This window comes from Anoplopoma fimbria, chromosome 14 (genome assembly GCF_027596085.1).
Source record: "Anoplopoma fimbria isolate UVic2021 breed Golden Eagle Sablefish chromosome 14, Afim_UVic_2022, whole genome shotgun sequence".
Taxonomy (NCBI): domain Eukaryota; kingdom Metazoa; phylum Chordata; class Actinopteri; order Perciformes; family Anoplopomatidae; genus Anoplopoma; species Anoplopoma fimbria.
In genome coordinates this window covers 6,158,376-6,293,375 of record NC_072462.1, presented here as the reverse complement: position 1 = coordinate 6,293,375, position 135,000 = coordinate 6,158,376, and the positions used below count along the sequence as shown (strand labels likewise).

At 40.6% G+C, this 135,000-nt stretch overlaps 5 protein-coding genes across 10 annotated transcripts in view; 3 read left to right on the top strand and 2 right to left on the bottom strand.

Moving 5' to 3' along the window:
• Nucleotides 1-26,810: 26,810 nt before the first annotated feature.
• Nucleotides 26,811-83,356, top strand: ntng2b (netrin g2b). Its single transcript, XM_054612296.1, has 7 exons — nucleotides 26,811-27,051; nucleotides 38,837-39,480; nucleotides 59,443-59,615; nucleotides 61,769-61,798; nucleotides 78,804-78,971; nucleotides 81,622-81,756; nucleotides 82,876-83,356. The coding sequence occupies exons 1-7, from the start codon at nucleotides 26,824-26,826 to the stop codon at nucleotides 83,097-83,099; spliced, it is 1,602 nt and encodes a 533-aa protein (XP_054468271.1). The 5' UTR covers nucleotides 26,811-26,823; the 3' UTR covers nucleotides 83,100-83,356.
• A 23,759-nt stretch (nucleotides 83,357-107,115) lies between these two features.
• dolpp1 (dolichyldiphosphatase 1) lies at nucleotides 107,116-113,178 on the bottom strand. The gene is made up of 8 exons (XM_054612788.1): nucleotides 113,080-113,178; nucleotides 112,032-112,132; nucleotides 111,804-111,888; nucleotides 110,839-110,938; nucleotides 110,424-110,522; nucleotides 109,778-109,906; nucleotides 109,556-109,645; nucleotides 107,116-108,513 (listed from the first exon to the last, which is right to left on the bottom strand). The coding sequence occupies exons 1-8, from the start codon at nucleotides 113,153-113,155 to the stop codon at nucleotides 108,477-108,479; spliced, it is 717 nt and encodes a 238-aa protein (XP_054468763.1). The 5' UTR covers nucleotides 113,156-113,178; the 3' UTR covers nucleotides 107,116-108,476.
• Nucleotides 113,179-115,665: 2,487 nt separating this feature from the next.
• Nucleotides 115,666-125,393, bottom strand: miga2 (mitoguardin 2). 2 transcript variants are annotated; one of them, XM_054612416.1, is made up of 16 exons: nucleotides 125,360-125,393; nucleotides 124,321-124,572; nucleotides 123,974-124,184; nucleotides 123,754-123,869; nucleotides 123,520-123,640; nucleotides 122,941-123,068; nucleotides 122,452-122,569; nucleotides 122,071-122,204; nucleotides 121,780-121,892; nucleotides 121,338-121,410; nucleotides 120,473-120,559; nucleotides 120,232-120,330; nucleotides 119,266-119,400; nucleotides 119,075-119,128; nucleotides 118,866-118,982; nucleotides 115,666-118,311 (listed from the first exon to the last, which is right to left on the bottom strand). In XM_054612416.1, exons 2-16 carry the CDS (start codon nucleotides 124,414-124,416, stop codon nucleotides 118,111-118,113), a joined length of 1,803 nt encoding a protein of 600 aa, XP_054468391.1. In that variant the 5' UTR covers nucleotides 124,417-124,572; nucleotides 125,360-125,393; the 3' UTR covers nucleotides 115,666-118,110. The 2 variants fall into 2 exon arrangements, with proteins under 2 accessions (XP_054468391.1, XP_054468392.1); XM_054612417.1 differs by having other exon boundaries at nucleotides 122,071-122,177.
• A 698-nt stretch (nucleotides 125,394-126,091) lies between these two features.
• Nucleotides 126,092-132,455, top strand: st6galnac4 (ST6 (alpha-N-acetyl-neuraminyl-2,3-beta-galactosyl-1,3)-N-acetylgalactosaminide alpha-2,6-sialyltransferase 4). 2 transcript variants are annotated; one of them, XM_054612414.1, is made up of 5 exons: nucleotides 126,092-126,370; nucleotides 128,093-128,254; nucleotides 129,182-129,591; nucleotides 130,100-130,207; nucleotides 130,311-132,455. In XM_054612414.1, exons 1-5 carry the CDS (start codon nucleotides 126,347-126,349, stop codon nucleotides 130,495-130,497), a joined length of 891 nt encoding a protein of 296 aa, XP_054468389.1. In that variant the 5' UTR covers nucleotides 126,092-126,346; the 3' UTR covers nucleotides 130,498-132,455. The 2 variants fall into 2 exon arrangements, with proteins under 2 accessions (XP_054468389.1, XP_054468390.1); XM_054612415.1 differs by lacking the exon at nucleotides 126,092-126,370 and adding an exon at nucleotides 128,793-128,937 and having other exon boundaries at nucleotides 128,177-128,254.
• Nucleotides 132,456-134,107: 1,652 nt separating this feature from the next.
• st6galnac6 (ST6 (alpha-N-acetyl-neuraminyl-2,3-beta-galactosyl-1,3)-N-acetylgalactosaminide alpha-2,6-sialyltransferase 6) overlaps nucleotides 134,108-135,000 on the top strand; it is a 6,824-nt gene continuing 5,931 nt past the window's right edge. The window contains exons 1-2 of one of the 4 annotated variants that reach the window (XM_054612410.1): nucleotides 134,108-134,201; nucleotides 134,484-134,585. The gene's annotated coding sequence lies outside the window, so the exon portion shown is untranslated. Of the gene's footprint in view, nucleotides 134,202-134,458; nucleotides 134,638-135,000 lie in introns of those variants that run through there. The other 3 variants (XM_054612412.1, XM_054612411.1, XM_054612413.1) reach the window with 3 other exon arrangements.

The window sequence follows — 135,000 nt, the reverse complement described above, 5'->3', positions numbered from 1 at the left end:
CTTAAACAGGAATTAGTTAAGTAAGCTGTTAATAAATAGATTTTGGTCCATGATACTCTGCAGCTCCTTTCCACTGAGTAACTGTGGAAACTCAGAATCTGTTTAGTGCTCATGGGGAGTACTACTCCTACCTGTAAAAAAAAAAAACAGCTGCATAATGTCTCCTGTGTCTCTGAAAGAGTTTTGTCAAAGTTGAGAAAAAAACATCACATTGATACTATAATATCAATGTCATTAAGGTCAGATCAGTTTGTGCGTGGAGATGAACTAATTTATATAGATTGCATCACAAGGATTGTAGGATCCTGTGTTTTTGGAGATTGATACATATAAACTCTGATGTTTGGACTCTGATGCTTTGATTTTGACCAATACTTGAAATCTGTCTCTTGTGAGTCCCCCACCTTTATCAAACTGAAATACACTATACATGCAATAAAATAAAAATGCCAGAGGATAAAACTTTCCGAGTGTTTTCACAATTTATCAACTCAAAAGTTGTGCTTAAAAATGGTTAATTACAAAAAACTCATCATCTATAAAGTACTAATAACAATACTTTTGTTACAAGGCATAACCCCTTTATAAAGTATGCCTGATCAGAAGAGTGTTAACTCTATTTTTATATTACTTTAATTACCATTTATTCTGCCTTTTTTTCAGCACTGAGTGAGGGAATCATGGGTTAAGAAATAGGACTTTTACTGTGTAAAAATGCATTCTAAAATTCAGCTGAAGCTAATATGAGTATTAAACAGTCTGAATAATCGAATCAGTTATGTAAATTCCAAAGTTAATTATCAGAGCAACAAATTACTCTTTTACTCAATTACTCAAAAAGGGAATTTCTTTTGAAACTTTGTTAGATATTCACTTGGTTTGATTGACGAGTGAAGCCTTATATAAACTTTTTCATCCATCTTTTCTATTGGAATTGTACCATGATGTGCTCTGTCAATATATGAGCATCTGAGCACTGAATCAAGATAAACCTGTTCTTTAAGTTTGATCGCCACATATAAACAACCTGAATCTGCTACTACCCGTCTGCCCAGCAAGAAACTCCAATCAAATATTAGTGTGAAACTCAATTTTCGGCAAAACCATGTGCTAAAGCTCAACCCGGGGTTTTAAATATGTACTTTGAAGGTTGTTTGGGTCTTAATGTTATTCAACAGAATGACTTGATGAGCAGAGTGTTTGTCGGATCTCTTCCTATTACTTCGGATTACGCCGCATCCAAATGCTCTCATTAGAGGGGGACCTTTGAGTTTTGATCCGAACATGGATTATAGGATATTTACCTCTGTTGGCCTCTAACCTGTGTAACATCCACACCTGCTTTTAAGCTGGAATGAGATCAGCAGATGTCATGGGAGAACACAGGGAGGCCCTCCTCTCAACGAGTATGCAACGGCCATAAAAATCAACCTAAGTCCGCCACTAAACAAGCAGCTTTTTGATTCCCACTAATTATGAAATGGTTAAACATTCTGCGCGTGTTTCTCTCCTGCTCTTGAGTTGAGACGCCCTACACCCGCGGTCTTCCACCGGCCCTCAGATGAGGCTCGTCAATTAGAGCACGGGCCGAAGTGAGGCATGTTAATTCTCGGTAAAATATTCCTCCTCCAGCACTAATTAGGTGCTAGCTGTGGTCGAGGAGCGCCGTTCGCCAAGCGAGAGCAGTCTGTGCTGCATAGCAGTCCCCCGGTATCGTTTGGCTGACCAAAGCAGCCGCGATAACAAGGAATTATTTTAATTAACCGGTGCCGCCTTCTGCAGCTAATGAGCCTAGTTAAAAAGAACCCGGCATCTTGCTGCAGCGTGCATGTTCCCGGCTCCAGAACCGCGGATCGTATACTCAAAAAACTAAATGTGGGGATAAATAAATTACAAGGTGAATAAATAAAAAGAGTACATGCATTGATGAACAAGTAGCCTACTTTGAATACGTGCACAGCGGTCACACTTGGCTCTGTTGCCTACAAGGCATCCGAGTCTCGGGGGGGGAAGTCAAACAGTGCAAGCAAAAGAGGAATAGGGATGATGACCATGACATGCATGGAGTGACACTGTGCTGAACAGTGACAGCAGTTTTTCACTCCTGGAATCTTTTAGTCCACGTTTAGAAAAACAGGATGATGAATTTCCTGTGTGAATGTGGGAGAAAGACACTTTTTTGCCCCCTCTCTTTTCTCTCCTTCCGACTGAGTCAGAGTGAGAAAAGAGGAGGCTTTGAAACTCTGCCCAGTCTCCTGCACAGAGCAGCACAGGAAGAAAAAAATAAAAATGAAACCGAGTTGGCCAACGTCGCGGTTATTACTCTTCAGTTGTGCAACGCCGACATTTGCCCCAGTCTGAAGCACATTCATCTCTCCTTACGAATCACCTGCATCCTCAGACGCAGCTGGCTTTGGATGTCCCTTCACCTTCACCTTCAAAAAATATCTCAGTCACACCCATGTGACCCTCGTTTTATCAGTGGTATGTACTGCATATGGATAGGGGGGGGGGGGTTAGTGTAGTACAGTAGGCAAAGATGTTAACAAAGCTGCTGTGCCGGCAGGACCAGAGATCTGCAGTATCGCACTGTGACAGCGTGTTTTAGTGTCTATGTGTGCATTCAGTGAGGTGACAGCACAAGTGCAAAGCGCCGTCTCCTTGTTATCCCACGTCTTGGGGGGGGGGGATGAGGCCTCTGCGTTCTGGGAGACCAGGCGGTGTCACGCTGGCGAAGTAATCACCATCAGAACGCGAGCGTGGTGAACTGCGCCGTTAAGTAAGAGCTCTGAGACGACCTGCACCGCGCTCATGTGATCTCTAACACACTGCGGATGTCTCGCCTCAAATGAGCAACCCTTGACTGTGGCGCGCCGCTGCTGCAAGTGTACAGCTGCTCTCATTACCTTTACGTGGGAGCTGAACTTTAAATTAGCCAGCATGGCACATTCATTAGCCCGCTTGAATTTACCTCTTTCCAGACCGCTAATGTGCGATACCATACTTCATCTGCACATCACACATCTTACTATCATACTTAGCCTCTCATCAAAAACCAAGCAGTGCCGGCGGCGGCAGCAGTCAAGGTCATCTGATGAGAGCCGGAGGTGTATGTGATGTGAATTCACTCACCGGATTGATTCCTCCCGTACGTCCTAATGATCAAACCCTGGCGGATTTAGAGGATAGTCAGGCCCCTTCATGAGAGTGTGGAGGATACTGATGTAAAAGGGAAATGAGATACTGTAGGTACATACACTGTTACAGTAGAGAGGGCCAAATGAGAGACCGTTTCATGGATTTGAACTTCAGATCATGTTCGCAGTGAGAGAGGAATAAACCAGCACATCTTATTAATATGAATTTGACAAGTTTGCAGTGGAACGTCTACTGTATCTTAAAGCTTTCTGTTTTTTTAAAGATGCTGTGTGTGTTAGACAAGCACTTTCAGTATTAAAGGTATCGTAAGGAATTCTTCGGTGGAGTTTGTGTGCTCTCATGGTACTACTTTTGCACTTCATGTCATGATTTGCTCCAATTTGGATCAGCAAATTTGGTATGGTGTTTTTATCTTTTTATTTTATCTATTACCATTAAGCTACTGTTTAGCAGTTATGTATACATGTATGTACTATTATACGTCTTTGTAGGAAAGGGTGGGGTATTCCTGTGGGGGTGTTCTGTCATGTATGACATGTGGAGTTTGTTCCTTTCTGTTTGCAGGTTCGTTCACAAAAAATGTAGGCATTCCTAGATATTTAAAATGATATGATGGGAGAAACTTCTGTACAACTACCACTGTCTTTTTTATTTTTTACTGCCACACCCCGAGGACAACTGAGGTGAATGTAATTTCATTTGCAGTACTCCAAGCACTGAAAAATTTAGCCAACAACATCTCTTTCCAGACAAAGTGTCCTGGTTACTCTGGATAATGTGCATGTCTCGCTACGAACAGTTGTCATTGGAATAACTGTACTTTCTACCGAAGAGTAACTTAATCAAAACTGCAATCAACCTTTAAATGACAAGATTAGTCGGATTTTCTCATCCAGTTTCTATGTAGATTTTTTGTGCTCCTGATTTCATTCACGATCAATTTAAAGTTTTGTTTTATTTTTTCGTAAAGGTGCAGTTAAATAATGTTCATAGCAGGGGAGGGAAAGAGAAACTGAAAAGGAGAATAACAAGATAATAGAAGGTAATCCAGAAGTTGATAAAATATTAGAGAAATAGTTGGGAATAGAGAGTAAATAATAGAGAGCTTCACACACATCTTCAACCCCGAAGCACAGAAGATCTATACAATCACCACAGATTAATGTCACCAATTCAGTATCTGACTGAATGTAAAATACTGACACAATCTCCCCTTCTGTTCTTGAGTTATGGCGCTGATAATGGAGAGGAATGTGTGCACAGAACATAATGATGTCATGGTGAAGTTGATCTCTGACCTTTCGGATAAAAAATGTCCCCACTTCCTCATTTTATCCTATTAGACTTTTGTGTGAAATTCAGTCATAATTGGCGTACAAATTCTTGAGTTAGCGCCAAAAAATGTGTTTTGTAAGGGTCCCAGTGGACTCACAAAACACATTTCTGGCACAGGAACAGTAAGTCTGAGGGGAGGTTTGTGCCAGATAATAATAATAATAATGAAATCCGCATTTAGAGGATGGAGCAGACGGACGGAACGGACTGACGGACCACGCAAAAACACAGCGCCTTCGGCCACGGCTGTCACCGACGCATAAAAAGCAACCAACAACAATCTCCAAACATAAGAAATGGGGGTGACGGGATGGAGGTCTGTGGTATTTCTCAGGTCGCACCCCCCATAAATCAGACTTGGTAGCCTGAAACTCATTTTGGATTTAAACACGTCTTTGCTGGCTATGATTGAGCAAGTGGACGCGTATGTGTGACAGTACAACACGGCACTAATGAGATCCCAAAAACCAGCACCAAGCGACGCTGGAATTAGTGCCTTTCACACCGCCACCCCCTCCGCCCCCGCCTCCTCCACCCCTCCACCCCAGCAGCCCCTCTAATTCTCCCAACACTTCAACTGGCTTTATTAAAGCCTGGACATGAGGCAGAGTTGAAAAATGAGCTGAACTCAATCTCGGCTTTAGATGGACCCGGTCCAGGGTGTACTGTGCTCTGGAGGAACGGAAGGGATATGACCTATGAAACACAGCCATGTCTTTAAATACAACACAGCCCTTGTTACACACATGTAGAAGCTAGAGTGTGGGCTGCACACACACATACACGCATACAAAGACTTGCACTCTTGCAATCCTACGCAAACACACATGCACATGCCAAGCCTGGGAGCAATTACGTGAACAGTATTTCATGAAATGGATGGAAAAGGACAGGGTGCTGCTTAATAACGAAGGCTTCGCGTGAGACAAAAAGCCCGAGCAGCTCGGAGCGCTCTGATTCACCAGATTAACAACGGAGTTAAACACGCACAAAATAACGGAGGTAAGAAAAAGATACATTTTGAATAAGTTAAAATAAACACATTCTCTCGGTGTCTGAAGCCAACTCACACAGCGGGCCGACCAGATGCCAGCGCTTAGAGAAGTAAAGCAAACACTGGGCTGCGTCTTATCAAAGGGATCCTGCTGCCTGTGACCGGTTTAATGAGGAATTAGCAGTAAAAGACAAACAAACAAATTCAGATTTCACAATTCACTCTAGTCTTGCAGTGCTCTGCCACAATCCTTTTTCCCCCGCCCATCAAAGGCCCGAGCAGATCTGACTGATGGGAGATTTCTTCATCGCTAGAGCTGTGAAACCTTATTGGCTTGTTGCAGCTTTTTTCGGGCTTGTCCTTGATTTCTTTTTTGTTTTTAAAAGAGGTAACAATACTTTCTGTGTTTGACCGACCAAACTTATTAGTTGTGGCTCACAGAACAGCAGGGAGTACGTGTTCCTTGTCATTAAGGTGCTTTGCTGGGTCATTAGCAGTAGAGCAGGACTGCAGCACAAGGGGGTACGATGCATAAAGAGAAAACACACAACACACACACACACACACACACTGAATAAGCGTGGGCGGGTCAACACTGACTTCTACCCATGGCCTCGCTCCACAGATGATTAAAGCCAGTGGTGACAGAAAACGCAGGAAAAGAACATACCAGCGAGCGTACACACACACACACACACACACACACACACACACACACACACACACACACACACACACACACACACACACACACACACACACACACACACACACACACACACACACACACACACACACACACACACACACACACACACACACACAGAGATAAAAATAGAATCTGCACAGCGGTGCCCCAACACACACACACAGGCGAATAAACAGCTTTTGATCAGCTTTCAGGAAAAAGCTAGTCATATAAAAGAAAAAAAAACAGGCAGCAACAGTGGCAGATCATGTTGTGCTGCTCAGAAATATGGGAAAGATCATTGGCGTACAACGCAGAGTTCAACTTTAGACAACAGATTAACATTTTAATTCCAAATGTGAAGCTAATCTGCTTGCTTTTTTTTTTTTTTCCTTTCCTTTACCCTCTTCCCGTTTTTCTCGCTCTCTCATTAGTCAGGCACATTAGCTTTCCCGCAACTCTTAGAGCCAAAGAAAGGAAAAGAGAGCCTGCGGCAAAGTGACCTTCTGGGGATGGAGGGAGGCCAGGGGAATTCTCTGACACCACTGATCTCCACCAAGTTCAGACTCGGCTCAGACAAAAACTCTGATCTGATGCAGCCATCGGTGATTGACAAGAAGAACGGAGTGAATTTTAAGCACCGTTTCTGTGCAAGAGAGAGCATTTGACTAAAGACTGACACGTTTGGTGATGGCTGTTGGCAAATTAACCCCTTGAAGAAATGTCATGAGGGATCTGAGGTGAAGAGATGATTAAAGCGAGGAGATGCACATGGTAGAGGGTTGATCAAAAACTCTGTGTCTAGTTCCTCGTAGAGTTGACCCGATGAATGAGCTCCTGGAAGTCTGGTGTACAACATGATGAGATTGACTGACCTCGAGACTCCACTCTTTGAGAAGTAGCCGGGGCAGCATAATTAAAGGTTGCAGTTATTTATTTATTTTTGTCCTCATTCTAACCACTGCAGCTATATCAAATTTTGTGGCCATAGCTCCAAGTGACACTTGAGAGACCTCCAGTGCCCGAGTATCACCGCTAGACCCTGTCACTGTCAGCGCTTCTGCACAGAGCTCTGCTCAGCATGACACATAACCTGCAGTTCACCAATTTGGTTTGTGCAGTCTCACACATCTGGGCACCAAAACTAAATAGACACGGACGGATGGATGGATGAATAGATGAATAGATAGAAGTCTACAAAAAGGTTAAGCAGTATTGTTTATTAAAATGGGATATGATAGTCAGTATTTTCTCCTGCACATATGGTGTTTTTTTTTTTTTTTCACTGGCCTTGTAAGACCTTAGTTATAGCACCATTAACAGCATAAAGGAAAGTAAAACTCTACCCAGAACAGAGCTACAGCAGTACTATTGTAGTTAAGGTACAGATATGAGCAAGAAATAACAATAAGCATATTTTCCAAAATGCTGAAATATTCCATTTAGCACCATCATTAAAATTGTTAGCTCATGTTCTCGTAGCAGTTACAGTATTAAAGGGCTTTTGAAATCTTTGACTTCCTTATCTGTATATACACAGTAATCATACTATACATAATGATAGATTCATGATTCAAATATTTTGTCTCCATATCCAGGTAAAGCCACAGTACAAGATTCCACAATCTATTTTTTGCAGCCCAGGTACCAGATGCTACCAAAGTCGCACTGGCCTAACTGAAGGTCAGAGAGCTTCTGCAGGCAGCCCAGAAGATTATAAACTGACTGAATGGGAGTTGGATATAATTTATAAATGAATAAGTGTCTTGTGGTTCAAACAATCAACTTAATAAACTAATCAATGTAGATACAAGAATATGTAAGAAAGTAACTGCAATTAGAGTGAATGTCAAAAATCAAATATAAGTGTGCACAAAAGTTGCGATTATTGAAATACATTACATTACATTACATTACAGTCATTTAGCAGACGCTTTTATCCAAAGCGACTTACAATCAGTAGTATATTACATATCATTCACCCATTCACACACTGATGACAGGCTACCATGCAAGGTGCCACCATCAGACTCTAACTAACATTCATGCAGTCCACACCGATGGCAAGCCTTCGGGAGCAACTTGGGGTTAAGTGTCTTGCCCAAGGACACATCGACTGCCGAAGCCGGGTATCGAACCACCGACCCTCTGATTGGAGAACTACCTTGCTCTCCACTACGCCACAGCCGCCCCAATATACCATATAACTTTATTTAACAAATAACATCCAAGCAGCCTGCAGATAATAAACTATATTGTGTGTGTCCTGGCTGACTGCTACAATATTTCTGCGCTAGCAGGTATAATGGGTGAGAGGGGAGTGCAGTCTTTACAGTCATCTGTGTTGTCTAATGATCAGGAAAACCAGTCTACGCTGGTCACGGTCTGGACAAACCATTGTGATGTAAACTGGAGACTCTCAATGACACAACGATTAAAGTTTAAGGTTAAATCCAAATTCTATGTCGCAGTTTACCGGCTAACATGTCATTGTCAGTAAATAGGAAGGTGTTCCCAAAAGTTTATGTGCCGATATGGACTTTAGGTTGGTATATGGAAATTAAGCCAAAAAAAGGAAGCATCAATACAAATAGACTTTAGGTAAAAGGAAGGTTGAAATACACCAGAATGTCCCTTTAACTGCAGGTTTTACAGGAAAACTTGGACTAAAATAAACAACTTTAGTCCTTAAACGACAGATGTATTTGGGCTAACTGATCAAAAAAGATACATATATGACTTCAGCAATGATTCTCAATGAGTGATGGTCATTCAAACATAACACTTCAGAAGCTTTGGGCTTGGATGACTTATCTTTCAACACAGTTGGTCTAGTGGCTCCCTTCTCATTGACTTAAACTTTCATATTCCACATTTTTCAGAAAACTCTCCTGGTCAGCTTTAAAGAGAAAAATAAGAACAAGCTGCCAGTCAGCACAAACATCGGTGCTGAATAACCCCCTCCCTATATCTAGCTCCCCCTGCTTCTTACTCCAGCTCTTTCTTTTCACTAGGTATGAGGCATCCCTACAGGATTTCTGTGTTTTCATCTCGGCTTGTTTTGTTTGGTTCAAACTCTCATTCCTTAAAACACACTGCCAGACTCCACAAGACAAGCCAAGGACTCAGGCACTGTGATCTGAAGTCTGCTGGTTGGGTCCAAGGACCGGTGGCACACAGAGCCGGAACAGAGTGGACCATAGATCTGAATGCTGGAGCATTTAAGGTGAAACAACAGTTCCGTTCCAGCACAACTCGGCCAGCAGTGGGGGTCATGTTTGGAAAGATGGTGCAGATTCGGGGTCCAATATGGTGTCTTTGCCGGCCAGAGATTCAGCTTGAATACACAGCGTTCTTACATAGACCTCGGCTTGTGTGTGTGTATTTGTATATATGTGTGAAGGAGAAGGGGGAGAGCGGGCGCATGAGTGTGCTTGATGTCTTTATTCTGTCGTCTCACAGGGGGGGAATAAAGCAGGTGCTTACACGGCTCAGCACTTCCCTATGACTGTGCCAGCGCCGGGAGCAACCACACATCCAGTGTTAATCACCATGTTCCCTGCCATTCAACGCACAAGCACGCCTGTGCACACACACACACACACACACACACACACAATGGAAAACACAGACACACTTGGGGCACCCTAAATGCCTGGAGGGAAATAGGGGGCTAATCCGACAGTGATCTAGTGACTCTGGAGAGAAACCCCGTGCTCAGAGGAATGTCGGCTTACTGAGGGGGGCTTACTGAGTGTGTGGGAGTGTGTGTGTGTGTGTGTGTGTGTGTGTGTGTGTGTGTGTGTGTGTGTGTGTGTGTGTGTGTGTGTGTGTGTGTGTGTGTGTGTGTGTGTTTCTGTCTTAGACTGCAACTGGGGACACATTTTGGACTTGAGACCAGTTGATTGGGGACAGATTTCTTAATTAAGAACAGAGATGGTGTCCCAAATTAAGTTTCACTGCAGTTAAAATGGATCCTTATTGGGGTTATGTTAAGGTATGAGTAGAGGTATGTTTGATGGATAAATTATCCAGAAAATAAATCAAAATATATATTAATTAATGAGACTAAGAATAAACCGCCACACTAGCGCCTATGTGTTAAACTTGGGCACAGCGGTGGTTTTAATAAATGCCATCACTCACAGAGTTACAATGTTAACATGCTGACGTTCAGCAGGTAACAACATTTCGACAAATGAAGTAGATGTCAAGCTACTTCACTGAATAATGAAAAACTTTGACCTGCTGGTGGCGCTACAGTAAAAGTCAGAGGATCATCAAATTCATTAGAATTCATCATCTGTTGACCAAATTTCATGGCAATTAATCCAATAGTTCTTAAGATATTTCAGTCTGCACCAAAGTGGTGGATGGATCAACCATTCGACCAATTCATTTTTCAATTCTATTAAATTCAAACGGGCTTTATTGGCATGGGAAACATACGTTTACTGAGATAAACACAAACAAAATGTATGTCCTATAAGTAAAGATCTACTAGAATACAGAATTGCATCCTCAGGTTCCAGCCTCCAGCATGTTACCTAGGATGGCAGGCACGCTACAACACATATTTCAACACTCCTTCATAAAAGCATCTCTGTGTGAGATGTGCAAGTCTGTCCATGCTCATTACTTTGCTGGTGTGGGTGTGTTCCTGAACGCCCCCCCACTCACATGATTACACACAAACAAAACTGTAATAACAGGAGGTGGAAGGAGCATGAGGGGGAAAAAAAAGCTAAATTAAACAAAATAGAAATAGACAAAGATTAAAGAGATTTGCCAGAAAAAGAAAGAATAAGAAGGTTGGCAAGAGAGTGAAAAAGGATGGCAAGAATGATGAAGCAGAATAGATGGAGAGCGTTGAAGCAAGCAAACAGTTTGGACTCTCCTGGGAAGGATCTGTTCATCCCACACATATCAAGGGATGAAGGAGAACAAATGTTCCCGGGGCCCACAAGTCACATAACAAAGACCGGACCGTGCCACCGCTCCATCAGATTCCTCTGAGCTTCTATTGTTAGAGCACAATCCCCACAAGACGGCACGAGAACGAGCGCGGAAAAGAAGCTCAACCTTTTAGAAAATATGTCTGCTTTTTTTCCCCTGCCAACGTTCAGAGGTTGTGGAGGGACGCTGGGACACTGAGCGAGATCTGACTGAAATTTAAAGGAAGGAGAAATGTTGATTTATTTGCTTTTAGTAAGCCAATGAGCCAGAATGAAGGGCCTTGAAACTGTCAAAACTAAATGGGATGCAACCCTTAATAAAGTCGTTAATAAATGTATTAATTACACTATCAGTGTGCTGTTAAAACAACTTGCTTTGGAATAGCAATCCATCACAGGAAACATAATTAAACACGAAATCTGACTGACTGTTTTGAAAATTGAATTAAACATTTTAACACAAAAAGGCACACAGATGCCAAGCAGAGGCTGTTTCTACAGAATTTAGTGTGCACACCATTCAGCAGATTCATTTTCCTTTGTCACATAAATAATAATAATAATAATACAAATCTTTATTTATATAGCACATTTCACCCAGACTATGTAGCTCAAAGTGCTGCACGTTTAAAAAAATCGAATTAAAAATAAAATAAAATCAATGAAAACAGAAAATCCACATTTTTACTACAATTTTAAAAATTCAACAGATGCATAAAGACTGGAAAGCATTTTACATTTAAAATGACAAATAATTAAATAAATGAATACAAATGTATAGACATAAAAGTGTTATGTGGGAATATGTGGAGCGTATATTAATTGTTGTTAAAAAAGAAAGGCTTGGCGAAATAGATACGTTTTTAAATTATGCTTGAAATTGTCAACAGAGGATGCCTGTCTTGTGTTTTTGGGTAGGTTGTTCCACAGTTTGGTAGCAAAGAAAAAAAAAAAAGAAGCTGCATCTCCTTTATTCTCCTGCTGCCTACTGTTTGCAGACACCAGTGGGCAGCAGGAGGACAACGGGTAGAACGCGTCAGGAAACAGATCTCAGGCAGGGCGGAGGCAACAGGAGCTCTAATTGGAGATGAGGAGCAGCTGTGGGAGGCAGGTGACAGATCACAGCTGATTAGGGAGAGTCAAAGGTGTGAAGGACAGGGGAGCACACCGAGGGCATCTGGTGGACAGGTGAGGAATGACCGAGAAAAGAAAAGTGCAGCCAGGATAACCAGGAGCGGAGGAAACTCATTCAACTCATAATTCTGACTACACTTTGTCTGCAAACATAAAAAGGATTGAACCATTTAAGCTTTATTTAGATGTTGTTACTGTAGAACAAGCCAAAGGTGTACCAAACCAGTGTATTCTTCAAAAAAACATAACTGTTCTCGAAAGCTCGCAGGGGTCACCAAACACTGAAAAGATGAAAAGTTGTCAGCTTCTTTTTTCATTTTAAGAACTGACAGAATATTAATACTCACATACAGAAACTGGCACACTGGATGAATAATAACCAACCTTTTTTCTCTCTGTAAAAAGCCTGTGAACTTGAGCGACGAGCCACCAAAGCGACACACAACAATGAGATGGTTATGAACATGTGAATTGCGTTCTCCCTTGAGGACCAAAAACTTTGCAAATTAAAAAGTATTTCCGGGGTGAGAGGTCATCAGGATGCAGAAAAGAAGAACACAGCAGCTGTCACCTCCTGTCGGGGGGGCCGACGTTGGATCAGACATGTCGGACAGGACGGAGAGGACTAAGGACATTTTTAGAAAGCAGAGATATCTGACAAACTAGAATTAAAAAAAAACAATCAAGTTGCAGTGTACATCCATGTTTGTCCAAAATGTCATCAATTCATCAATGTTTCCTATTAAAATGTGATGATGATGATTTCCATAATTAGCATGGGATTTTATTGTCTTGCCTTTGATGCATTGTCTGTCAAAGCACTTTGTAAACTCTTTTTTTTTTTTTTTAAAAAGTGCTATATAAATAAAGTTGTTATTATTAATATTTGATGAATTCTGGAATTATTGCCAGAAAACTTATTCCTTGTGCTTGACCTTTAAACACCAAAATCTGGTAAGCACAGATGTAATGAAATTCCCTCAAGGTTTTCCTGAGATATTGTGTTCACGAGTATGGCGGACAATCCAAAAACATATCGTCTCCTGTCACGGTCGTCGCCAAAAAGTTGGAAAATAACTTTTGCGAAGGAGGATTTAACCAAACTCAGCGTGGGTTTTCTCTGGGTTCTCTAGTTCCCTCCCTTAGTCTGAAGACGTTGTTATCCTAACCCAAACTACGATCTTTTCCTACACCTAACTTAGTATTTTTTGTTGCATAAATCTGACTAAATATTTCACAATCTATTCCATCTAGACTTTTTACTCTTGATTTAATGCTAAAAAAAAAAGAAGGAAATAAGCATCAAGCAGCCATAAGAGGAACTGGACTTCATGTACTTTGGCATTGCTTCAAAATTCAGCTGTATTGGTTGCTGCTTGGGAACCAGGCAGGCACTTAAAAGGTGTTCTAACTGAATAATTCAGACAAAAATATACAATGAGGTACAGTAAGTTCATTCAAAAGAAAAAGGAACAAGGAAATGTGATGGGTTACAGAGAAGACCAGATTCCCACCTCCCGGTTCTGTGGATTCATTCTCTCCTCTTAGTTGTGCAGGTCTCACGACAAACATATTGATCGTGTTTACATTAATGGGTACGTGAGGAGCTGCAGAGCAGAGGCCCGCCCTGCCTCTGCTGCAGTCCTGAGATCACTCAGACAGAAGAGGGCTAATCTCTTGGCCAGACCTCCACCCACTTCCTGCTTCGTTCCCACCCTGCGTGGACAGGAGAGGCACTCCTACTAACACCCACCATCTTTGCCCCATCACCCCGATTCCTCATGCGGTGGGAAAATACTCCAATAGTGGAAAAGAATAAGCCTCAGACTGATCAGCGTATACAGAGTGTACATATATAAAAAACAGCACAGAAAAGATAAGACATTAAAGGGAGGATGCTGTATGTGTGCTGTGTGAAGGAAGGAAACAAACACAAACACAAACACAAAACAAACACAAACACAAACACACACACACACGCACACAAGCCCTGACCACAGCAGACAGAGTTAAAAAGCATGAAAGAAATCACCCAGTTGTGGTGGAGCAGAAAAAATAATTGCACGAGAATCAATGTTCTTTGTCTGGGTCTAATAAGGAGATATCAGAGAGTGGCAGAAGAAACGCTTTCAAATCCTGCCAACCTTTGGTCGGCACTGAAGGCATACATTGAACCCCAGGGGTGCACGGCCACTGTAGGGTGCTGGCCGGGTGTGATGGTAATTAGCAAGGGTTCCATCACAGACCGTCAGTGGTCGCACTGGGTCCTGATGAGCTGCTGTTGATGTTGGTGTTCACAGGGGTGTTGCAAGGCTTTTTGATGCAAGAGGGAAAAAGAAAAAGGCGCAAGGCCACCAAACACTGCATGGTCAGGCTTGATGTTTGGCAGCATTTGTGTTTAAAACCAAAGAAAAAGTTTAACTGAGTATTTCCTTTTGATGGATGATACACATTTTTAAAGTATAAATACTTTTTATGCTATTTAAAATCTTTATTTTAAGAGTGCATGTATTATTATAACCTATTTTCACCAATTAGGACCTGAATGATTTAAATGGTCGCGTATTAATGAATTGCGGCATCAACTTAAATGAATGTAAAGTCAATTAGATTGCACAAAGACATCATACTTTTTTAAAGCAGTAACTTAACAACATGAAGTGCTTACTTTAAAACAGTTTTTCACATATAGTTTTTAAAAATTTGCCTGAAACAAAGAACATTTAAAAGATGTGATGCCACGGTTTTGTTGATTGCATTATTTAATTTTGGTCATGCAAATAAAGTTCTTTCCCTTCATTTGTTAGTGTTTTTAAAAAAATTTATGAAGTGTTGTTTTGTGCGATCATGACGATAACGACGGGCATGGATACTATTACAGGACGTAATGCAAAAAAACCACACACCGGACACACACAGAAATATAATACAATCTAATATAAATAGATTCCTCCAAATTCATATCCATTTCCCCTGTATCCCCGAAGTTGACCCATGACCTGTTGGATGTAGAGCTTCCAAAGACACAAGCCTCATTACCCAGACTCCTCTCTGGCAGAGCGGGGTCTTATTTACCCCCGAGGAAGGACAGAAATAAATAAAGTCCAAACGCTGATGGAGTGATGGAAACAAAACCCTGCTGCAGTGAAAGGTCAGAGTGTCCGTCTTCTTGTTCAGTGCCCACTGGCTTCCAATCATAAAGAAAATGTAGAGTGATGCTCATTTGTGACATTGTCGCAGTAATGAAAGAAAAGTCACAGCTTTACACGTGTCAATTATATCATACCGAGCTAGTAGCAGTGTGAGATTGGTATAAGTGACAGGCTATAGACAGCGGGGCAAAATTTGAAACCTTGGAACATTTCCATCTATGAATATGTGCCATGTACAACATCGCTAGAGGGTTATATATTAGACAACAAATATTTTAGCTAAATATTCAGCCATGACATTAAAAATATTTTAGATAACGCTATGCTTTCTGTTGTCCCACTCAACAAACTCTGACAACATCAGCACTCCTCTATCCAACTCACTCACGTTTCCACCGTTGACATCCATCATGGAGTCACATGACACGATAACAAACAGACTGGGGCAAGTGAAAGATAAAGAAAAACGTTTAGTTTATCTGTTTCAATTATAACAATAGAATCTGAGCATGTTTAGTGGTCGTTCCCCAACTTTACCCAAATGGTTATTATTGTAGCCATGCCGACAATAGTCCCCTAACCTTAACGCAGTAATAATTATGAATTATTCTTACTCAAAACATTAACTTTCCCTACACCTAACCATGTTGTTTTGTTGCCTAAACCTAACCAAAAGCTAGTGGTGTAAGATCAGAAAACAAATTTGGAAGGAACTGAGAAATTTTTTTGTCTAACCAAAAGGTGCGTCAAAATAGAAAATGCTTATATGTGTGATTCACAAGAGCAAAGACGTATGCAAATTCTGCTGTTTGATGTTAAGGACTTGTTAGGTTTTGTGTCTCCATCTCGTGAGTTAGCGTTTGGCTCTGTGATTTCAAGCTTTGGTTAGGAGCTGGTCACCTTCACAAATATACAAAATATAAAGCAGATGAAACTTCCCACAATCACTTTGACTTATTCCTTCATCCACTTTTTTAAAAACGTGACATCATGAGACCTCTATGAGCTGCTGTCACTGTACAAAGTCACCGCCTCCAGCGGGTGAAATGGATAGGCGCTATATGTAGATAGATGAATGAACGGCGTCCACAGGTGACGGAGAGGGGTCAGCGCAGCGGAAGAACCTCTGGGTGGGGGTGGGACGAGGGCGAGGTTGTGTGAGCAAATCAATGAGATGAAAAGCTGGTATTGATCCTTCTGGATTTATCCCCCCCAATGTCAACATGGAGCGTCAGTCTGAAGAAGAGACTGTGCCCTGTTTGCCCCGAGAGCAGCAGGATAAATCTCATTCTCTCCTCTACAGCTCATTTAATGAAAGATATAATGGTGTGAGTAGGCTGAGCGACTGTTAGCAGCCCATTCTGGTAAACAGACTGTAAATCTTTTATCCTCCTCTAGACCTGACTTTAATTTGCTGCTTAGTCTGAGTTATAAATCTGAAATGGCATGTATAAGTGGCCATGCTGACACATGGCAAATAATGTGTTCATCTTTGGTTACATGATCATCAGATTCAATATTTCCAGCGCAGTGTTGAATAGAAACTACTGTTAGAGCAGAAGCACTTAATTTCATGCTGATGTAATGATTGTTACAATGGATCGATAAACACCACCATAAAAAGGAAAGAGTCAATGAAAGTTGAAAGTGTTAAATAAGGATTTCTCCACCCTCTCTCATCTGAACCCTCTCTCATCTGAACCCTCTCTCATCTGAACCCTCTCTCGTCTGAAATCCTGATTTGAGGTCTTTTAGGTTTTCATATTCTATCCTCAAGAGCATGGACAGAGGAAATAATTTAATGAATATATATAAAACATAAACTTATCGGCTATCTCCCATGGCCTATAGCTTATCAAAAGAGAGGGGTCATTAAAGGAACACTTATTTACTTTGTCAAAGTCGACTTAGTGTTAATGGGAAATACTAACTTTGGAAAATAGTCTCATTCTGTCTGTTGCTGTTCTAGAGAGGCTTTTCAAGTTTAAAAAAAAAAAACTACGATGTGATTGCATACTGGGAAATATAGATTTCCACTGTTTTTAAACATGGTTTCATACAAGGTCAACACATATATTGTCCTCTACCACATAGATGTTTTGACCCTCCTTTTTTGTTCCGTCTACTGACCTTTCCATTTCAATTTTTCTACTCTTGTAGATACTACATACTATTTCTAAGCTTGAGTGTATTCACACAGGAATATGGCAAAAAAAAGTATGCTGAAAGAAGTCAGAACGTCTACAAAAAGAATGGAGTGATGTTGTTTTTTTTTATATATTAGCAAATGCAGGAGCAGCTCACAGCTGGAAACAAAATCAAACAAATTGTGGATTGTAGTATGATCGCTCCAGGAACACAACAAAGGAAACAATAAAACTGTTAAAGGGTCAGTAAGAAAATCTTAGAATATAGATTCTTTTTTGGTACACTAACTGTTATAGAACATAGGAGATTTGATATTATAAAACAAAACTTCTAAAAATGATTTCCAGGTATGAGCAGAGCTTTGTAACCAGGCTTTGTCAATAAAACAAATCACAGCTCCACCATGTTCACACATTCACACACACCTTCACTGTATCCGTACAATTTCAGCCTCATAACACCAGATCCCTTCAGGACATCAATACACAACAATGACACCAACAAATGGTAAAATCCACTTGAATAAATCCTCCCCCTCAGCAGTACAATCGTCAACATATGTACACCAGACCTGAGCGAGTCAGTGAACAACGAGCTCACTCATTCACTCATCACATGAACGAGTAAGTGAGCAGCGTGTCTGTTTGAGTGACTGCATCAATCATGTCAAGTGGCCATTGTAACTGAACATTTGGTAACGTGTTGGATGAATGAGTGAAGAAGAATGAGGAAGTGAATGACTTATTGATTGATCCATTGAGTAAGAGGGTGAGCGATAGGCTGGGTTTGTTACCGTAACCTTCAGTGGCGACAGACACTTTGCAGTGTTGAAGAGCGGAGAGAAGTAAGTGTGTGTGTGTGTGTGTGTGTGTGTGTGTGTGTGTGTGTGTGTGTGTGTGTGTGTGTGTCTGTGTGTGTGTGAGAGAGAGAGAGAGAGAGGAGGAGAGAGAGAGAAAGGCACCTCCAGAGGTTTTGCATCGATCACTAGATCACACGGGGACACTGAGGAGGTTCAGTCATGCCGCGGCCGACAAGCAGAAAAAAAAAAAAAAAAAAAAAAGACATGACACACAAACACTGCACAGCACCTGCACAGCACACACACACACACACACACACACACACACACACACACACACACACACACACACACACACACACACACACACACACACACACACACACACACACACACACACACACACACACACACACACACACACACACACACACACAAATGTGTACACTCATGGATTCACCTTCCACGACCCGACAACACTGCGTACACACACCAAAAAAAATGATAAAAACAATGCCTCCTTTGTATGCTCAAACCCTCCCTCACACACACGCACCACAGTAGATTAGTGTTTCTGCTGCTGGCCCAGTGTGTGGCAGGACACCAACTGGGCCCTCCTCAGATGCTGCTAAATCTCAGAGTCGACGGCTTGTCATCCCTTCTTATAAAGTGACTGCTATGCGACGCATAAGGATGAGCCCTCAGGTGTTACTTCAGCTCATTACGGCTCCCTTCTTTTGTTTACTTAACCACTGCATCCGCTTTCAACCAATCAAACTTCTAGAGAGGTCAGCCTAAAGCTCTATTAACAAAGTGGTAGAAGGGGTTGTAAAAAAAAAAAAAAAAAAAAAAGCTTAACTAACATACAAATATAAAAGGTATAAAAACTGTTTGTGGTGTTAAAATAATTTGGGGTTTAGTGGGTAAAAGGGTTAGGATGTGGTTTGTGGGAATGAGGTGAAATGTGTCTGCCTTTCAGGGTCACTCCAAGGTTATTTCTGGTTTCCCCTGGTGGGCAAACACCTGATGTAAGTGAAAAGAGCATCACTCCCAAGGTAGGACCACTAACTAGGAGTTGCTAGGAGACCATGATTGGTGTATGTGTGCATGCTTGTGTGTACGTCCGTCTTGTCTCCCTCTCTCTCTCACGCTCTCTCTCTCTCTTTGTGTGTGTGTGTTTTTCTATTCATTTTATGGAGGACCCATCTGGTTGGTTAAAGAACATCATATGTTCATAGTGACAGGTGTTCTGTAGCCTGGGAGGCAAACATAAGGTTTACTGACCAAAAGGGGAAAAAGGGGAATACAATGTTGGAAAATGAAATCAATTTAAACTTTTAGATCATAAACCTGAAAATAAAAAAAATTGAGACATAGTATAGAATAACAAACTAGAGAGGGATTTATCCTGAAAAAAATATCCACTTGTTTACTTAAAAATCGCACTAAAAGTGTAGGACTACAATGAACTGTTAAAAAAAAAAGGATACAAATGTATCAATTTCTTAATTTGTATCAAAATATAGTGCATCCATTACCCACAATGCTACTCAATCCCCAAAAGTTTGGTCAGTGATTGTCGTGCTCGTAGCAGCTAATGTAGTCTTGTGCCACTACTCTACTCTAAAGCAGAGATGAGGAGTGAGGGTTTTCAAACTAACAATCATCAAACCCAACAGTAACTGACTCATGTGACATCACTTGAGGCATTTGATCAGGTTATGTGTGTCTCCCTTTGCAGTCACAAACGATTTTATACACTTTTTTCACATTGTAGTACTCCCAGAGAGCTGTACACAGGCTTTGATGTTTAAAATCAGTGGAGTTCCCCTTTAAGTATATCTTCTAATGGATATCTCAGGATCCTTTAAAGACATCAGTTTGTGTGTGCAAACAGAAAAGTGTATCCTTTACTGTGTGCGTATGTATGTGTGTGTGTGTGTGTGTGTGTGTGTGTGTGTGTGTGTGTGTGTGTGTGTGTGTGTGTGTGTGTGTGTGTGTGTGTGTGTGTGTGTGTGTGTGTGTTTGTGATTACAGCCTGGCCATCTGGTCAAAGCACTTCATGATGGATAGATAAATTATTTCGGATCATGCGCAACTTGTTTGGTGGCCTTCCCAAAGTTCCAAACTGATTTATGTGAGAGCGTGACTCCCGCACAAGTTGACTTTTGCGTCATCCTTTTCGGCAAATAGAGAGAGAGATAGAGGGGGGGGATGAGGGAGGCTTGTCCTGAACCTTGTCCAAACTCTGCAGGCTGCCACGATGAAGGGTATATTTTTTATCAAGGTCTGCCAGCCAGGCTACTCTGACAGTTCTGTCCGCTGCCAAAACACAAACACGGAGAGAGTCAGAGCGAAACAGAGGGAGAGTATAGAGAAAGATGGAGAGTGACGAAAAAAAAAAAGAAAAGAAAAAAAAACACAAGAGAACTAGTCTTGTCGGCTGATTTTTTCCCCCCCTACACTTACTGTCACTCGGCGTTTGACACAACTTTTCAGATTTGGTGAGCGCACTCCAGGGAGCTGAATGATTCACAGAGCAGATTTCTATATCGTGTTCAATAAATCACAGAAATTACATCATATTCACATGCAGCCAATTCACAAAAAAAAAAAAAAAAAAAAAAAAAGGTTGCCTTATATTTTACACTGCCACTTTGTTGCAGGAAATGAACACAGCAATGTCCTGTTGTGCCTCATAGTGTAGTGTGTACAGGTCTATTAGCCAGGACAGGCTGTTCCATTGTTATTGATGCTCTTATTTAGTTAGACATAATTGAATTCCAAAACAAACAAAAAAAATCACTCATTCATCATGTTGAGGGGTTGACATTTCTATTAGGTTACTGATGCACATTCAAGTCAACTAAGTTTTTAAACATATCAAGATGCAGAAAATGTGTAGTTGGCTAAATATGATCATGATTTTCGTTAGACGCACAGAGGAGTTAATCACAGATGCTGAACAAAATGCAACCAGCTTCTCTGCCTACACATGTAATCCTTATCCATTTGTGAAATAAATGTTAGGAGCTTAATCATTCTAAGTCACGTTTCGGGCCCGGCTGACGCTCTGTGACCGTCGCTGAATCAGTGATGACCCTCTGCTTTAAATCACTCGCACCAAGCAAGCAAGGAGAAGAAAAAAAACAGAAGAGTTTGTTGCACATAAGGTCCCAAATTCTGGGAAATCTGAAAGCCTAATAGTAAAAGTGAAATATAGGCTTTTTACTTTTTTCTCAACCAAATTCCCCGTGGTTGGTGACTCGGAGGCTGTTTGACAAATTCAGCAGGCCTCTTTTTTTCTCCTTTGCCCTAGTGCAGTGTCGATTAAAGGCCTGTGTTATTCTATATCAAGAGCCTGTTAAAGCAGCGAATGCCATATTTGTGATGCTCTATTGATCCCAGAGGGGGGAGGGGGATTTGTCTTTCAGTCTGGCCCTGTTAACAGTGAAGTGGAGAGGGGGGGTCCTCTCCTCTAAAAACGCCTACAAAAAAAAGGGTTAAGGCTCATCTCAAAGATGCGAAAAGAGAGGGGAGGCCCTGCAAGGACAAACTATCGATCCTCTCCTGGGTGTACTGCCAGTGTTTTATACAGAGGTCCATAACTTCCACTGAATCATACATCTCTTTCTCCCTCTGCCCCCCTCGTCTTTTGGCCTCTTCCCTTTTCCGTTGCCCCTAAATGTGACCAGAGGTGTGTTTAATATAGCCCCAAGTCATCCACCTGTAAAGTGTGAATTACAGTGTCCTGGCTCACTAGGAATTGATGAGGGCGGCTGTGGCGTAGTGGAGAGCAAGGTAGTTCTCCAATCAGAGGGTCGGTGGTTCGATACCCGGCTTCGATGTGTCCTTGGGCAAGACACTTAACCCGAAGTTGCTCCCGAAGGCTTGCCATCGGTGTGGACTGGATGTTGCATGAATGTTAGTTAGAGTCTGATGGTGGCACCTTGCATGGTAGCCTGTCATCAGTGTGTGAATGGGTGAATGATATGTAATATACTACTGATTGTAAGTCGCTTTGGATAAAAGCGTCTGCTAAATGACTGTAATGTAATGTAATGATGATACACATCTGTTCCTGCGTTTTCAATACAAAAGGTGTTGGTTACTTCAGTGGTTTCCAAAATGAAGTGCAGGGACCTTTGTGGTTCTTGAGGATTTTACAGAACAAGGGATTGTTCAAATTCACATTTCTGTCATTTCATGATAGCTGCTGTAGAGAGAGGGTTCTGGTTACTGGTTAAGTATCCACAATGGTTCCCACCTCCACCTGAAACGATGAAATGTCTACTCATGACCCATTGTCACCAGCTACACCCGTCTGTTGGTGTGAAAAAAATGAGGGCCGAAGAGGTCAAAATATCCAGTTATTCATAAGTAAAAACTCAAAATTAAAAATGCAATTCAGCGATTAAGTAGTCCTCTTCAATAAAGTGGAGGTACTCACAAGAGAGAGATTAAAGAGTAACGTAACATCAGGCTGTAAAAGCTTGAAGGCGTCAAGCTCGTTTCACCTCTGGGTTGGTTTAAAAGTGGGCTATGTTGCATCCTAACCTCAACCAACAGTGATGTCACGCTGTACTAACACTTCCTGGAGTACATTTCTATGTCACTACAGTAAGGTGATAAGTTTAACCACTGGAGGTCAGAAAAAAACAAGATTTTCAAGGAGTGTTCGGTTTCAGAAAAAAAAAACCTGGAACCTTTACTTCCCATAATGCAATACAATAGTGTCACCCATTAGACCCTCTCTGTATCCTGAATGCACACGTTGTTTGATCCGAACAACTCCAATTTGAAGAGTGTTAAAAAGTTGAAGATATCATCATACTTTTGAAAATTTCCCTCCAGAGCTACAGAAGTCATTTGACATATTTTACAGTAGTATTCCTGATGAGTAAACTGAACTTAATGTGTAAAATCAGTGAAGTTTCCTTTAAAATTTAAACAATTACAAACATAGCTGCTTCTCGTGATGCTGTAGTGACATAGAAGTGTACTCCAGGATGTGTCAGTCCAGCGTGACATCACTGTTGTAGCTGCACCCCCAAGTTCAGAAACTATGATTTACCCCATACCCTGCATTGATATGCAACTCCACGGACTATTGAACCCTGCTCCTCCATATCACCACTCTGCTGCAGGGTGGGACCGTTACACAGCATTGTACCTGATTCGTGTACATTTTGAACCTTGTTCAGATCCACTGATAATCATGTACAATAACCCTATATAGACCATTTATATTACATGTACTGCTGGCTGAAAAAAAAAACACAGCAAAAGTTTATATCTATTTGATGTTATGGGGAAGGATATATGGAATTTTACAGCAGCACTATAGGAGATAAGTCATATAGTAAAGTAGGATAAGGTCACGATGTACAATCACTAGCACTGCAGAGACACTACAAGTCTCATAAGAATAAATGTTTGTTTTTATGCATGGACAGCTGTGAGTTCACGCTCCACGTGAACAGAGTGTACGGTGTTGTTGTTTTTAACACATCTGGACAGATTAAGGGCGAGAGTAGAGTAACACCAGCGTTTTCCCCATTGGTCCTTCAAGCCGAGCAGGGTTCAGAGTGCAGGCCGGTCCTGGTGGGGAACAGCGTGGAGGGGAAGTTGCACCACCCCAGTTCAGGCAGCAGGGCTGGAGCAGATAAAAGCTCAGATAGTGATTGAAAGTGATGGTAAAAGGATTTAGCCTGGGCATTAACAGAGCGAGAGAGAGAGGGAGAGAGGGAGAGGGAGAGAGAAAGTGAGAGAGAGCGAGACAGAGACAGAGAGAGAGAGGGAGGGAGGGAGGAGAAGGAGGGAGGGTGATATTTTCCATAAAGCCTTTTTTTTTTTTTTTTTTTTCCTCTCTCCTCGCTTTCTTTCTGCCCTTGAGCATCCCGGGCAAACCCGAGCTTGTAAAGTGGGAAGAGGAGGAGGAGAGTTGGGGGGGGGTAAAGAAGGGCGGGCACAAGCCTCCTCAAAGTCAATATTTTATACTTTTGATACTCCTTGACGCTGGATTTCACTCCTCTTTTTTTTTTTTTTTTTCTCCCAGCCGCTTTCCAGATCTAGGACACCGATCTACCGTGGCAGCCATCCATGGTGTGAGGGGGGGGGGGGGCGGGTGGGGGTAAAAAAAAAAAAAAAAGTATCCGGCAGAAGGCAGAAAACAAACAGCGAGACGGGGCAGGCAGATAACAGGAGTACACACACAGAGAGAGAGACAGAGACAGAGAGAGAGAGAGAGAGAGAGAGGACCGCGGCGGGGACCGAGCACAGTGGATGATCGGGAAGGGGATCCTTTTTTTTTTTCATTTTCATTTTCATTTTTTTATTTTTTTTTGGGGGTGGGGGGGGGGGGGGGGATGAGAAGAGAACGTGCGTGTTTCCCTGACGCACCCGCAAAGTGCTCACCTGTCTCGCGGATGCATATTTAGAAGTAAGTGCTTTATCTGATTTGTCCTGAACACCTCGCAACACGATGCATTGCTTCTGAAGTCTGCAACCGAGAAGCTGCTCCGAGTTACAGCACAATCATCCGCTCCACTCCGGGACCGTCGGGAGTGCTGGTGAGAGGGACTTTCACATGAATTCACACTATTTTTTTTATTTTTTATTATTATTATTATTTATTTTTTTACGCATTAATTTCCTGATGTGCAGCACACACGTGTTAGTGCGAGCGATGCTGCGCTGCTGTAGGGACTGACCCACCCCGACAACACTGTCAGTGCCGGGGAAATAGCTTTGGTGACTTCACTTGTCAGCTGAAGTAAGTCTTGAGTGTTTGTGTGGGATAGCTTGTGCAAGGACCTGGATTCTGCCAGTGTGGGATGACAGTCGGTTTACAGATCAACGAAGTGTATCAACCATATTTATTCATGTATTCAGTTTTTAAAAAAAAATTCGAATTATGATGAAATGAAGTGGAGAAATCCGGCAGGAACTACTTCCTGTGCAGTTTGTTTAGCTTGACGTTTGTTGGTAGATACATATTAATATGCTGGAGTAAGAGAGTAGAGTAGGCCAATAATCAATAAACTCAAGAAAATGGCTCTTGATTCAAGAAAATGAAGATGGTTTGTGCGTATAGATGTCCTTTTCCCCCCCCATATTTATACTCGTATATTAAGAAAATAGATGATAAAGGCAATTACATGCCTGTTTCTGATTGATATTCCTAGCAGTGCAATTATTTTAACAACAAACATCTGGAGCCTGCTCTCTCTATCCAGCCTTGGAGAGCTACAACTCTGTGCGTAAAAACACGTGCTGCTGCCGGGTGCCAATGTTATCCAAACAAAGCGGCGCGTTTAGTGCGTGTGAATTTACAACTTTTCATATTTTTAAAAAAATAAAAATAATGTGTTGTTTAACCAAACTTACCCTGCTTGTAACCAACACTCTGTGCCAAACATCCAGTTAAAAGTTCTCCTCATACAGTCTGAAAACGAATGTGGTCTTTTTTTTTTTTTTTTTTTTTTTTTTTTTTTTTTTATAAACTTTCCAAGCTAAATTACAGCCAATTACTAGGCCTGCATAATAATTAAAGAGTTAATTATACAACAAAATGAGAACGCAACCCATCCATCCAAATGCAGCCTATATACTTCAAAGACTTATGTTCCACTTTTATTCATGCAAAAGAGAAATACCATGCAGGTTATATCTCATGTCAAACTGTGCTCTGGAAAGAAAAAAAGGTATATATATATATTCTTGCATTTACAGTAAGATTAAGGATGTGCTGAAATGAATGAGGGATGCATTACTAATCACACTAACTCCCTACTCCTCTCACATGTGTCCTCGTTTCGCCCCAGGACTACCAGAGGAGCTCGGCCAGTGCAAACCGTCCAATGGATATACCTGAAGACGCAGCGGCTTCTCCTTCGATCTCTCCGACCGGCTGCACTGTTTCCCCGCAGGACACCGCTCTCTGAGACATGGACCCGCGTTGACATCACCCCCCACCCAACCACCCTGCAACACTATGGTTAAAGTGTATGCCGAGATCCATCTCTGTAACATTATCCGCCTCTCCACCCGCCGCGCATCTTCCTCGGGAAGTCAAGACAGCGTCCCTCTGTGGAGTCCTTCAATATCTGTGCAGAGACACTGAGCCAAAGCTTTTCCCCCCCCAGCACAGTGTTCTCCTGTCATTTAGGGGCATTTATTAGCCCGGAGGCGAGCTGTTGTCCATTTTTTTTTTTTTTTTTTTTTTTTTTTACCTGCACCTCTTTCTTCACAGTACATGCAGTATGGCTGTATGGATCAGCATCACTTCCTCCTGATCACCGCTCCATGCGCATCACCTCTCCTCTGAGCTCCGTGGCCCAAACACAAACACACACAAACACACACACACACACACACACAAAACACACACACACACACACACACACACATACATACATACATACATACATACACCGCCCCCCACCCCCCAGCCTGCCATGCTCCTCCAGGCCGTGCCTCTGGTGCTGCTGCTGCTGCTGCACTGCTTGGCCTCCACTCTGGGCCAGTACGAACTGTGCAAGTCCCTGGTGAGCACGGATGAAGGCTCGGTGTGGGAGCAGTACGCGTGCCAGCCGAAATCCGCGTCCATGAGAGACCACATGCGGATCAAGGTGGATCCGCCCGGAATCACTTGCGGAAACCCGCCCGAGAGGTTCTGCACCCTGGTGAGTTCACGTCGGGACTCGCGTTGCATCTTTTACAACCTTTATGAATAACTTTAAAATGCATATTAAAAAAAAAAAATATATATATATATATATATATGTTTATTTTTTTTTCCAATGCAAAAAGTGTCTACAATGCAAACGTGTGCTCCACACATGCAGAACTCTTTGGTTGGTCTTCATTTAAATACAGTTGCAAGTCAGTGGTCAGAAGCAGTAGAAGTGTAAAAAGTTGAGAACTATTTTTTTTTTTTTTTTTTTAGGAAATCAACAAGGTCACAGGGTGATGCAATTAAGCTGAACTGTGAAAAGTAATGACAGACATTCACACAGCAGAATTCACTCTGTAAGGGCTATAGGGAGCTAAAAGGGATGACATAAGTGCAATGACTTGGCATTACTCGACCTCCCTCAGAGAGGTCCGGAGGTGTTGTTTACATTAGTATGGAGCTGGCAGCCTGGGATCCGGTTTGATTAGAGGACCTCACATTTCCTCTGGTAAAATGCATATAAGGGGACCTTTTTAGTTCCAAGGACACTGAAGGGTGAGCTGCGGGAAAACTCGTTAAAATGTCTGCCACAGCAATATTTAACACACTTTAGCCTGCAGGCTAGTTCCCATCCCAGCTAATGCAAGTGTAATAATTTGAAATACGGGTTATAAAATCATTGTAATCCTAAGAAGACTGCAATTAAACTTCCCCCCGGCCTCTTCGGAGGAAAGTTTTATATTTCAGGTTTGACTCACTGTGTGTGTGTGTGTGTGTGTGTGTGTGTGTGTGTGTGTGTGTGTGTGTGTGTGTGTGTGTGTGTGTGTGAGAGACTGCAAGTTCATCCTGTTGATAATCCTCCCGCTGCCACCGACTGTCCACTCCTCTGAGTTGGCCGGTATCGGCGGTGCCAGACTTGTCTAAACAGCCATGAGTCAAGATCTCACAACAAGTGTTTCTGGAGAGTGTTTAAGCTTGTCTGCATCACATCATGCCATGCTGTTAATTGGGTAATTTGTATCCTGTATGACTGGAGATTTGTTACCTTGGACCAGATTTAACAAACAGCCCTCCGCCCCCAGTCTTCCCCCCCTTCCTTCCTGCCTTGCACCGAGACTAATAACAGTACTTGGGGTCATTAGACAGGAGCAGGAAAGGATATTGTGCTCCTTGGATACCTAATGGTTACTGATTTGTTTAATGTAGAGGTAGCGGAAACCGCTGTTGTCTTGAGAGAGCCTCTCCGATGACTTTCTCCTGAGACGGAAGACGGACAGAGGCAAGGGGGGGAGAAGGGGGAGAAGCGAAGAGAGACGCTCGCTGCCATAACGTATTGACGTCTGCCCCCTAATGGCCCTGGCCTGGAAACTTCTATAACTATGTTTCTGAGTGAGCGATGATGAAATATTGATGGCTTCCTTAATGGGCTTCCTTACAAGGGTTGGCCAGCGTCGCTCCACTCCAAGGATCCAGAGTGCCCTGCTAGGCCGACGAGAGAGAAAGAAGGACAGAGGGCGAGACGGGAAGGAGTTTTGTCTTAGTCAGCACTTTTGACCTCAGACGGGGTCGTTACAGCGGAAACTTCTGGTTCTGCTCAGGTCATCTGCGATCGTGGGGATTGAACCAACCCCCCCTCCCTATTGCACTGGCTGGGGATTTAGAGAATGAAGAAGCTGTGAGATGAAAGTTTACTTAAGAAATGAGGGATGTCAGACTCGAATGCCTCCATAATGAGAGAGCTGAGCAGGTTTAACACTGTCACTAGATAATTACTTGGCTATGTAGGGTCCTATTGAGCAAAAAGAAATGACTTTTCTGGCATGCAATAATCCATATTTTTGCAATTTTTTTAGACAGACAATCTATGCATTTTGGGTTAGGAGTCAGTGCATATCACCTGAGGACACTTCAGCAAGCAATCAAGGTTATTACATCTCCTCCATCTTTCTTTTGGACCCACTGACGGAGTATTAGTTGAGGGTTATTTGTCTACAGAATTTATTCCTCTTCCTCCTGCCCCTCCGGATTTGGCAGCTTTACAGAAAAGCCAGTTTCTTATCTAATTGGTGTACATTAACATTCACTCATTCAGGGAAAGTCGGGTCACTGTAAAAAAAAAAAAAAAAAAAAAAAAAAAGACTGCATCATCCAATGCGTAGAGCTGCTCGTCCTTAATAAGACTTGAAACATACTGCGGAAGATGCAAAAACATCCCCCCCCCCCCCCCCACCACCCGTATGAGTATGAGTGCTCCAAAACTATTTGAAAATTCACTTTTGGGGGGGTTTGATGTTGAGGCATTCTGTAGCTTTCTCTGCTTGCATAGGTTTACAGTAAGTCCCTCCATCTCCACAGGGATGCATTTTTCCCCACTCTATTTATCTCTCTTGTTCCCTGGGAATGCAGCATCCTTCCTCCTCAGCCAAAAGGGCCAGCATGTTGGCTTCTTCCAACATGACGGGCTTCCAGCACTTTCACAAATATGCTACTGTCACTAATGCCGTGTTAGGAGCTTCAGTAGTTTCTTTGTAGTTCCCCTGTATGATAGCTAGAGTCTTAGCTTGCAGTTGAGGATGATGGAGTAAGGAGGTATGGGGGGGGGGGCGAGGCAGTGTGTTGCAGAGGGGGATAGCTAATGATGAGGGAGAGGTGAGGAAGATCCAAGCTTAGCTAAGCAGAAAGATGAAATCAGACCACAGTTCCACACAGTAGTACACACAGTGTCGATATATAGAAATGCAGCATTCAAAACGCTCTCGTCGTACAGTCGTTTGTTGTTTCGCTTTTTGGGTTTTGAACCGAAACCTTCAATCAGCCGCCTCCCTTGGGTCCTGAGAACAGAGAGCCGCCGAATGCAAATGGGATGCGTGCATGTGTACGGGAATGTACAGTGTGCCGTGCCGTTAGCGGCGACCAGCAGGGGTGTGTGAAACGTGTGCACGGGTTGGCCGACTGCGCACGGTAGTATGTCTAAGAAAGACAAAAAAAAAAAAAAAACACACACACACACACACACACACACACACACACACACACACACACACACACACACACACACACACACACACACACACACACACACACACACACACACACACACACACACACACCTTGCAGTTCAACAACACATTTGCCCATTTTAGAAGGTAGAAATCTGCCAGCTCTAAAAATAGACATGAGAAGAGAGAGAAGCTGCGCAGCAGCGGAAGGGGAGCATGCAGGAAGGGAAGGAAGATGGCAGCTGGTAGCGTGGATCAGTGCTTCCCAGACTGGGCCTTTGGCCATACTTCATACTCCCTGCCCAGTGTAGCCCTGCCAGGCCCGGCTGGCCTGCCCTGCCCAGCAGTGGGCCATTGAGGCCAGGCGAACAGGCCACCCGAACCCAGCAAAGGGCCATCCCTGATGCACCTCCCTGGGGTAAAAGCTAGCCCAGGCGGCCAGTGTCCTAATAATACACCCTCAGAGAGGAATTCGGGCGCAGCATGAGCAGGTTTGACAATGCAGGGCATAATTAACGAAGGGAACAGAGGGAAAGAAACAGACAGCTAGAGAGACACAGAGAGTGGCTGTACGAACAAGGGAGGTGGGGGAGGGTGTAGTGATGTAATGGCATGGCTTGCTTCCACATTAGGACACAGTTGAAAGTGATCAGAGAGTGTTTAGATGTGTTGGCAGAACGGGAGGATAGTTATAAGTGAGATTTATCCCTGACTGAGGTGATACTAAGAGGGATTGGCCGCAGGGGCTTAGACAGCCTGAGGTGAACTTAGCAAACCGTCTCGTCTCGCCATCAGGATCTCAGGACGGATGGCTGTTCGGAGAGGAGAGGAGAGGAGAGACCATGAGTGTAGGAGCTACAGAGTGTGAGCAATAGACTGGCCAAAAGATTTGAGTGATAATTCAAAGGGGAAATTTGTACCTGGATGATGTTATCATATTTGTGTCCCTTATGACTATTCTTCATAATAAAACTTTACTTACCACCTCCACTGTAGCCATTTGGGAAATACAGACAAGTGCGAGTGAGTGTGAGCCTCTTAGTTTTCCAACAAAACTTCACTGCAGCAGAATCTGTCTCAAAAATACAGACAGAAAGAAGTGGAAATGCCTGAAGACAAGTATTTGAGAAGATTTCTGTTGATTTTAAATATTTGAAGAGCTGTAGGAGACTAGCACTATTTGCCAATCTAGTCCACATTCGCCAAATTTCCACAAGTAGAAATGTGGGATACATGAAGAACAGCCTTAGTCGGGGCTAGGAGCACGAGTATCTAAGGGGAAAACTTTCTGTGGTTACTTCCAATCACACTCATAGACATCTATTTGAGATTATTTCTGTTGATCTAAAATGTTCTGGAAATCTAAAGCAGACACAAGCGCTGATTGGCTCAATTGACATTGTTTGTCCTGGAGTCCACCTCTCCCCAAAATTTGTTAGATAGAGGTGGTGAGTAAAACGTTATTATAACCAGGACTTATGTCCCGTTAAAAGTTGAAGCACACTGATTAATAATATTAAGTGTGTGTACAGGAAACCTGCTCTCATTGTAGCGTATGAATGAGACAATAACTTGTTAGTCAATTGGGAATGCCTTTCTTGCATGTCATTTGTATGCCATTTAGTCGGTTCTGCATTTGCATTAATATGCTACACTCTGAACAGGCGATGTAGCATTCAATATGAGAGAAATCGCTTATGGACCTTCAACCAGGAGACCAGTGTTCGAGTTCGGTGTCCCAAAGTGTTTTTTTCAATTTAAGCTGTGACATTTGTGACAGGTTTTGCTGTTACGTTAGTTCCATATGCATTTTACATAGTACATAGTCCTTATTTTAAGCCCAACCATGATGTTTTTCCTAAACATATGTGGTTTTGTTGCCTGCAACTATCACAGTACTTTGTTGCCTATAACATAGCAGTGGCTGTTTCACGGTAAAGACTTGGCATTAAATATCACGCAAAAAGCCTAAAATGAGTAAAGATGACACAGTGCTATTATTATGCCCTCCCATGAGATCGGGTTGGTTTACAGGTCTAAAGTAAAATAAATCCTTAACAACCACATCTCTGATTAAACAGTTTGTGGTCGTGCTGCATTGTGGGTAATGAAAGGCACCAGGTACTGAGTAAAATATATTTGGTTCTACTGCTCATTTTTGATCCTCTTTGAAATACCATCCTTCATGACTCATGAGGAGTGCAATGCTACATCTTTAAGAAAAACAGAAAGTATAATATAAAGATTTCTGTTGCACAATCCACATCATTTCATCTCAAAGCCTAAGATCCTTTTCCCAGCCCGTCTGCCTCCCTTTATCTACATCTCCTGCTTTGTGATTGGTTTATATTAAATAACAGACATCAATAAAACATAATAGCTTTTACCTGAATTCACCTAATCAGTGCACTCAAAGAAAATAAAAAAAAATAAGCATCTCTCCCTGATATTTTGTTCCTTCAGTGCACTGTATCTGCTGTGAGCATTACCTAATTCTAAGATAAGTTCCTAATATAACTGGTCCCGGTCGGACTGTGGTGATCTGAGCGGGACAAGCTTTGCTGCTGCTTTGGAGCAGCATGGTGTCCCCGCTCTGTCCTTCTTCTCTCCTCCTCCAGCACAGTCACACATGCCTACAGCAAACATTGACTTTGGCTTGCACGCGCACACACACGCGCACACACACGCACACACACGCACACACACACACACACACACACACACAGACATAAACAACACCCACCCACGCAAACACACACCTAAGATACAGTTACACCGCCGTTGGACATTTAACAGTGAATAATCACCATTTCAAGGAATCAAAGTAAAAGGATTTGTAACGTATACTTTTACACACACACACTCATGGAAGTACACATCTTGGAGGCAACACACACACACACACACACACACACACACACACACACACACACACACACACACACACACACACACACACACACACACACACACACACACACACACACACACACACACACACACACACACACACACACACACACCATCTTCTCTCAGGGTAACAAGAACCAGTATGATGGAAAAAATAAAAGATTAACGTCATAAGTGAAAAAGCAATATCCCTTTCTCTTTGCCTCTGTGGCCTTTTTAATGGGAGGGTCATTTCATTCGATGTTTCTCCAAAACAAAATAAATTGTGTTCTCTGAGTGTGTCCCTACTTTTATTCCCCTTGCTAGCAATATAACTTAGAAACTCCTATAAGTGGAGGAAGAAATAAAGAGGAGAGAGAGGGCAAGGCGCCGTCGGTGGCAGAAAATATTTTCAGGGGATGGGAGACAGAAATGTACATAAAAAGCAATGGAAGAGACAAGGAAGGGCATGCAGAGCACTATTTCTTCATGCTTTATTTCCGTGTAAATGCATAACGGCAGCTTGCTATTACTGTATGCAATCCGTAATATTTTATTACAGCTGTTGTGTTCAAACACTGGAATAACTCACTTATAAACTTATCTTAGCACTTATTGTATTCGTATTAGTTTGTTTCTGTACTTTTGCTCTGGTTTATGCTCTTAGATGCTTGTTTAAGAAAGGAGGGGCACTTATGACTTCTGGTGACTAGTAGTTCTCTTGAATACCTATGTTGAACACACGTATTGTAAGTCGCTTTGGATAAAAGCGTCTGCTAAATGACTGTAATGTAATTAACTGATGTTTTCTTAGAGGAGGTCAGAGAGCTCACTCACAATCAAACCTTGAGGCAAACTTTAGCACTTGAGGAGTTATTAATGAGTGTTTAGGATCGCATTGTTAAGCGGAGGAAGAAAACAAGGAAGTCACTCATCGCCGAGGCATCATGGCGGCTGTTGTCGTGGAGACAGGATCCCAGCGAGGATAATTGCTGGAAGGGCTTAGTATTGCGGGCCACCTGCCGCAGCAGTTGGCCGAGATCTGTGTGTTTGTGTGTGTGTGTGTATGTGGATGTGAGGGTGCGTTTGCGGGTGTTTGTGGGTGTGTGTGTGTGTATTCTGGCATAGATATAGTGGGCCGAGTGGGAAAAGGAGGACAAGGCTACACAAAGGGCTTAAACATAACCTCACGCGTAAGTCTCTCATGGGGGATAAAATCTTCCAGCCTATATTACAGTACATATCACCTCTACTGTAGCTAATCCTAATGGGCACGGAGAGGTCAGCGCTGACTGATGAGCAGCAACATGCAGCTTCTTGACCTGATGCTCAAACCCAAAAAAGAGAAGAAAAAAAAACCCATCTTTGCTTCCTGTCTAGTTTGTGGATTTGTTTGCACACAAACACACTTTCTCTGCAGAAACACCAACGCTGTCACAAGCACACTTAAGCAGCTAACGTGTATGGAGTCTGTGTATCTGGGACAGTGTGACAGTGAGATCATTTTCAATAGGATTTGTAGGTCGAGGGTCATCCCCAGAACAACAGCTTGCTAATCCAGTCCCGTGTGTGTGAACGTGTTGTCTGGATCTGAGGTCAGGGGATGCACTAATGGAGGGAACAAAAACAGCGGGGCCACTCCAGACCAGAGTAGCTTTCAGCTAACAGTAGCAAGTAAAAGTACCCTTCATCTAATTCTAATTTCTGTTTTCCGGTTGCAGTTGTTTATGAGCGTTGTAGATTATCATCCTAAATGCGTTTGCGCCGACAGTGATCTCTATCTGAGTCAGTGCAAGGGAGATAATTGGGTTATCAGATAGAGGACAATGCTACTATGTCGTTGCAGTGAGGAGAGAGATAGATTATCTGCAGGTTTCCGTGTAGAGATACTGTATTTTCACTGCTGTTTTTTCCACATGCCTTATGATCCTGTACAGTGTCTTCTGTGCTGTACAGCTTCCCTCAGCACCGGCTCAGCGTTTGCTTATGTTTGGAGTTTTCACACTCTGCACTGTCACCATAAATCAGATGATTTATAATCCAAGCCTCGCAGGATTGTAACTTTTGCTTTTGTTATTAGACCACTATAGTGGCTTTGACTGACTGCCCGCTGTCCCCTCGGTACAGTCCGACCACTCTATTCAAAAAGGCAACAACGGTCGGCTGCTTCTTGGCAACAGATGTGACGAAGCAAACGTCTGAAAGGAAGCGGCGACACATGATCTTTGCTTGCACAGTGCGTCGATATTATGCAGTATTGCTTTCACGTTAGAGCTTACATCATACAGGAGAAACTGCTGTTTAAAGCGATACTCCATCCAAAATCTTTTGAGTATTGAACAATCAGCCTTTGTAGGCCTGAAAGGTTGCTTCAGAAAGTAGGGTCAGCTTGAATTCATGTTCGTTACGGTGGGCTCGAATGGAAAAAGCATTAAAACATCCATTGAAACTTCTCAAACCACTTCATAATCCACTCACCATCTGTGTGCTCCATAAGTCACAAACACTCATATCTCCTCTCCAATGGGGCTAAATACACAACTTGAATCTCATTCCTCATGTTTGAGTCTTTTCCACAAACTTTCAACCAAGGATAAAACAACAAACTATTTACAGACACTTTTAAAGCCTTCAAGCGGTGACTTTGATTCTCAAGAAATTGATCTTTGGCGAAATATAACTAAACATCATTGTGCAATCTAATTCTGCATAAAGAAGATGCAGCATTACGTAATTTAAATGATCCATCAATTTGTGTTATTCATGTTCTTAGTGTAACTTCAGTTTCTTCAGTCATAGCCATAATTTGATAAATGGCTAAGTAGGTTAGTTCCTGTTATGCATCACTCTAATCAGAGTAAGCCCAAATCTGCGTTAAACATTTAATTATTTATTGCCAGGATTTTCGCCCACTAAGACGTGCCTTTATGTAAATGTTCTTTTTTATGGTTTAGAAGAATCTCCTTACATCGTTAAAGAAAAGGCACATTAATCAAGTGTGTTATCATCGGGGCCCGTATTTATCTTAAACTGCTTAATATCAAACTTGGGAATTAATAGAAAGATTAAAGTGAGTCTATGTACTTTTTAAATAAAAGCTTTTCATCAAACTTCTTAGATCATTAAAATGCTGTTAAATTCAAACGAGCTACAGAGGTCTTTTAAATGGGTTAAGATAGCTAAATGGCTGTATAACTGAGACACACATCTTCTGTTTTGAAATGTTCTTACTAAATATAATTGGTCACGGTGAATAAGATATTAATGAAGCAACATGTGTAATTCAGAATTCACTTTTAATGCATCTTAACTGTCTGCTTATTTCTTTATTCCTCTGTTTCCATTTATTAATCTCCATTTATATTTCACAAACATATTAGATTGTTGTAAATCGCTACTGTAGATATTAAGGTTTTTACACAAATAACTAAATGGAATGCTGATTGAAATGCAACGGGCAGATGTAAAGTAAATCCTAGTGTCTGATTGGCTAATCCTGCTCTGAGCGTGCATGTGATCAATCATGTGATCACTCGAGGGCTGCTCTTGAAGGTTACCATTACTCTTTGCTGTAAGAAGGAGAGCGTCGTTTAAGAAAATGTCTTGTTATTCACTTTTTCACCTCCTAGTTGGTTCGAACATTCTTGAGTGTAATTCCTTTTATCAAAAAGTTTGATAAAAGGGCCCAGCGCTCGACAAAGTCAGTGACATACCGAACCGGATTTGTGTTTATGTAGAAACATACACTTTAATTTATTATATCTATTGAAGTTAATCTTGTTTTTCTGCACCAAACAGAATTTCAAGATGAGCTGCTCGCAGTCTTAAACAGTACAATTAGAAGCTGTAATAAAACTAAAATAAATAATAAAAGGAACAAAACAGAGAAGAAAGAGGAGGAAAAAAAGAGCGGAAGAGGTGGAGGTGGAAGGAAAAAAGGATATTTTTAGACACACTCTGCACTCCATCAGGAGCTTGTTAAGAATGCAGTGAAATTTAGAAAGTGTGTTGGCTCCCCAATAAATAAAAGAAGAATAACATCAGCTCTAAAATGTAACCAGTTGGTTTAGAAACAGTTTTGGGTATTAGATTATTTTGAGGAATGCTACAAAAAGGTTAAGAATATGAAATAAACCAGGCTGTGTGTTATAAATTGAATAGTTGGACAAATAATACAAATAGTGATCCGTTTGATGCAAATGACTGATTAAATATCTGAGAAAATAATAACTCCTTATCAGTGTAATTAGTACTTCCTGAGGGCAGGATGAGCCTTCTGACTGTGATACAATCTAAACAGCGTCAGGGCTGCTTTTTCACAAATTAAGCACCAGGAGAGATGACTGTGAGGATCTCTGGGAATTCTCTGTGTAAATATTTAAATTCTGCAGTGATGTGGATGTCAGACAACTGGATTACAACTGTAAGATACATCAACTATACTGAAATATATGCAAACCTCTCAATATGACAAAGCAAGCAACTGTGGAATTAGAGAGTGTGGGGAAAGTTATCTGAGAGGAAGGATTTTAAATTTCACAAAGTTTGGTGACAACTCTCAATCAAGGTCATGGAAGGTAAACATGTTTAGGAACATGAACATGTGGTAATCAGAATGAGCTGATAATGAAATTAGTCCTGAGATCTCCTGACAAAGACAGAAACACATTTCTCAGTGCAGCTAGAAAGAGGTTTCTGTGTGAGGAGTGCGATCAACAATCCCGTTGACTTCTGAGTTCTGTAGACGGGCTTAAAAGTCTTGGCATCACTAGAAGAGGAGGATCAATTCTCTGGAGTTAAAAGTGCAGCAGCACTCTGCTGTCTATGCAAAGACAGTGACGATGCAGGATCCTCTTGACCTTCACACTTCCTGTTGTGGTGTTTGCCAAGTTTACTTTTTAAGCTCTCTGTCCCTCTGTGCCTTGGCAGGGAGTTGAAGGCACTCCTCATTTAGATACACGCCATCCTTTGTGGGTACAATATGGACGTTTTTTTGTGAGGAGAAAAAGTACACATCTTTTGACTCAGTACGGATTTATGCTCATTGCTCACATGAAAGAGAAGATCTATACTTTATCTGAAAGACTGGGAGGAGAAAATGTAATACAAATGCACTCTTATTTGCATCAAGACATTTATTTTTTTTCACAAACAGAGACTTTTAGCTGCAATTACATTTAGACAAAGTCTGTTTGAAGCCGGATTAACCTAATGGGCAAAGCAAGCAACTGCCCAATGGGCCACGATGGCCCCATGTTCATTTTGTGCCAATTATTTTGGAATATTTTGATCAAAACTGTATTATTTTTGGGGATGTCGCAGACGCCCCATGTACCAAGGCTGAGTCCTTACTGCAGCGGCCCTGGTTTGAATCCAACCTGCGGTCTAATCTCCTTTATTGGCTAACCCTATCACTATCCAATAAAGGCCTAAAAAAAGGAATAAAATGATTATTTGGTGGGGGGATATGCACCATGAAAGGACATTATAAACTGAAATAATAAGTGCATTAAAGCTTTTATTATGTCAGTTCATGTTATTTTAACATAAATATTATATACCACTAACTAACAACATGCAAAAAAGTGCTATTCTGGCATTGCAGTACTTGCTGGTTTCTCGGGTTGTGGGCAAAATGTAATTAAACTGCCCCGTGTAGTCTTCTGTGTGCTCTGTACCTGATGGGTACTTTAAAGCAACAGGACACATACACAATGCACAAACAGTAAGGGGAACTGGGAGGTGAGGCCCAAAGCTTAACTTTGCTCAAGGGCCCTCTTAACAAGTTAATCCGACCCGGAGTCTGTGATGCCCTCTGAGATATAGAACAATACATCATATTACAATACATAAATGAATCCTCAAACCCTGACTGATGTATTACTGCTCTGTCATCATCTATTTTAGGAGAACCCATACCTGTGCAGTGATGAGTGTGATGCCTCCAACCCGGACTTGGCCCACCCTCCTCAGCTGATGCAGGACAAAGAACGCAACGGCCTGCTCACCTACTGGCAGACAGTCACATGGAGACGCCACCCGGAGCCCCTGCTGGCCAACATCTCAATGTCCTGGAACAAGAGTCTGGAGCTCTCAGACGACATCCTGATCACCTTTGAGTATGGCCGTCCTACCGTCATGGTTCTGGATAAGTCCATGGACCACGGACGCTCCTGGCAGCCCTACCAGTTCTACGCCGACGACTGCATGGACGCCTTCAACATGCCACCCAAACGCGTGCGTGACCTCTCGCCCGCCAACATCACGCGGGTCATCTGCACCGAGCAGTACTCGCGCTGGGTCGGCTCCAAGAACGACAAGAACGTGAAGTTCGAGGTGCGGGCGCGCTTTTCTGTGTTCGCAGGACAGCGGCTACAGAACATGGACAGCCTGTACACCCGCATGGAAAGTATGAAGGGATTGAGGGACTTCTTCACCTTCACCAACCTGAGGATGAGGCTTCTCAGGCCCGCCCTCGGAGGCACCTATGTCCAGAGAGACAACCTGCTCAAGTACTTCTATGCCATCTCCAACATCGAGGTACCTGCCAGGTGAGGGTCAATATCGTCTTAACAAGGGATGCTTTTTTGTTTACATCTTCATATATCTTTTACCAAGAATGTACAAAATAAGGAAATGAGAGCTATATTATTTATTGAGAAGGTGATCATGTTGTGTGAAAATATAGCTGCATTCTTGCATCACTTAAATTTCCCCTAAAGGCCCCTTTACACTGAAATGTTTGAAACGCAAGTTGACAATTGTTTGAAAAAAAACATGGTCAGATTTTTGACCATATGGTCCTAGATCATATGCTTTTTTTCTATTTACATCTCAGCGCTACGTTCAACCACGCATTCATCGCACAGTCTGACATGCCTCGAATTGATCTCATACAGTCTTATCAGACCCATCTCGCACAGTGTGACATGCAATAAACGTACACAAAGTGACAGGCAAAATAAAATGTTGCCCACCTTAAGGCTTTATTCTGGTCCAAAAGTTAAAGCGATTTCACAGTGGACTATTTCTTCAGCAGGAAGTAGATTCAATGAACACTATTTACAGTTTTTCAAGTGTCATTTTTCAGAGCTTTTCAGAGCCACTAACTGGATTTCTGCTGCTACAATGGAAGTGAACGGCTACTCTATTGCAGCAGCAGGAATCTCAGCTGGATATCTGAAAAGAGAGAACTGAAACTATCTGCATGGCTACAGTTGGTAAAGTCGAAAATTTGTTTTTTTACAGGTTGGTTGGACTAACCACTTAAATATATTGGCCAAAAAAATACTGCTCATTTACACATAAAAATACAAAATACTACCAGTTGAAATTGCAAATAAGTATTCATGTGTGTCTGCTAAATGACACCAACCAATACTATTCAAAAACAAAATATAGAAGATCAAATTTTTGAATTCTCACCCGACCTGCATATTGTTGAATGTCTTTTCTTACACTCAAACATAACCTTAAAAAAGGAAAACCAGCCGGTAACGACCAAACCGTCTGGTTCGACACTCTAGCAAACACACTCGCACACATCCTCTCTGATCTGAGGGCGTTGAAAAGCGACCCTATCTCTCTTTCTCAACATGAATCCTGGTCCGCCTGTCAGTGGACCGAGAGGACAATGATTAATGACAGAAACATATGGCCTTGGTGGTCTAACGTAAACCGCCATCCACATTCTGCCAGCGGAGCCCGGGAACCCTTACATGGCAACTTTGTGACAGTGAAGGATGCTCGGGCCGTCACGCGCCTGCTTAGCATCAACGCGCCATCTCTCCTACCTTTAAGAATTATCATTCCAATCAATACGGCAGGCTGACATTTGAATGGTATTTAACATCCGTGTTTGGATGGCCTGGAAACGGAAGGAAGGGGTGTGTGTGTGTGTGTGTGTGTGTGTGTGTGTGTCTGTATTTGTGTGTGTGTGTGTGTGTGTGTGATAGGGGTGGTGGGTGAGAAGGAGTAAAGTGAAAATGAGCGACAGTTTGAGGGGCGTCGTCCGATGTGGGATGTCTTTTTTTTGTATGTGTATGTGGAGTCGAGGTATGGGGGGGTTGTTTGATGAAGTCCTGAGTGGATGCTGACACAGCACAAACACGCACACAGATACACACACATAAACAGCCCTCTAGCACTGTGAAAAGGGCCTGCAGGTATTGATCACAGCCACTTTTCAGGCTCAGCACAGAATCAGAGAGAGGGAGAGCTCAGCCCAAGACCCTGGGGGGGTGAAACAGTCCATCAGCACGCCAGAACCTGCAGCGCAACCAGCACATTTAATAATCAACCATGCCTGTATAGAAATATTTGTGCATTTTTCTTTATTCAGTAGTCCACAAGTGCACCACATCTGAGGATTTATCATTCGTCTCGAATTCCCTGCTGTGCCGCTTTGCTTGAAAGACTCCCCCTGCACTGTTGAGCTCCCCAAAAAATGTATCTTCATATTTATGCTCCCAGAAAAACTTTCTTGATTCCTCTCCTCATCCAGAGAGCAGGGCTAATGGCTGGTGGCAGATGGAGATAGTGTCAGTGTGTGCTGGATCTGGTAACAGAGGACCCAAATTTAGCCCCGCGGAGATGACTGAGGCCAGTCCGTCTTCCGCCCCGGCCACCCACACCTCCCGTAACATAATCACTAATCAATAAGTTATTCTGGGCAGCCAGCAGGAGTATTGGGTGATAGTGGTGGGGGGTCTTCAACAGTACAGTACAATAAAGGGTGTCTGATGCTTACGGCTGGGAAATTGATTTTGGGCAGCGAGACGATTAGTCAATGTTCCCTGGACAAAAGGCTAAGCTATTTCATCTCATCTCATCTGGCCTTAGTAACATATTGGGATTTCCAATGCTTAAAATTTGAATAATGAATATTCCGCTCTGCTGGTGCTCCGGCGGGGACGGTACGCTGAAATGGGTTTTATATGATCAAGAACGAATGGCAGTGTACCGCAGGTCGCCACGGTAATGAGATATGCTGGTCTTATCGATGGAGAGAGGCTTGTAGTCACTTCCTGGCCGTATTGTATGTCCCCAGGCCTCTAGATGTGGCTCTCTTGCTGAACCCAGTTAAAAGTAATTATTATTAGTTAACTCTTCTTAATGACCTGCGTTGAGCCTGGACAGAGACAGCAAAATAAAAAAAAGGCCCTTTTCTCATCAACCAGTGAAAGATGTTACCTCTGTGGGACGTGTCTCTTTTATCTGACGCTGCATTGTCACTGAGTGACTTGCCGGGCTCTAAAGAGCTGGCGCAGGTATGCAGGAAGCCAGGTGCTCAGGACTAAATAGTGCTGCTTTATCAATAAAAATGTAACCAGATAGGCCGTTAAGTGCAAACGCAAGGGAAGCTTAGTTTGATAGGAGGGAGGTGGTACATTTAGATTTGTGGATGCGATGCAAACACTCAGCAAACTGGATCTTAAGCAAGTTGTGAGAGGGCATTCAGGGTAGAGGTGGAGCAGAGAGCGGAGAAGGTCAAACAGAGGGAAAAGAGGGCAAAGTCAAATTGGACGGAGTCGATTATGCGATTCAGCATCACTCACACTGTGTTGCAAAGTTCTCCCGGGGTTAACTGTAATGAGCTACAGAACTGACTACAATATCACCTCTAAGCCAAGGTGTTTTGGGTTTTGAAAGCCTCTAGCTTAAGGCTCATTTTACAGACTACATTCAACCCTCAGATGTGGCCATTTCCATATCACGGCCAGATGGGCCATGGGAAAGCCATCTCCAACAATCAAAGATAGAGTAGCAAAGCCTCGACTCTATCATCATTTACATCAGTGAAATCCTATTCTCCGGGAAGCCTGGCTCATAAGCGGAGCTCTCAAATTCCCCTCTCATTCATTGGACCTCCATCTCTCCATGCCTGCTCCCTCTGTCCCATCTGTCAGCCGCCCTGCTGGACCGTGGAGTGGGCTATAGGCTAGCCCGTAGTCTGCATTATGGATTAGACGTGGGGTCATGGATTGGGCCTTTTTAATGAAATAAGCAGCAGGTCGTACGGTGGGTCTTTATAATGGAATAAAGGAAAGGCTGTAAGCTCAGGAAGAGCCAACTAAGTGGATTAAGGGCCAAGACGGGGAGAAGGAGATGGAGCAGAGTGAGGGGGAAGACAAAGTCTGCCTCGCTTTTCTCTCCTGGACGGTAATCGCTTCAGCATCAGGCCTTCTTCTCCCCGACTTCTCAATTTGATTTGATTGGCTGACGGAGTAAGAATGACATTTAAGAAAAGCCATGTATGCAGAGTGTCTCTTATTCCCCGACGTCAGTTGGCTGAGCAAGAGAATGTATTATTATTATTAGCAGCACACGTACATCATAGTACTGTTGAGGTTGATGTCACCATCAATGATCATTTTTCAATTGACATTCACATTAAGACAAATAATTGTGCAGGTAGAATTTAAAGTATGTTTGATCTTGTCACATTTTATTAGAAAACCCACTACTAGCAATTGAGGCAATCAATATTTTTCAAACATCAGTGTAAGTATTGATTTTTTGAAAATTGGCTTTTCCTAATTGGCTTAAGCTACTGAACCAACTGTGGAAAATCTGTTTTCCAGTCGAGGCACAGTTGGAATTAAAACGTATCAGGATAATAATAATAAAGTTGTATGGCTAGTGTGAATTCTAAGGTTCCACTATACTATTATGAACAAGTTATATTGTAATTTGCAACAAGAATTTCATGACAATCCTTGGCAATTTGTTATGCTAAGTGGTGGACCAACAGACATCGCCACCCCTACAGCCTTCAGCCTGGCAAATACTAATACTACAACTACTGATCCGGCCATTAGCAGTTCAAAGCAACGTGGGGATTTAGTTTTGTGGGTTTTCACACCTAATTACATTTGATTGGCCCCATCTTGTCTAAAGGCCCTTACCTTTTATCAACATCTAATTATTTTCCAGTAGTGAAAATCAGTTGAGAGCAGACCTGCCAGAAACCGAGCCGTATAAATACTAATTATATTCAGAGTGTTTTTACATGGTCATGTTGTTTCATGCCTGCTTGACTCATTTATCCGTCGTGTGTCTGTTTCTCTCGGTGCCATCCTGCCCCCCCGCTGACTGAGCTAATGTGCTGAGAGGTTTAAGCTCTCCATCAGACTGGCACGGGAAAACTTTACTGGTGTTCATAAGCATGTTGCAGAGAGCAGAGACAGGACAGTAAAAGCAGATTTTATGACTTCTTTCATTTTTCACTGGGTGTTCTTATTAGTCTGTTTATATCATGATAACAAGAGCAGCAGAAGTGCTTTGTAAAAAAAAAAAAAAAAAAAAAAAAAAACACAAAATACGCAACTGTAGTCATGGATATTCTTCTTTTTTTTTTTAAATTGTAATAATAAAAAAGATTTATTTATGCATTTACCAAAAAAAACTTTCTTGATGTAGTTTGAAAAACATTAATTTTAAAAGACAAGGTATGCAAACTTTCAATGCAGCCTTTCAGTGTGTCTCTGGAATTGTTCTGTTAAGCCAAAGTTGTACAATATAGTGTGATTTTTAGGTCCCATTACACCTGATATTAACATGTGATCTCTCTCAAGGGCTTTTTTCACATCTGGGATAAAAAAAAAAAGTGTTCTCTTTATGTTAATTCAGCCTGCAGTGTGATCAGACCTCAATATGTAAAATGATCAAAGCTCAGCTGGCGGACTCGCCCACAAACACGTCTCAGTTCAAGTCAAGAAATGCAATGGCCATTTATTTTAAAATCACTTTTGGCAAGGGCCGACTACAGCTGCTGCTGCTAAATGCAGCTTTCACTGAGTTGGGAATGTGTCATGCGAGAATTTTGTTTTAAGTGAATACATCACCGTCAGATTGGCTAGTTTTTAATACACCGCTTGTGTGTTTTGTGGCTTACAAGTGTGCAAAATATGTATGTATAATATAGGCTTGAAAACTCTGATATTTGATTTTGAGAATATGATTTCAAAGTGACCAGAAGACGACAAGATCAGGCCACATTTACACTTTTTATTAAGACGTAAGCTGTATATGGATACAATACATTACATTACATTACAGTCATTTAGCAGACGCTTTCATCCAAAGCGACTTACAATAAGTGTATGATGATCCACAGGCCTTGGCATTTACACCTGGTATTAATAAAAGTTATCATTATCTAAATTCTGCACGTATTGTAATCGGATATGATTAAGCAAATTCAGATGTGGTCTGGCCAATCCGATAGCAGTCCGATCCCAACGCGTTCTGTATGCATTTACACTTTTCTTTATCCAGATAGGATATCAAGGCACAGATGTAAACGGGATTAAAGTGTAACTTATTCTTTGCCCATGTGGAGCCACATCTGGATCAGGTTTATTAAGAATTATTAAACTTTAACCTTAACCTACAAGGGAATGTCTTGATCGTGAACCAAAAACAGTGGTTTCCTAACATGGGGGTCAGGACCTCAGCGGATAATAAAATAAATCTGAGGGTTTAAAGATGATTAGAGGGGAAATCCATTGATTTTACACATCGTCCTAAAATCCTGTCACTGAGTATTACAAACTGTTGTTTGTGTTTTGGCGATAAGCCTTTAAACGCATTAATCAGTTACTCTAGCTGGACTTCAAGGATCTTATTAGCTCCAACCAACGCAGCCCCCTGCTCGGTTTCCAACTCAGTTTGAATCCCCATTCAGAGTTGCATTGTGGGTAATGTAGGTGCCAGGTTTTGACAAGGAAGATACAGCGTGGAGTAAAATTAGACCATATCTCTGGTTCTGCTGCAACGATTTTCATACTTGAAACAAACTGTCCTTTGTGTGTCTGATAATGAATTGAAGTGCTATGAGTACTCTTGTAACAAAATAGGGAAGAAAAAAACTAATTAGAGCGGTTGATAAATAAATCTAAACACTCGACTGATCATATGCTAAAAAAAACAAAACACTAATTTAATTAAAATTGTAAAAGCAGCGTACTCATTTAAAGTTTGAAATCGGAAACCTTCAGTAACCCTGATCCGTACTTTAGCAGTCACGCTGCCTCCTGAAGGATGGACTAATTAGAGTCTGAATTGTGGCCTGATACAAAGGTTTATTGTGGTACTGGAAGCATTAATCTGTGTGGCCTCGAGGCTTGTCCATCATCTCCACCGGAGAACAAGGAAGAACAGATGCCTCTCCTCTGCTCCCTTTTTCGGAGCCTCCAGTCTTTTTGTGTGCTTGGTTATCAACGTAGGGTGACTTTGACTTTGGAGACTGTCACCACTATTTCTTTTTTTTTTTTTTTTTTTTTTTTTGAATTACACCAAAGTTTTCTTTTGTGTCCTTTGCTGAGTGAAGGTGAGAGGATGGAAGGTATAAGCCTGGATCAGGGGGGAGAAGGGAGAGGAAGAAAAGGAGGGAGGCAGATGATGGATTAACTCCTAGTTTCATGGGACTAGCTGGGGTGTGTGATTTTGTGATGAATGATGTGAGGTGTGATGCTCTGTAAATATTATTCTCCAGTTCACACAGCCACCACAGAGCAGAGTAACAGTCTCCTACCACATATTTCTCCGTATTTTCCATCCCTCGGTTGCAAAACTTCTCCCGTCAATTCTGTTTCATGAGAAAACCGCTTTGCACTTGAATACTGCCAGCTTCTCCCTCATGAATGAAATATGCGACGCACGCTTGATGTGTGATGATGTGCGCGTGTTCTCGCCGAAGACAGGAAAACCTTCACCCCGAGGTCCCGCCCACCCCGTTCAGACTCCTCCCCTCCGAGCTCCTCTTCCTCTGAGGCAGCCGGGGCTCGGAAACAGATCACTTTTTAAATCATTCATGAGCACTCCCCAGAAAAGAAAGGCATGCAGAAAGCTGAGGGACCGCAATGAGGAATGTGTCATTGTTCCTCTCATATGCCATGATTTATGACACAATGGTTGTAACTGATTTCATAATCACAGTTTATTTCCCCTCAGAAGGGAAGAAACGTTAAAGTCAGCATTTTCGCCTGTTTTCCTTTCATTCTCCGTCTTTTGTTTCACAGATGAATGTCTTTTTTTTCATCCCCTCCCTCTTCAATAGATTCCTCTTTTTCTTCCTCCACCTTCCCAACCCTCGTCTTACTCATCCCATAAATATCCTTTTAAATTCACAAATACAATAAAGAATTCTCCCCACTAGTGCCTGCACTGTGCCTTACCCGGCATCTGGTGAAAGGGGAATCTCTTGATACCGCGAGTGTTCTTTAAAGCTGAAAAGCATGCTGGGAATTGTAAGTGGGAGAACATGAGGTAGAGGGAGGGTGTCCTTGGAAAGATGGTTTGTTCTCAGTCAGCCACATTAATTAGCATAGCATTATTACAGGCATGGTGTGTTCAAAATCCCTTTAAACTGTCGCTGTCATTACAAGCATGTAGATGGGCACCGATAAACAGCTCATCAATGTGAGAGGCAGAAAACAAGCCCATGTGTTTGACATCAAAGACGTCACATCACAGTATGAGCTGGTATGTCTCTCATTGACAGAGACTTTCACTTTTACAATGGTGTTGTCCCATTGTGAGCTTTGGAGGGACGAGTCTGCAAGTTTTTCAGTCCATCTAAACAAGACAGCAGGTGATGGTGAACATTGTTCAGTTTGGAAAAACTTTCAAATAAGACACAAAATTGTTGTGACTACAAAGACAGTTAATGAAAAAGTTGCAAGTAGAGAACAAACTATATAACTAAGTATTACGAGTGACTTGAGGAATATACTATTGTGTGTTCCACAGCTTTCGATGGTGTCACAAAGTCATCAGTAAGTGGAGTTTGCCGAGTTGTCATTGAACTTCTCATGAATGCTGTCGTAAAAAAGTTGAGCTGAAGAAGAAAACATTTACAAATCTACTTGCTGGACTTTTTCTCAAATATTCATTATTTACTCTTAATCAGCTGATCATTTGCATGTAACCAATAAGTAGTCAATACTTCCTCACTATGCACATTTTAGGTATTATTTTCGGTTCACTTAAGTAAAGTGGTCCAGTATACTCAGGGGAAATGCAACATTATTCATGATAATCTCAGTTTAGCTAGTTTATGCATTTCTTGATTAAGCAGCAATCTGTTACTAAATCTTTAATTAAAAACAAAATCAATAAAGTTGGATGCAGAGTAATAGATTTAAACATTCGCCAACAGATGGAGTTGGCGGGGAACTAAAAGCTAAAAATGCTAAAAGAAAATTTCAAAATGTGCAAAAAATTGGATTAAATAACGTAAAATTAAACTTTGGAAAAAGACTGAGTGAGTCAGCTACTGTTTTGTGTTTGATTAACATCTGAAACGATTAGTCAATTAATTCATTGGTCAGTCAACAATGTATGTCAATTTGTAATGTCAATTTGACGCCGTGTCTCCAGTCGTCCCTCGTATTTATATCATGCAAAGTAACTAAAGTTCAACAAACTTGACATCTGGTACAGAGTGAAGAGACAAAGATGGATACATATAGTTTAGCACATTCACAAAAAGATATTGAGTCCTTAAATTATTGCTTAGAGGTCATTACTTAATAATGCTGGACTTTTGCTTCAGAACAGTATCATTATGTGTTCAGTTCAGATATGCATCTTATTTCTCAACCACCACAAGTAATTCATTTATATAGCTATTATTAAGCTAAATATCATAGTTACTGAATGAGCTTTTTTTTTGCTACAGCTCAGAGCACAAGTAAACATTGTCCTCTCTGGGTTTTGTGCACAAAGACCCCCAAGTTTCAGCTCTAATTGTCTTGCTAACTGCACTGCTGTGTTTTTGAAACTCTCCTTCCCCTCCTCTCTTCCTCACTCTTCACCTCCTCTCCTCGTCTGCCCCGCGGCTCGGGCAACTCTCTCTCCTCTCTATGACTAATGATGTTCTTTCAGTCTCAAGGTTTTAGCGAGATAATTATATTAACCCCTGTCCTCTGGCTGATCCCAGCACAGCTCGTCTTCCCCAGGCATCCTCCCCTCCACGGTCTCACCGGAATTAGACAGTAATATACACACACGGCTGTACAGGAACGTCCATTACGGGTGTGTTTTGAATGCGTTTGCAGGTGTGTGCGTGCATTGTTTTGGTGACCTAGAGGATAAATGAAATGAGAGGACATGCAGCTATAAAAGGGCTAAAGTATGCAATTGTGTTTGCGTGAAAAAATCTTGTAAAAGTCTGGGGATTTACGGGTTTGTGTGTGTTGGTGTGCTTATTTACAACAATATGCCTTTAAACATTAGAGGTTCAACAGTGTGTCTCCAAAGTTCGTGTGGCGGGTATTCTGTCTCTGAGAAAAGGCCCTAAGAGTATTCTCTTCTCCACTTCCAAAGTTTTTCTTTCTGATATACACACAACAGACATTAAGATCCTACAAAGATCCCCATCGCCCCTGGGGGTCCGAAGACTGGGAGGGGGACTGCGCAACAGGAAGAACCTCCCACCGAACCCCATGTCGTCCCAGAGTTTTCTGTCTCATCATCACAATTTCATTCCCCCCATTGCCTCCCAACTCCCTTTACTTCTTCTTCTTCTTCCTCATTCAAATCTTAAATAAGATGAGGATGTATAATAACTCCCCCTCCCCTCCCCTCCCCTCAAATCGTGCCCAATTTCCTCTCTCCCCAGGTGTTACTCATTGCCGTAGTGTTCATTAAAACACATTCAGCAGCAGTAAGGACTCTGCAGGGAGGTTACGCGCTAATATCCAGCACTGTTACACAGGGATCTCAGGACGATCCAGGCCGGATGGAGGGAGACCGATCTCTCTTTAGTGGAAGACACCTTAAGATGCAGTGACATGGCTGCTTCAGGAACAGCAGCGTCAGCCATTCTGCTCCGTTCATGCTGCATCATGCTGCATGAACATTGCGTGCAGAGTCTTAAATTATCACCCGCCAGGTGCCAAATGCCAGTAAAATGTGTCTTGTGTGGAGGAATTAATAACGGTTACCCACCACAGTGGTCATTCAGAGTGCATGTATTCATAAGTGATAACATTCAGTATTTGTTACTTATAGGAGAATAACTTTTTATTAATGAGACCGGCAGAGAAAACTAGATGAAATTGCTGAACTGGGGCTTTCACACAGTATCTCATTTGCGTCTGCATACTATGCACAGACATAAACTTCATTACTGGAAATGTATTTTGCTCAAACAAGAATGGCAGTCTCATATTTTGGTTGCATAATCAAACAGAAAATTGAATTTAAATTGAAAAATTCTATTCTGTAGAAAATATTTTTTTTTACCAATTAAAAAGAAACTTGACATGCTTTTTTTTGTGTATTTAACCGGTAAAAGAAAAGTTTATGTTTTGACCATTTTGATATTCATATTTTGAGTGATGATCAGTAGATATGGGCACTTGAGTATTTTTTCTCCCCTACCTCTTAGTTCTCAGAGTTAGTTCTGATAGAAACATTTGAATGACTTAGTGGGTGTTCAGATCAAAAGTATCCCTTTTATAAAAACATGGGGGTTAAGTTGGTGGGGGCTTGTTTATTCGGGTACAGACGACACGATGAAATACGATCCAGGGAGTTGAGTTTGAGAAACAGATCCATCAGATTGAAGGCTTATCAGACACCAAAATATTACAACTCTAGAAAGTCATCATCACGGCAATCATTTCAACTTTTATTGTGACAGTCAAAAAGTAAAAAGTGGAAATATATACCTAGTATGTGAGCTTGAATGTATTTCACTGGCCAGCGTCTTGCTGGATGATGTAATTGTGGAACTGGTTTATCTTTTTCGGACGACCTTGCTTTTTTTGCAGTGATTGAGCGGTCTGCGTTACTCACCCAGTGCTAGAGTTGGTCTGAACTTGGTCTTATACAAACTTTGTTCTGCTGTATGTTGCTTCTGATTACCACTGTCCATTTCAATTTTATTTTATGAACTTTTAGAAGAATATTCCAAAACAAAAACAAGACAATTACCCACAGGCCCGAAAGGAAAACAAAGAAATTGGCAAGGAGTAGCAAATAATTATCCCTGATATGCTCCAGTGACCATAGCTGCTATGATAGAAATGTTAGCTGGAACTACTTTTACTGCACAGTCACAGCAATGAGTATGATTTTTTTTAAAGATAGGTCAAATAAACAGTACACTAAAACAGGCAAGAGAGGCACAGAAATCAACATACACTACAGAGTCAATGTGGTAACTGATATCAATAAGGGAATTAATTTACAGTACGGGTGTACGGCTGAGTACATATTCTACTAACCCTAAATAAAGACAGGAAAGCATACAATTGATCCACTTCTTAGAACAAGGGTTACACCCACTGCTTAAGCGAGCAAGAAAGTTAGTTACAAATTGTGTCTTATCCTCTTACACAAAGTCTTCCTGCAAACAACCAGTGTGACAAAATCCTTTGAAAGCTATATATTAATTACCCCTGCAGTTTGAAAGGCCAGCAGAAACAGTACATTTTAAACAGCTGGCATGTAACCCACACCTGAACTGTTCCAGTATCTCTCTCTCTCTCCCTCTCTCTCTCAAACACACACTGCCTCTGCTGTGCTCATGAGAACGATCCTCTGAGGTCTGGACCGGAGAACAGGATGTGCCCAGGCTCCATTATCTAGTTATTTGGTTCTGTCCATACAGTGCATACTTCAGAGAGCAGGTAGCTCAAAGAGTGGGCCCAACTCTGCCTGCTGCTCTTTACACGACTCAAACCGACCAATCGGAGCGATGCTCTCACGACTTGGCATGCACGCAATAGTCAGTTACTGTATCCTGTGTAAATAATTTACTCGTACGCTTAGTCACACACAATATCTCTCTCTCTCTCTCTCTCTCTCCATCCATCCATCCATCTATTCAATGCATCACAAACTAAAAGACTTAACTCAGGGAGCAAACTGTGCTAATATAATGAATCATCCCACGTACACACCAGGGAGGTCACACATCCCAGTACACTGCATAGTAGATACACACACACACACACACACACACACACACACACACACACACACACACACACACACACACACACACACACACACACACACACACACACACACACACACACACACACACACACACACACACACACACACACACACACACACAGGGTGTGGATTGCAAAGACATTCAAGGTCATTCCTGCATTTTGAATAATTTAAGATGTCTTTTTGCTGGACAATTTCACTCAGCTTTTTTCTTCAGAGGTCCAAAAACATCCAGTGACCTTTTAACATTGAACATACATATATTGAGTGCATGTTATCTATGTTCTTGCGTGTGTGTTGTGGGGACTCCAAACACACAGTCACTTCAGCTGTCTTCAGTAGAAAGTGTTTTTTCATTTAGATTTCATAGAGATTTAACAACATGAAAGGGAGTAAATGTATCTAAAACATTCATGGTCTTTTGCAGTCAACACCTATTATTAGATAATGACAGATCATGAGCTTGAGCGAAAAGTTCTGTTATCAATGAATGAGAGTGACGTGCTGGTAGAAAAACGTGTGAAAGAATTATGGTGGTTATGAACAGAGGCCCGGTGTAATCCCTGCTCACACGATTGCAGGGGAGGTCAGTTATAGATTACCTGTTTAGTCTAGAGGGAGAGAGAGCGAGTGAGCATGTGAGAGAAAGGATGGATTATGGAGCGGGGGGGGGGGAGAAAAGGTGAGGAGGAGAGGGAACGTTTGAAGAGACTCATGCTGCTCGCCTGTTACGGGAGGTTGCACTCGAGGAAAATCGATCCTCTCCCTTCAGAGAAAGAAATTTATGAAGCTGGAACATAAACGCAGTCATGTCCAATTAGCTACTCTGAATTTACGAGGCAAGGCGAGGGAGGAAGTGGGAGGCGACGTGGTGATAAAGACCTCAGCAGAAGCCAATAAGGCGTGCTTGGTGATCAATGATCCAAGCTTCACTCAACACCCACTCTGCGCTTGGTCGCTTGCCGTTGAGCTTGTACACGATGTTGGAGGGCTCCGCTTCTCCCGCTGGCCGCCTTCTACCAATCAGATGTGAATTTATGGACAAACTTAAATATCACCTCCAGGCATGTTTTATGTCTGATGTGGTTCTTCCCTTAAACAGTTAAATTGCCTTGTTAAAATGACATCTTAGACTTAAGACATTTTAATGTTCCCAAAGGGGCACATTTGTGGTACAGCACAGTGAAGCATAAACAAAATATAGACACAATTGAAACAACAGAGGCAACAACAGAAGTCCATGATCATGATCTATCAATAAATAAGATTGATTTTTCGACATGACCTGACCATGACATGACCCCGAGAGGGAAGAGCGTACAACCGAAAGCTGAATAGGGCATTTTTTTGTTGAATAAAACTTTCATGAACTGAAAACACGATGTAGAAGAGTTAAAGTTTTAAGACGAGAACATGGACAACTCCCAGACTGCTTTATGTTTTATTTTACTCTATATGGGACCATCGTTTACTAAATGAACATCATGTTGCATGGAAGAAAACTAGTGATTGAGACCATAAACTCATGTTTACAATAGGGAAAAGGTCACGGGAGAAGGAAGGTCATTTTCTCATAGACTTCAACACAATCAGACTTCTTTTTGCAACCAGAAGAGACTATTATATTATTATTATTATGCTGACTATTAGGAATTATGTAAGTTTACCACACGTCCTTCACTTTTCAGAACCAGAGGTTTGCCGCCTGTTTCTACTTCACTGCAATGTTCTCAGTGTACAGTATGTGCACTGAGGGTTTTAAGTTTCCATATCGGACTTCTGTAGGTTCCATACAGGACCATGATTTGCTTTCAAACGAGTCGCGATGATGCAAAAACCCTGCTTGTATGCACACGTGTTAAACACAGCGGTGAGGTGAGCACAGAGAAGCTTTCCTTCAGCTCTCTCGCTAATGAATGTGAAACTCTGCAAAGTAAAGGTCAAACATCTGAGTGAAATAACAATGAGCAAAACACATTTTTGAGTGGAGGGAGACTTCAATCTTTGGATAAGATTATTTATTGAAAAAGATAAATTTAATCATATCCTCTGTCCAACAAAAAATAGATATTGTACACTTCACAAAGGCACCGCTACTCTAGGGCTATTGTGTTGTTTTCTCATTTCCTGTCCATTTCCCTGTAATTTCATTTATCCCCCTTGCATTTGCCCATGTCATCAGTCAACCCTGGTTTGGATGTTAAGTCTCTGACAAAAGCGCTGACACTCATTGCCCATTAGGCTCTCACTCTACTATCACTCGGGCAGGTTGTGTAGCCGGCTGTGGTATCAGGGGAGGCAGTTGTTGCGAATAGGGAGTGGGCCTTCTCAGTGACGGCTGATCGAACACAGAGTAGAGGAGGAGGGAGGTCTCCTGCTGGGTCAGAGCCGCATCGATGCGGTCTGTCATCGCAGGTTAGAGCATGTCAATGCGGACCCTCCTCCCGCTCCTCCTCCGAGTCTCACCGCTGTGTCCGGGGAGGCAGGCAGACTGTCAGGGCTTTGACACAACTGCCCTACTCCCCGCTGTACTGACTGCTCAGCCCCCCACAGCACCGTCTATACCCCCCTATTTTTCTCCTCCACATACTCCTCTCAAACACAAGTCCACAACCCAATTTACTCAATGTGCTCCTCAGTGAGCACTGGTGTTAAGGGCAGTAGCAAAAAAAAAAAAAAAAAAATCTAAAAGGAGTCAGGGCTGCGTAGACTGACAGAAGGGGAAAGAAATAAAGAGATGGGGGATAAGACGGATGAACTAAGAGGAAGAGCGTGAGGAAAGACTGGAAGACTGGAACGGTTACAGTAGATGGAATTTGGGAGCAAAAGTTAAAACTAACAAAAAAAAGCTGTGGGAGGAGAGTGCAAAACTGAAAATAAGAAAGCGGGAGTGATAGCAAATGTCCCCGGAGAGAAATAGAGGAACAGGCATCGACTACAGTAAAGAGACAGATAAGCCCCATTAACTGCTGCTTCCAGCTGCTTTCTCAGGCTCTGCCACCACATGACTCCCCCCTTGATGTTTGTTTATCTTTCTTATTATTTATTCTCCTAATTGCTGCGTCTCTGCTGTCTAAAACCGGCAGTCCTCGCATCATTAAATACACAGGGGTGACATGACTTCACAGAGACAGACTGCGAGCGGAATGGACGGAGAAACACGCAGCTACAGATGGGCTGACAACTAATCTGTCTATTAGATAATAAATACAGATCGTTGATTAATGCGAAACATAGTGCGAGCATGTAGATGGATCATATGATACACATGCACCAATTCTGTCCCATATTAAATGTATTAACTAAATGGCTTTGCCTTACATATTTTGGAGGAAACATAATTCCTGGCTGATTTATGTTCACTGGCAATACTTTTGATCTTTGTACAGCACAGACACCGCAGGGACGTGGTCTTTAGTACTTTCACACAAGAGAGCAGGATTCACACTGTGCACATGCCTAGGTTTAGGTTTAGAAAACGCTTTGATAGGGAAAGATAATGGTTTTGGTTAAATATTGAAAAAAAAGAACACATATTGTGTCTTAAGTCGCTGTTTTTGAGTCTTGATTTTTGAAAAACATCATTAGACAACACTCTCTCTAACCTAAACACAACCATACAAATGCTTATTATGTATTATTGTAATACAATAAGTGAATATTATAATGCAGGAGCAAGATGTGAGTGAACGTTCTGCAGTGACATTTTTTAGACATATTTTCATGAAGACGGTTGGTCATTTGGATGATAAAGAAGCATAATCCAGCATTTCATTTCATTTAAAACATATCCTTTTGCAAATGAGTGATATATTGTTTTATATTTTGGATGATAAACTCAAAGCTTTTATGGATTATACTTTCTTCTTTATGTTGGACCACTTTAGTTGAGGGGACACCAAATGGTAACTAAAACGTGCATACACATTTTTGCATTCTGCCTTTATTTTTCATGACCTTCGACATATGACAGAACCTCGTTTAAAAGTAAAACTGTTTTTTGCACCACTGTTGTTGAAGGTTTGGTTAGGTTTAGGCACAATAAAGACCTGGTTAGGGTTGGGGAAAGATCATGTGTTGGGTTGGTTAAGGCAAGGGACGTGACTGCCGTCATTGTTAAAAGAATGTTTGTAGGAAACGGGAAACAAACTGCGGTCTCCGGTGTTTAAGTCGTGTTTTGTTGACCCATCCATCCACCACGACCTCCTTCCTCTGCAGACTTTGTGGCTCTACAGTAACATCACCCGACTTCCTCCTTTGCTCCCCTTGGAAAAGACTCATAACACCAGCGGCGGCTGGAGGCTTTGTCCAGTAAACATAAATATAAGTTCTTTTTTGCACATTTGCTGAATGGAAGGATACGCTCATTCTTCTCGGGAAGACAGTCTCCAACAGACTGATAAACAGAAGTATTGACCCATAATTACACCAGCTAATTAAACCACCACCTTGCGTGTGTGGTTTCTAATGCAGACTTGAATACATTTGAATCACTTACTTCCCTCTGCTCCTAGACTCCCTTTCTCACACAGCTTTCTCTTCTTGTCCTTCTTTGTCTTTTCCTCCCCTCACCTTCTAATTTCATCTCTACTGTCTCTCTCTCTCTCTCTCTCTCTCTCTCTCTCTCTCTCTCTCTCTGAGTAAATCGACAGGGTTGTGATGGATCCAGCTGTCCTGTCTTAACTTCCTTCAGCTCAGAGCTGCTACTCCCACTTTGATGACTTTGCAGTGAAGGCAGACATCTTGCACATTAACATATGATTGTGCCCATGTATTATTTGTGTGTGGAGGGACCGAAGAGGGGGGGGATCGGGAGAAATCCCAGTGCAAGCTGTCATCCGAAAGAGAGAGAGCTAAAGAGACGCAGCACTTGAAAAGTTGGAGTGTCACATCATTCATGCGGAAGGAGAGCAAGGCCAGAAGTACTCCTGGTCTTCCCGGGCTGTACTATGTGAGAGGAGTCAGAAAAGCAGGTCAAGGGGATGGAGTGTCAACAAAGTTTCAACCTGCAAGACTGCAAATTTTGCCTTAATGATATAATAAAATAGCAGAGGATTTAGTTAATATTAGGACGCCAGTGGCATTTCGTGAAGGTAATTTTATGGATCCAGACTCATCTGCTCATGCAAGCTTTAACCTCTATATGTCGGCTGTCCAGATAACTGACAAAAGGGAGGACATTTTCTCCAATAGGCTGCAGCCATTAGAGTCTGCAAGACACAAACTGCGCAGCAGCATACCTAGAAAATCACTTCGTTCTTTAGTATTGATTTTTAAACTACAACTTCTAGATCCTGCACTCAGTGGGCGCTTCCTCTTTTAAGTCGAGACAGAAGAGATTTATCACCGACGAAGCAGGAGATGAAAAGCGGTGATATGTTCGGTGCTGTCAGTCACTCAATCCAGACATTAGTCACCGTGCCTCTGCTTCTCAGATCTGTTGGCTGTCAACGCCGCTCTCGGTTAAATGCATCACAATCACTGGAGGCAGAAACACACGCGCACACACACCTGTCTCATCTCACACACAGACACACGCTCGCTCTCTTTCTATTTTCTCCATGAAAAAGAGATGTTCAATTTCCCTCTTCGCTAAGTGGACAGCTCGTGGCCTTCAAAAGGCATGCAGGAAACAAGGCCTCGTCGACGGATGGATTTTCCTTTGCTGTCCTGTCAGCTCGTCCAGGTGATCAGAGAGAACCATGGGTAATTTATAGGACTGCAAGCAACAATGTGATGTGAGACAACGCACCATGATCGACTGCCTCCATTTCATTTCCCGGGAAGTTTACTGTGCATTTCTAAGTTTCAGTCATCGTGACTCTGTATGTAAAGTAATGTCGCAAAAACTAGGATTGAGGTTGGTAGGCCGACTGCGTAAACCACACACAACAAAAAAAAACTGATGAGAAAGCGCAGATTAGTGTGAGGAAGGAAGATTGAAGTAGTCATCCTGCCAGAATACAGGGGCCATTCTTTGAATATTTGATGCAGACGGATAGCTGTTCACTCCTGTGGAACAAACTGGATTGGAGTCCAGTCGCTCATCTGGAAAAGGCTGTAATTTAAAGTCGTAGCTGCCGAATGTCCTTAAGATCCTCATTTCCTTCCCAGCCGAGCTTCAACCTCTGGATCAGCCCACCTGGGCCCTACCCTCGGCTGAGGTCGCACTGTGCACACATTATGTTCATGCGTGCACGCACACTCCTGCACCCACACACTCAAGATACTTGAATTTCACAGGCAGTAAATGTAAACTACAATTTGCTCCAAAATGTCTTGGATAGAGAGGTAAATAGATACTGGACCAACAATATTTCTAAGTGTATTTTTTTTTTCACTTTACATCCTGCTCTCTGTTTCCCTGTGCGGCAGAATTAATTAGATAGAGGGAAAATAATAACATGACTGTATGAAAATGTGTTTCTCTTTAATAGACTTAAGCTATATATTGGTTGTAATGGTCATAACAAATCTTGAAAATATAACAATGTGATAACATTTAGTTAGGGCTGCAACTAGTTATTTTCATTATAAATCAAATTATTATTTGTTTAGTTACTCTATAAATTGCTTCCAATATAAATGAAAAGTGCACAAACTTAAAGATATCTGGTTAGCTATCATGTTTGATGAAGAAAAGCAGTGAATCCTCACACCTGACAAGCTGATCTCCAAGAATTTCTGGCATTTTTGCTTGAATTAATCAACTACTTTTTATTTATCTATCCTTTATTTAACCCGAAAGATCCCATTGAGAAACAACAGGACAATCAGGACCTTTGACTTTCGGAAGGACTTTTTGAATATTGTAAAAACAATTTGATTCCTTTTTGATGCTTTACTCAGTTTGGGTGTAGATACAGCAGAGAAGCTGTTGGTGAAATCAATTACAAAGTATCAGATACACTGGCAACTGTACAAGCTGCTCAAGCAAACATCATAATAGAAATGGGTTCTGTAGCTTTGCACAAGTCTGCTAAATTTGAGACCAAAAAAAAAAATCATTGTTTTCTTTATATAAATGTATTTTCACCAATTCATCTTGATGGCACTGAATATTCGTATTTCTTAGTGTGTTTCAACCTTAATTTCGGCAACATTTTAGTGGTGCATGGATAGGTGTACTATACACCCATAACAGCACCCATATGGTTTAAACGCTCACACACACAAACACAATTGTGTCTCACTATTTACTCTCTTTGTCAGGTGTGCGTTGTAATTTACAGTGTCTGCTCAGTCAACAACAAACTACGTAAAACCTTAGGTACCTTAATCCTATTATCTTAATCTTGTTTAATCTTGTTTTACTTTAATTGCTATAATGCAATTCACCCACAATAGATTTGTTTTCCATCTATGCATCAGACCTTTAACACTCACTATTTGAACTTGTCTTTTTTTCTGCTTGGTGTAAAAAAACGATAATTTCTACCATCATTAACACTTACAACCAGCGTGTGATTACAACTTTCACTTTCTGCCTTATGTCATCTCATTTCCTACCTCTTCTCTCTTCTTTTTTTTATCAAAAGGTGTAAGTGTAACCTCCATGCCTCCCAGTGCCTGCTGCAGGATGGGAACCTCCAATGCCAGTGTGAACACAACACCACGGGCCAGGATTGCGAGCGCTGCAGGAAGGGCTTCAAAGCCAAGTCCTGGAAGGCTGGCTCCTACCTGCCAACACCCAATGGAACCCCCAACACCTGTACGTACCTAAAACATGCCCATCTGTTGATCAACTCATTAATCTGACACACCGTTAGATACAATACTGACTCTTTACATTCGGAGCCTAGACACTGCTGAAGATTTAGGATGGTTTATTCTGAATTTAAAAGAAAGGTTATTTTAAAAAGGAAAATTGATCACTCTCAAGCTAGTACAGTAAATATGAAGCTATAGCTTAGCTTAACACAAAGACTGGAATCACAGCGGAGTAAGCTGCTTCTGTCTAAAAAGTAACAAAACTCTCATCAGCACCTCTGAAGCTCACCAAGTTACATGTTGCATCTCAGTTTTATCTGAAGTGTCAACTGGAAAAAAGCTTAGCACATAACCCCGTGTTAAACGTGAATAAAGCTTTAAACTTTGTTATTTGTACAGATTTTACAAATGAGATAAAACATATTTTTTCATGAGCTTTAGCTGTGCTGGTAGGCAGCTTTGGCTGTCATGGGGAAGAGCCAGTCTAGCTGTTTCCCGTCTTGATGCTAAGCTAAGCTAAACGGCTGCTCACTGTAGCTTCTTATTTACCTTACAAACACGACAGTGATATCGATTTCTCTTCTAACTCTATCTCTTGGTATGAAAGCAAATAATCTTTTTCACTGAAGTGAGACGAAAAGATGCCGTGCTTGCTAGATTTGCCACATTTACAGCTTGCATTGTTAGCTGACGTTGCAGTCTTAGCCCGACTTATTTCATGTTTCCTTAGTGCTCCGTTAGCGGTTATTGCTGGTAGTTTAGCACCCCTAATGCATATGCTAATGCTAGCTTTGTGTCCCATTAGCTGATAGTCGGTCACTAATAGCTCCTGTACAGAGAATGTAAAACATTGGCCAGTGCCTGTTAGAGAGCAAACAATTGGAATACATTCAAAAAATGACAACATTATTATTTTAATTGTTGTTATAATTGTAATTTTATTCTCTTTTGTTGTATTATTCTACTCTAACTGTTCTCATAGGTTCTCCTGTGACATCAAAGCAATTCATTTCAATCTTCTAATCAGAGTTGATGGATCATCAGATTATATTTTCTATTTCAAAACAAATATACATGCAGTAATTTCCAGCACACTTGATTGATGAATGTATGGGTTTTGTCAACACTGAGGTCCTGGATGAAAGGCAGGATGCAAGGGCACAAGCTTCACAAGGAGAAGTTAAGAGAAGACGATGGAGAGACCGGGTTCTCAGAGTCGTCGTCTCCCCATTGCAGAGAGCAGATCAGAGCTGTGTAACGGCGTGGGAGTGCGTGGGGGGAAATCCTCTTGGAGGGTGTAGCCAGCTACAGTAGCTAGCTATGATAAAATAATAATCTAGGGCAGCCTCTCCCTAGTTTTCTCCCTTCAAACACAGGCAGATACACACTCACACACACCTGTACCTGCATACACAATCTCTCTCACACACACACACACACACACACACACACACACACACACACACACACACACACACACACACACACACACACACACACACACACACACACACACACACACACACACACACACACACACACACACACACACACACACACACACACACACAGAGAGCAAAGAATGGCTCTATTGTCAGCCCTTAATCATGCTGTTGCTTCCAACCCAGTTATAATGCTGACACACAACTTCAGAGCCCATCGCCACCCTTTTAAACTCATGAATCCCATTAGTGGAATTTTAAAAATTAAAATTTGCTCGGTTGAAATCGTTCAAAAAAATGGCCATGGCTCACGAAACAGTTTGCTCTCCACAGACTGCATTATGCATGCCAAGCTAACCTAACTATAAATACAATCTTGGTAAACATGCAGGAAAGGCATAACTGTTTGATTCTTTGTGGAGTGGCAGAGCTCTCTAAAGACATACATATATGATGAGGACCTTTGAATGTGACGATTTTTAGGGAAAGAGTAACGGGGCAAATTAGGGAGGATGGGGGAGGTGGTGCAATCCAAGTAATTACTCCAGGACATTGAGAGGTGGTCTACAACAAACCGTTATTTTGCAGAACAGCTCTTAAGCTCTCTCTGCCACCTGAGTCTGATGAATGAGGCAGAGTCAAGTCTTTAGGCAAATTGAATGCATAAATAAACAAGTTCTCATCTCCTCTCCTCCTTCTTATTCTCTTTCAGGTGCAATTGCTGGTTCACCCTCCGGTACTAGTAAGTAATAATGCAAAGCAGAGGAGGTGGAATTCCACTCTCTCTCCCTCTCCCTCTCTCTCTGTCTCTGTCTCTTCCTGTATTGTCTCTCACCCTTTTTGTTGCATTGTTTTTTTTTAAATGTAAGTTTTAACCCCATACCTTGCTTTCTGCACGTCTCCTAAACTCTCCCTCTCTCCTGTGATGTTCAGCTGGCTCTCCAGTCAGTCATTTCCCTTTTCCCTGCGTCTCCTCTCGCAGTGCTGCAGCTTGGGCCCTGTGTGCTTCATTATTAATAGGCCTCTCTGTCGCCATGTCCTTTCATCACAGCACATCACACTAACCTGCACAGGAGGAATTCTTCCACAGTTCTGCTTTTCTTATTTAGACTAAAGACACTGGTGCAGATGGATTGAAGAAGGTGTGGGGGGGGGGGGGGGGGTTTGGGTGAGGATGGGTGGTGGTGGATGGAGCAGCAAAGGAAGCTGAGAGAGAAAAGACAGACAGAGAAATGCTAGCAAAGGATGTGGGCATATAGTGTCGTAATGCAGTGTGATTCCGGGTGAGGAGCTCCAGGAGGCAGGAATAAAAGGGAATTTGATTAGGGATTCTCTCTTTGGAGAGGCTCTCAGCCTCCGAGCTGTTAGACAGAAACGATCGGCAAAGTGGCAACATCAACCCTGACAGCACTGGGCTGTTCTCCACATGGCCGGACAGTAAAAGGCTGATGCATGGATAGACTGAGCAATTGGACTGCACTGCAGAAGTCTGCTTTTAAAAGGTCTCCCCTCACAATTAGATACAAAATAATGGGTATGATTTATCGAAGAGACAAATGATGCTTGCTAATGGGCTGATAATGAGCTTAGCGGTTCAGTTTCAGGTTCCCACAGATTCAGTTTCTGTTTGTTAATCCATATTTTTACCTGTGTTGCTGAACATTTACTGCCACTGAAGGACAAGATGAGACAGAGGGTGAAGCTAAAGCTGTTGTGGGAGGTAAAACTGAAGGTCAAGGTGAACCTGAAAGGCTTTTACCCATGAGCCCTTTGGAGCCCCTCGGGAAGTTGCGGTACATTAGCCATAGCCAGAGGTACTTGACAGCTACTACTAACTTTGTAGATAAACACGTCATACTGCACACATGCTGCAGAAATCTCCATCTTTGGCTATTACTAGTCCTGAAAGTCTTATTTTATTACAACAAGTGAAGACAGCCGTCATTGCAGAGACATCATTTCAATGAAAGTCAATTGGTTTCATGAAATTTCTAGAATAAGACTTCCTTTTCCCCTGATTCCAGCTTCCTTCAAGATTCCTACACTTCTTCAATAAATAGTTTGACAATGTAGGAAATGCCTTAGTTCGCTTTGCTGCCGAGAGTTTGATGAGAAGATCGATACCACTCTCCTGTCTGCGGGTCAAATACGAAGCTACAGCCAGCAGCTGTTTAGTTTAGCTTAGCACAAAAACTAGAAACTTCTTATTTGATGGACAGATATAAAAGCAGCACCAATCCTCACTAGTTTATTTTTTTTATAGTAAACAGGTTGAAATAAGCTAAACCGGCAGATATTTTCATCTTGTTATCTGAAAAAAAATTACTATTTGTTATTTTCTTAGGAAGATTGTTTTGCCGAGCAAAGGGTCATTAAGTGGTGAGTTAGCTCCACCTTTACGACCTAACTGCTAAATGCTGCTTACAGGTGAATGTATACAGAACATTTATAATCCGATTATATGTCATTTTAAATCACAATGGAAGTGACCATTCTGGTGACAAAACTTGTATTTCTACTGGTGTATTTGTACATTGTAGTATTGTTACTTTAGCTTGAGTAAAATATCTGAATAGTTCTTCCACCACTAGATACAGCTGGTCAAATGATACAGCAGCTGTGTATTGGAGACTAGCTATTCACTTGTGACAAAGCAAAAGTGTGTGCCTGTGGTTGTGCTTATAGATGCTGAAAAGCAGTGTGTTGGTGTTTGTGTATAAATCATACATAATTCACTCTGCAACCTACTGGAGGTCTTAAGCTGTACATTTCCCAGGTCGTCTGTATCTCTGACGTTAATGCCAGACTTGTCCCGTCTTGAGAGCGTGGGCCTCAAACTGTATGGACATTTAGACTTTATTTGTTCTGACTGACTGATTTCAAGCAGCCCAGGATGGACGTGAACACGTTCTGTCAGCCGCTTGAATGTACAGTAAAGTGGAGCTCAAAAGCCCAGCTCGCCCTTGTCATGCTAAATTTAAACCTGCCATCTTGGTCGGCAGCGAACCTCTCATGTTCCTCCAGAAAAGCACTTAGGACGAGGGAGGAGCTGGGAATTTCGGCAGCGCTGTGATGTCGTCAGACTTTCTATTTTTTTTTGTCTAAAGGAAATCCATTAGGAGCGTTTGTTGAACAGCACAGCACTTTTGTTGTTTGGCTGACATCGGTGGGGAAGTCAAAGAATTCACTGATTAGCTGTGATTTAGAAGGAGCTGACAGAAGCTTTAACATAGTACAAACGCTAACAGTCCTTGGTAAGCTTTTTAAAGCCTGCTGTGAAGGACGCAGAACATCACATGTAGACTGATTCTTTGAACTTCATTTTACCTCATTAACAAGGCGGAAGCTAACTATTATTTTCATTGTGAAATTATCTACGGATTATTTTGTGAATTTTTTGTTTTGTTGGACCAACGATCTGAAAGTCAAAGGTATTCATATAAATATCATAGAAAACTAAGAAAACCAGAATAAGATAACATTTGAAGAGCTTTCAAATATGTATGATTTATGTTCAGATTCATTGTAGATTTAATCAGTCTAAATAATTGGCATTTGAATATAAACTGTATCTTCTTTTGAACAAAACTATTAACTACATTTAATTAATAAATCACTTCCTTCTAAATTATGAATGCACTAAATATATATATTATGAATTAACATAATTTCCAATATATGAAATTCAAAACTTAAATACACAGTTGCACTTCTGGGACACCAGAAAAGAAGATCATACCATTGTAGAGCATTCCTGCCTTTTTTTTATCCGAGGTTTACAGAAGTGTATTTGGCTTGAACCTGACCCTGATGCGAGCAAAGCCTTGTTATCTGTGTGTGTGAGTGTGTGTATGTGTATTTGTGCACATGTGTGTGTGGAGTTATGGCGGGCATATGGTGCGGTTCAGTAAAACCCATAAATCATCTTCATCCCCTCCTTTTCCTCCCGGGGATCGAAGGTCTTAGGTTCTATTCTCACAATGCGGCCGCCATTACTGTTTGTGGAAGCACACACACACACACACACACACACACACACACACACACACACACACACACACACACACACACACACACACACACACACACACACACACACACACACACACACACACACACACACACACACACACACACACACACACACACACACACACACACACACACACACACACACACACACACACACACGGGTTTTATCGTATTGTGAGGCTGAAGGTCCTGTGACGTTAAAAACTAGACCACTTTACAACATTAGTTATCTTGAATACTATCACCTGTAATCTCAGTTATCTTCTCTGGCTACCAACTGCATTCAAATATGTTTTCAAAGCTTGTATGTTATTTAAAAACATTGATAACAGCAATACGTGTCGAGAAAACATTTAACTTTATGTGAACTATGTAGAAACGCGTTTAAGCAGCCTGGGAGTTCATTTTCTATATTTTCCTCCACTTTAAAATTGATTTTATAAATCACATTTTCAGTATTATTACTTTTCCCAGGAATCTGAAAAATGCAAATCCCAGTTTAGTTTTGTATTGTGGGATTTTACAGTATGATCAATAATAAGATTTTGACTGTAATCTTTTCTGCCGGAGCAAAAGCATCCTTGTGCACATTACAGCAGGATTTATGGGTTGGACAGCATGTCATAGTAGTTGCACCCTTTGTCATGTCCCTGTCCCAGTTAAGTCACTGAGCATGCTCAGATGAGGATTAGCGACCTATTGGCAAGAGAATCTGATCCACAGAGCCCGCAGCCCATTGGTCGGCTGACAGATGGGCGTTTGGGCGAAGGGGGAGGGGAGGTCAGACAAACCAAATCCTAAAACCCAGTCATACATCTACCTATCCAGCCACCATGACCCCACATGACTTCATCCACCCAGAGCTGTAGGATAGCCCGAATACAGGACTAGCAGTCACATGTGGACAGACGAGTGTATGCAAACTCACATTCACGGGGGGGATGTTCTATACTCGGTCGACCGCAATCCTAATCCGTCCACCGTTCTCATCGCACTTCCGTCTATCGAAAATCCTTGCATTTTTATGAAGATTGAGCTTGCCCTTAGAATGACAGGGATTGGATCAAGTGTGGAAGAGCATGTGACTTATTAATAAGATCCATGCTGTCACTTCTCCTGCCACCATTAGGGTGTTCCGATAAAAAAAAACGTTAACTGGTCCTGAATCACAATGGCTTCATTAGTGTGGCGCTAAATCAATGTCCAGCACTCCGGTAATAAATGATGAGAATGCTGAGACTGACAAGTGGCATTAAACATTATTGTTATCATTTCTCTGGCTACATTAAAACAACTGACAAACGATCTCATTATATGCAAATGCATTTGTGCGGAAGGCAACTTAAAAATGTGTCCGAGCAGGCGAGCAGGGACTGGACGCTGCTCGCTTAAGTGTGTGTGTGTGTGTGTGTGTGTGTGTGTGTGTGTGTGTGTGTGTGTGTGTGTGTGTGTGTGTGTGTCTGCCAGAGTGTGTGTGGTGGGACAGTTATTGAGTCCATCTGTACAGGCACATGTCGGAGGATGATGTAATGAATCAGCTTGGATTATGATGCATTGCATGAGAGAGTGATGGCGCTGTTGCATGACTGAAAATGACACTAAGACCTTGGCCTTTTTTTTTTTTACCTTGTACTTTAACATGCAGAGTCCATTGCCTCCAGCGGCTCCGTTTCTGGGGTTGGAAACTCACATTTCAGCTCTCTAAACCCTCATCATACTGATCCAGGTGGAGGTAGGCACTTGCAAACTAGGTAGTATGAGACTAGTTATGATTGTAGTGACATAATACTAGAATAGAGAACTGTAAAAGTGTGATGGTTAAAGGTTATGTAAACTCCTGCTTTAATTAAATATGTAGAGCGTACAAATCCCCTACTAGCTACGAGATGAAAGCCTTCCACGTCCCTCTTTCTTGTGCATGATTTTGTTTTCTCTATTTACAGTTTTCCAACTATCTCGTTTAATAAAATACTTATACTTTATTATGATGGGCAACCAGTTCTCCTCCAGGGAACAGAATAATTGGAATTTATATTTTACATGGTCATTTGGATGTGGAATGAGTTTTAGGACGAGTCAAATTTAGTCAATAAGGTGTCGTAGCACCTGGTCTTGTTCACATCATACTTTTTCAGTATCAATTGTGGATCAGTGACCAAAAACAATCAAATTTGAGATCAGTAGATGGTCAAATTAATGAATTCATGAATTCATTACTGTCGTGAAGATGAGAGATTAACATTCTATTATCTTTCATCTCTCAGATTTAGAGATGACAAAACAGAGTGTGTGCAAACACATATGCACACATCCGTACACAACACTGTAAGTGTAAAACAGAGTAATACACTTTGACAAACACTGTGTGTTTTCATATTACAGCCATATTAACAATAGTCACACCTTTAACAGTAACTGTGTTTTGCAAATACAAAAAAAACACAATTTCCAGCACTGAAAGGGTTGTGGAACAGCTTTTGAGTTTAGCCTATCTCAGCAGTGTGAAATCACACTATCATTGTGTGTTCTCACTTCTGTGTGTTTGAATGTGTGTGTGTGTGTGTGTGTGTGTGTGTGTGTGTGTGTGTGTGTGTGTGTGTGTGTGTGTGTGTGTGTGTGTGTGTGTGTGTGTGTGTGTGTGTGTGTAGGTTTGAAGAGTAAAAAAGGAAAGCTAGGCTTTCTTTGGATAAACAATCTGATGCTGCACCTCTTATGCTAATGTCTTAGCCCGCTCATCCCTCATTGCATTTACATTCTCTGTCCTCATGCAACTGATGCAACAGACACGAGAGCTCCTCCAGCAGGAACCACAGTAACAGACAATGTGTTACACACCAGGCATTTGACTGAGCCTCCACTGGTGCCCATCAAAGAATCTGACACATTTCCTTTTACGGCAGAGGTTCACCTTTCTTCAGAGGTGCACCAAGTTTCCCCGACACCAGAGCGGTTCACACCTTCTGAGACAACCCCTGAACATTCACATATGTCTCACCTAGTCCCAAAGGAGTCCACACATCATACGGTTGTTAATCCTCCTCATCACCACCACCATCCAATCACAATAGGGTCTGTCCTGTCTCAACGTCACCATCATACAAGCCTGCACGACACTGAAGAGAAACACTCAGAGCCAAGGCATAGTGAGAGAGAAGGTAAGACACACCCATAGCTCTAGGTGACAGTAGATATAGAGTACAGGCTGCTAGAAAAATAGAATAATCTAATTTAGAAGGCGATGATTTTCCTCTCCAGCCAACGTAATGTTTTATTCCGGTGTGGAACCTTTCTGAAATGGACAAATTTTCAGGACGTGAAAGTCCCTAACATGCTCGTATACACTAGCTTCCATAATCTTGTGTTCAGCATCATATCGCATGTCAGAAACGCTTATTCAATTTAGGTAGTGGCAGTGAAATCTTGTTAACATGGTTGAGTGAGTGAGAGGCTGTAGGAACACTGGCGGTGGAAGGTTTGCAAAAAGTCTGAGTTCGGTTGACATCGTCTTTGCCTCATTCAGAGATATTAAAAGATTGCGGAGCATCAGAGTGACGGAAAGATATGAAGAGGAAACGGGAGAGACAGAATCAGGACTGAGCCACAAACATCCCCCTTGACATTAACCTCAATTTACTGAAGTAGATGGCAAAATACTATGTTATGGAGGGGCATTCATCTATAGTGTCAAGATATAAATAAAACAATCACATGGTCTTGGAGGTCCCTTCTGTCAGTCAGTGTATCGCAAGCTGGAACCCTGAATGCTCTGTCTGCCAGTCAGACGGTTCGGGCTGAGCTGATTGAGATAAATGCCAAGAACAGTTCGAATCACTCCTACCCCCAAGGCAGCGTAGGTTACTGAGAGTAAATGCATTTATGCTCACTGCTGTGCTACGTCTGTCTTTTTGAAACAACCATGATTCAGACTCCTGCTCTCCCACAAGAGAGTATTTTTTTCATTTTGCGTGTATGCACTTGTGTGTGCAGCTGTGACAGATGTGTGAGACGGTAGGTCCAGTGGGGCCAGAGTCGGACATGATCAGAGGTAGGCAGGGGTTACTATGATGAGATGTAGTGATGGCATGATGCCAGTTGTGTGATACGGTCCAGGGTGCTGTGAGAACAGCTGCTTGCGTCCTGTCTCACTGGAGCCCCAGGGATGGGGAGGGATGAAGGGGAGAGAGTGGGCGGGAGATAGCCTGAAGGGGGACGCTCCGCAGGGGAGCAGGATGCTTGCAGGATGCCCCCTCTGAAGAAGAAGAACAACTGGAGATGTACAGCGCCCATACAAAACCCCCTCCAGGGGAAACACAGATGGATGCATGAAGCATTGTATTCTCTTGTGGTCTGGCGATCATTAGTCCCTAAATGACGCACACGGTGTGGTTGCTTCATGTGATTGGTTATTTATATTTTCAGTCGTAATCGCCCATGTGAGGAGGACTGTGGTGATTTACTGAATTGTGCCCGTGTTGAGGTAAATGTAAAAGGTAAAAGGAATTGAGGGCTTGATCCATAACCTGAACTAGTTTCGCATGACTATTCTTTCTTTTGTAGCCCTAAAATCTTGAAGCAAAGGATCCTGGGAACGGCATAAAGCCCTCTGGGAAAGGGAAACACACAGACAAAAAGAGAAAACTTGAGCGAGAGACAATTAAAAATGCAGTAAAAACGGGATGTGTGTTCTAGGTTGTCTCTAGTATTGATTTGAGATATCGTGTGAGTGCACCACAGAGAACATTAAATCTCAACTTAAGGAGCTACACCCATGAGAAGATGTTACTGTATATAGGATCCTAAGAATATTCATATGAAATACAGGAGCAGAAATAAGAACAGAGCAGATCTTTTTCTATTATGGAAGGGAACAAAGGAACAAGCGCATACGGAGAGTTCGAAGCACTAGTCAGAAAATTTCATGACATTCAGATAAAAGGAAGTGCATGTCATATCTTTCAGAACCAGAGTGAAAGTGGAGTGATGAAGGAGTTTCTCAAGCCTCTCTGACTCTCAAAGCTTTTTCCCAAGCCCAGGGCTGAGGCCCCTGATGGGGCAATCCACTATCTGACACAGAGAGAAAGATAGAGAAAAGGAAAACAAGGTCTCAAAGGAAGACGAGAAGGGAGAGAAAGGCAGAGGATATCAGTAATCTTTACCCACTGCAGAATCGGCCTAGTTATATTGTTCGAGTTGCTTAGGAAAGAGCATGTTAAATACCTCATACGATGTCTGTTCTTGTTGTCTTAATAATGATTGTTTTGTGCAAGTCTGAGGGAACAACAGCCTAATCCGAGCACAGGGAGGACGGGAAGGAGGAAAGAGAAAGAATAACTGAAATGACAGCTATTACTCTTTTATATGTAGTAGTGGCAATGCTCTTGTAGATTTATATACTGTAGTTTACTTTGGGCACAGTAAATACACTTTTATTATGAGTTAAACTTGACAGCTCACAGTGGAAAAACAACTGGGGCCCTAAAAATTGAAAACAGAAGACAAAAATCTCTTCACTGACATGATAGGCTGTCACTCAACATCAGCGATAGAGCTGAATCATAATTTTGGCACCAATGGTGGCGTCATATTTTTTTATCTTGCTGACAGGATTAAGTAGAAATGGACAAATCATGTATTTCTTGTTTAAGGTGTGTTGCTGTAAAAAAATAAAAAGAGCATATAGAATTTATAACACCGGATGTTTTTGTCTGTTACGTCGCTGACAATTGTTGTGTGTCAGTCCTCCTCAAGTCTGAGGAACACATTCATAAGACCAATGGCAACGAAACAACAACCTCCTCTGAGCATGGGGAAGAAAGAAAAGGTAAAAGTAAAGGTATCTCTTTTGTGTGTAGTGGTAGCAATGTTCTTATAGTTTTATATATTGTAGTGTTACTGTAGTGATGAAAATGTGCAGTAGATAAATATAAACCATGGGTAAAATTAGGCAGCTCACAGCAAACATGGTCACCTTAAATTAGGAACAGTAAAATAAAGATTTTTGCTTGTAATTTGAGTGACAATTTGGGTGTTTCAGTCTTCCACAGTTCTGAGGGACACATAAATGAGGCTTATGGCCTCAAAAAAATGACTTCATCAGGGCACGGGGAAGAAAGGAAGCATGAGGAGCATAACAAAAAAAAAGCTGAAAAGAAATTACATATAAAATATATTTTTTATATTTAGTGGAGGAAAGTTTCTCCAAGATTTATATACTCTAGTTTACTTGTGGTGCAGTATATATGCAGTAGCTTAACTTTACTCACAAGCGTAACTCTAGATAGATTTATATTAAGAAGTTAATTTGGTGTACAGAAAACATGCAGCTGCTAAACCTTTACAGCAAGCTGACTTGACCACTGGAAACAAAATTTGTATCTTGAGTGACATAATAGTTAATTTGTGAACTTAAGCAATAACGGTTAATCTAAATTTGTTATGACGGAAGTAGAACGGTAAGAAGAGGAAAAGACTAGAGAAAATATTTACAAAATTAATATGGTTTATTGGCTGTTTAGGTTGCAAAGATGTTTTTCCTTGTTATGTAAATAACAATTGTGGTGTTTCAGTTTCCCACTCATCTGAGGGACACGGACATGGGATTCATGGCCACGAACATGAGACTCATGGCCAAGTACAACAGACTCATGGCCACGTACAAGAGACTCATGGCCACGTACAAGAGACTCATGGCCACGTAAAAGAGACTCATGGCCACGTACAACAGACTCATGGCCACGTAAAAGAGACTCATGGCCACGTACAAGAGACTCATGGCCACGTACAAGAGACTCATGGCCACGTACAAGAGACTCATGGCCACCTACAAGAGACTCATGGCCACCTACAAGAGACTCATGGCCTACACAGAGACTACAAGTTACAAGAAACTCATGGCCACCTACAAGAGACTCATGGCCACGTACAAGAGACTCATGGCCACCTACATGAGACTCATGGCCACCTACAAGAGACTCATGGCCACCTACAAGAGACTCATGGCCAAGAACAAGAGACTCATGGCCACGTACAAGAGACTCAGGGCCACGTACAAGAGACTCATGGCCACGTACATGAGACTCATGGCCACGTACAAGAGACTCAGGGCCACGTACAAGAGACTCATGGCCACGTACAAGAGACTCATGGCCACGTACATGAAACTCATGGCCACAAAACAACAACCTCATATGGGCACGTGGAGAAAAGTGAGTAGGTGCATAAAGGTATATCCTTTTATGTACTTTAGAGGTAGCTGTAGCCAACTGAACTTAACCTGTAGTGGTATAAATATGCAGTAGATGATCTTTCACCACGTTAAACACCTGATAGCAAAACATTTAAAAATTAGAAAAAGCAGAATAGCATCTACATTTTTGCCTGCTTTCTGGCTTCGCTTATGTCAATGATGATTGTGGTGTTTCAGTTCCGCACAAGTCAGAGGGACCTATACATGAGGCTCATAGCCACAAAACCACAATCGTATCCGTGCTCGGGGAGAAAAAGGAGGAAGAGGAAAGAAAAGCTGAAAGGAAAGGTATATTATTTATATGTAGCGGTGGCAATCTTCTCGTAAAATACACCTCATATTTTTGCTTGTTATGTCAGTGATGATTGACGTGTGTCAGTCCCCCACATGTCCGAGGGACACGCACATGGAACTCATGGCCACATAACAACAACCTCATCTGAACACAGGGAAGAAAGTGAGGCCCAGGAGCATAAGGCCAGAAAAGCAACAGGTATTTTTTATGCAGTGGTAGCAAGTATACTGTAGTTTGCTTGTAGTGATGGAAATATGCAGTAGAAAGGCTACATTTTGACCACATGTTAAGAAAAGCTACTGTATTAAATCTTATAATGTAACAATAGTGTCAGTTTCTGAACAAAAAAGGCAGAGGTCTGAGAGATACGTACATGAGACTCATGGCCACAAAACAACAACCTCATCTGGTAAGGGGAAAGGTATCTCTTTTAGACGTAATGGTAGCAATGGCCTTGCAGTTTGTGTATCTGTAGTGAAGAGAATATGCAGTGGACAAACTTTCCCCACATTTAAGACTTGGCTTCTAGCAGCAAAACTAGAAACAGCAAAGAATAAATCTAGATTTTCGCCAATTAATTCAATGACCCTTGTCGTGTTTCAGTTTCCCACAATTCAGAGGGCCATGTAGATGAGACTCATGGCCTCAAAAAAATCTCATCTGGACACGGCGAAGGTACATTTTGTATATACTGTAGTGGTTGTAACCAACTGTAATAAATTGTAGAGCTCAAAATATACAGTAGATTAACATTCACAAATTTTAGTCACTGAAACAACAACGCAAAAACAACAATCTAAATTTGTCTCTTCATTCAGTTATACTGCTAAATCTAAAATTTTAGTTGAGATAAATAACTTGAAAGATGCATATGTTTTTTGGTGGTTTAGGATGCAAAGAAGAAGGCATATACAATGTACCTAATAATGTGTTTTTGCTTGTTATTTCAATCACAATTGTGGTGTTTCAGTTTCCCAAACATCTGAGGGACACATACATGAGACTCATGGCCAGGTTCATGAGACTCATGGCCAGGTTCAAGAGACTCATGGCCACTTACAAGAGACTCATGGCCACTTACAAGAGACTCATGGCCACCTACAAATGAATCATGGCCACATACAAGAGACTCATGGCCACGTTCAAGAGACTCATGGCCACGTTCAAGAGACTAGTAGGCCTGTAAAAGAGACTCATGGCCATGTTCATGAGGCTCATGGTCACGAACAAGAGACTCATGGCCACGTTCAAGAGACTCATGGCCACGTACAAGAAACTCATGGCCACATACAAGAGACTCATGGCCACTTACAAGAGACTCATGGCCATGTACAAGAGACCCATGGCCACGTACAAGAGACCCATGGCCACGTACAAGAGACCCATGGCCACATACAAGAGACCCATGGCCACGTACAAGAGACCCATGGCCACGTACAAGAGACTAGTGGCCACGTAAAAGATACTCATGGCCACGTACACGAGACTCATGGCCACGTTAAAGAAACTCATGGCCACGTTCAAGAGACTCATGGCCACATACAACAGACTCATGGCCACGTTAAAGAAACTCATGGCCACGTTCAAGAGACTCATGGCCACGTACAAGAGACTCATGGCCACGTACAACAGACTCATGGCCACGTACAAGAGACTCATGGCCACGTACAAGAGACTCATGGCCACGTTCAAGAGACTCATGGTCACGTACAAGAGACACATGGCAACTTTCAAGAGACTCGTGGCCACGTTCAAGAGACTCATGGCCACGTACAAGAGACTCATGGCCACGTACAAGAGACTCATGGCCACGTACAAGAGACTCATGGCCACGAACAAGAGACTCGTGGCCACGTACAAGAGACTCATGGCCACGAACAAGAGACTCATGGCCACGTACAACAGACTCATGGCCACGTACAAGAGACTCATGGCCACGTACAAGAGACTCATGGCCATGTACAACAGACTCATGGCCACGTACAAGAGACTCATGGCCATGTACAACAGACTCATGGCCAGGTTCGAGAGACTCATGGCAACTTTCGAGAGACTCGTGGCCACGTACAACAGACTCGTGGCCACGTACAACAGACTCATGGAGACGAACAAGACACTCATGGCCACAAAACAACATCTTCATCTGGGCACAGGGAAGGGAAAAAAGCTGAACTAAAAGGTACATATCTAGTGTATTCTGTAGTAATGTCTATGTAATAACTGTAGTTATTTGTAGAGGTGGAAATATGCAGTTAATTCACTTTCAAAATGAGTTAAACTCAGCAAGTTGCAATGAAAATTAGACAGCAGAAATGTATCAAAGTTTTTGCTTGTTATGTCAATGAAATGTGTTGTGTGTCAGTCTACCACACAACACATTTAATTGAGTCTCATGGGCACGAACAAGAGACTAATGGAGACAAAACCACAACGTCATCTGTGTGTGTAGGAGAGGAGCATGAAGAAAGAAAAGGTATCTGTTTTGAATGTAATGGCAGAATTATATGGGGATATTTCCATGCGTTAGTTTACCTGTTGTGCAGTAGTAGATAAATTGCCCTCACAAGCTAACTTCACAACTCCAAGTGATGAAATGGACCACTAAACAGCAGAATATTATCTTGGTGTCTTTTATATGTAGTGGTAGCAATGGTGTTTTAGTTTTATATACTGCAGTATATCTTAAGTGAAGGAAATATGCAGTAGGAATACATTCATCACAATATCACCACAAGCATAAAGAAGGAAAGGTAGAAAAGAGCGGTATCTCTTTTATATTTAGTGGTGGCAATGCTCCTGTAGATTATTTGTGGTGCAGCAAATATGCATAAACTCTCACAGTGAATTAAACTTCGTAGCTCACAGTGAAAACGAAAACTGGGAACAACAAATGTAGCTAAATTTATCTCTAACTACATGATACCCTGTCAGTCAACATACGCTATAAGGCAAAATCTTAATTTGGCACCAACTGTAGGAAAGAAAGAAGATGAATTTGACATTGGAAATGCTCTTGAAAGACAATGTTGTCCCTGCATTGAAATTAGTTAGTCTTTAGTTTTAAAATCCCCATAAATCTTGTCTATAAGTAGTATATAAGAGCAATTGTATTATACTTTCAAAAGAAAAGAGAACATATTATTGTGCTACTTACCCATAAGCAGAAATAAAACAGCCTGAGATAATCTGCATTTCGTCAATATAAATTGATTTGTTGCTCCTTTGTAGCGCAGCACAAACCTGAGTGGGAAAGAGGGAGTCATGAGACCCAGAAACACACTCGTGGGAGAGAAGATGAAGACCGAGAAGAGAGAGAAAGAGAGAAAAGGAAAGGTAGAATTTGAGATAGCACAGTGATTCATAACTGTTTGCTAATTGGGACCCAAAATTTATCTTGATGAGATTAATAGGTGAACCAGAATTTCATTAATAGCTCCATTAAATGTGGTGATTTGAATCATTTGAGCCCAGTGTTAATATTCATTTTCTTATTCACCTTAGTCTGTAAAGTTTAATAGGTCTATCTGATTTAAAAAAAATCTGACCTACTTGGAATATCTTCAACACAAACCATGCCAAACGTTTCCTATCAGACTTTTGTATTTCAGTTTGAAGAGTTTGAAGTTTGCCCATCTGTCATGGACAAGTAGATGTTAAAACTGTTTTAAGAGCACTTTAAAGGACTTTACATTCAAATCCGGGTAAAAGTTGAGTTTAAGAGTTCATTCTTGACCTTGGAAACAGTGGTTGGCAAAACAATTGGACCACAAACGGTATTACACAATATTTTTCTTGGAAGATCGTGTGATTCCATCAAAAGCTCCAGAATAGCTAATTATTTCCCCACAATGGTTCCTGTTGGGGAGTTTCCAAGGTCAGGACAGAACATACAAGCTACAAGACAAGCCACATCAGCTTCCAGTCCAACCCAGATATTAACAGTCAAATACTGAGCTGACAAATAAGACTCGACTTGAAAGCTCTGGGTCATGTGCAGCACCACAGTAGTTCCTTGTATACAAACTCTTATTTAATCTTTAGGATGACTTTTGGGTTCTGTTCTACCAGTTAAGAAACACTGCACAAGGTAAAGATAATGTCAGCTTTATAGATCAAAGCAACCCCCTCCTTTAAGGTAGAATCTAGTGGGAATCCCATCCACCTAATCCGTAGGACTTCTCTGAAGTACTGATGCGCCCCTATACCTGCCTCAGCATTGTGAAGCTATATTGTTGTAGATGTCAGTAGCACCGTAAATGATGTGGAGATAAATCTTAAATAAAGATTCCTTCATCCCTCAAGGGCTCCTGAAACTCTTGATCTCAGGAGAGCCCCAGGCCAGACAGTTGTATGGGATCATATACGATGATTTCAGAGGTAAGAGACCTGGTCTGAAAATACAGACAGGAGACTCGAGCTTGGTTAAATCCTCTGGTTCTTTGGTTCGGATCAGTGGATTGTAAACTCTCTCTTTTTACTTAAGTGTGAATGCTGTTTTTTAAGCAGAAACCTGTGGAAAAATTCCTCTCATTGCATGTCTTATGTTATTCATTTTGCTCACTCTCTTCCATATGCAACTCCCTCATGGTCCTGTTTTTTGCTTTATGTGCATGATCAAGGTAAGTGTTTACACTTTAAATTCATGTTAAACCATCAAACAATTCGCAGACATTGACATTCCTGTTTATTGATTTTAGAAAGGATGCTTGTTAGCAAAATGTTCCATTATTCCTTCAACCTCAGAGACTCTTTGATGCAGGCAGCTCTCTTACTTTCTCTCAATGTAACCATCTTTCACCTTGAACAATTCAAAATTGATAAACAGAAATAAAGCAGCATCTTGACTCCTAACGTTCATTTGTGGAACAATGTCCCATTGCATCTCTAGTCTGTGGAGTAATTGGCCATTTATATTTAATTAGGCAGTTCTTCCCCCACCGCTAGCACGGTTTCCTCAGTGCTGAGAGAGGCACTTTATGGCGCTGCACTCGCTGGTTTCCTTTTAAACCAGCTCATTAATATTTCAGCTGGCATCATCAACCAAACAATAATAAAATAATAATGTGACGGCTGATTAAACAGCTAAACTCCGACTTTTTAATGTGCATTTAAATGTGTATTTGCATAAACATGCCTGGTAAACACCTCTTTAGAGGACAGTGATGCCTTGCAGCACACTATTGCAGGCAACTTCTAAAGCTTAATAAAACCTTAATTAGGTACCAGCCTCAGCCAAGATAATCGTACGGAGAATGTAGAGCAACTCTTGCTGCACCCCTCTGCACAATGCAGATCCTACAGTATATGATATCAGGCTTTCATTTCTCCCTCTGTGGAAAAATTATACAAAAGGTCTTACACCATTCTCGGCAGCATTCTTTTTTTAGCTCTGGTTTAAGGGTGTGAAATATGGATAAAGTCCTAATTTATCAAGCATATGAGCATGAAAAGTAAAACCTGCATTCAAATCCTCCCAGATAATTCATGAATTACAAAGGGAAAATTTAATAAAGAGCTCTGATTGTGCAGTGCTTTATGGAAGAGAATTTAAGACTGTGTAAATGAAGAACAACCAGGGAAAGAGAGGAGAAGCAGTGGAGGTTTTTCTATCAGGTTAAGTGATGTCAGACCGATTTCATGGTGTCAGGTGCAGTCTGAAAACACCTACTGTACTGTATCACTCACCTCATACTCCCTTGGTTATGATTCTGTAGCTTATAATCTACCCATCCGATAATGCAATTAAAATTCCCAGACACAATTAACACAACTGTACTCAGACGCCTGCACACAAACAAGCACGTACACGCACGAACACACACAGGGTAGTGGAATTCCCATCAGTAATCAGTGCAGCCCCGTGAAGCAGACTCAGCAAACCTGTGAGTGTAGTAATGGAGAGGGAGTGGTCTGTCTTTATTGGACCAATATAGAGTCAGAAAGGCAAGTCATAAAACACACTCAGAGCCATTCATTTGTTCACTGACGTCTAAAACTAAAGCCAACGGACGGATCTGTTAATGCAAGTCATTCATCATTTCCAACCGTCACTGAAGAATCCCACGAGAATGCTTACAAAGATACTACCCCATCCCAAGTATTGACTTTGACATCATGAGCATGTATAGTTATCTTCCTCTAGTAAAGAAACTTTAACGTGTCTCCTCCTTTCAGACTGTGAGTGCTACGGCCACTCCAACCGCTGCAGCTACATCGACTACCTGAACATCGTCACATGTGTCAGCTGCAAGCACAACACCAGGGGCCAGAACTGCCAGCACTGCAGGCTGGGATACTTCCGCAACGCCTCTGCCGAACTGGACGACGAGAGCGTCTGCATCGGTCAGTCTGCAGGGGGGTGGAAAGAACGAGTGTGTGGGGGAGGGGGAAGGCGTGTGTGTGTGTGTGTGTGTCAGTGTGGTGTTGGAGTGTTTGTTGTGTGTGATTGACAGAGAATGCGTATGTAAGCAACTTCTCCAAGTTTTTTAATGCGAAGATTATCACAAGAAAGTAGTCGTGTAGTGACATTTTAAATAGATGCATTTAGTTAAATATATCAAATATATTTTCACCTATGCACCCGCTTTCCTGACAGTTTTATAAAACACATTTCGTTGTGTTGGCTCTGTCACACAGTGTTTTGAAAAGATACACTAACTATGAGATTAAAGAACTGTCAGGTTCAAGATGAGTGTCACATTGTTTTAGTTTTACAGCCCACAACTTTTTCCCCCACTTTTTTGGTCTCAATGCTCTCATCAGCATAGTTTCCCGACACAGCGGGCAGTTGTTTTCAGAAAATAAGCTCTAAAAATCCACAGTACACTATCTGCTGAGCACCAAAAAGCAGACAGACACGGTTAGTTAACATTACCCTTCCTTTTGTCAGGTGTGCAAGAAACAAGATTACGCAAAAGTTGCTCCATATCTGCTGGATTTGTTAATAGGGACCTGTTGGGTTAACAATTAATGCAGATTTAAAAAAAAAAGGTATAAGATTTGATATTCTTGATATTCTGTCAGCGACAATTTACAACCCATAGACATCATCATTTAGAGTGTTTATGCTCACTTCCCTGCAGCACTGTCCTTCATCTGGAGGTGATACTGTGTGTGTATTAATGGTTTGAAGTCCAACATTGTTCGACTAATACTGATGCAAACACCCTCAAGCACCCTGAAAGCTGAAAGGCAACATTTAAACCTATTTTTTAATTCAATGTGCTCGGGAGCTGAGCAACAAAAAAAAAAAAAAAAAACTGTGCTGAAGACAAATACATGTCTTAAATATTTGTGGACAGTGATATACACTGTTTGTTCGCTTTCACAGAGTATTTACTCTTTTTAAACTTATTACGGGCATGTCCTAATAGACGGCCAGTTTGTCTGATAGCTGTGGAGAAAGAATCTGGTGTTGATTTGGATCCATCTGCAGGTGGAAAGCAGGGGGTTGGCGTGTAAACCTGTGGCGTTTGGGCGTTTGGGGAACACGCAGGCCTTGGAGTCAGCACAAAATAAGCATGGGCAACAGAAATCAGTTCACGAAACCGTGCCCTCTCAAACATTAATGCATTTGCACAGACATTTTAAAGAGGTACGCTTTCCCTCAGTGGCACACATACAATCCCAATATTAATGAACATGACCCACAAACACACAGATACCAAACGCATCGCTGTGGCTGTGTAATGCGTTTCAATTCTATGAATATGTTATTATTTTATTATAAATGAGTTAATTTGATCGTGGTTTTATCTTAAGCTACTGGCTTACATCAGATCATGAGAGAGACTCTGGTCAACCGACTGACAGATGCAAAGCAAATACACAGCTGTGCAGTTTTTTTTTTTAACTCTGATCTCTGATCTGCTACCACTGATCTGGATATTAGTCAGCTTCTATAAATATATGTATTTGTAATGATAACCACTTGCAGAAATAAGAGTGATATATCTTTAAAAAAAGAAAAAGACAAATCCAACGTCATCTTGTGTTAAAGATGTGGTTGGTAATCTTCAAAAACATTTTTTGTTATATTTGTTGAAACTATCTTGACATCCCGACAAAATCTAATCAAATGCTCTGGTATCATTTTTAAAACCTAGCGTACTACTGCTACTTTGTCAAGATTACTAACCCTGGCTTTAAAGAGGGAAATCTGTCTCAGACTGATTTGACATGAATCTCAGTAAGTAGTTTGCATTTCAGTACAAGTTACAGAGAGTTAGTGAGGAGAGTTCATGGTGCTTCTGAAGTAAATCTTAATTTGTTGTGATTTATAGGCCATTTGAATCATTTTGATTTTAACTGACGCAACCCTAAATTACGTTTGCATCTGCCTCACCTGTTCATAATACCAGAATGTTCCCTCCACGTATTCCACCTGCCTTTGAAAGGAGATAGTCTGTGAGAAAAAGAACTTGCAGTTCAATTTAGATAGTATTAGTTTCCCAAACAACATCTGATACTGTACTTTCTGACTTTGGACATCTGTCTTCCCAGTGTGGTACGCTTTGTGATAGGTGTTGTTTTTAGGAAACCAACGCCAAACGTTAACCTCTTAGAAACCTCGGGACAGTTTGTTTACAGTCTGCGGGATCAGATACCAGATATGACATGCAAAATGCAATGTGTTTTATTACATCACAGTATTTATTTGTCCAGACACCATTACATGTATCACATTAACTGTGAGTTTTATAGAAAAAAACACTTTGTATCTTTTTCACCAAGAGGTGCATGGTTGGCAAAACAAGAATAGTTATGGCTGAAAAGGGACTACATTTCAGGTCTGAATCTCTGCAGCATCTTGGGTTTTTTTCTGTACTTTGGACAAACTCCACTTTACACAGTTCTGCAGCTCTGAAAAGCATCAATACCGAAAAACAAATCTGTGGTCTGAATACAAATGCGCACATTTTTGGCTGACCTTATTTCAACTCTTGGTCAAATCCCCTATTCTAAATGCCTCCATCTCTTCTTTTTTTTTCAGAGTGTAACTGCAACCAGATGGGTTCTGTTCACGACCGGTGTAACGGCACAGGCTTCTGCCAGTGTAAAGACGGTGCCACGGGGTCCAAGTGTGAAGACTGTCTGCCAGGATACTACTGGAAACAAGGCTGTTACCGTGAGTATAAGGAGGCTGATTTTTGGGTGGGTTCATGTCTGATAAATCCAGCCATGAACAAATGTTGCAGTTTTTCCAGGACCTTTGCCGGTGCATCTAGTGCATCTCCCGATTTGTTCTTTACTCCGGGGGGAATAGATCATGTAGCTCATTAACAGCATCAGCTGCTTCTTTAATTGATGACCCTGTCACTCCTTAACCCCATTACAGGGAATCGCCTTCCTCTACCATCTACCATAGTGAGGGGCCTCAGTCTCACATAGACCCTACACACACAAACACACACTCACAGACTGCCCCTCCACAGGCATACATTCCTTTTGACTGTGTGTTTATTTACTACAATATGGGACTTATTACTCCACTTTAGATGAGACATCTTACTCCAAATACTCCAATGCAACGGAGCCAATTATCGTTGGTGTAATAAAACATGTTAGCTCATGTAATTATTTCCTGTCATGGAAGCTTGATCCTCCCCTCTATTTTCTCTCAGTACATTTTTAGGCCAAGAATCTTTTTCAGTACAACTACCTCGGTGGTTTTCCTAATGCCTTTTATAGCGTTTTAACGATGCCATTTGTTCCTCCAATCATTACCTAACAAATATCACAAATGCAGTAGATGTTTTGCTGTGTTTGAGACAATGATTTTTAACTTGACCCTGAGAAAGTGCAGGCTCAAGAAAAACATACAGAGAAAAGAACTGCAACAAAAAAAAAAAGGCAGGTGTTACCCGTCGTTGTCCCCGAGGCAAAGACCGGAGAATTTATCTTGCCTCTTTCTGTTCCTCCCGCTTTCTTTTCTACTTTGTTCCTTCTGCCCTGAATTCTTCCCCTACCCCTGTGTCTCTGTTTCCCATCATGCTTTTTTCTAACATTACCCCTCCTTATCTTCCCTCACCTATCTTTCTCTTTGCCATACATCTCTCTGTTTTCTTTATGCTCTTTACTCCCCCTCTATCCTTTTACTGCCTGTCAATCTGTCACTTTGTCGTTGCCCTCTTTATTCCCAACTCCTCTCTCTCTCTCTCTCTCTCTCTATCTAATCTCCTTACCTCTGCAATTCCTTCCATCTCCCTCTGCTGCTCTTTCTCTCTGCCTTCGTCTATGCTCACAGCGAACGTTTGCGACGAGGAGATGCTCCTGTGCCAGAACGGAGGAACATGCTACCAGAGCCAGAAGTGCATCTGTCCTCCAGAGTTTAAAGGGGTTCTGTGCCAACAGTCCCGCTGCGAGGCGGGCAAGGACTGCAACGCCGCCTCTTCCCTGCACCTTACCACGGCCACCCTGCTGCTCTGCACTCTGCTAGCCCACCTGCTGGCCACGCTGACTCCACACTGAGCCGCCACCAAACACCCCCTCAGACCAAGGAGTGTGTGTGTTTATGTGTGTGTGTGTGTGTGTGTGTGTGTGTGTGTGTGTGTGTGTGTGTGTGTGTGTGTGTGTACCCGAGGCGAGGGGTGACCCAGAGTGGGAAGGGACGCCCCCGGTAACGGACCCACACACCCCAGCACTCGCAAAAGCGCACACACTCACACAACACTAACTAGCCCCAGTCTCCTGACACACACACACACACACACACACACACACAACACACAACACACACACACAACACACACACACACACACACACACACAGGACTGTTATGATACTGGGTGTGTGCTCAGGTGTGAGAAGGACGAACAGAGAAGAAAGGGGAGTGACCTCAGAAAAAAAAAGATGCTGACGAACGGGGGGGGGGGGAAGAAAAAAAAAACATACCAACCACTGTTCCCTTTATTCCTGAGCTGGAGCAATGTGCATCAAACCAAAAAGCATAAAGAAAACACTTAAATCACCACTGTTTCACGACAAAGGGAATGGCTGTTGTACCCACAAGGAACTTTTCTTTTTTTTCTTTTTTCTCGGTTGAGTTAAGGACCTCACCTCCGTTTGACTGACAGCCAACGTGTGTGTGTGTGTGTGTGTGTGGTCAGACACGGTGAGAGAACGCAACATGGCGACACGACGGACGAGTCAGGAGGCGAGATGTGCGTTCAATTCCTGCTGCTGAGGCCTACATAGTATATTAACCAGGTTTCATTTCTTCTCAAAATATGATACTTGATTTTACATTTATTCTATTTCTGCTGCATTCTTTTATTTTTATTTTTTATTATATCTTCAGTCATTGTATCTATAATGTGCCCACTAACAGTCGCTGAGATTATACATATTATATTATATCCAGAGGGTTACGAATAATACATTTTTAGTCACTATTATGGTTGTTATAGGAATGAGTGATTGTTGCCACACTTAGCGAGATTTAATCGTCACACAGTATTCAGGAAGCAGAATTTAACAGAATCTAACGTATCAGAAGTCTAAAAAAAAAGAGAGAGAAAAGATATCGACCACAGTATCAATATTATATGACATTATTTGAGTATTTTTTGTAGAAATTATTTTTGTTTGGAGTTACAATAAATTATAAAAAATGACATTTACAAGTATTCCAAATGAGCATTTTATTACACTGAGTGTAAACCTTGCAGTAAACATGACTGTTATTTGCCTTCTTGCTTGTACTTTTTTTCATTCAATCAAGTGTCCACGATTACATGCTGGGTTTTTTTTTCCAGGTGGGTGAAAAAATTATAGAAAAAGTCATCCATTTGAACCATTTCATGCACTTTTTACATGGTATTGAACGCTCTTAATTACAGGCTATTCCAGCAGTCCGTCTGACAATCACAAAGAACTGCTTTATGTCAAAAGAATATATATTATTTTATTCTGATAAAAGTTGCAAAGAGCTTTTTTATATCTGAAAATGTCACTTGCAGATACAGCACAAGTGATGCGCTAATTAAAAATATTTTCCATTGTACAAACAGTGGAGATACACTAATCCCCTGACGGTCCTGAGAGACAGAACGACTGACCCTGATGCCGGATTTTCTCATCATTAACTCTCCTTTGCAAGGCTGTTCCAGTGACAAGTTGTGTTTAGCAAAACATGTCCTTAATTCATTTTATTTTCTCTTGCAAAACTTTAACACCATTTTCCCTGGGAAGTGTTCAATTGCTGAGTCAGCCCAGGTACAGGGTGGATAAAGAGATGTGAATGCTGCATTACACCAGGATACAGTGTACATCAAAGATAAAAGCCAGACTAAGCCTGTGAGAAATGACAAGACAGGGATTCTTGTATTACGCCTCTATTTTCTGAGCTGGTGGTTCCTGTATTAGCTATTCTGTGTGTAGGGCTCATCCTCTCCGAGCCTGAATGGTGTCAAGAACTGAGGCTTGGGAGGGAATAGTTTATGAATGTAGAACGTTGAAAAGTGATGAAAAGTAACACATTTCATTGTGGATCAAAGCGTAGGTAGCGCTCGTAGCCAGAAAATAAGTGTATTGCAGTGTACTGTACGCATTAATGCCTGACTGACTGTATTATGATGTTTAGATACAGTAAACAAAGGCCCCGCTGGAGTCTGAGCTGAAGGAGTTTCTGATGAACCTGCATGATTTCAGCTGACTTTGCACAAAATCCGACCTGATGGCACTGATGACAAGCATTAAAAATAATAATATTTCTATATTCTACAATTTTCTCGCTAATGGTTTTGTTTACTCATGAAGGTCATGTAGAGGTTTCAGTGTTCAATTATTTACCCAGGTAAAGTTCCTCAACGTAACTTTAAATAAAAGTAGCAATACAACAGTGTGGAAATACATTCAAGTATAAGTTGACAGTCATGCATTAAAGTTTTAAGTTATGTAAAAGCATTCTAAATTTACTTAAAGTACCAAAAGTAAAAGTACTCATTATACAGAATGGCCCGTATCAGAATAATATATCAGAATATATATATATATATATATATATATATATATATAATACAATTGGATTACAATAATTGATCATAAAGATTAATATCATTAATATTTGTATTAATAATTTGAATCTGCAAAGTAACTAGTAACTACAGCTGTCAAATAAAAGTAGTGTTGTAACAAGTACAATATGTTCCTCAGGAATGTATTGGACATAAGAAGGGACAGACTGGGGATAAAAATATCGGTTTGGACTTTTCCAATCCGAACTGCCCGCATGTTTAACAAAATAGGAATATTTAATTCACACCTTGTTAATCAAGTAAAAACCTGCTGTTATCTTTTTTTTTCATGAATGAAATCTGACGAATGAGATTGGAGCTGCCAGATGATGCCTCTGTTCGAGACTAAACTGTGAATAATTTTATCATTAGAGTTTTATTAGGGTAATAAATGAATATTCAGAGTAACCTACCTACCTAATTAAATTAAAATGGAGCAACGCCTCTGCTTTGCTGCCTTGAGATGAACCTGGAGACATATAAAGAATTAATGAGAGTAAACTCTGTGAACAACAGAAAGCTGCTGCTTTTTATTTCACCTCTGAATAGCTGAATAATGAGTGTGAGAGATCCGTTTCCATGTGGTCTGCTTACACAGTTCTGTTTATTAACATACAGAGATGCACAGTACTACTGACACAGAAACAAGTACATACTGTCAAAGCCATACCATGAACATAACACTTATCTGATCTATAGACTTCAGCACCCGTCAACGCTGGTGTGTGTGTGTGTGTGTGTGTAAGAAATGAATAAGTCTGTCTTTGGTCTCCTGAATGTGAGTTTGGTGAAAATTGTCTCTATTTGTCCACATCATCTCTGTACTGTTTCCCCAGCTGCACCACTTCCTCCTGTTTGGAGTATTTTAAGGCTGTGGATTTCACACGGGTCCTTGAGGCTTCCACGTCTCGACTGCCCTAAAATTCCCTTTGTTTTCGAGGATACACATGCCAGTCACCTTCCCCGTGTTGTGCCCATGGGTCTCTGTCAGTCACTTTGTACGGCCTTCACATTTTACTTGTACATGACCTGATTTCTCTTCTGGGGTCATGTGTTTCTCTGGGGTTTGAGTGTTCATCATGTTTCATCATCTTTCCGTAAAAAAGATGAAAGGTTAGAGGTACACGGAGCTCGTGTCGACGGATCCCTCTGGAAGAGGCCTGACCGAGCACCTCGTGTTTTTTTTATGGGGGTAACATGGATGCGATTTGGCTCAAATATCTTGTGTGTTTCATAACTGAAGTCCCTCACTGGTTGTACACTGACATCCCCACAGATTCTGCTTTGGGGATATCCAACTTTCCTCTCCTAATACCAACTCTGATACCTAAACTCAGGGTAACGGCTAGTTCAACTTCATCGCCCTTTGAATAAGTCAGTAAAGACAAAAAGAGGAAAAAGAAAGGGCAAAATACTACTAAAATATATATCCTGTCAAGATCAATCCAGTCAGACACCAAACTATACACACTCAATTTGCGAATAGTTAATAATGTAAATATACACTAAGCACACTTTATTAAATAAACTACTGAAGCCTTTATGAAATTAACGTTGTTTCTCCAAGAAACAGACTTTCAGGACAGCATAGATTGTTTTATCCTAATAATAAGTAACTTGGCACACTGATCATGCAAATCAAGAGCTCATCAGTTCTGATGAAAGGGAGGAACTATATTTTCATCTACCTGAAAATAAACCCTCCCGAAGGAATCAGTGCTAAGATGTGGATAGTGTATTAGCTTATACTGTCAGCTGTCACTCTGGAGAAAATCCGTTACGCACAGTCAACATCATTTCTTTTTACCCATGTACTCTTTTCCATTTCTGAACAGTAGACAACAAGAACTTTAACAATAATACCCCTGAAAAAAAGAAAAAAAAAAGTTCAACTCTAGCATCCAACTTGTTTGTTTGTGCAGAGATATGGAGGTTGAAGTGAGTGCAGCTGGAGTATCAGAAACCATGTTTGTATATGAAACTTTAAAACTCCACCTGTTACCACCAAAGCGGTGCGGCAGCAGTGTTGTACCCGTGAAAATCACTGAATAAAACTGCATTAATATGCATGAATAATTCATGTATCACCATGCCACCGTCTAGTATGCGGATGCAACAGTTGGCCCTTAAAGGTTTGACATCGACTTGTGCACACACACACACACACAACTGATAGAGGTGCTCCTCCCAAGGACTTACATAACAATAATGTTATTTACAAATGGAAATTGAACCCATATTATGATTAAATTCCATATGCTTCATGCAACTTTATGCCTCAAGTCAGCAGATTCTAGTCCATCTCTGGTCCCCGTTGTTGGTCAAGTTCCCGTCGTTCATCTTCATGAGTTGTCTACCAGAGACATCTAGCCAGAGGCTGAACCAAGGAAATCTGTAAAGACACCCAGAGGCGTTGCCATACATAAATAGTCAAGAAAAAAAAAAAAAAAAAAGTGTGGGTGAGGCAGCATCTGTGTCACGAATACCAATAACTGCAGATGAAGAAACGTGTTCTAGCAATATAATACACTCTGCAGTGGAAAAAGTTAATTTGATTGAAACAGAGCATTGCTGAAAATGAGCAGCGCCGCAGTACTTATACCAACAGAAATACAGAGAAAATCAGGCCGCATTAACCAGAACACAGAGAGTTCAGCACTCCTAACAACCGAAGGAAGGAAGAATTTAAAATGTCTAAATATAAAAGCTCAGACACAGTGTAGGAAGGCAGATATAGGCTGGGCTTTTTTAAAAAGACAACATTTTCACCTCTGCCGGCTCGTTAGTTCCCCAACTCTGTCCTTACTGAACAATGTGGACAACAGAATATGCTGTTTATGTTTATGTGAGCTCTGCTACTCTCACATTATTGCATGTTTTATTGTGCATTTCAGACTCCAGACTGCAGCGTAGTTCAATATTCCTCACTGATAAACGACTGAATAACACTGAATCACATGAAATAATTACCAAATGAAAAGATTCCGATTTGGGATGCACCGAGCCGACTTTTTCAGTCCCAATACAGATACCCTGGACTTTGTGTATCGGTCGTTACCGAGTACCGATCCAATACAAGTGTATGATCAATAAGCTGCATGCATCACTGTGTGGAAGAGACTGGGATCACTCTTTCATATGTAATGCTACATCAGGCTTGTCTTGACATGTAAATCAAATTATAACAAATAAATACATCGTTATAATGGAACTGAATGCTTATGTACTGGATTAATGGTGAACAATACCAGATTGGCCATTGTCACCTATACCTGATCAAGCTTTTTGAGTATCTTACCAATAACCATGATCAGTGATGGTGCACCTCTAGTCCATATGAAAGTATACTCCTTCTCTCTTTATTGCCCCCATTTGCTTTCTCTCTCTCCTTTCTTTCCTTGTTTCCGTTTTACTCTGGCTCTGCATATCAGTTATATTTATCTATTTCCATTAGTATTGGAAATAGCAGTTCACCAAAGCCGTACGGCTGACCTATTCAGAGAGACCCCCCCGACGCTGGATTGTCCCAGAATCTGAATGATTAATTTGTTCAAATATTTGTCAAAATATATTCAAATTGGTCCTAAAATAAGGAATCCTGTCTACCTATCACCCAGATGGCTACATAATGTTTTATTGTTCATTCATGAGAAGAGAAATATGACTTTGGAATATTTCTATGACTAAATTATTGTTTTAATTAGTTTATACGACTTCACATTTGTTCTCAGGACAATCATCATCATCATTATGTTTCTTTCTTTAAACAGATGGTGCATTGTGCTGCTGCTGCTGCTGCTGCATTGCCTTGTTTCTAACCAACACAAGCACTTCTATCAGTTTGCCCTATATCTCAAACAAGTTGGCATAAAGATGGCTGCCTCTGTGCAGTATGTAACCCTCAAAATGCCTCTGCTTCAGGCAGAAGAAATGAAATCTTTGTCAATTCACTAAGCTGTCAGGCTCAGAGCACCAGTGGGGCTGACATCAGAGCTCTAAATGCCAGTTGTACAACTTAGTGCTGGGATGTCTGCCCTCTCCGCTGCTCCTGCAGACATACAGAACAGTGAAGACGTGAGATCAGACGTTTATCGCTTGGAGCTCATGAACCAGACTAGAAGCTATGTTTAAACATTTGTTGGTAGAAACATCTGCAATGATATGCATGGTTTTTTTTGTGTTTTAAGCTTTGATAGTGTCTCAGTCAGATTTCTTTGCATTTTTAAAGACTACTGTCACAGATGGAGTTTGTGTGCTGTGAGGAGGATGTTTTTTTTGTCTTACTTGATGTTTTTGTAAATTCTGCATCGCTTTTAAGGATGTCAGCGTGCTTTCAGGTGGCAAATTTAGTTTTCAGCAGACAAAGCTTCCCGGATATGAAGAGCAGACAATGAAGGCAACATCTCTACCCTATAATAGACATTATTGCATTTATATACGGTATGACAGCAGAGTATATGCACCTTTAAATGCTTTTTCACAGCAGCACTTTCTTCCACAGTCATTTGACAGGACTCACAACAGCTGGCCTGATGAAACTTTCATCAAATGAGTTTGAGAGGCTTACAGAATTGAGTAGTGGATTAGTATCAATCTCTACAGGTATCAGTTTGCTGTTTGATGAATTGTCTAAAAGCATCTGAAAACCCCCCAACGCCTTTCTGACGTCAGCTTGTGTCCGACTATTTTGTAGCTTTTTCCTGAATCTGACAATCCAGCATTCACGTCAACTTCACGCAGTGATTGCACAGGTGTGGGCTCTTCTCTCAAGCTCGCTTTTTTCACTTCAAACAACTACTTGCTTCACTTTTGATGCGTTCGACAAGTGCGATGCCTTGAATGCCTCTGTGGAGACACTGCGCTGACACTGCGCCATTATTCCCATTCGTAGGACTCATCACATCTCATTCCTCTCTATGATGGCAAGCTTTTGCCTTTAGACATAGTCGAACCACATTTTCGCACATGATGGACAACGAATCATATTTTTTTTACATCAAAATGATGTCAAAGATCTTTACTGAGATCTGTTAATTAACTAAATTCCTAAATTGATGTTTCAAGGGTGTAACTCATGCTTCACATGATTCAGACTCAGTGTCTTAAAGTTATATGAAAGTACTTGAATCAGTGTCCACCCTTTAGCACCATCAGATTTATATTAGATATAAAAATGTGGAAACTTCAACTTGACCAGTGCCGGTTCCTTATCGAACATCCCTGTGTTAAAACAATGCAAGAGGGCTGCATTTGTGGGTGCATTTTGCTTCAGGTACAAGTTATGTCATGACATACGATACAGGGAGTCCAGTTTAAGAAATAGATCAATGAGTTGTATCAGTTGCCAACTATTTGTAAGACTCCCATAAAAGTTAGAAAGGCTGCAAGGCTTTCAATCTTTTCTTTTCAGACAAATATACTACAAAACAATCTGATACAAGCACAGATCAGTATTTACTATTAAAAAGAAATCAGTGAGAGGAACAACAAAGCATGCACAGATTAAAACGATTATATTCGCATTAAAAAGCATCAATGCATGTATCAAACACAGGACTGACACACTGTAGATAACAGTGTATCTTCAGCATACTGAAAGCCTACAGTGTATTTTAGCTAATGACTTATGCAGCACAGATTAAATACAAAACCAGAAATCCTGCAAAGGCCACAAACAATCACTTATCACAGTCAATCATAGATGAGCAAACCAAAAAAAAATGCTGCAAAATAAAGGAAATGTCCAACCTAAATAATGAGCCTCGGTGGACTCCATACTGAATGTGTGGTGAGCAGAAACAATAACACAACAACTTCAGTGTCCAAACAAATAAGGCACAGCTTGACCTCCAGAACAAACCAGACAGCAATCAGTCAAATACACACAGCCATGGCATGACATCAACGTTAACCATCAGGAAGGCAAGCAAAAAAAGACAAAGACTGATGGAAAGTGAATCTGATTTACCTTACTTGATGTGGAAGTAATTTTTCTTCAATGGATGAGAACTGGTCCATATCCACACTGTGTAAGGTTTCCCCCTCAGAGAGCATGGCGATGTCCTCACCTGTCTGTCACCAAAGGTTTGACACCTGCACGCTGTACTGACTCCACGCTTTGACTTTACGGGTGCAATACCACCTTTCACCACACAGGCCTTGAGACGTTCACCAGCGTTGGAAACCCGGGGGGGCGCTGTTTCCCTGATTTGGAAGAAATTCCTTAAAGGCTGGTGAAGCTAAAAGGTCAATGAAACAAGTGGAATTAAATGTGTCAGTGTTAAATTGATGTAAGATATGGCTTTTTTGGATCGAAATGTATTGAATGAGTTCTGCCCAAGTGCTTGTCTTAGTTCACAAGGGGGCGTGTTGCCAAAGGGTAACTGGCCTTCCCAGGAAACCAAAGGACCACCAAAGCATCAAACAGATTGACATTCATACATATAGCTCACTCACTGTCATTTATTATAGTTTTGTTAACACTTCCAGAAAGTATTCACCTTACCGGCTGTATGTGTGTGTATGTGAACAGATCCTTGTTCTTCTACTTTCAACTGCATGGTGCCAGAGGGGCTTCTGTGACTGGAGGCTCAGACTCCTTGTTAAGATATTGACAAAGCTCCTCTTCATTAGCCTCGAGGACTCAAACTTCAAACAGTTCACCTCTCGGTAGCACGGAGGTGCAAACGCAGAGACAGCAAGCAGGAATAACGTTGATGATCCTCTCCCATATATTTCATTCACCTTATTGTGTTATTTCCTCTGAAAAGCTTATAATGGAGCACTATTTAGACTGTATTTTGTGACTGCAATATGAATTGTTTAAATAATTCAATATATATGACTTCATTGTCATTGTTTTGGTGAAAAAAAAATGATATGATGAAAATTATGTTTAAAAAATAAATAAACATAAAACAAAGAATACCTAAAAACAAGTTTAATGGCATTTGCAGTAAAGCAGCGCTACTGTATAGGACATTTATTATAAAATTGGCCAGGTGAAATGTAAATCATAACCAACAAATATGTGTGTACCAAAATAAAAAAGAATGGGTAGAAGTTAGGAGGCTGTGTGGAACTGTCAAGATAAATCCTCCAAATGACATGTATAAATATTGGTTTTTGTGTGGAAAGATAGTTGCATATTTTTGCATACTCATCATTGATACACCTGGTGTGTTTTTTGGCAGTGATGTGCCAGAACAACCGGTGCATTCATCTGCAGGTTGGAGACTTTTATTCAAAACTTTCGCCATGAGGACACCAGGGAGCTGACCGTCATTCCTCACAGTCATAGGAAACAGCAGACTCCACGTACCTCCAGATGGCTTTGTCTAAAACCTAATTTGGGTGTAAAGTAGTACCTGTCACGAAGACAGGCTGAAAGTAAACACTTGACGAAAACTCAGAGAAGCAACTGAAGTTTTTTAAAGAGCTACCTTAGCTGACAATATTTGTATGAAATCATCCCAAATACATGGCACCACAAAGACAGGAGTCTGGGTAAACTCAGTGACAGTTGTTCAATTCAAGCAGCAGGAGGGAATTCACAAATCTACTTCTCTGATTTCAGCCTGTCCAACTGAGCTGATTAAAAAACGAGATCTGAGAGAAACACACCACTCAGCACTATGGAGGTCAAGAGAAATTGGAGCAAGAGAAATAGTCTATTTAAAAAAATAAAAAACAGACACAAAAGAACACTTGGCAGCGTAAGTGACACAAGGGAAGGAAGCTGTGTTCATCAACAAAGGAGCATTGACATTTAAGAAATGTATGACTGCAGAGTAAACACCATCTCCAGCAGTGACATACTTGTAGTTTAAGTTACCTGAAGACAGAGAGCTTTGCTTGGAAGACGGAACAGCTCAGTCTCAACATCCTTTTCAAAGGAAACTGACACAAACCGAGAAACATTCTTCTATTTCGGGAATGGATACAAAAGAGGCAGTAAATGGAAGTTGCATGCCTATTATATACAGTAATATACAGAGTATGGTTACATTGTTTTGGTGTTGAGATTTTAAAGGAATACTTCACCCACAAAATGACCATCTGCATATTAATTAACTCGAATTCTTGAAGCATACCTCCACGGTGAACGAATAATTTAAAAAACAGAAATATCTTGACAAATTGAAGGAAATGGGGCTACTTTTAACAGCAAAACTATATCAGAACATCTGTTAACAAACTATCACAAACCTCGTGCAGTATAATCGAAGTCTCATTCAACCAATTGTATGCTTACTATTAAAAACAGTTCTGCATAAACAGTCTCATTCAAGGTGACACAGGGTGAGTAATTGATGTACAAATAGTCGTTTTGTGGGTAAAGTATCCCTTGAACAGTTTAAGCATCTTTGTTATAAGTAAGAGGATGTAGAGCAGTCATGATTGACTTCTGTGTGTACTCTCTGGTTTTGTTTCTGTCACTTTATATTTACCAGCTCTTTCACCATTTCTCCTCGAAACAGATTAAACTTTCCACCCTTTGCCATATCTTGAAAATTCTGTGGATTTTCTGTATTTCTTTAGTTTTCAAAAAGCCTCCCTGGGTTGCGCTCTTTTTGTAAACTCTGTCATGTAGTATGAAGTATATTTCCACCTCTTTTGCAGCCTCTGTCTCTCTCAAACACCAACACTCTCACAGCTTTCCCATTCCTGCATTTCCTTCACGGATGGCAGACTATTGTGTCAGCTGCTGTCACATGTCTCAACGTTCAAGTGAAGACTTCAGTTATGTATTTACTGTATACTGATGGGGAAAAGAAACAATTTTCTAAAGTAAGGAAACAAAAGTAAAGTACCTTTCCGTAAGGTTGTCAGTTTTCAGAACCCTCAAGAATGTGCAGTGATACCATCAATTATTCAAATTAGACATAAAAGTCATCAAGTCCTCTAAAAATGTGATTAATAAGGAAACAAGACTATGAGTCTAGGATAAATACACTATCCCCAAATTCTTAGGATTCCGCCTCTGGGCACCATGAATGTCATGAAAATGTCAGTCCATCCAATATTTGAAGAGATATTCCAGTCTGAACCAAAGTGGTGGACCGACTGACATCCTCATCTATATGGCCGAGCTATGTCATTTTTTTAATTACTTGTGAGTTTTACTTTTACTGTTTTATATTTGGCTTTCAGGAGGTCATATGATCATTAAACTCTCCAACCGCCAACACTAAAGATGTCTAAAGACTGGCAGAAACAAGAAACAAGAAACAGCGAGGGCTTCAAATTTCTGATTGATTCAAGAACTTTTCGATGTTGCTAAAGAGATGCGAAGCCTTGGGGAGATCAGCTATAAGCCTCTCTTAGATGTAACGTCTAGCTCTAATGAGATCTGCCAAAAGCACTTTATCACAAGAAAGAGACAGAGATGGAGTCAATAAGGTCAATTTAGAAAGAGCAAGAAAGTGAGCCTGTTCAAAATCTCCCTGCAGACCCCGGGAACAGAATCTCAGAACTAACGCCGCAGAATGCAATTATCTCTTGCACAAAAGGTTATGGGTATCTTTGCATTTTGCACAAATTCAGACTTTCTATATTTACACTAGCCTCTTATAATATGGGTATAGTCAAAAACATTTCCCTGCTGTCAAAATTCCTTTATAACTGCTATGAACATTCAATCACAACCAATAAAAAAAAAAGATTGATAAGTATCTTTCGTTTGTTCTGTACAAAGGAAAACAAGGAAGACTGTTAAGTTATATGAGGAAGTGCGGCAGATACCTAAAGAGATTATCAGTCATCTTCGTACAGAGGAAGACCTGACGAAGGTGTTTGGTCAGAGAGTCTGAAGCGGAAGAAGAGGATAACAGTGTTTCATATGTAATGTGTGTGTCCTGTCAGCGGGCAGCCTCTGGGGCGCCTAAGTGTACCATCTGTGACCAGGTCTGCCATGCCATCATACCCTGTACCAGTGCCACTGATGATGAGGCCGTGTCGAAGCACATGACTTCTGCTTTCACTGCCGGGGAGCAGCGGAGAGGAGCCAACAGGAAGCGGAGTCCTTGTTTGTTTTTCTTGACATAGTTCTGAAATCATAATAATAATAAAAAAATATATTTACCAAAAAAAAAAAGACATATTTTGAAAGAGCAAGGCTAACATCCTGCCTGCTAACAGCTTTTGCACAAAGCAGAGCCAGACGAAACACATCTCCGTACTGGATGTTTGGAGATGAAATTGTTATCGATCCTCTCTTGTAAATCTGTTTAAGACAGCAGACAAGTGTCTTTCACAAATTGAAAAGGAATATTCCTTTAATATATCTGATGTGATGCAACCTCTAATCTTGTCCTGTGATAATCTGCAGATTATTTTACAAATTTTCTCTGTATGTAATGCAATTATGATTAAAGATTTTAATAAAAGTGCCAAGATGTGCAGGGCTCACAGAGGAGCTTTTGCATTTTCTTCTTAATGCCCCGGTCTGACAAAGGTAACATAGAGAGTAATTAAGTCATCTTTTCCACTGCAAGAAGATGTGGTGAAAGACAAGATAGTTGACCAAAGTGTACAGTTTGTTAATATTTTTTTATTCTTTTCATATTACTTTATTCTATCCTATTTAAAAATAGTTGACCTTTTTATGCATGTTCTGTGTGTGTAGTGGGAAAGGAGTTTACAGCTGCATTCCATTGTGCAACCCTGTATCGGGCTGTAATGACACTTAGGCTGAATCTTTGACCTTGAGAGTGATAGAAGATGGTAAAAAAAACAACATAGTGAAATTTTAAGGTTGAATGATGTGCACCACTTACTGAACATATCTCATTTGTTGCTGTTGTTGTTGAGTCCTCCACCAGGCCATGGTATTGATGAGGAGTGCCAGGAGGTTCCCAAAGGACAGGAGAGTTAAAGCTCTGCCAATAGTAGTAGATCTGCAATGCAGTGTGCAAGATGCAAGACATATATTAACAGTGAGAATGCATTTTTCCACCAATAATTGGTGTTATTGATAAATAGATCAATAGATAAAAGCACAAGGAAAATGGCACTTTCTTTAAAATGATGTAAACCTTTGTTTATATTAGATCTTTCTTAAAGTTGATGCATTGACTCGTCAAACAGGTGAAAATAAGCACAATGGCAGCATTTCATTTAGCTGTGTCAGTTCTTAATTCTTACGAAATGGAACAGAGCCATCCTTAATGTGCTTTTCTTGCTGCCGTGCAAAAGGTATGTTATTACTGCCAAGGTTTTTTTTGTAGCTGTTATTATGTTTTCTTTGAAGAGATGTGCAATTTGATTTGACCCCCATATTTATGTTTTCCTGGTGCTTGAGAGAATATTTTCTTAGTTAACCTAGCTAGCGACCTCATATGGGGCCTTGTGTTTATCCTCGAAATAAGGAATTCAATATATTAGTATTGATATAACCGATATTTAACAAAGATGAGACCATAAGGGTGAAATGCTGCTTTGATTATTGTGCGAAAACATTAACTGCTGTCCTACTGTTAGTCAAATATCTTGCTTAAAAGCTACACACTCTGTGGGGGTTTTATAATTTAATAACAGTCAGGAAACACTCAAAATGAAAAACAGAAATAAAAGTTGCAGCAGTGTGGGATGTCAGAATTTAGAAAATATTCATGATGCTGTCAGAATGCTCAGGAAATCAGAAAAGCATGTGGACTTAGCTCCCCGCAGCTCACGAATGGATCCCCGCTGTCCATCACTGCACACTTGATGACACGTTCCATCAGTTAAACACAAAGCATGACAAGGAGCTCCACATGAATAACTTACTGTTTAACTCAGTGCAGTATTCAATTGTGCAGCAGACAATGAGAGATAACTGTCCCACTCCAGTCGCATCCTCTGTAGTAACAAGTACTATGTTTGCATTGTACATTTACTGCATTTTCTTTGTTTTACTTTGTCGAATTGAAAGTTTATTTCATGGGGCTTCACGTGAATACAGAGACTGTCGAAGTGGACCGAGTAAAGCTTCGGTCCCAGAGCTGGACGTCCGGCCTTAAATCAAGCGACGGGCAACAATGGACCCAAGTTGCGGAGGTGACTAAGATCCAAAGACCTGTCTAACTAAACTAAAGTGTTCCTTGGCCGCTACAAGAGAATTTTCTGGAAAGACAACAGTCAGTGCAGCACTTCACAAATCTGGACTGTGTGGGAGAGTGGCCAGATGGCAGAAGACAGCAGCCTGGAGTTTGCAAAAAAGGCAGTGAAAGAAATCTAAGTGCATGATGCAAAAGACTGTAGTCTGATTAAAATGAACACTGAAGACTTCTACCTTAATGCAAACCGAAATGTTTAGTGTAAAAAACAGGAATCTACCGAAAGTGGAGCATCATAGCCACAGCATTCTGTTCAGTCCTTAAAAAAAACAGTACAATAAGAAGAAGCTATATAAGGGGAGACATCGACATCCCCATTAAGACAGAGCAGACTTATAAACAGATGACAACACACAGGAACATTAAGGAGGATCACAAGCTTTTCATTCAGACGGTTAGGATTATAAAGATAAGGGAGTCCCATAACACCTGCAGCTTCTGGCAAGCACCCTGAAACTGAGTTGAGCTGAGTTTAGTCAGTAGCACAAGAAAAAAATACAACAAACGGGCATTAAAACACAACTAAATACAGATTAAAGGCAGACAACTGCTAAATAATGACAAGGAAGAAAAACAGTTCACATGTTTGCTTACAGCGACATGTAAGCTGCTCCAAGTGGTGGTTTGACATCAGCATGCTATAAGCTCACAATGAAAATGCTAACATGCTGATGTTCAGCAGGTATAATGTTTACCATGTTCACCAATAGCGTGTTAGCATGCACACATTTGCTTATTTGACACTTAACACAAAGTAAAGCCAGGCTGATGGGAAGGTCATTCGTTTTTCAGGTTTTTGGTCACAAATTTAAAATACTGAAAAACTAATTTAGCTTGAGGATGGCGCTAGGTGAAAAGTTCTTATAAGGGATAACCAAATGAATTGTATTTATTAATATCAGGTTATTATTTCAGGTTTTGACCAAAGTGGTGGGCCGACTATCAGACCGACCTTTCGGTGCCTACAGTCACACACTATCCTGACTAAAGACGTGCATGCATGTGTTTGTGTTTGGGAGTGTTCATTCAGCTTTGTTGATCAAAAAAGTCTTAAGTCTGTATTTATATTTATAGAGGGATTTACTGTACTTTGCAGCGTGATTGTAATAATTCCACAAATGGGATCCTTGACCTGATAGAAAATTGATAAAAGATAACAAGTGCAGGAAAATGGAATGTGGGTGTTAATATCTTTTCACAGATGAATATGATCAGAGGAAGCAAAAAGCACAGCTGAGAACAAAAAAACAGAGACACGGTCACTCCCACAGTTTTATGAACATGGGCTAGTATCTTCTCTCATTGTATTGTTCATATGTTTCTATATCTCACAATGTCAACGTAACTCAGTACAGCCTCCTTATATGAACCGTGTATGGAATAATTTATATGTTATCTGGTATTATTTAAGGTGCAAACTGTGCTATCCTACTCTGCTCTTTATGGGAGGTGATATAACATTTCAGTTATCGTTACACCTTATTTCTGCCCTGTGGCAAAAGTAAGGGTTTCTTTACTAGAAACTGGTCATGACCTTGTGATATGGAAAAGCATCAATGGAGAGAGGGAGAGAGAAAGCTGAGAGACACTGAGGAAATAAACGGTTAGGTGGTGAAGGAAAGTGACGGCCTGGGGCTGCTGGGAGGTAAATGTGTGTTGGAGAAAACAGCAGAAAAAAAATTGAAGAGGGAGGGAATACAGAGAGAGAGGACAAGAAGGAAAAAAAACTGGGAAAGTACATGCGATAGAGAGAGTATCATTAAAAGGATTGTCAGTACGGTAAGTACAACCGCCAGGCTCAAATATCAGAGAAGATATTATCCACAGATTAAATCTAAATCACTATCCACTGTGACATTTTAGCAAAGCAACCTCTTTTACATTAATGTCACAAGATTTTCATGAACCCAAAGCCTGTTTTTGATTTCATCTACGGTCAGCATTCTTCTGTGATTTATGTTTTTTATGCATTGTTTTAAAAGCCCTTCCACGCATTCACTTCTGTAATTACTTCTTAATGTTGTAGTTGACATTGTTTGTGGCGGGATCTGCTATTTCCACACTGAATTCAACATTACCAACCAAACAGCTAGTGTCGTGTGCAGCATGAAATCAGAGGGTGTTTGTGAATATTATAATTAAAACAAAATGAGTTTCTTTGGCTGCACGCGAAACACACACACACACACACACACACAAGTCACTCTGCTATTTCTCACAAAGTAACTGCTTGAAGAGAGTTTTTTGTTTTAAACTGCACTTTTTGTTACCAGTAATCACCGCTGTCACAAAACAAACCATGACTGGAATCCTTAAGCTCATAACTTTAACTTTAGTTTGATATTTTGGGAGCAGATGGAAAGTTGAAACTCATGGACACTTATGGAAGTGAATGATAGCTGTATTCATTTAAATCTTAAAAGCATCTGAACACGTAATTTTGAAATGTACCCATCACTCAATACTTAATGTTGAAACTTAAAAACACTGAATTTATATCTTTAAAATATAATCGAAAATATGTCCAAAATCCAAAAAGCTGAATTTAAATTGGTCCTATTCAGTTATTTAAGTCAAGTCAACAAAACTGGTTGTTAAAATTGTAATGGTGGATTTCAGGCACTTCAAGATTGCCAGCTGTATTTAAGATTTTGATAAAAGGCAACTCAAACTCCCTGGTTATGAATATTTTAAAGCTTCTTAGCATTTATAAAGTCAAACACTCACAAAAGCTTGTTTATCCACAAAAGTTGTACACAGCTATAAATACGCTTCAAGTGTATATTTTGTATAGTATTAGTAGATAATTATAAGAAGACATATTTTATATTATTACAACTGTGTTTAACTTTATTGTTGTTCATTATCTGTTCTCAAACCAACCTCTACTCATGGGTGCCAACACGAGGTTATAGTTGTTGGCAAATACATTAATAAACACCTATATCTGATGCTCACACCTAGATTATGGGGTATTGTAAAGTTTTTATACTGCACGGCACTAAAGAAGTGTTGCCTATTGCTTCAATCATACTGCAGTGCAGGTTTCACTCTCATCTGCAGCTCTAGAGTCCGACTGGCCTTTCTCTGGGAGGACTTCCTGTGATGTGACAGTGAATCATAAATTAGAGTAAAGCCAGCAATTAGAGTCTCTCTGAAGCAGAATCAGACAGCGAGGGATTTCACAAAAACAGGTGAACTGAAGCAGATGTTTTTGTTCACGGGCACAATATTTGATAAAAACAGTGCCGGGCCGCAGCTTCAGAGCTGTTTTTCCAGGTTGTTTGTTTTATCATCTGCAATATCAAAATCAGTGCAACATGAGCTCCATATTGTGTAAAAATAGAACCACGTGTTCACCAGCTGGCCAAGGATCACGACCTGACACAGACTCTGTCTACTGTTTCCCTCATGCTTCTCTGTGTCTAAATAAAGACTAAAACACAGGAGGCCAGACTCCGGAACAAAACAAAAATCACAGCAATCAAAGCTTTTAAAACATCCTGCAATTTTAGGCAAATTCTACCACCTGATGTAGACTATTTAGAGACTGTCACAAAATGTAATGGAGGTATAAATGAACAAATGTTGTAACTAACTTAAACCAGCCCTTAAACATGTTGGTTGTAAGGACAGGAAAAAGTATTAAGTGATTTTAACTGTTTGTCCTCTAAATATCTGTTATGTCCTTGAACCAACCCATGTCACAAGGGAACTTCTACCTTCTGTAAAACTGACTTCAGGTCAGTGTATGTTGCCCCCAAGTGGAGAGACTGAGGAAAAACAAAGAGGGACAACAGTGATGTACGGGCAGTAAAGGCTTTTGACATTTGTTTGAAAATTGTGCTAGTTAAAGTGAAAATAATGAAATCCATAAATCATATCAAAACTGGAACCTTTAATTGGTGCATTCAGTGGTGGAAAGAAACTAAGTGCCTTTACTTAGGTATTTACTGATTTTTTTCCGGTTGTTATACTTCTATTCCTCAACATTTGAGTAGAAAATTGTGTTTAGATTTAGATTTATCTAAGAGCCGTAGTTACTTGTTGTTTCACTAATTTAGATTCTTCGTACACAACAAAAGTAGGAGGCATATTTTAAAAATGCAGAAAATCTGCTTCTTGTCTGTAATGGTCCTAAAACTGCTCTCAATACATTGCATCCACCAGTGCAGTAAAAATATTATTTTCAGTACAAATCAAAGTTGTTTCAAGTATTTTCCATGATAAAGTTATATTTTTTAATTCCTCTTGTTAAGAGATGAATGTCTGTACAAACTTCCATGTCATCCATCCAATAGTTGTTGAGATATGTCAGTTTTAGATCAAAAACAGACCGACCGCTAGCATGGCTAAAAAAAAGAATTGGTTAATATCATCTCATTTGCTTTTCGCAAACCAAACGCAGCCTAAAATGACTTTGTTTTTGTGCATTAGTTTCTTCCTGTTTTCTGCGCTCCAGTCAGTCTGCTAGTGTTGTTGCTGCCTGCAGCTTCTGAATCTGTTGAGTTCAGCAGGAATCTAATCATATGCAGAAGACGTTTCTTCAAAATGTACAACTAACAGACATCTGAGTGGAGGTCCATGAACTGGCAAACAAAGATATCTCCAGGAAATCTGTATATCTTCTAAGCCTAAAATATACCAATTAAATCAATGTTAGGGTGAAACTGAGAAAAGTTAAATAGAGGAAGGTTTTTTTTCTTCACATTTTCTCATAATGATCAGTGAAGCAACAGGCTCCGTGAGCTGCTTTATGATTTTGGATCAGATTAAGACAATCATTTGGCTCATGAACAATACTCATTTTACTCCCAGAAGATTAAAAATGTGTCTATGAAGCCAAAAAAGAATAAATGTGCTGCCATTATTGAAAAACTGTTGCAGATAAATGTATGATCAGGCCGGTTGTTTGTGGTGTTTTATGTTCTATCCAAGAGACAAAAAAAGAAATATGAGGGTGGCAGTTTGAACGCGCCTCTTGCCACCGCTCATACATTTGTTAAAACAATAGAGATATTGGTACAAATACGTTTCTTGCATGATTCATCAGAGATCGTGGCTCTTTCAGGCACTAATTATCACAGGCTTTAATGCTTCACGATAAGTTGGCAGAGTCAATATAAAACTCTGATTTTAACCCTATTTCCTTGATTCATTTAGCATTTATTTGTATCATATATGTGGATCTATTGACTTTTAATTAATTCAATGTTTAATTTAGTTTATTTCTAAACTCATATTGTCTGCTGTAAATTTGTCAACTTGTTGGTGAAACTTTTAGTAAACTGAAGTTGTATATTGAAGTCAGTTTGGAGGAGCTGCTGTGAGCTGCTGTGAAATCTGCACTGCTTATGGATGAAAGACCAAATAACAAAACGTGGCCTGAATCTGGTCCATGTAACTCCTCATTCTGACATTTTTGATACACACTTACATCATTTTTGAAGACTTCCTCCCGATGATTTATGGAGGCATATAAGGTTAAACTGGAGAAAGTATATCCATTATTTTGCTGGTTGTGTTGTGTTGTGTATTTTGACACAAAACCCCACATCCATCCCCATCTATTGCAGACTATTTATTTTTTTCAACTGACCAAACTTTTTTAATAATGATCCTCCGCCAAACCGTTGAGGTTTCCATTTAGAGTAAAAGTGGACTTTCAACGATCAGCTTTTAAGTGAAATACAAAACTCTATTTTTATGGGCAAGAGCAATATTATTTTTATCATACTGAGGACCGTTTAAAATCAGACTATAATCAAACCATACTACTTTAACATTAATGGGTTTTTTTTAAATTGTCACAGATGATTTTGACTTGTATGTTTTTTACTCTGATCAGTAAAAAAACAACAACGAAAAAACATGATGACCTAAAACTCCACCATAATCATGCTAAATGCTATGACCAATTTTCTAAAGGGTTAGTTCTAAAACAACGCAGTGCATCCTGGGCAGTTTGAAAGCATTCTAAATAAGATACTGCCACTTAAAAGCAGTTGAAGCTCACAGAGAGCCACGTGTGTTGATGGCATGTTGTGTTTGGTGTAATCAGTAACAGTAGGTCTGCAGTGTATCAATGTGTGATAGGAACTGAACAAATGTGTGCTTGTACCTACAGTGCCATTACAGTCCCACTGTAGATGTACGATGGGTGCCATCTAGTGGCTCAAAATCAGTATAAACAGAAAGAAAACTAAAGTATTTGGTCCATTTGACTTGAGCTTATGGAAAGGGATTCAATCAAGCAGTCAGTTTTATATTACTTCACAGCTATTATTAATTCAGTTATACAGTGAGTTATACAGTGACTCGTGCATCTAGCGAATTCTTATTTTCTCTTATAAACATTGTATGTGCTATGAACAGTATTTATCTGCACATGTACGGTCAGTAAAACAGCAGTTTTCAAGCATCACGTAATACATTTCCTGACTTCAGATTTGAGCAGAGACGTTGAGCAGCTTCCATCTCTAAGCGTGAACACACTCAGAGCTGCTGCCGATCTCTCCTGTAAGATCACACTATGGAATTCTTGCCAATGTCTGCTGGCAGAAAAGTGACTTTTCCAGTCAGTCTACATTAGACAGATCACTTCAGTGTTTTCTGTAATAAATGTCCTCAAAAATACATTCTGAGGACTGAAATGTAGGAGCTGAAGTGTGTTTGGCAGAGCTTTACAGGAGAGCTGAACCAAACCAGGGGACTCAACAGATATAAATTACAAGTGTGTTTCTAATTCAAATAAATCCCCTCAAGATCTTGTACTTGATATGTGTACCTTTTATCCAAAATGCCTGTTAAACCCCTTTGATACTAATCCATTGATTCATGTTCAGATAGTACTAGCAACAGAATATGTCACTATTTCTAGACTCTTGCTGCAACAATGCTTCTCGTTTAAACAAAAATGTCAATTTTTTGTTTATTTTCTCGTAGTTAGAACTTATGTATAATGAACCTACACACTCGCCTGTCTTTCTAAAAAAGATGCCAGCAATTTTGTAACATTTATATATCTTAGCCAACTATCAAGCGATAAACATGTTTCAGGATCTAAATAAACAAGTCCACTGTGGAAGAGTTGCAGTTAGAGAGCAGCTTGTTAATGACAAATGTTTGATTAGTAGTTTAAATAATTCAGTAGATGAAAAATGTTAATCTTAATTGAAAAATGTACTAATAAACTTAAAGAATAATGCTGGTGTTATTCTGTATTTGTGGAACTCATGTCCCAGCCGTATTTTACATTTTCACTGGTGGGTGGTGCTACAGTTTAGATTGTGCCTTTAAAGTGTTTCTCTATGACTCAGCTTTCATCGAGACTGTGTGGGTGTGGTTTGATCAGATTTGACTGACAGCGGTAACAGAAGCAAAAAAAAACCACAACTGTCATCCGATTGAAAAATCTGGTAAACGAATGGAAATACATGACATCACCTTTTCCCAACTGAGACGAGAACAAAACAAAACTAGAAACCATCTTGTTAAGGGATCACGCCAGATGAGACACTGAAACTAGTGTTACCCCCCCTACTTCTACACACCTGTAAAGATTTGTGACTGCCTTTTACACAGTTGCAACGCCATCATGGTCACAAAATCCTGTTCAAATTTGATTATGCAATTATCCTTTAATTACATTTTCAGACATGTAACATTTATTTCCACTAGTTTTGTATATTCATTTTATTTACTGATTACATGTTTAATTTCATTAGAAACATTAAAGACATTATACAATGATTCAGCTGAGGACTACTATTATGTTTTATATCATATATATATTAAAATATCATCTCACAAAGATATTTTCCACTTATTTTATGACTTCAAGTTTATATTGCAATAGCAGTCTTCATCCAGTGGATGTCAGTCGTCCAATGTATTAAATATCAGTGGGCTTAGTGTACCGGTAAGGACAGCTTGGCACCCTTTGTTGGAAATGATGTAATATATCAACATGTAAACTGTCTGTATGGCCTTAACCTTTCAGAAGTTAGACAAAAAAATAATAAACATCTGTTCAGAAGATACACATCTGTGGAGGGAGCTGACCACTAAGTTTAAACCATCGCTTCCAACGAAATGTTCAACAGAAGAGCTCGCTGTTCCTCAGGTGCTGTCAGAGGAAATAGCTTGGAGAAAGTGAAATAGGTTGATTTTGTATCTAGGCTATGCCTGTTTCCGACGGGTGTTTGGGGATAGCCTGAGGTAAGGCCTGAAAAGTGAATCAAAAAATGGAATGGGTCGTTTAAATAGGGCAGATGTTTCTGAAGGAATGGCCTGACGAGTTGTCTCGAGCAGTGTTTCAGGGGAACAGAGTGCACGACGCTCGCTTCACAAGACCAGGAGCTTGTTCTGTGTTTGAACTGAAAGAGGGCTGATTTTCATTTGTCACATACACTAGAACATACAGCCCTCAAAAACATACTCACATGCTTCTGCTCTGGCAAACAAGGTAACATTATTATATCATGGTTACACAATAGTTTCTCTTTTTTGGGAGAAAAAACGTTGTGCAATTTTGTTGCTGGCCCCGAGTGTCATGTTGGCTACCCCGGATCATATCAGCAAATTTGTATTGATCACCAAGTATCACATTACATAAACATGAGCTTACAATTCATTTCTTGCATCTTTGCTCTATGGATGTTCATCTGTTGCTCTGTCCACCACTTTGGAGCAGAAATATCTCAACAGCTATTGATGGATACATGACATTCAAAGAGGATCACTGACTTGTTGATCTCATAACTTTTCCTCTAGTGACACAATTACATTACAATTGGATAATGTGCCATAAAAACTATTCATTTATCTCCATTATCAGATTTATTTTTCTATTTTTCCAATACAATGACTGATGACACCCCCATCAGTCTCAGCTGTACTTTGTGTTTAGTACAAATTATCAAAATAAAGGATTACACACAAAACTTCAGCACAGAACATGGTTAACAATACACCTGCTTATTGTCATTATAAGCATCTTTGAGAGCTGTGTATTTAATAGATTAAAATGTATTCTACCTGCAATGGTGAGGTGCCTCATGCAAATCTTATTAATATTTCTATAACTCCCACTTTATCTCCGTCCTTACTTTTGGAGTTGTTGATGCACCAGTACAAATAAACTGAGACACCGATGTGATAACTGTTCTGCTGCCATAAAACAGACACATCATTGGAAAATGCAGCAAGTTGACAATCAGTGAATCCGATCATCAAGTGCTTCATTTGCCCAAACAGCAAACCAAATTTTGAAATCAAAATGTATTTGAAAGCACGACACTTGAACCATCTCCTGTACATAAACACATTTTTATTCAGCCTGATATAGGTTACACATGAAAAAAAAAAAAAAAAAAAAAAAAAAATCAAATTCTAAGAGAACTACTTCCCTTTGTGGAGCTAATGATATGACAGTTTTAAATCAGCTTAAGATCCCCACATGACAGCTGTCAACACTAGCTGCCGTGGGCTGTGAGGAATTAAGCATAATCACATGCTACGACTGACCTGAGGCTTTTTTTTTTCCTTTCTTCAAAAGTAATACAAAAAGAAAACATATCCCCTCAGCAGTCTTTATGTATGTTTTCACACTAAATAATATGGAATGTTATCTTGGAAATGCAGGTAAAAAGAAAACGGTTCTCTGCAACAGCAGAAAAACAAGATAAGAAACTGAATGGATAAAAAAAAAGAAAGAGAAAACCGATTCCCAGAATCCTGTTCCCAAGCTGCTACTGTGTGTGAGGCGTTAAGAAAACACCACCTCAGTCCAAAGTGTGTTCAACGACAGAAATAACTGAAACCTGCTGCTGTGATTCAGTCTCATCCTAAAACGTGAATATGAACAGAAAGCCCAACCTTTTATGCTCAATAGTACAGATTAAATTTACACTGCAGATCAGCTTTGGAGTCTTATATATTAGGACCGACAGTCATAGACACAAAGCAAAGACTGATGAGGGAAAAGAGGGGGAGGGACTTAACATTTAACTAGTGTTAGTCTTTTTTTTTTTTTCTTGTAAATTTCACAAAGTGCAAATTTTCATTTATATTACATCATAACCAATTTTAGAAATTGTTCATTTTCTATTATATAACAATGAAAAATGGTTAATTCCACCTAACCCCAACCTAGCCACAACCAACCCCCCTCCCCACCCGTTCTCACCAGCTATCCATCCGAATATAAAAAAAAGAAAAAGGAAAAAGGAATCACTAAATACATGCTGCAACGAAGCCCAACCAATTTGTTTTGTAACTGGACCTAAGCCTCCTCTTCCGGTTCCTTGAATCTCTTACAGTACACTGTTACTGTCAGCGTGCGCTTATCGTTAAAATATATATATTAATCTATCATTAAATAGTATGCCTCTTGCACAGTCTTGCATGCATTGAAGAGCATTTGGGGCAAGCTGTACAAGGAGGAGAGGCGTGTGGACGGACTTGCTCAGGCTGTAGGCTCCGGGCCGGGTCCAGGCACTCTTTCGCCACCTGTAAACGTTTTCTTGCCCTTAACTCCTTGCAACCACGTCAGTCCAAAAGATGGTTCTCCAGTGTGTTTTTGTCGAGTGAGCATTTGTTTTGTGTGTACACGTGTATAAGTGTGTGTGTGTGTGTGTGTGTGTGTGTGTGTGTGTGTGTGTGTGTGTGTGTGTGTGTGTGTGTGTGTGTGTGTGGTCCTAAACTCTGTTTCACAGAAGGACTGTGTAGATCACTGAAGTTTTGTTCCAAGCTTTCGTTGTCTGTTCCTAAAAGAAAAAAGAAAACAAAAAGAATTGAGTCACACAGCAAATGCAAAAGACAGACATTCTGTTCATTTCAATGGAATTTTGTGAGTATAGCGGATTCTTTACTGGGGACGGAGTAAATGCACACAAATCTTTAGCGTAAAGTGCAACTCTGATGAAGTTAGCAAACTATCTCAACAGCTAGACAGTTGAAATGGAAAATCTGTTGTAGCTTATTTAACAGTGTTGCACTATTCACTTTCATTTAACCTCCTCTATCAGCGAATGAAACTGCTCTATAACAAAGACATGGTTTGTAGACAGAAGATAGGAGTCCGTGGTATAATACTCAAATAAAATATGAGCATCTCGTGAGCTACTAAACTTGCTAACTGGTTGCAAGCAGGCTAGCTACCTTGAACAGCTTTTTCCCTGTCTACCATAATCTCTATTGAATTAAATGATGTACAATTTTGAGGGGGGAGTAAATGGCACCGAACAGAGAAAAGAGAGAGAAGCCAAGACAGATATTGTGACTGAATAGTGCTAAAATGTTAGCCGTTACTTTGCAAACTACAGTACTTCACCAACTAGCCTTGTGAATACTCACTATGGCACCAAGGCACTGCCATTGTCACCGGGACAAGTAGATAAACATCAGTGTGTAACTTTATGGTGTTACCCGGCCTCAACAGTGATACATATGGTGTTAATTCATGATGTCTAATTATTTCTTGAAGCGTAAATATATATTTTTTTGTTCACCTGTTCCCTCTCCCTGTATTGTTGGTCATGTAATTGGATTATTGTACTGATTATTATTTTTTTCTGCTCATCTGTTCATCTTGTCGTCATTATTCTTGTTGTAGTTTTCTTAATTATGTTAGCTTAGATTCCTCCCCCCCCTTTTTTTCGTTATTGTTTTTCTCCTTAAGTTGAGGCGAGGTCCGTTGTATCAGCCCTTTGCTTCTTGACCTCCCTGAACACATATCTTACTTTTTCATAACTCTGTATTTTATGCAAAAAAAAGTCGAGTAAAAAAAACAGTGTTTCAGAAACTTACCTTGCCTCTGATCTGGTCACTGTATACTCAAACCATAAGATGTTGGGAATCAGACTTGTGTCTCGCACCAGGAAGTACTCTGATATTGGCCTATAAATTATGAAAACATTAAAAGAACAAATTATCAGAGTGGCAATAAAAGACTAGCTTTATTCAGGCTAAGGACGAGTCGTCTTCCCCTGTGACACAACGAGGAGCCTAAGAAATTAGAGCACTACTTACCACGCTGCTATTTTGGGGAATAATGGGGTCAGCATCTCTTGTGTGAAAAAGAACCAGATTATGCCAATCGTACTACCGGCCACTGCGCCATAGAAAACCTGGCTCCAGGTGTGATACACCAGGTAGACCCTGAGAGAGAAAGAGACACAAAACAACATTAAAGAAAACACTAGTTGTGCCTGGAGTCTTAAACTGAGTCCAGCAGCATGCACTTCAAATAGTATCAAACTTAGGACGTTTGTTCAGTCAAACTGGTGTTGTAACACAGGGAAAAAAATTATTTGGGCTTTTTGTCACCCTGTGAACAGACTGGTCAGCCAAACAATTTATTTAATGTTCCTGTCCACCTGCTTTGAGCACATAGTTACTGAAAAGGGTGAGTAATTCCATTATTAATGAGTACATATTCCCAAAACTGAAACAATCAGTAAATTACTTAATATTCAATTGACAGAAAATTCCAACAACACTTTTGATAATCTAATTGATGTTTGGTGATTTTCTATGTTAGTAAATTGAATATCTTTGGGTTTTAGATAATCAGTCAGACGGAACAAGAAACTATCAGGGACATTTTTGGGGCTTTTTCCCTCACATTTTATAGTGAAGAAAATAATAATAATGAAAATAATTATTGCAGCCTTACCTGCTGTATGAGACTGATAAGGCCATGCCCAACAGGATGATGGACAGTATGTGTCTCCATAGCAGGTCCACACATCGAGCATTGTTCGTTTGATGCATTCTGAAAAGACAGATCAGCTTGAGTTTACGCCACGACATCTACCCCAAGGAAAGGTGAAGTGAAAGCAAATAGATAACATGCTTGTTTGACATCAATGTGATGTTGACAATACATGTACGCATGACACAACGATTCAACATACTACTTCGATCTTTTTTAAATATTCATCTTCATTGTAAATGTTCAATTTTAGAAATGAACAAAAACCATATGTGATTAGTTTGTGGACGTTAAACTTCAGCTAGGATCTACAAATAACACAGCTACATATTTCAACCCTTAAACATTTCCAAACACCAAGAAAAAAACAGCTCACCTTAAATAAAGGAAAAGAAAGAAGTAAACAACAAAGAACCACATAAGCTGGGAGTGACTGGAGGGCATCCCATAATCTGTGTGCAGGGTTGTGTGAGTTCCTGCAGAAAGACAAGATAGCCAATTTGGCCAATTCAATAGCCATTTGAATGATATTTTCATAATTATTTATATTTGAATTGTTTTGAATACCACGTGTGATTTTTTTTTAATGTGAAATACATTGCTCTATTGTGTATGTAAATCGTGTGTTTGTCTACTGAAAAGTATATCTTAGTCTCACTAAAACTACACATAAATAAAAACATGATTGCCTACATTTCATTGTGCTGTTTATACAATGGTAATGTATTTATTTAATATCTCTCTCTTTTTGCAGTTAGGATTTTTATGTGTTTTTCATCAGGTGGTGAGGTACCTTTATTTGTCAAGAATTTAATTTAGATTAAAAAAAAAAAGAGATAGCAATTAAACTGTTAGTTAAATGTAAGAAAAGCAATCAGCCACTATTACGCAGATTGAGATATGCAATATAGATGTACAATCCAATGTGATGAAGATAAACTAGACCAGTGGTTCTCAAATGGGGGTACGTGTACCCCTGGGGGTACGTGAAGGCACTCCAGGGGGTACGTGAGATTTTTTTAAAATATATTTAAAATTAGCATCCATTCAAAAATCCTTTAAAAATAGTTATTTAATAAATATTCAATAAAATATAAGTGTAAGTTCATAAACTGAATTCAATGCAACAATGCAACCTTCAGTGTTGACAGTTTAATAAATCAGACACTGATGGGACAGCGCTGTGTATTACATCTTTTTTTCACCCTAAAATGCTTTGCGCTGGTTAGGGGGTACAGGGGGTACATCACTGAAAAAAGGTTGAGAACCACTGAACTAGACAATATGGAGATGTCCTGTTACCTGCAGACATAATGTGATCGTATAATGTCAACACCTCACCTGCACATGGGCGCGGCTCTCTGATGATGTGCTTCAGCAGCCAGTTCACCCCTTCATTCAGGATTATTCCACCAAAGAAGGAAATCTGTAAAACAAAAAAAACAAAAACAATAAGGTCAACACATGAACGCTTGCAAACTTCTTGCATGTCTGACACAAATGTTCAGCCTCCCCCAGAAATTGTCTTGGAAAGTGACACTCTGTTAAAACTTGATGTGCAGAACTCACCGTGTGCAGCTCCCGTTTAAACACTATTAGTGTCACAAACCCCACGAGGATTGCTATGGGTAGCAGACTGAAGTAGGCCAGCATATGTCCAGTCAGGTCTCCTGCAACACAGAGACACTTTAATGAAGACTTTTCTTAATTAACATGTAATAAGTGACACTAACTTTTCCTCTAGTGACACAATTACATTACAATTGGATGATGTGCCATAAAAACTATTCATTTATCTCCATTATCAGAATTATTTTTCTATTTTTCCAATACAATGACTGATGACACCCCCATCAGTCTCAGCTGTACTTTGTGTTTAGTACAAATTATCAAAATAAAGGATTACACACAAAACTTCAGTACAGAACATGGTTAACAATACACCTGCTTATTGTCATTATAAGCATCTTTGAGAGCTGTGTATTTAATAGATTAAAATGTATTCTACCTGCAATGGTGAGGTGCCTCATGCAAATCTTATTAATATTTCTATAACTCCCACTTTATCTCAGTGAACCCGGATGGTTGAAATATTAAACAAGTAGGAAGCTGCTGCGGTGACGTAGCCAAGCAGTCAACTAACCTAACTGACTTTGCACCCTGTTTTTGTTTTGTTACCTCAGATGTGCAATGTGCTTTATGCTAGTTATACCAACATGTGTGAGGCCAAGGAGCTAGCTCCTCCGTTAGCCGCAGTGCTGGCTACAATGCTATCAGCTGAAATATGTGGTTATTCCCACCACAGTCATGAATACTATTTTGCTGTTCATGATGCTTTATTTATGTCGAATAATCACTACAAGACGTGGCATGTTGGCTAAATGCTGCGAGGAAATATCAAAGCAGCTAACAAGCTAGCTAGCCTTCATTGTGGACATTAGCGGCTACTGCGCATGCGTCACCGTCTCACAATTTTGCATTCCCCGCTGCGCTCGACGCTTCGCAGCGGCTCACTATTTGGCGGCCGTTTCCATTCACTAACCAGCGTACGCGCGCAGGGTTCGAAACGCACAAAGCGCATCTCCGCCATTAATACGATATGTTGAGCTTTACTTACCCTCCGGGAACTCTACGTGTGTCAGAGATATGGACCGCCATCGAGGTGGTGCCGAGCACTGCTCTTCCAACGCCATCTTACCCGGACACAACCGGGCAGTCCCAGTGAAACGCCCCAGACACGTGTCTAACCAATAGTGAACGGAGCGCCGTGTTGGAGCGCGCCCCCGCGGCGGAGAGGCCGACCAATCACAGCCGCTCACTGGAGATGAGCTATAGTCCCCATAGAGGAGAATTATTGAATGAACAAAAAAAAATTGAAAAAAACCACACAAAAGTCCAGCACTGCACTCATTCAAAAAATTAAATACATTCCATAAATAGGCTTATAAATTAATGTAGGATGCACATTAATTAAATTGCATGTCCAACTCACATAAATTCATCCACGAATAAGTGCCATAATGAAGTTAGATGTCTATTTATGCAGGGGAAATAAATCCTAAAACAAATAATGTGCAATTGTAAAAATCTTAAAACAAGCCAATACTGTACCTCACAGAATTAGAGGGTTAGACCTACATGTTGACATTTCTGATCTCCCAGTAGAAGATAGATATTAAATACTCACCCTTAAACTCAGCGGACAAACTCAGGCTTTCTCCAACTCACATAAATTCATCCACGAATAAGAGGCGCACACAGACTGACAAAACAGAACAAACAAAGTAAACAGCAAAAAAGTGTACACTTTATAAACAGACAGAGGATCTCCAACTGTCAAGAAAATGTATAGAGGAAGCCCAAACTAATATGCGTGTAACCTTTGTTTCATTGTGTACAGTATCCAAAATGTAGAAGGAAATGAAAAGTAGGATAGGAGAATTATTGAATGAACAAAAAAAAAGAAAAAACACACAAAAGTCCAGCACTGCACTCATTCAAAAAATTAAATACATTCCATAAATAGGCTTATAAATTAATGTAGGATGCACATTAATTAAATTGCATGTCCAACTCACATAAATTCATCCACGAATAAGTGCCATAATGAAGTTAGATGTCTATTTATGCAGGGGAAATAAATCCTAAAACAAATAATGTGCAATTGTATACCATCTACTGTTCTGTTATTTTGTCTACCCTATTTATATCAATAAAGGTAGGCTTACGAACAAAATAAACTGTCCGTATAATGCAATATTTAAACACAACGAAGTCTCCAAAATCACCAGGACATTTGAACCAATACATCTCACAAATATTTTCAACAAAAATCAAACATTATAACCTGCATGAAGTATAAGTGCACCACATTTCTCATCTGTATTACAGGACTGTTGTATTAAACTGCATTAGTTTTAGCAGGGTGTGCCTAATAAACTGGAAACTGTGTGTACCTCACCTGCAAAGCAAACACTAATCAAACCTTACACTGCCTTTATTAGGTGTCTATTCCCACAGGGAAAAAACACACAAAAACTAATATTGTGCAATGGTCAAAATCCTAAAACAAGCCAGTATCTCATAGAATTAGAAGGTTAGACCTACATGTTGACATTTCTGATCTCCCAGTAGAAGATAGATATTAAATACTCACCCTTAAACTCAGCGGACAAACTCAGGCTTTCTCCAACTCACATAAATTCATCCACGAATAAGAGGCGCACACAGACTGACAAAACAGAACAAACAAAGTAAACAGCAAAAAAGTGTACACTTTATAAACAGACAGAGGATCTCCAACTGTCAAGAAAATGTATAGAGGAAGCCCAAACTAATATGCGTGTAACCTTTGTTTCATTGTGTACAGTATCCAAAATGTAGAAGGAAATGAAAAGTAGGATAGGATTCAACATTTTGAGATATTATGCATGTTTCAAGGCCTTCAACTTCTTTAATGCTGACTCTGATATATATGTAATTCTTAAGTTTTTGGCAAAGCAGTGATGCTTTAAAATGAGATACATTGATTATGTCCCCTGGTTGTGTTTTGAGGGCAGAGGTACATTTATTTAATTGAAGAGAAATACAAACAAGTAGACATTTCCACAGACTAAACATGGCTCACTGTGAGAAGAAAGCATTAGAAGTTTTTATAAAACTTGTTCTGCAGACTTACAATATGAGTTGTGCACCCTCCACTGGCCTAATGTTGAATCACTCCAGAGCTTTCTCTTGTATATCACTCAAACTGACCCTTATTACTTTGTCAAGGTCTAAATGGGGTTAAGAAGCACAATAATTAATGAGAGTCCTGCATCAAATGTCACACTTTATTTGACATGACTTCTTCATGATTTGTACCTTCACTATTTTTGTCAATACTCAGAATAACATTGTTTTAATCATAATAGTATAGGGATCTCTTTGAGTAAATTGTGCATTATACACTGCAGTGTTTTTGCCACATAGTGGACAATCTCCCACTACTGACTTCTGATGTTTACAGGAACAATTTAGCTGTCGAAAGGCAATCCATTTCTCTCACTTATTTATACTTTCTGCTCTTTTTAATTAAGCAAGTGCTTCTAAGTCATTCTTAAAAAGTAAACCTCTCTATCACACTAACAAAACAATCTTGTCTTTTAGGAAAGTTTGATTCCTGGCGAGACATAAAATAAAATGAGCCGTCATCAGTGCGGAAAAGGCATAATAAACATAGTTTAATAACAAAAAATAACATTTAATATGGAGAATTAAAATTGATTTACAGTTTGTGCTGGCATTGTAATTTAACAATAGAAAAGACAAAAGGCATGGATAGGACACTTGTAATGTACAGCAGTGAAAAAAAATTGTTCTCTCTACATTTTGGCATCCAAAATCCTCATAAAACTCTATAATCTATAGAATATACGCTCAGTATTATACGCTCAGAGTCCATTCCTGATTTTTGACATTCAAGTTGTTATGAGTTTGCTTCTTTAGCTTATTTCTGAATTGGATTTCAAAACTAACAATGATTACAGCCTAGATCTAAAAGTTGCAAAGACACACTGATTGATGCATTTCAGTGAATCTAGACTGTTAACATGCAGAGGGGTTAATCTCTGATCATCTACTCTCAGGACAGAGAAAAAGCAGACCATTACACAAACACAAGACTTAACATTAGCATTTTTCCTTAATTGCATTTACCTCTTTCATACTCTTGCAAATATATTTGATGGTCTACATTAGCATGACTAAAACTTGGGAGAATGGATTGGACAGGACAAGCAATCAAAAGTTAAAATTGGAGAATTTGAACATTTCAAACATGGAGACTAAAACAAAAAACTTTGGAAAATAACTAGAATAAATTATTTCCATAAAATAATTTTTCTGGGAAAGATATTTTCCATACTGTACAGCATGTATGCTCTACGTTATCAATACTATGTCAGTTCTATGATGCAATAATTCATTCATTATATTTCTCTCAAACTGGTTATAGAAAAAGGGTTGCTGGACATTCCTGTATCTTTCTGCTTTTCTGATAAAGTGCAAAATGCTTAAAAACCCAAAGCTGCACATTTGCAAAACAAAAGACTCTAAATCCTTTTTGTACCGTTAAAGCTCTATTTACAGTCGGATGTAAATGCTGGACAGAAACAGAAATAATCCCACAATGCTGACTCTGAACACAACGGTATTGTATTGAGACATGTAACATTTCTGTAACATTCCTGAATTTCAGAGACGTGCTGCAAAAAGAGCAGGATTTTGATTATCAAGACCACAAAACACACACTAATTATGAAAAACAAGGAGCTGCTAATTTGTATGATAAAACTATTGAGTGACCCCCAAAAATGATTTGACAGAAATGTCTTCTCTTTTCCTCAATCACACAGGCAACCATAATCATACATACTGTGCTTCTACTGCTGTTAAAATAAATAATCTTTTTGTGATATTTCATTAAGATAATTTAGTATTTGACAGTTTTTTCAACAAACAAACAAACTACAGTCTGCATAACACACATCTGCTTTTACAGTTCTATCAATGTTGGGATCAGCAGTAAAGTAAACTTAGTTTAACTTGGCATCTTAGTCATATTTATGCTCCAATAAGTTCTCCAACAACAGAAAACAAAGAGAAGTCAGGTTATCAGTGCACTTATGTGGGTTACAGTCTGACTGTACAATGCCCAGTTCTTCATCACAGGTCTTCATGACACAAAACAGTAATATCCTCACTAAGACTAGTAATTGGCACGGTTTGATTTAAGCGTTGGGTCAATTTTAAAATGTGCATATAGAGATGGGAAATATCCATGTGGGTATCTAGACAGTTATAAGGGATTCTTTTTTTTTTTGAGTCTCTAAATTAGATGACAGTGTGCACTTTGTGAAATCACAGCATATATTTTGACAGGTCACAGAAGGAAAAGCACAGGTGTTACTGTTTTAAGTAACACTGCGTTATTGGTAGTGGGAAGTTTCTTTCGTACCCTCTGTGGCACTTAAAATTAATAATATCTATGTCATCTATTGCCAGAGAAAATCTGAGGGATCACTGAGACGAAAGAGAACGTCAATCTTGCATCTTACCAAGAGAAGACAGCGGTGGGTTGAAATAACACTTTGGGCAGTTAAACTTCAATACGAGTAACATGTTAACACAATTTTCTAATTTTACATGATGTCTTTTTGCATTTAACACAGTCTCTTGGATATTTGACATCTAAGGTTGCCCAATTAAACCAAACTGGATTAAATCAATACTTCTTCAGATTAAGGAGGAGACAAATTCATTAAATCCTTCGAGTCTACAGCTTGTCAAGCCTGCAAGGAATTATTATGGTTTTCACAAATATCCTTCCCCCTCTTTAATATAAAACATACAAACGCACATTTCTCACACCATTTCTTTTCACTGAATAATGGAGACTATGATATTCCACAAGTCAGATGAATGGAAGGTTGCAATGCAACAGATTGGTTCTCTGAGAGACTTGATCCATGTGGAGTAATAGTGTAGAAGGCCTGGTCTTCCTGTGTTGGGAGCGCTGTAATCACGTGTGTTCAGGAAGTTTCCTTGTCACCAAACAAGGCAGAGGCAAGTCCTCACAAGTCAGAAGCCCTCAGTGGCCATAGTAGTCCTATTCGGGCCCTGAAGGGCCCTCTGTGTCTCTCGGTGGGGCCCCATTGAGCTCTAGAAGGCTACTGATTCCCAGATAACCCAGTAAAATCTCACTCCGGCGGTGGGAAAGGTTCAGGATGTCCTCAGCGAGGCACTGAGCCGAGGTGAAGCGGACCTTGTCGTGATCAAACATATCCTTCAGGTACTGCAGGATTTGTTGCTGCAGAGGAGAGGAGAGAAATGAATAACCTATACTTAACATTGTTAGTCTAACTCGTTAAAGAAAAAAAGATCATATTAAGCTGGGCACTTTATCAAGACGTCATCACTCTCATACCAAAAACTAATTCGATGAATCACTTAATTAGATTTTTTTTTAACATTTAGCTTAATTCAAAAAGCTGAAAAGAAGCTTTGACTTGAGGTTAATATTGACTCTGTTACTAACTGGGAGCATGGAGTCTAACAAAATGTGCCAACAATGCATCTTTTTATAAAGCTGGGGAGTTGTTAATAAACTGAAGCTGAAAAAAAACTAGTTTGGAACAGTGGCTTTGTTCTTGAAGTCTCCAGCGATAACCCTGATGACTTCATAATGATTGTTTTCTCAGACTTTGGAAAGCTCCTCCATACGACTGTTTTGGAGCCTGTATATTCCTCCTCTTGACGAGTAAACTGAACTTCATGTATAAGGTTTTTGTTGTAACCAGTAACAGTAATTGCCTTTCCAAATGTGTGCTTAGCTCACAGCGTCTTAGTTGTGTTTGCTCTCACCTTGAAAATGGTGCACACTTCACTTAGGTGCTGCCTCGGTCCCAAAAACCCAAAAGCTAAAACTGGGCTCACATGTTCTGATATGGCATAGAAGTGGGAGATAAAACCATCAGGGACCTATGGAGAGTAGCAAGAGGAACACAGCTATCAAAATCAAAGACTCATGATGCAATACATAGTTCTCAGTCTTTAAATTAGCCCAAACTCACCATAAGAAGTCGCCTTTTCGCTTTTAGGACAGACCAGCAAGCAGTTGCCAGAGCCTAACAGAGAAGAAACCTCTGTTATTAGATTCATTTGTTACCAACATATCGGTTGAATAATCAAGGAATTGCTGTGTGTGTGTGTGTGTGTGTGTGTGTGTGTGTGTGTGTAAATTGTGTGTGTGTGTATAAATTACCGTCTCTTTAAAGCTGTCAGAGAGCCAGCGGTTCCTCAACACAGCTACCACAGAGGAGGGAGGGTTCTCCAGGTCTTCAAAGGAGTCCATCAGGATGAAGTCCAAAACGATGTCGAAAAAGTTCATACACACCACCTGCAGAGGTCATGACACGAGAAGCCCAAAAGTTAATTGTATCCCATACGAAAGGGTTTACGTTTTCTCTAAAAACAGTCATACTATATATACACAGTTGACATGTATCATCTATACTCTATGCTGCTGTAATCCTGTACATTTCCCCGCTGCGGGACTAATAAAGGATTATCTTATCTCTTATGTATACAATAAGCAGTAGTTAGAATCAATATATGCATCTATCTGTTGCACTGCTTCTCTTTATTTATTAATGTGTGTAAAAGAAAACTTACAAATACTAAAATAAAGAAGACCACTGGCAAGCAAACATAGATGCATAGCATGTAAATAATGTTGGTTTCAATTTCTCCCAAAAATGGGCTCTACCAATGGTTTATTAGAAAAATAATGTATTGAGAACATTCATTATACCTTGAGGATTCACACAACTTTGTACCTTTAACTTCTGAGGAAAACCTTATTTTATTATTATAATAATAATAAAATAATTGAATGCATAGTATTTGTATTTCCTCTGTGAGGCAAAGCATCGGACTGTAAATAAATGTGCCACTTCATTAAAGACGGATTATTTGCCAGTTACACAACCACCGACAGCATGACTCTAAATGATCTTAACATGGAGTAAAGTACAGAGTGACCCGACTGCTTTTCAGTTAAAGTTGAATACAGGTTAGCCGGTTTACATGAACTTGACAGACCTTGTGCCCAAGCATGTTCCCATGAATAAACCAAGCAAAACGCATGCTTTGCAGGTAGAACAATGTTGTTGGCGTAGAAAAAGTGGAATGTGACCCGACACATGAGATGAACGACAGGATCACTCACCCCCCGGCCCTCCAGCTCCATCTGTGTGACGGGCCACGTTTCTTCTCTCTTGGTGTAAAGCAGCATGTCCTCGTAGCTCTCCAGGAAGGCTTTGGGACTCTGCGTTAAAGCAAAAAAAAGTAATAACACAGGAACTAATTGGTTTCAGCTGTGCAGAACATGTCCACAGAAGCAGAAGCTTGCCACGTTTATCCATAAAAGTTTGAGTTAATAAGTTATGATCCAAATGAACAATGTTTACCTTATTTGCCTTCACCATTAACCCTGTAATCATTTGCTTCCCCGTCTCCATGAAAAATGTGCGATGAGTTTCATCCAACAACAGGATCTGAAAAAGAAAAAAAAAAACTCTATAAAAAAGGTTTATTTTCTAGAGTAATTTATATAACAATTATGTTCAAAACCTCATTAAGCTCCACAGTTAAAAAGTGATTCATCTTCCTCGGGTGGAGCAGGGAGGGATTGATCAATTCAATGCAAAGTATGCTCATTCTTATGGACCTAAATGAAATATACTTTAAGAGCTACACAACAAAGCACAGCAGATATGAATGCTCGCTTCACTTCCAGCTGTGCGATTGTCCGTGCATGCCATATAAACCACTGGATCCCATTTCAATGCTAGAACAGATGGTTACCTGAGACTGAAGAACAAAGCTAAAAATCAAAGTGTAAGTCACGACTACAGCCAGCTCTCCTTAGTGAAGCTGCCGTTTCTATACATGACCTTGTTGCTGCTTTTGTCTGGATGTCACTTAAACAAAGAAACCTGAGTCAACCTGCCTGTGGGTGCTAAGACAACACCGGCACACAGACAGCATATTACAAACTCAGGCTTGCTTCAGTATGCCTCAAGGTTTCTACTAGGGTGTCATTACATACACTGTGTGAGACCAGAGATGAGGATTCCAGCAAAAAGAGAGAGAAGAGAAGTCACTGAGAACAGGAACTACAAGGCTGCTAATGCTGTGTTCCCACTACAGGTCATTTTTTAACAGAAGCCAGTGAAACGTGTTCCTGTGTGACGGGTGAGACGCGCTACAATTCAACGATGAGCTAGTTGATCTAGTATGCAACATGGGTAAGTCTTAGGAGCTGGAACTGACCTGGAATGCTTGTCTCACACATTGAAGCTTGGCCAGGAAGTCTTGGTCACCAAAACATTCAAGTAATTCAGTCCTGGTAAAAAGAGAGAGAGAGAGAGAGAGAGAGATAGGTATGAAGCTTCATGAAACATTAACATTTTATCGTCACATGAAGAAGATATGGTGATCTACTTACAGATCCAGTAGACTTATTTGTTTAAAACAGTGCCTACAACTCTGGGAATTAAGCTGATAATAGCAGTGAGGGGTAAACCAAAACCAAAACAATATCCTGAAAGACACTAATGGCTCCAATGAGCTGAGGTTCATTGGGGATCCAGGGTTTGTTACTATAAACGACTCCTTTGACATTACAAATAATAATTGAATACACTGTTAGTAAAAAAATATTGATTAGTATAGCTTTAAATATGTAGGTACAGATGGTACACTTCACAGTTACCTTAGAGACCTATAGGACACTTTGCCCTCCCGGACCATAGACAAGGCTTCTTCATAGAGAGCTGCTGGTTTAAGTGGCTGGTAGAGGTCTTCTAAAGACATGGCGTCAAACAGCTGCAAAGGCAAAAAACACACAGCTCAGTGCACAGTCCACATAAGTTGTTTTACATAGAAAAACAGAAGATAGAAGGTGTACTAGTATGTGTATTTGATACAAATAGTAGGGAGCCATAGGGGCTTATGTTTATTCTAGTTTCATTCAGTCTTTGGAGAGCAGAGGAAAGGAACTAACCTCTGCAGCCGAGAAGAAGGACTCGTCAGAGGTGACAGTATTCGAGTCATCGTCTCTCAGTCTGTGGAAACTCTCCACTTGAGGCAAGATAAGAGTTCCTTCACTCTCTGCCAAAGGAACACCACAAACTCTGACTGACAGGACAAGAACCAAAACACACTCACTTAACAGAAAAATTGAATGTGTGAACCCCCTTTTTAAAATCCGAAACTGTATTACTACTGATGCACACCAGGACTGTATCAATCATTCATCAATAATGGATTTTTGGCAGCTCGTTATATCTCAAACTTGAGTCGGTACTGTAATTTTGTTCTTCTTGATTTATATCATTCCTCTCGTCTTTTAAAAGGTCATACATAAGCTCAACATTTATCTTACCGAAATCTGCCAGCACGCTGTCTGTTGGGATGCTGCTGCCAAAGTCCTCTTGTAGGTGGTACGCCCTGTGCAGTAGTGTCTCCAACTTCTCAGCAAACCCTTTATTGCGGCTTTCGACCTTTATTGAAGCATAAAAAAGCAAAAAAAACAGGTGCAAAGTTAGTTTATTAGTAAATAATAAAAAAATGTAGTCACAGATAGATTTTATTTCTTTCACTTGTACTGCATTGGTGCTGTGTCACCAACAACATACCTTTATTCTTATTTTTAATTCTATTTTTATTTTATTGTATAATATGTGTATTTATTATCTGTTTCTATGTAGTTGAGCTGCTGCAACACCCGAATTTCCCCCATGGGGATCAATAAAGGAATATAATAATAATGTACAGAAGGCGAAATCCCAACTCTACTGTACTTAAGTGGAAAGTAATCCAACCATGTACAAGAATATCATGCAGTGGTTGGTTATTATTGTTTGATAGTTACCGTTGGAGAGTCCCCACACGCTGCCCCCTGCAGAGCGAGGCTGTTGTTGCTGGAGGTCGAGTGGGGGGGATGGCGAATATTCAGGGCCTGTTCCCACTTTCGTAGAGCTTCCTCAAAGAGCTCCATCCCTGGGAGGAAAAGAGCGATAAGACGTCACAAAACCAAACTGTTGTGAACTGGAAAATCAAAACTTTGAGCTAAGAGTGACTGCAGGCGGCAACAAGATGCAGAGTTTGGTGTTATTTCTTACAGGTGTCCAGCACTGGGGGGGGATTACCTACTTTATCAAATATATTGCTAAATGCAGTATTAAGTGGACTGAGTCTCTACAGTTCTAAAATGGGGACCAGAGAGCCAAATGTAAAGAGTTCATGCAGGATAATCCAAATACAAAACAGCAGCACCCTGGGTCCAAGAGTCCAACACTACCTGACAATAGCCTGGATTTTGTCAGCAGAAAATGAATACTGACTTCACACAATGTGAGAAAGGTCATATCATAACCATGGCTACCAAACATTGTAAATACAGCCGGTGTATTACCTTTATATAAAAGCAGGAGTAATAGTAAATACCTACCCATCATATAGAGATTCTCTGCATTGGCGTCCTCTAATGCCCCCGACTCTTCCACCACGGGCTCTGCCTCCCAGGGGGTGGATGGGTTGGCTGACTGATTTGGAGAGTTTGGGACCCGTGTCTTTGCCAGAAACACAAACACACAATGACACATTAGGGAATGTTGAATAAAAAAAATAAAATAAATTGGTAGCCAAAATTACATTGAATTAATTGTAAAATTATAAAACTAACAGATGCCAGGCTGTGTGAGGAACTTGAGTGTTTACTGGGACCCAGGGAAGAAATTCCACTCATAGTGTCATTGCTCCGAGTGCTGGGACTCATCATCTGTCGTCCAGTAAACGGGCCTGTGGAGAGAAAAACATGCTCTTGTAAGCATATTTCTCAAAAGATGATACAAAGGAAAAGGCATCATTGGAACTTCTCCTCCAAGCGTTTGAGTCATGCACACCTCTCTTAAATGACGAGGGTCTTCCCGTCTTCATCAGCGCCTCAGGTATTCCCACTGTCTTCTGGCCCTCCTTCCCTTGTGTCACCTGCTTCCTTTTTCTCCCCCGCCTTTTCAGCTGATGAGCGGTGAGAGCCAGGGCGACACTGCCCAGTGCTGTGGCAAACAGCACCTTCTTCAAACTTGGGGTGAGCTTCAGCTGAGAAAATATGGACTGAAAGCAGGAGAGGCAAATGTTAGCTGTCAACATAAAGGGATCTACTAAACATTAACTTATCCATCGTTACATTTGCTTTTACTGAACACGCGTTTAGATATGCAAAACTTTAACTGATTGCAAAGCGGTTTACCTGCCCAAATGTGGAATACAGAAACACTGGTATCTCTGCAACAGTCATGGCCAAAGCCTGGGCCATGGACATCCCGCCTGCTTGTTTGAATGACATCTCAGAAATCGAAATGCCTTCAAGTTCCCCCTGTACAAGGTGTCGTCTCTGCTCTGAGATCAGCCAGCTCAGGGCTTGCTGATGAACCGTCTATCGTCATCCACTCCCGAGCTTGTACTCCACGCTTGTCCAATGTCTGATTGTAGATTTATTACCCTGTAATAAATAAGACATGGGTTTCAGGAAATGATCTGAGCATGGCAGCCTCCTCCTGGAAAAGCCACATTACATTGCACAGGCTTTGTAAAGATAAAGATGTGACATCACATCGTTATTGTATCGCTGCAACAGTGCTGTCGGCTCCACGACAAAAATTCTCTAGACACAGACAGAGAAAATCCACTTGCAAAGGTCCATTGATTAAGCTGGGGAAATTAAACTCACATGAACTGTTAAGCAGCAGAGAAACTTGACATTCTGCCAGTTACTTATCTATGTGCACTGTCTGATATGCAGCCAGTTCACCAGCCCTGCAACACACATACTGTACATGACAAAAAGCAGGTGTGGATTCCACACTTTAAGGCAACACTGACAAATACAATTAACTTTATAAACACTATTTTTCCAGTCACACAGACCACATTATTGATAATGGAGAGAATGCTAGCTGAAAGAGATTTGACTGTAACTGAATGGCAAGCTAGGCAGACAGCTGATAACACTTATTTTTTTATTGATTTTACAACAAAAAGTGTGAATGTTAATAATGCATGTTCACAATCAGCACTAGCAACCAGGCAAGAGCACCACACAGGCGAGCATGCTAACGTTAGCTAGCCCACTGAGCTAGCCTAGCTCAGCCTCATCTGTCACTTGACAGCACAGCATCCTCCGGTCAAGGAGACACCGGCTGTGGGGCTTTGACCTCACACCTCAGAGGCTCTGTGTACGGCTAACCAGCGGTATAACTAATAACATAATCAGTCACCTAGGTACATACCGTGGGCATCCAGGGCGCCAGGGAAGGGCATTCCTGTGTCACAGTCAATGAAAGCCGCACACTAGCTTTTTTTTCCTCGGAGGCGGGGCTTTAGTGACGTAGGGATACTGACGTGGCCGTGCAGCCAATGAAAAGAGGAGTTCGGCGATTTGGTATTTTTTTCTTGACCAATCGGATGGAAGTTGAGAGAAAAAAAAAGAAAAGTCAGGTTTTAGATCAAAGTCTTTCCTCACAATCAAAAACCGGAATGTAAAAACTGTCAGAATGGTTCTTGTGGTTCATAAAATTACAATTAGCAGTATTTAGCTAATATTAGTACTTTTTGTCTATGCTTTTCTTTGTTATGGTAATGTTTTATGAGCAAGTAAAGACGCTCTAACCACTATCTTGAATTTACGAGTGGCACCTGAAGGCGGCATCGCAAAGTTGCCGTAGTGAAAGAACTGTACTGGACTGTTTCCGATTTTGGCCTATGCCTTCAGAATAAAAGTAGACAATCACATAAAGGCTTAGAAAAGTTGCGTTGACATATTTATCTTACGCAGTAGTTCCCAGGTCAACTGTACGCTATTATTTAAGGCCACGTTTTTCTAAAACATGTATATATATTTGCCTTTCACTGTATTTTTGTGTTGCATGTGTTCATATCATTCAGATGAAGCTTTTATTTTGAAAAGGCGAATTGGAAACCACTGCCTTGATAGAGAAACACGTGTTGGTTGATTAGGAGGCCTAGCAGTACTTTATCAACACGACGATGCAGATAACAGTAAACAGCTGGACGGATATCAGATAAGAGTTAATTAAGTCGATCCAGTAGAATAACAGAACTGTCTGCAAGGCGATGGAGGTTAAACCGAAAAGGAAAGGCAGCCATTCATATCTGTTAATATGAATCATCATGAATATGACTCCTCCAGGGCTAAGCTTGTCTCAGTACGGCTGGAGAAATGAGTGTCGTCGGGCTTGCTGGACCAGGGCGTTCCCATGGGTCCTGATATGAAATACCAGGTACGAGCCTGTTATTTAATGCAATGTTTATTGTGCACTCATCATCACTCATCACTTTCTATCTTTATTTTGTTGTATAGTATGTGTATTTATTGTCTGTGTCTGTGTAGTTGTATAGTATGTGTATTTATTGTCTGTGTCTGTGTAGTTGTATAGTATGTGTATTTATTGTCTGTGTAGTTGTATAGTATGTGTATTTATTGTCTGTGTAGTTGTATAGTATGTGTATTTATTGTCTGTGTATTTAGTTGTATAGTTGTATGTATTTATTGTCTGTGTCTGTGTAGTTGTATAGTATGTGTATTTATTGTCGGTGTCTGTGTAGTTGAGCTGCTGCAACACTTGAATTTCCCCCATGGGGATCAATAAAGGAATATAATATCATAATAATAATAATAATAATAATTATATTCCTTTATTGATCCCCATGGGGGAAATTCGGGTGTTGCAGCAGCTCAAGTACATAGAAACAGATAATAAATAAAACATTATACAATGAAAATAAAAATAAAAATGTACAGTATATCCACAAGGGGGGGGGGCTGTGGTCTGTTGTTATACAGTCTGATGGCAGTGGGCACAAATGAATCTGCGTTTGGCCTTCATCCTCCTCTCACCCACTGACTCCTCCAGACTGTCCAGCTCCAGCTTTCCTCACCAGCTTGTTAAAATAAGATAATCCTTTATTAGTCCCGCAGCGGGGAAATGTACAGGATTACAGCAGCATAGAGGATAGTGCAAACAGGAGACATGATCAAAAATAAGTATTATAAATAAGCAAATGAGTAATCAAAAAAAAAAACAGTAAAGAATCCACAGTAACTGAAATATTATATATACAGACAGAAACTATTATAACTATTGTATTGCACAGTGTTATTAGTATTGCGGAGGTTTTTTTTAGTGTCATGTGATCTACTGGGAGCAGAGTTGGTTGTGCAAAGTTGGTTGGCAGGAAGGAAAGACCTGCGGTACCTCTCCTTCACACACCGGGGGTGAAGCAGCCGGTGGCTTTGTTGTCTCAACTTTGTTGAGTTTGTTGGCATCTCCAGTCCTGATGCCACCACCCCAGCACACCACAGCGAAGAAGAGGGCGCTGGCTACCACAGACTGGTAGAAGAAGAGGGCGCTGGCTACCACAGACTGGCTACCACAGACTGGTAGAAGAAGAGGGCGCTGGCTACCACAGACTGGTAGAAGAAGAGGGCGCTGGCTACCACAGACTGGTAGAAGAAGAGGGCGCTGGCTACCACAGACTGGTAGAAGAAGAGGGCGCTGGCTACCACAGACTGGTAGAAGAAGAGGGCGCTGGCTACCACAGACTGGTAGAAGAAGAGGGTGCTGGCTACCACAGACTGGTAGAAGAAGAGGGCGCTGGCTACCACAGACTGGTAGAAGAAGAGGGGCTGGCTAGAAGAAGAGGGTGGCCCACAGACTGGTAGAAGAAGAGGGCGCTGGCTACCACAGACTGGTAGAATGCTACCACAGACTGGTAGAAGAAGAGGGCGATGGCTACCACAGACTGGTAGAATGCCTGGAGCAGTTTATTGCACACACTGAACGACCTCAGCCTCCTCAGGAAGAACAGCCTGCTCTGTCCTTTCCTGTAGAGGGCATCAGTGTTGTGTGTCCAATCCAGTTTATTGTTAATCTGATTAATAATAGATGGATGTACAGTACATAACCACATAAACACTACATTTTTTTCTCCGACCATTCCAGATGTTTCAATGGCTCTGCCTGGTCAGCCTGAGCCTCCCTCTGTTGTTTTGGTTTGGACATGTGATCACACGGAACGGTCCGTCGCCGGTTCTGCAGGGCAACGGGCTCCGGGGCTACATGAGGATCAGCCCCGGCAGGATGGACCAGGTGAAAGACAGAGAGGTACGGCCAGTGCTACACAAAATACAGCTTCCAGAGGTCATAGCTCATTAGTTAATGATGCACATGAAAATCATCTTGGATCCGTCAGATTTTAAAACATGAAAAACATGTTTTACTTTCCTGTCTTGTCCAGAATAAGTTGGCTTGCTGTGTTCACCAACAATATATTGGTCAGGGTTGAACATAATCAATGAATCCTCTTTTTTTTAATTGATAATTATAGAAGGAAATCGACACCTTAAGGCAAAGAAATGTAAAATATGCTCCAAAATGAAAAAACTGAACTAATGTTGGGCATATTGCCATTAATGAGTTATTAAAGACATTAGCAATTTCTTTTAATTTTATTTATAATTGTTAAAGTTCTTTGTCAGAAGGATTTTCCAGTAATGATCTTTTGTTTTTGACTTTTTGTTTAAAGTAAATTAAGTTTTGAGAAGACTTTCCTCATTCCAGAATAGTCACATCGAATCACACAACAAAAGCTTTCACATTACACCATCACCTGTATATAATCCAACTGTTGTATTGTTGCTAGATACACTGAGAACCCAGGGGCCCAAAGTATCAGGGCCCCTCCTGGCCTTCACCCACAAAATCTCCCTCAAAGAAACCAGGAAGAGACTCAAAATGACCACAAAGAAACATAAAACAAATTCAAGGAGACACAAAAAGACTAAAAGGTGACAACGAACAACTAGAAAACAGACACAAAACAACCACAAATTCAACATTGTCACTTAAATCAGATGTAAACATTTCTTTTGGTGGAATTTTTGATCTACAATAAAAGAAAAAGTAACACGGTCAAACAAAACATATTTACATCAATACATATGTAATTCTGGCAACTTAACTACTGAGTTATAATTCCTTGTATGTATGAAACATAAAACACCGTTCTTATTCCGCCCTCTTTCTCAACAGTTCCTGTACATGCACTGCAGCCAGTGTGCCTTGGTCTCCAGCTCAGGCCAGATGCTCGGAGCCGGCGTTGGAGAAGAGATAGACAAAGTCGGATGCGTGATCCGGATGAACAATGCACCCACGCAGGGGTTTGAGAAAGACGTAGGAAACCGCACCAGTGTCCGGGTGGTCTCTCACACAAGTGTTCCCTTGTTGGTTAAAAATGAGAGCTACTATTTCCAGCAATCAGAAGACACCACATATGTGTTCTGGGGTCCCGAGAGGAACATGAGGCAAGACGGGAAAGGACACATCTTTAATTCTCTCCGGAAAATTGCAGAGAAGTACCCAAAAGTCAGAATCTACGCTGTGACCAAAGAGAAGATCCAGTACTGTGATGGTGTGTTTCAGAATGAGACTGGAAAAAACAGGTATAGTGTGAGTTTGAGTGTCCCAGTCCAATAAATGAAAGCCATGAGTGATGCATTTGTTTTCCATGTATTTTATTAAACTAAAGGTAGAGGCAGTTGTGGAGGAAGAATTAAGTAAAAGTACTATTACCCTACTGTGAAAACACAAGTAAAAGTCCTGCATTGAAAATGTTACTTAGTTAAAAGTATACTTAAATGTACTTAAATTATTAGAAGTGCACATTTCCCCTATGACTGTTTTTATTATTATTAATAATACTAATGCATTAATATAAAAGCAGAATTAACAAAATAAATCCATGGAACAAAATATTCTTATAAACACATTTTAGATATTTAAAAAACTTTAATTTATAAAGATCATACTAAATTATTATTACTAAAGTAAATACAAACTAATGAGGTATTGTGCAGTTAATGACTGGAACCAGTCTTAGGCTTTTATTTTGGTCATGTTGGAGTTTTAAATATGCCTTTAAAGAACAAATGTGTGCTGTCTCTTACTCAGAATGAAGACGGGAGCATTCCTCAGTACTGGATTCTTCACAATGATTCTGGCTATAGACATGTGTGACAGCATCCGTGTTTATGGAATGATCGATGATAACTACTGCAGGTGAGACTTTTACATAATGACACATTTAACTCTAGCTCCATCTTCTTTTAAAGCATCGTTAATAACCGTTACCTAACTCTGGTACTTTCCCCCACTCTGTCAGTCGCGTCAATCACAGCATCGTTCCTTACCACTACTACGAGAAGAACCGAATCGATGAGTGCAGGATGTACAGGTTCCACGAGAACACAAATCGTGGGGGTCATCGCTTCATCACTGAGAAAGCCATATATGCCAGATGGGCGACACGGCAAAAGATAGATTTTAAACACCCTTCTTGGAGCCTCTAAAGACGGAGATGTTCAAACCCAGAAGGTGTTCCTTGAATGTTCAGTGGTATTACTTTTTTTTTCTGGCTTCTAGTCTTCTTTGCTGAAGATTTCCAGATATTTTAAATAGAGAAAAGCAGAATTCAGCTGGTAACAGTTGGTAAACTACCACTGTCAGTATGACTGAACACTTACTGTTATGTATAACCGTATATCAGTATGAATACTGATAAAGCATTAAGCCACTAAACCAGTCACTCAAACCAGTTTATACCAAAGCTTACAATTTTTTTTATGTCTTTTTACCCGTGCCTTGACTTTCGGTCCTTTTTTTTGCACAATAAAACATGTAATCAATAACAATTTGATGCTGCAATCCGGCCTGCAACTACAATATGCACCTTTGTTTAAGGCTGCAACTAATGAATACTTACTGGCATTTATTTTCTGAATTAGTCATTTTATTATTTGTTCTACAAATTGTCAGAAAGTAGTTAAAAAAAAATCCCATTGCAGTGTCCCAGAAGTGAATTTGATGTATTTAAATTACTTGTTTTGTTTAACTTTGGTTTTTGGACAAATGGTCATACATTTTACAGTCTTAATAGACTAAAAAAACTGCAATTAATCGTATTGAACAAGCTGGATCCCGATTTATTTATTTATTTATTTTCCATTTTTGTATAAAGAATGACTGAAACAATTAATCTATTACCCAAAAAGTTGCTGATTAATTGTCTATCAATCAACTGATTGATTGAGTAATCGTGTCAGTTTACTTTTCCTGACTGCATCCAGTTAAAGTGTTGTAATGCTTAAAGTAGAAGTAGTAGTAGTATTAGTAAGCATCTAACTCCATCAAAACATTTTATGTTAATGTGAACAGTGTCCAGATATTTGCATTGGGAGCTGAGCGCCATTTAACTCAAAACAAGATCATCCAGTTTGTAGGTGAATGTGGTGATGGAGCGTTATGTAAATGTAACGGCATGTATACCAACCACAGAGAAGACAGTATTAAAATATAACTGCAGAGAAGTCGACAGACAACAGTCCTCTGATATAAAGCCCATTGCTTTAATGCTGATCAGTGGCTAACAAACACGGTATTAAAAACAACGAGCATGATGGGAGAATACGAGCAGTTCTTTGTGGTTAGTGTGTATATTGTGTTTGAGGGGGGGGTAAAGAGAGACCCACCAGATTTCTTGGAAGGCTGATGTGACAAATGGAGTTTGGTGTCTTGTTTTAAACTCACAATGGGTTACTGCGCTTCATATTTTTGCTGCTTGTTTACAATTATAAACAGCGCTGCCTTTTTTCAGTCGCATAATGCTTATTTTGTTACATATTCCAAAGACTGTGATATTATTTGCACTACTGAGCAAACTACTGTGTCAAAGTATTTCACTGTAATTTACATTTCAAACCGGAATTGTTTGATTTTAAACCCATTATTAATGACTTTTTGGTAACCATAGATTTATGTTGTGAACGGTGCAAAGTACCAACTTGAATGTAAACTTGACCACTGGTCACTGCAGATGGGTGTCAACATGAATAAATAAATATGCTGACAGTCTGCATGTGTGTGAGCTTGACTTTGTATGAAACTATAAGCAAAGCCAGTGGACCTGATGACATCAGCCCTAGGTTGCTGAAAGTGTGTGCTGGACAGCGGGCAGCTCCTCTCAGGCACCTCTTCAATCTCTCCCTGAGGTTGAAGAAGGTGCCCACAATCTGGAAGACGTCCTGCATTGTCCCGGTGCCGAAGAAGAGTCGTCCTAGCGGTCTTAATGACTACAGACCTGTGGCCCTGACATCACACGTCATGAAGACCCTGGAGAGACTGGTTCTGCGGCACCTGAGGACCCAGCTTACAGCTTTCCTGGACCCACTACAGTTTGCCTATCTGCCACACATCGGGGTGGAGGACTCCATCATCTACCTGACGCACAAGGCCCTCTCTCACCTGGAGAAGCTGGGAAGCACTGTGAGAGTCATGTTCTTTGACTTCTCCAGTGCTTTCAACACCATCCAGGCCAGATGCTCGGAGCCGGCGTTGGAGAAGAGATAGACAAAGTCGGATGCGTGATCCGGATGAACAATGCACCCACGCAGGGGTTTGAGAAAGACGTAGGAATCCGCACCAGTGTCCGGGTGGTCTCTCACACAAGTGTTCCCTTGTTGGTTAAAAATGAGAGCTACTATTTCCAGCAATCAGAAGACACCACATATGTGTTCTGGGGTCCCGAGAGGAACATGAGGCAAGACGGGAAAGGACACTTGGGGGGGGGGGGGGGTTAAAGAGAGACCCACCAGATTTCTTGGAAGGCTGATGTGACAAATGGAGTTTGGTGTCTTGTTTTAAACTCACAATGGGTTACTGCACTTCATATTTTTGCTGCTTGTTTACAATTATAAACAGCGCTGCCTTTTTTCAGTTTTTTTAAATGTTGGTCAAAACTCTTTGTTTTCTTGTTGTTTATAATGTATTGTTATTATAAATCATATCTTGTAAAAATGCTTTTTCAACAGTATTTCATACCATATGTACTTTCTTTTTGTATTCGGTATTGTATTGTGATTTTTTAAAAATATTATATATTGGTGGAGGCTTCAAATAAGCCCAGTGGGCTTTATGCCTCTTCCTGCACTGTAATATCATTTATCAATGTTGTGTTTTTTATATTTTTCAATTGTGCAAATTGTCCATTTATCAAAAAGTTCATCACTTGGATATAAAACATGAGACGTCCGTGAAGCGACGTCTGTTTTCTGGATCAGCTGTCTCGGCTTTAACAGCTGGAGAAACTTTTGATTTTACAAACTAATATTAATAACGACACAAAGTAATCATTTACTAATATTAATAACGACACAAAGTAATCATCAGGACAAAGTAATCATCACTGCCAGGTATAAATGTATTTATCTCTGCAGCCTGTTACCTGTTTAACAAACTGCACTGAGTATTTACACTGGCCAGTGTAACGCAGTACGGTCATTTTCATTTTGGCAATTGGAACAGCAGCGAACTTGATGACGTCACCAACGTCACGACGTCACCAACTCAGCTCGTCGGTCCCGCCTACTCCGGTTATCTTCAGTCATATATATTGACAATAAAACGAAATATGATATAAAACACAACCCTGCCTTTTTTCGTTTTCATTTAGAAAATATAAAAATATTAATATGTATATGTTTTGTGTTACATCTGCAACCACAACCACAGAGACACCGGAGCCAGCGGCACATCTGGAGAGGCCTAGCCGAGATCAGGCTGCTGTCAGCGGGCTACATGAGCACCACCGCCCGGTCTCCTCTCTGGTCCTCTCATATCTCCGACAAACGTCGGTGCTTTTTTCAAACAGGCTCTATCTTGATAAATTGACCGCATATTTTAAGTCTTAACAACTACATTCTCGCTTAAAAAACTAAATTCCGTTACACAACAACATATTTAGACAGTTATAACTGACAGTTGTGAGCCGTCTCCGCCACTGTCGTCTCTTGTTTGCTGGTGAAATGCATTCTGGGATACTTGGCTGTCCAAAGTCCACACAAGTCTCCTCCGATGCATCCCCGATATAATGGGCGGAGCGAGGACACATCCGGGTATCTGGACCGTACTTGGCTGAATGCGAACTTGTGTATTGGAACAGTACTTGGGCCGCGCTAGATGACGTTTCACAAGTTCAGGAGGACACAAGTATACCGTGGTCTGTGTATTTATACTGTGTTCTGTGTATTTATACTGTGTTCTGAGTATTTATACCGTGTTCTGAGTATTTATACCGTGGTCTGTGTATTTATACTGTGTTCTGTGTATTTATACTGTGTTCTGAGTATTTATACTGTGTTCTGAGTATTTATACTGTGTTCCATTTATCCCACACACACACACACACACACACACACACACACACACACACACACACACACACACACACACACACACACACACACACACACACAGAAACACACACATCACTGTGCTGCAGTGGGAGACGTGGTGATGACGTCAGAGAGTGGCGCAGGAAAATGGGGTGCGTGAGGGAGAGGAAGGTGCGTCAAGACACCGAGACCGCAAAGGCAATGAAACGGTAAACACACCGGATTAAAGCTGGCGTCACTCACGACCCTTTGCCATCTGATGTTAGTTCATATCTTAATCATATCAGCCTTTGTTGTTGTTGTTGTTATTGTTGATAAAAAATTAAAAAATAATAATCAGTGGAGGTACGTCAACAATGGACGGAGAATGGCTGCGTAGGATGTCATCTTTTGGGTGAAAGTATTAACGTTTAATTGCCTTGTATGTGTATGGCGTAAGGTAAATATAATGTTAAATATGGATTACATTAGATAGGCTATAACAATGCAATTTGCATATTTCGTGTGTAAGGAAATAGCTGTGCAGATTCTTTTGGTTCATGCGTCGGTGTGATAGGATACTTATGCGTAAAATAATAACCATGCCATAACATTTGCATAACATTATTCCAACCTACTGTTTTA

Excerpts from the sequence above, each read along its gene's own strand:
- ntng2b (XM_054612296.1), top strand. The coding sequence starts at position 26,824 with ATGCTCCTCCAGGCCGTGCCTCTGGTGCTGCTGCTGCTGCTGCACTGC. Across the intron at positions 27,052-38,836 it reads CCGAGAGGTTCTGCACCCTG|GAGAACCCATACCTGTGCAG; the intron begins GTGAGTTCACGT and ends CATCTATTTTAG. Across the intron at positions 61,799-78,803 it reads TGGTTCACCCTCCGGTACTA|ACTGTGAGTGCTACGGCCAC; the intron begins GTAAGTAATAAT and ends TCCTCCTTTCAG.
- dolpp1 (XM_054612788.1), bottom strand. The coding sequence starts at position 113,155 with ATGGCGTTGGAAGAGCAGTGCTCGGCACCACCTCGATGGCGGTCCATA. Across the intron at positions 111,889-112,031 it reads TTAAACGGGAGCTGCACACG|ATTTCCTTCTTTGGTGGAAT; the intron begins GTGAGTTCTGCA and ends TTTGTTTTACAG. Across the intron at positions 109,907-110,423 it reads TTATCAGTCTCATACAGCAG|GGTCTACCTGGTGTATCACA; the intron begins GTAAGGCTGCAA and ends TTTCTCTCTCAG.
- miga2 (XM_054612416.1), bottom strand. The coding sequence starts at position 124,416 with ATGTCATTCAAACAAGCAGGCGGGATGTCCATGGCCCAGGCTTTGGCC. Across the intron at positions 122,570-122,940 it reads CGTGTGGGGACTCTCCAACG|GTCGAAAGCCGCAATAAAGG; the intron begins GTAACTATCAAA and ends GCTTCAATAAAG. Across the intron at positions 121,411-121,779 it reads GTGTCCTATAGGTCTCTAAG|GACTGAATTACTTGAATGTT; the intron begins GTAACTGTGAAG and ends TCTTTTTACCAG.
- st6galnac4 (XM_054612414.1), top strand. The coding sequence starts at position 126,347 with ATGGGTCCTGATATGAAATACCAG. Across the intron at positions 129,592-130,099 it reads AATGAGACTGGAAAAAACAG|AATGAAGACGGGAGCATTCC; the intron begins GTATAGTGTGAG and ends TCTCTTACTCAG. Across the intron at positions 130,208-130,310 it reads ATCGATGATAACTACTGCAG|TCGCGTCAATCACAGCATCG; the intron begins GTGAGACTTTTA and ends CCACTCTGTCAG.